This window comes from Pelecanus crispus, chromosome 1 (genome assembly GCF_030463565.1).
Source record: "Pelecanus crispus isolate bPelCri1 chromosome 1, bPelCri1.pri, whole genome shotgun sequence".
Classification (NCBI taxonomy): domain Eukaryota; kingdom Metazoa; phylum Chordata; class Aves; order Pelecaniformes; family Pelecanidae; genus Pelecanus; species Pelecanus crispus.
The window spans coordinates 59048893-59184439 of NC_134643.1; the positions used below are offsets into that span (position 1 = coordinate 59048893).

The 135547-nt window shown below is 54.0% G+C and overlaps 11 protein-coding genes across 12 annotated transcripts; 4 read left to right on the forward strand and 7 right to left on the reverse strand.

Annotated features, from left to right (window-relative positions):
- Positions 1 to 17658: 17658 nt before the first annotated feature.
- SOX10 (SRY-box transcription factor 10) lies at positions 17659 to 25447 on the forward strand. The gene is made up of 3 exons (XM_009487779.2): positions 17659 to 18068; positions 24066 to 24331; positions 24732 to 25447. Exons 1-3 carry the CDS (start codon positions 17659 to 17661, stop codon positions 25445 to 25447), a joined length of 1392 nt encoding a protein of 463 aa, XP_009486054.1.
- Positions 25448 to 30407: 4960 nt separating this feature from the next.
- On the reverse strand, positions 30408 to 34424 carry POLR2F (RNA polymerase II, I and III subunit F). Its single transcript, XM_075723764.1, has 5 exons — positions 34386 to 34424; positions 34173 to 34242; positions 33872 to 34002; positions 32219 to 32290; positions 30408 to 30589 (listed from the first exon to the last, which is right to left on the reverse strand). Exons 1-5 carry the CDS (start codon positions 34403 to 34405, stop codon positions 30499 to 30501), a joined length of 384 nt encoding a protein of 127 aa, XP_075579879.1. The 5' UTR covers positions 34406 to 34424; the 3' UTR covers positions 30408 to 30498.
- Positions 34425 to 34582: 158 nt separating this feature from the next.
- C1H22orf23 (chromosome 1 C22orf23 homolog) lies at positions 34583 to 38066 on the forward strand. The gene is made up of 7 exons (XM_075711636.1): positions 34583 to 34718; positions 35086 to 35148; positions 35527 to 35703; positions 36170 to 36304; positions 37049 to 37069; positions 37498 to 37598; positions 37880 to 38066. The coding sequence occupies exons 1-7, from the start codon at positions 34583 to 34585 to the stop codon at positions 37982 to 37984; spliced, it is 738 nt and encodes a 245-aa protein (XP_075567751.1). The 3' UTR covers positions 37985 to 38066.
- Positions 38067 to 40653: 2587 nt separating this feature from the next.
- MICALL1 (MICAL like 1) lies at positions 40654 to 59823 on the reverse strand. The gene is made up of 16 exons (XM_075711623.1): positions 59678 to 59823; positions 53447 to 53495; positions 51418 to 51559; positions 50187 to 50290; positions 49355 to 49491; positions 46867 to 47447; positions 46298 to 46361; positions 44801 to 45186; positions 43988 to 44466; positions 43375 to 43509; positions 42919 to 43045; positions 42471 to 42561; positions 42010 to 42083; positions 41534 to 41648; positions 41155 to 41201; positions 40654 to 40836 (listed from the first exon to the last, which is right to left on the reverse strand). Exons 1-16 carry the CDS (start codon positions 59821 to 59823, stop codon positions 40715 to 40717), a joined length of 2799 nt encoding a protein of 932 aa, XP_075567738.1. The 3' UTR covers positions 40654 to 40714.
- A 3576-nt stretch (positions 59824 to 63399) lies between these two features.
- EIF3L (eukaryotic translation initiation factor 3 subunit L) lies at positions 63400 to 73406 on the reverse strand. 2 transcript variants are annotated; one of them, XM_075710672.1, is made up of 13 exons: positions 73345 to 73406; positions 73205 to 73253; positions 72864 to 73074; positions 72176 to 72255; positions 71830 to 71891; positions 70364 to 70433; positions 69576 to 69649; positions 68449 to 68620; positions 68059 to 68213; positions 67091 to 67261; positions 65546 to 66043; positions 64415 to 64495; positions 63400 to 63654 (listed from the first exon to the last, which is right to left on the reverse strand). In XM_075710672.1, the coding sequence occupies exons 1-13, from the start codon at positions 73375 to 73377 to the stop codon at positions 63616 to 63618; spliced, it is 1695 nt and encodes a 564-aa protein (XP_075566787.1). In that variant the 5' UTR covers positions 73378 to 73406; the 3' UTR covers positions 63400 to 63615. The 2 variants fall into 2 exon arrangements, with proteins under 2 accessions (XP_075566787.1, XP_075566793.1); XM_075710678.1 differs by lacking the exons at positions 69576 to 69649; positions 70364 to 70433.
- A 438-nt stretch (positions 73407 to 73844) lies between these two features.
- ANKRD54 (ankyrin repeat domain 54) lies at positions 73845 to 81735 on the forward strand. The gene is made up of 8 exons (XM_075713585.1): positions 73845 to 74076; positions 74464 to 74511; positions 76921 to 77019; positions 77476 to 77547; positions 77959 to 78006; positions 78131 to 78255; positions 79135 to 79242; positions 79919 to 81735. The coding sequence occupies exons 1-8, from the start codon at positions 73845 to 73847 to the stop codon at positions 79991 to 79993; spliced, it is 807 nt and encodes a 268-aa protein (XP_075569700.1). The 3' UTR covers positions 79994 to 81735.
- A 7494-nt stretch (positions 81736 to 89229) lies between these two features.
- On the reverse strand, positions 89230 to 93195 carry GALR3 (galanin receptor 3). The gene is made up of 4 exons (XM_009485883.2): positions 93149 to 93195; positions 91471 to 91842; positions 89944 to 90861; positions 89230 to 89266 (listed from the first exon to the last, which is right to left on the reverse strand). The coding sequence occupies exons 2-3, from the start codon at positions 91818 to 91820 to the stop codon at positions 89973 to 89975; spliced, it is 1239 nt and encodes a 412-aa protein (XP_009484158.1). The 5' UTR covers positions 91821 to 91842; positions 93149 to 93195; the 3' UTR covers positions 89230 to 89266; positions 89944 to 89972.
- A 1281-nt stretch (positions 93196 to 94476) lies between these two features.
- On the forward strand, positions 94477 to 95247 carry LOC142597173 (noggin-like). Its single transcript, XM_075727828.1, has one exon. The coding sequence runs from the start codon at positions 94477 to 94479 to the stop codon at positions 95245 to 95247; it is 771 nt and encodes a 256-aa protein (XP_075583943.1).
- A 2844-nt stretch (positions 95248 to 98091) lies between these two features.
- GCAT (glycine C-acetyltransferase) lies at positions 98092 to 104005 on the reverse strand. The gene is made up of 9 exons (XM_075718671.1): positions 103807 to 104005; positions 103598 to 103728; positions 102899 to 103000; positions 102230 to 102376; positions 101775 to 101929; positions 99927 to 100009; positions 99382 to 99553; positions 98848 to 98969; positions 98092 to 98450 (listed from the first exon to the last, which is right to left on the reverse strand). The coding sequence occupies exons 1-9, from the start codon at positions 104003 to 104005 to the stop codon at positions 98299 to 98301; spliced, it is 1263 nt and encodes a 420-aa protein (XP_075574786.1). The 3' UTR covers positions 98092 to 98298.
- Positions 104006 to 106421: 2416 nt separating this feature from the next.
- H1-0 (H1.0 linker histone) lies at positions 106422 to 107194 on the reverse strand. The gene has a single exon (XM_009483726.2). The coding sequence runs from the start codon at positions 107177 to 107179 to the stop codon at positions 106607 to 106609; it is 573 nt and encodes a 190-aa protein (XP_009482001.2). The 5' UTR covers positions 107180 to 107194; the 3' UTR covers positions 106422 to 106606.
- A 5897-nt stretch (positions 107195 to 113091) lies between these two features.
- On the reverse strand, positions 113092 to 127494 carry TRIOBP (TRIO and F-actin binding protein). Its single transcript, XM_075717234.1, has 13 exons — positions 127469 to 127494; positions 123521 to 123577; positions 123098 to 123166; positions 122552 to 122641; positions 121609 to 121718; positions 120614 to 121166; positions 119857 to 119967; positions 117713 to 117860; positions 117192 to 117303; positions 116558 to 116717; positions 116092 to 116205; positions 115692 to 115778; positions 113092 to 114787 (listed from the first exon to the last, which is right to left on the reverse strand). Exons 1-13 carry the CDS (start codon positions 127472 to 127474, stop codon positions 114626 to 114628), a joined length of 1779 nt encoding a protein of 592 aa, XP_075573349.1. The 5' UTR covers positions 127475 to 127494; the 3' UTR covers positions 113092 to 114625.
- Between the last annotated feature and the right edge of the window lie 8053 nt (positions 127495 to 135547).

The following is a 135547-nucleotide window of genomic DNA, read 5'->3' on the forward strand; positions in this document are numbered from 1 at the left end:
TGGGAGGTGTAATCTGTGTGGCGAGGTAGTGGTGTTGGCTCTTGGGCAATTTAAAACAAGGATTGGTTGTCTGGGAAGAGGAGGTAGGGATGACGTTGGGTGGTTTGACCATACCAAAGTTTTAAAATGTCAGATGTCCTTTCTTCGTAGCAGCTTTGGTTTTGGCAAAGATCACTGGAGGGTTTTTTGCAGCATATGAGGCGATGACTCTTTTCCATTGACATTTTTTCTAGCGATGCTGGCACCTAGGACTGTGGAGAGAGAAAGCAAAGGAAAACACCACCCCTAAAATATGTGTTTTACTGCAACATAATCCTGTCCCATCACAGCCTCTGTGAATTTAGTTCCTATTGTTGGCCTTCAGAAACTCCATTCTCACACATTGCATCTCTCTTGCTCATGTCTTAGACCTTTTCGGCTGAGAAGAAAAATTTTACTGGAGTTAGGGGTTCTTTATACAAATGAATTGAAGGTAGGCCAAATCCCCCATCCCCAAAGAAACAACCAGCTTTATTTTGTTGTGAACACTGTCCCTTAGCCTCCTCCCTGCCCTTTCTAAGGAGGCTTCCTCTTTTATTGAGTGGGTCTTTGGGTGAAATGGGACTTGTGTGGTGATGGTACAAGAAAAAGTTCTACCCAAGGAAAGAGAATCTGCACCTATTTGAAGATGAAATATGGGATATCGACATAGGCCGGGTCAGTTTGTATCTGAGCTTGCTTCTGGGTGCTCTGCAAATTAAAAGAAGTGAGACAGCCAGATCCAAAATAAAAGCTTTCTCTCCCCATGACAGTACAGAAGGGACAGCACCCTGCCTCTGGACCTTCCTCACATAGTGCCAGGCAAAGGGAAGCAAAGAGCAGTTTGGAAATGGAAAGATGGTCCTCTTCTCCACTTCCCTGCCTCACCAGAACAGGAGCAGTGTCCACCCATCATGGATCACCCATCCCCCTGGCTTGATGGTGCAGATGGGGAGGATGCAGTGGGTGCCCACGGAGCCCGCAGTCAGGTGGGCTGCTGAGCGGATGCAAGATGAGCACAACATTACATCTGTGCTTTCGTAAATAAGCAATCACATGGGACTAGTGCGCGTGTGTTAGAGCAGCGCTTTGAAAACAACCAGGAAAATCATGTGGCAACAGAGGTCTGCAGTGCTTCCAGCCCTCCCCCACTCCCTAACCTTCTCCCTCCCTTCTGTCTCCTTCCGTCTCCTTTCTCCTTTTGGTCTCTTCTGCCCTACTGAGATGGTAACCACAAAGGCTGGAGCTGAATTTTGCTCCCGCTAACCTCATCCTGGGCTTTGGGGTGTTTGTGTTGGGCTTGGGCTTGGTGTCCAATGTACCGGTGCCACTCAGACCACCTGTGCTGTGTGATGTCCCCTGCAGCCCTGCCAAGGAAATTTTCAAGGTCAGTCTCCTAGATGGATTGAAGGACACTTACCCAGAGGGGATGCTAAATATAATTAAACCCATTGCTCAATGGGATTTTCACTATTGCAGCTCTGAGTCTGGCAGAAATCGACTTTTTCTTGGCACTACTGTTTTAATACCTGACTGGCACTTAATGGAGTCACTTGGAAGGTCAGAGGAGTGCATTCTGGAGTTTGAAATGCAGGCTAGAAATTAAGAAACTTGACATTCTCCACTGCTCTCTCATACCACTCATTCCCAGTATCAGAGCAAGGCAGGAGTGTGAGAGCATTAAGACTTCAGCCAAGCTAAGAGCAGGTGGTCTGTGTAGAACAAGTGCCACCACACTATCAATAAATGCATGTCTTTGAGCCTTGGCTCCATTAATGGCTTCCTATTGTAACTAAGTTCCTATGTGTATATGGCCACCAACCTTGCTGAGAGCAAAGAACCTCAGAGTCAGGAAGGAACTGAGGGATTTAGTGGGCTGTGCCAGGTCCCACAGTCCTAGCACGGGGGTGGTGTTGCCAATTACACCTTCTTCTACTGTACATTCCTCCAGCTATCATTTCCTCCAAGCTGGCCTTTCCTAGCTTAGAAGCTTAAGGTTCTTGGTCTCCAGTCCGTAAGACCTTCACCTTTTCCTGCTTTACATGCTCCCCCAAATGCAATTCTGCTGACTGCAGTCTCCTCTCCTCTCCTCTCCTCTCCTCTCCTCTCCTCTCCTCTCCTCTCCTCTCCTCTCCTCTCCTCTCCTCTCCTCTCCTCTCCTCTCCTCTCCTCTCCTCTCCTCTCCTCTCTTCTCTTCTCTTCTCTTCTCTTCTCTTCTCTTCTCTTCTCTTCTCTTCTCTTCTCTTCTCTTCTCTTCTCTTCTCTTCTCTTCTCTTCTCTTCTCTTCTCTCTCCTCTCTTTTTCCATCTGTTCTTAAAACAGATGGAAGAATTTTAAAACAAAGTCCCTATCTTTCTGTGTGTTTGCAAGAGTTCCATCTGGATTTGAGTCAAGAGGACCTGGTGGAGGCAAAATGATAGGGGGCAGTGTGTGGGAGAGGACTGAAGAATAAGTGTGTCTTTATTCATATGATGTGCAGGGCATTTCAGGGGGATGGATACTGTTAACCTATTTGAGAGAAAGTGCCACAAGTTGGAGCTCTGAAAGGCATGGTGAACTCTGTACTCTGGGTAAGATCCAGACATTTTTACCTGAAAACACATTTCAAATGGCTCAGAGCTGAGCTTCTGTTGCCTTGCAAATGGCACATCCTGGATCATGCCCTTACTGGGTTAGACTTTGAGTGCAACTGGACAGGTTAGACTATACTAGTCCCTGAATGGAGCGTGGCTTGAATTTGGTCAGAATGGCCTAGGTATGGCTGGTTTGGCTTGAGTTACGCTGGCTTTGATCCAGCTGAGCTACACTTATATGGACTGAGTGCAATCTGAATGCAGGTTTTAGATGGTAGCTTGTTATAGGCATGCTCTGGGTAGGCTAGACTTGACTGGGTTAGCTGCCTTAGACTGAGTTGAATTTGGAGCTGAAAATGGGACTGGTTTGGACTGAGTTAAGAATATTTATGGTGGATGGGATTGGGCTGATAGGAAGAGTTTGCTGGGATGCAGTGCTGCTGAAATGAGGCGAGTGACTTCACTGTGGCTGGTTTAAAAGCCTTGTTTTGCTTATACCAAAACCTGTTGCCCCATCAGGGAAGCCGTTTGCTGGACCAACTTTCTATGGATAGGAGAAAGATTATACAGCAAGTACTGAAATGGCATCCCCAAAAAGCTCACAAAAAGCTTTAGTGCCTCAGTGTCCAGCTGCTGCAGGCCATCTCCTTCTCCCACAACCTTGCACGCTGGTGAGTGGTTCATGCCAGAACATCTGCAACTCCATCTTGATCTGGTCCACTGGGTTAAATCTGTTCATCACTCAACATCCTAGCCTTAAAAAGGAAAATACTCCTGTTTGAGAAATTCCCCAACCAGGGATGGCTACCAGTGTTTGAAGTGAGGAAACAGGACATGAAAACCCAGCATATGACTTATTTTTTAATGGCCAGGGTTCCTTGACGGTGCAGAATTTCATGCAGTCTAATGTGGTGTGTGTAATGTATTGCCACACTTATTTATCAAGGGGATAAAATAAATATTTAATTTGGACACAGGATTAAGCCCCAAATAAAGGAAAATTCAGACTGTTTCCAAATAAATGATGTCTCAACATAAAAGACTGTACCTGAATGATCTGGCAAGTTAGTCTAGGTGGGGCGACAGTGCTGCCAAATCCTTTCCCTCCGCACTTGTGCTGGCCCTGCTTTTGAAAAACAGGAAGAAATGTGTAGTGACGGGTAGGAGATGGTGTGGTCCCAGGGAGAAGCAGAGCCCCATCTCCTTACACAGCTAGCAGAGAGTGGAGCAGGAGAGCGGAGGGTAGCACAGCGCTGTACAGCTGCAGGGCTGCTCACAACAGGGCAGAGCTCCCGGAGAATGTGCTCTTTGTTCCCTGCCTTTAAAGGGTAAGAGAAACACTTATGCATGGCAAATTAGCCCAAAAATGTATTTCTCTAAAACACCCGATTGTCTGGCCAGCTCTGCAGCTGCAGGGAAGTTCCAGGGAGAGAAGGGGGAGGCGGCGGGAAGGAGAAGGAGGGAGGCAGGGAAGGAGGATTTTGATGGCTGGCAGGGGGAAGGCAAAATGATTGTGTGGATGAGGGAGAAATTCTCATGCCTCGATTCAAACAGAGCTGACCAGTGAGCAAGGGGACCCCTGACAGAGGTGCCACGTTGGTGGCCAGGGGACCATGGATGCTGTGCTGTCTCTTTGGGGGGTAGAGGGAAGAGAGGACATGAGACAGCTGTGCTCTGGAGAGCGCGGGAGCAGGCACTGCTGCAGCCGGCGGTGCCGGGAAGTCCTGCCACCCAGCAGGTTCAGCTGTGCCATCTGGGCCAGGAAGCTAAGTGAGCTGTGCCATGCTCCTCTAGTCACTGTGTCGTGCATCCCGGGGGCAACGGGCTGTGACTCCCGCTTCAGAGCAAAACATGCAGGGTGCGACTCTGCAGAGGTGCAGGGCCTGTGCTGTTCCCAAGAGGTGGCACTTGGGTTTAAAACGTCCCAGATGTAACTCTTGATTAGGAACTTGATCTGGGCTTGTTATGAATTTCCAGTCTAATGCTGATACGCATTTAAAAACTCCCAGACCATTGCTGGCAGACAAGTGATTCCTTGAACTTCCCTGGGGTTCAGAGAGCAAAGACTAATGGTAAGATTGTCAACAACTACTCAGAGAAGTTCATGGTGAGTGCCACAGTTCTGTTCCTGCCCCAAGGGATGCCACTGAAAGCACTCAGGCCCACCATGACTACAGCTGAGACCTCAGTGTCCAAGGAGAATCCCCCACACTGTCTGAGATGAGAAGTCCTCTTTGTGTGCATGAGAATTTATTTTCTCTTCCATTATCTGCTGATGTGGAAGGAGAGGTTCTCCTTGCTGCAAACTACAGTGCTTTGCAGGCACAGCCTTGAGGCAACCTGACTGGTCCTCATTACTACCCACTGAATGCTCCTGGGGATATCTGGTGTGATCCAGATGCTGCTCTCAGGGGAAGCAGCTCAGTCTAGACTTTGCCTTTGAGGACACTCAGGGGTGCACCTGCCTGCTATAAATCCAGGTCCCAGTGCTCTGTCCTTTCTGTGATGTGACATGACCTACTCTGGGCAGACAAGAGCATCTCCTTCAAAGGCACCAGTGCCACCTGCTGTGAGGGCTGATGAGATTGGTAGGTAGCCTTAGGTTAGGCAAAGCTTAGACTGCCCATGAGAAAAAAGAGAGACATGAGAGTCTCAGAAGGGGTTTTGGCTTCAATACACTACTATGACTGTCCAGCTCAGGTGTAGGGATGATGTTGCCACCGGTTCAAGTTGGCACAGGCAAACTGTACTCTGTTTCCAGGTTGCTGCTAAACTCATTGTGTGACCAGATTTTTCCAAGGAGAACCCTGTAACTCTTTGGGTTTGTAATCCAGAAGTCCAATGAAGTCCCCTCTCACTGGACTGAGGGAAGGGAAGGACAGGTGGACCTGGATGTTTTATCTGAACAAGTAGTGATACTGACTGCTGGTGAGAATTATTCATTCTTTCTTGCCAGAGGTTAGATGAAGATACTTTGGATGACACTGGGCATGGATGTACCTGCTGGATATGGAGGAGTATCTGACTGGGGGAAGCCAGCATTAGGTTTGAGAATTTCCTATAGTGGAGAAGCAGATCAGACTTGCATTGGAGAAGGGGTGTGATGGGCAGAGGAGGCGGTGGGGAGCTGAACCACTCTTGAAATGGGAAGCTGTTGATAACTGTATAATCCTGTTGTCACTACCTGGCTCATCTCTATGTGGCCACCGGGATGGTTCACTCTCATTTTATGTTTACATGGGAGAAGAGGGTATGAAAAGTGTTAGCTTTAATCAAGTCAGCAGTTTTTCTCAGCTTTGACGCAGTTCATTTTCCACTCAGGTGAAAAGGAGTCCCTCTGTGTGCATTGCCACGCATCCCTGCGATAAGGGAAAGTCTGTCCTGTCCCCTCCTCTCCTCCCCGCCACTTCTTCTACAGCTTCAGACCTTCACAGCCGTGCCACCCAGCTCCTCATATGTCCCTTTAGAAACACCCTGAGCTGCAGCCGTGCAAACGTGTTCAACCGTGTTACATGAGTTTAAGCCTCCAGTTTTTAAGGCCACAAAGCTACAGCTGTGCCAGTGCTGGGCTTCACGCCTGACCTTCAGGGAGTGGGTGGTACAGATTGATGGCAGGCCTGCCACGAGTCCCGAGATCACTTGCGGCAAGGTGGGACTCAGGGAAACCAAGAATCCAGGCACACTCCAGCACTTTGCGGAGACCCCGAGACCTCCCAGGGTTGGCAAGGATGTGGCATCATCTGAGGGTGGGAATGACTGGTAGCAGGCAAAGAGTTTATTGGTAAATAACTTGCCAAGAAACGGGACTTCAGGGAAATGAAACCAGTTGCAGATCCAGACCTAATTCAACAAGCACTTTTGGCTGGAAAGCAAGTGTGGGAGGGGGATTTTTAAAATATCAAAACATTTCATTTCAAAACAATCTTCCTGAATTACTCTGTTTTCTAAATGCCAACATGTTGCGAACGGACATTTTCAAAGGGAATTTTTGACATTTCTTTTCAAACCAGCATTTTACATTTAAAATTTGACCCAGGTTGAAAGATGAGAGGTCAGACGCAAGAGCCTAATAACCACAAAATAAAACCTGCTATTTCAAGTTCAGCAGAATATTTCAATCTCTGCTATCTGGGGGGTGTGTTGGGGGTGGAAATCACAGCAGAGCTCCTGTACGTGTCCACATGAACATGCCCCTACACGACACCTCTGAGGTGATGGACACACTGGAGAAGAAACAGCTGGTGTGGTTGGGATAAAACCAGCCAGGTAGTGGACTGAGATGAACTGGAAAATGCCCTTGAATTTCACTCTGATCTCAATAAATGTCACTCTGATCTCAATAAGGCTGTTTATGGTGGGATGTGCACCTCTTAGGGATGCTTGCATCTGTTCAGCTCCATGGGTAGCAACAGGCAGAGCAATGATGAGCAAAGCCCCTGTGGCCCTGGTGGTTTTACCTGCATTGTCATCTAGCTTTAGGCAAGGGGGTGTCCAAAGCACCATCGTCTTCCAGCACTGTCCCGCTGATCCCTGTGAAAACCAGCGGGGCTTTGCATGGGCCTGTGTCCATAGGCAGCTCCAGGGGAAAAAATCCTAGTGTAAGCAAGGTCTGAGCACAAGAAAATCTCTGCTAATTTGGGAAGGGGCCCTGGTATTTCTCATAATGGGTGGGTAGGTTGGGGGACAATGACCAAGCGGAATGAAGGACACTGCCAGTGCTTTGAGAAGATGCTGTGCCCCCCAACTGCCTCTTTTGTACAAAGGCAGGTTGAGACTTGAGGGACGTGAAGAATAGCCTTCCTCTCCCTTCCCCACCAGCCCCAGCCCCTCGCTCCCGCCGCCCCATCCTCCCTGCCGTGCACACGTGGTCCCCACTGGCCATGAATAGAGTTGGCACGGGTGGGCCCAGCCCGAGCCACTGGGCTTACGACTCCCGACCTGAATAAGCAGCATAAAGGCACAGAGCAGCCCCGTCGTGGCTCCGTCCCGACCCATCCTCCCCAGCTGCGACAGCATCCGCTGCGGGCCCAGACCAGCCATTCTTACTAAGTCCTTCTGTGCAGTTTGTCTTTCTCTCCCTCTCTCGTCTCCCCCCGCCTCTTTTTTTTTTTTTTTTTTTTTTTTTATTTAATCCCCTTTTTTCGAACATATCATTACAGGAGCAACAAAAAAGATGGGACAATACAGCCATTGATGAACTGCTCTCGTCCTCCCATCCCAGTCCCCCCCACTCCCTCCCTCCCCTCCTCTGGTGCGTGCCAACACTCTTTCCACCCGCTCAGGGCTGGAGCCAGCACCAAACAACCTCTGCTAATAAACAAGAGGAACCAGATAAACCAGGAACACAATAGAGGGATTTGTTGCACTTTAGTGATGGTGGGAACAATGTCAACTCCGTGGCGCAGCTGCATGGACCCCCTCCCATCCTCTCCCCCACTGCCTTGCGCCCCCCGCGCACTCGCAGCCCAACACTGTGATTTATGAAAGGCCAAAGGTCACTGTGCATTAAAGGGCTCCTTTCTTGCATCATTTATTAACCCCTCTATGACAAGAGGCACTCATTGTGGCGGTGGTGGTGGTGGTGGTGGTACGGGGAGCGGGGAGGAGGTGGAGGAGTCCATCCTGGCAGCATCGTGCATGTCTCGGAGGATGCTGAGATGCAGAGCTAGTGCTTAAACCTGGTTTTGCACCAACCTCATGTGTATGGGGAGAGGAGGAGAGAAAGCTTTGGTGAGATGCATTTTGGCCACCAAAAGCAACTCATGCCCTCCAGCACAGCTCCGTTCACATTTCATGCAGGACACTGTCTGCCTGACCTGCATTTGCTGCCAGGCTGGTGAGCTCAGCTCATGCTCAGTGCTGCAGCCGTGCTCACACCTAGGGCTGACCCGAAGGGTTGGCGTGAAGACCCCATAGTCCATATGGTAGGGTTGACCACGGTGCATCACTGGAGCCTTGGGTCACCTTGTGCCACCAGGCGTGGTCATGCGGGCCACCAGCAATGCAGCCAGGCAGAAAGGAGGCAGGTCGGTCACGGATCAGGACAGGCCACTCCAAGGCCCCCTTCTCAGGCTAGTAGAGATGTGGCCAAAATCTCTCCTTGCCTCACCAGAGCTGGTTGCCATTACAGGCAATGCTGCAGTGTCACCATGTAGCAATTTGAAGCCTCCCTGTGCAGCTGTGGAGCAGCACTGAAGTACTGGCATACTAACTCACTGTCCTGATCTTTTGCTCCTGAAATTGCAATGACCAAAGTCAGTTTAGGCAAGACGATGTAGTGGCAAAAGCTTCAGCACAGAACTTCGTGGTCCCTTGAGCTACAGCCCCATGTCCCTGGCTGTGCTTCAGGGCTCCCTGGAGACCCTCTCCATGGGCAATCTTGCTGGGGAGGACAAACCCCACGGCCATCACAGGCTGGGGGTGATGGGTGAGCCCTGGGGAGGGGGTGTCTGCTGGAGGTCACGTCCACCAAGGGGGCAGTGGCGTTGTGCTGGCACCTGGTTGCCTGGCCCATCCCTCCCGGCTCAGCAGAGGGGAGGCTGCAGTGTTGACAGGCTGGGACATCTTCCCCCCCGGCACTAAGCCATGGGTAACAAGGGACAAGCTTAGGAGCTGGTGGGAGCCCTTTGAGTGTTGGGGTGAGCCCCTGCGCGGGGCAGAGGGGACACAGAGGTTGGGGTGAAGGGGAAGATGGTCCCGCCACCCGAATGCCAGCCGGTAACGCTGGTTACCAGCCGAACTGCTCTTGCCCTGGCTTTGGTGCCTCAGCCTTGGGCCGTGCTCCCTCACTCGCTTTCCCTTGCATTCCTCTGGGAGCTGATCAGGGCTTGAATGACACCCCAGATGACTCTTTGCTATTAATTCCTGCGAACAGAAAGGGCTCCTTGTTCTCCCAGTCCTACTCTCTGGAGGAATTACAGGGGCCAAGGCAGCAAGCTGAAGCCTTCCCGACTTAACCCTTCCGCTGGCTCCCCAGGAGCCTCCCTGCAGCCAGAGGACTGGCAGAGGTGATCACCCTGGAGCCACCTTGGCTACCACTCAGTGAGCCTACTGGGGTCACCCAGCACTGCTACAGCCACAGGTCCCATTGGGTGGGTCCCCTTTTCTGGTTGTTCTGCCCAAACTTGTACAATTCCCTTCCTCTCCTGCCTGGGCATCTCTCCACTGTTGTGCAGACCGAGAGCACCCAGCTCCCCCCATTACATTGCACTGGGTATCCCAGACTCCATCTGAGAAAAGGCAAAACTGGTCCCCTTCTCCCCCAGCTACCCTTTCAGCACTTGCTTTTTGGGGTGTTCTTTTTAGAAGTGCACCTGGCCTCTCCGGCAGGAGATGATGGGGTTAACAGCCAGGGAGGCTCTATGCCACCCATCAAAGCAGGTAGCAGACAGACATGCCTGCCCCATTCCTCTTTGATCTTTCCAGACCCTAGTAATGCAGGAAAATTGTCCCGTTTAGCCATTGCAAGTCCTCCCCATGTCCATGAAACATTGGGCTGACCAAGATGACAGGCCAGGAGATGCCCGGGGTCTTTGTGACGCTCAGAGGTGACTCTCCCCTCTCCTTTCTACAAGATTTTCCCTACACCTCCTCTCCAAAGCAGCTGGCACCATAATTCACTGCTTTAGAGCAAAAAATGCCACTGAGCAAAGTCTTCTGCTCGGCCACATCAAGGCAGCACACCAGTGGCAGCAGCGGTGTGGTTTCCTGCACCTGTGGCAGCCCTCACCATGTCTTGGAGGAGGAACAGGGTCTCTCCTGCTCTGCAGCCAGGTGGGACTCTGCAACCATGTCCCAGCCCCAGTCTCCAAAGGGCTTCTTGAGGTCTCTCATCCCAGGGTGATGGGAGCGCAGGGCCACGCACCGATGGGCATCACCCAACCTGTGCTGCCCGTGGGGAGCGATAACCCTGGAGGAGAGCAACCACCACGATGTTTCTTTTACAGGGCACTGGTTATGACAGAGAGAGACAAGCAGCCTGGTCACACAGTAAACAACTCCCCGTGTCGCATCCCCTGATACCCCATGACAAAAATTACTGTGCTCCCCTTGCATCTAACTGTTCTGTAACCACATGGACATAGAGTGGTGCTGCCAAAACCCAGGCAGGGCTGTAGGCAGCTCATTGCTTTTCATGAGGGACCCACACCCCTTTCTCCCTCCTCAGGCTGCCTCATGGACAGCCAGTTCACCCATGCTCATGACTGGAAGCAAAGAAGCAACTGGGAAGGTCTAGGACCAATGTTGGGAGCTACAGCCAAAAATGGCAAGGGGTGATGAAGACCAGAGTCCAGCAGTAGTTCCTGTGCCCAGCTCCCTGTTGGGAGGATGCCTACGGCACCAGGTAAATTGAAGGCTCTTTGGAGATTGCAGCCACCACAGAATCATGGAGAGTGACACAAATGTGGGCTTTGGGGACCCTCTGCTTCTCCTGGTCATGCAAAAGCCTTGAAAATGATCCATACGCTGGGAGCCTGGGACCGTGGTCATGACAATGGGGAGGAATTTGGACAGAAGGGCATGAGGAAGTGGTGGAGATGGGGCTGGGCTTGGGTGCTCCGGCAAAGGGTATGGACTGGTCCTGATCTCTCCCAGGCTGCCATCAATTGTGTCCCATGATGTCTCACGAGTGAGACCAGCTGCAGACCCATAGATCTGCCAAGCATTATGGTGGCCTCTCCCTTTGCTCCTCCCTACTTTTCTTTGGAACATCACACTCAGGCAATCTTCAAATAAAAAAAGTAACTATTTGGAACCTTGCTATTTTTTCAAATTCTTTCCAGACTTCCTCTGTGAATGGTTCAGATGGTCACCTGGCCAACCTCTCACTAGCCTCCACTTCCCCCCCAAGACTGAGTAACCAGCTTCCCAGCTATTTTATGGTCATGGTGATGAGGTAGGATAGGGCCCTGTGGCGTCTCCACACCAAAGGGGACATGCAGTCCTCACTGAGGATGTTGGATATAATATTTCTGGCTGGGGCAGTAGGACTTCCAACATGGGTCAGCTGTCCCTGCCATCCACAACCTTCCCACAACCACCTGGGTTGCCTGGTCCTCTCCCTTTCTTTTTCTCCCTCTTGGGCCACCACGGGACTGAGAAAATCCATTCAGAATCTCCCTGCACCACAGCTTGGGCAGGGAGACATCCCCCCTTTCCAGCAGAAGGTCTGCCCACCTCCTTTTCCTCACCAAGCCCTCCCCTCCAGCCACGGAGGGACAAGCAAGCCTCATGCTGGAGAAGATGCAAATCCCATGTGGGAGCCAGGGAGGGTTGAGGGCTTGGCTTTGGCATGGGAAACCCAGCTCCCCTCCCCAGCAGGGAGAGAAGGGGGAGACTTCTGCATCCCCCTCCCTGGCATGATGTTGGGATGGTCACCCCCTGTTCCTCCTGCAGCGTCATGGGAGTATGTGGCCAGTGCAAACCCACGCCAGCCAGCCCACCGCAGGCAAGAAGGCAGCGGGGCAAGACCCCCTCCCACCCCCAAATCCCAAACCTTGCCCCCCACTGCCCCTCCTGCCCCTCATTGCCTCGCATGCCCACCTCCGCAGGAAGGGGATTTTGCAGAGAGGTGGTGGCACCCGCTCATCCATCCCAGTGGCTGTCCCCATCCTGGCCGCTGCCGCCTCAGCTCCTCCTAGCCCGGGTCTCCTCTCTCGTCTTCGGGTCTGGAGCAAGCTGGACGCTCTTAAAAAGCTTTTTATGTGCGCGCGCATGTGTGTGTGAGTGTGTGTTAATCACATGATTGTCGTTCACCTGTATTCCGAACAAAGACGGCGCACTGTTTAAGGGCCCAAACAAGAAAGCCGGCAAGGGAAAGACGGGGGGGGGGGGAGTTGTTGGGAAAACTGAAGGGGCTGTTGAGAGAGCGGGTGTGTGCGGGAGAAAAATCCTTATCAAACTCCCAATTCATGGGTCTCCCTTTCCCTCAGCACACTGTGGGTATTGTTTGGCTGGGGGGTGTGTGTGTGTGTATTTTTTCAAATGTCTGTGTCGTCCCCTCCTCGCTCCCTGGCTCTGACGCTGTTTTACTGTATGGAAAGATTTCATGGGGAACCCCTCCCATTTTCCCAGGCAGTCCTGGGACAATACCAGTGCTGTGCCCCCGAGCTGGGCAGGGGACAAAAGCTGGCCCTGGCTTTCATGCTGGGGATCCTGCTGCTCCTCTGCTGTGGACAGGCTCTCCCCTCTTACTCCTCCCTTGCCACGGGTGCAGGGGATGGGTGTCATCTAGCAAAATCCCTCCCGAGCAACCTCAGTAATCCCACCTCGGTGGTGGAGGTGTCCCATCAGTGTGGTCCCCTTGTTGAAACCCTACTGAACCAGTGCCCCTGCCTGCCCATGCGACAATGCACCTTGTTCGCTAAGCACCCAGGCCGGAGCAGGACGCCTTTCCCATCACCCTTGGGAGCAGTGTGGACACAGGGGCTCCTGGCGTGGTGGGACATCTCCACTTGCCACCCACTTTTATTCATTGCCCTCCCGACATGGCTTTATGGTGGAGAAGTGGCATCCTTCCACCTTTGCATATTGGGGACTGATGCCCAAAGAAAGCATTTCGCTGATGTGTCACATGAAATTTGTGGCTTAGCAAGGTCTTTGGCTCACGAACCACCTTCACTGGTAGATCCCCCATCCACAAAGGACTGTCCCTTTTTATGGACCTGGAGCACCTCATCCATAGAAATATATGCTGAAAAGAAGGGGTGGAAACCTGCTATATATGAGCATTTCCCCAGGCACCAGTCATTAGGAAGACTTGCATTTAGAAAGACCACTTCTGCAACATTAGCTGCTCTGGCCAGTGGTGGCTCTTGGAGGATCCTTGTCTCTAAAAAGGACTTCCAGGGGACACTGGAGGAAAAGACATGCCACCCCAGTGATTCCTGAAATGGGGATGGTCCCTTCTCCTTCCTTTCTGCCTGTCTTCTCACCTCAACTGAAGGGAAAGTGTGCCACCTCTCCCTGCTGCAGTAGAGGTATATATTCCACAGCTCGCTCTCCTGCAGCTACCTCTTCGTAGCACAAGAGAAGACATGTGGACAGAAGAGACTTGGAAAAGGATATACAAGTAGTCAGTGCTGTGAGAGGGGGCTGGAAACAGGGAAAAAGGTGCTACAGGGAAAGAGAGTTGAGAAAGAGGAGGCAGGATCAAAGGAGACAAAAAGCAAGAACTGGAGAAAGGCAGAATGAAGGGGAAGAAAACCCTTCCCTGCCATTTAAATATGAGAAGACACTTCAGGGTGCAGATTGCAGAGACTGTGTGGCTGGTACACACTCCTTTGAGGATGTCCCTGTCTGCAGCTGAGGCACCCACAGCTCTTCCAACAAGGCACGAACGGGACCTGGCTCCTGTCTGGCAGGTGGCAGCAGCCCCTGATGGCGATGGTGAGTAGTGGGACAAACACCAGTCCAGAGCCCTGTGGGTTACTGAAATCCCTTCTGGGTTTAATCCCTTTCTTGCCCCAGTTGGGAGTGGTGGGTCAGACACTCTTCTGCTCACCCAGACCCTGTGGGCATGCAGGAAGACGTGAGCCCCACCACTCACTGTCTTGCTGGGGTCAAGCACTGTCTTGTTCTCCCTGCAGAGCCTGCCAAGAGGCCGCTGCATTTGGGGTATGAGCTGAGCAGGCTGTGAAGCTCCTCTCAGTGCCCTGTGGGGCTCCTTTGTCTCCTGATTTGGGATCTTCTCCATCAAGACACTAGGAAGACTGCTGGCCTCTTGCTCCCTACCACTTGGTGCCCAGCACCCTGTATCCCCACTCTGGAGGGAAACAAGAAATCCCTGCCACATTGCCTCTTTCCCATGGGCTCCACAGGAACCAGCCACCTGAGGGGAGGGCAAATAAACTCCCTTTTCTGGCATTTTCCGTGGCATTCTTCCTCCTTGCCCCAGGTTGGAGGTTGGTTCACCTGCTGCAGCTTTGGTCAAGGAAGCAGGGCCTCAATGCTGCTTTGCTAGGCTCTCTCTCTAGGGTTTTCTTGGCATCCAAGAGAAAGGCACCCACATTCCTCTCTTCCAAAGGGAGAAGGCTTCATGTGAAGAAGAGTATCTGAGCCCATCTTTTTTCTGGAGTAGGTACGCTGAACAGAAGAAAGGTAGGAGATGATCCCTTGACAGTTTTTTTTGAGGGATGCAAGAGGCACCTTTAAGCACCTCTGCCTGCTTGATGCCAATGGCATGCAGCTGTTCCCCCTCCCAGCTCTGTTCAATAAAGACTTCTCACTGGGCTCTAGTGAGGTTTTCCCTGCAGCCACCCTATGCTTTCAGAGCTTTACTTACTCTAGACTATGACAGACATGCAGGGAAATGGCCCTATGCTGTCAGCCAGGTCTGCAAGGGCAGCGGCCAGCCCCACAGGTTTGTTCTGAGGGCTTTAGCTCAGGTGCTTAGCACCATCCTTGGGACTGGTTCCCTTATGCTTCATGTGGTGCCAGCCAGTGGTTTTGCTGTGTCTTTCTAACACAAAGTTTCTGGAGAGTGAATATCTGCTACAGGAGCTGAAAATGTTCTTGAAATCCCTTGAAACTGGTTCCCTGGGTCACACCCATTCATCTCTTTGTATTTTCTGACTTAGCACTGAAGCATGTTCAGGTTGGTTCTCCAGCAAGGAGCTGGGGCAGGAGCTAGGTTTATCTCATTGCTAACTCAGGAGGACCTGGGAGGATTATCAGATTTTTCATGGGTGACCTCTCATGGTTACAGGGTTGGTGTTGGTCTATACCAGCCCTGGTGACAAAGGAAACTGAAAAAGCCAACTACCAGAGGCATCTGGGAAGGAAAGCGAGCTAGAAAATGGAAGATGTGTTGGAGAACATCCTAACCCATTGAGTGCTGAGATCCTCTACGCGTTCCAGTGCATGAGCAGCAAGAATGAGGGTGAGTGTGAAAGAGTCCTTCTCATCAGGAGACCTCCCTTTCCTCATGAAAGACCCCACATTTGCCTTCAGGAGCAATTCAGCATGTCGGAGGCAGCAGAGCCTGCTTGTCTTGGCAAGACCCCACAGAGAGGAATACATTGTGACAAGCACCCTGGGGTGCAAAAGTCCTAAGAAGGTTCAAACTGGTATCCACTGTCCAGCAGCATGGTATTTTCCCTGGACCTGATGTCCTCCATCCTCGGAACATCCCTGACCTTCTGCATCCCCTTCCATACCTTGCAGACTCAGGTCTGAATGAGGATGCCCTTTTGGCAGCATCTTGACCCTGGAGTCCTGGGCTAACCTGTTGCAGCACAGCAGAGTCCCTGTGAGACTCTGACGGGGTCCAGGGACTCATTTGGCACATGGGGGGCACCAGACCCCGCAGAGGCAACTGTACTAGCAGGGCGAAGGAGCGGGACCCCAGTCCTGGGGTGCACACCCATCTCCCCAAACCACCCCAGACTCCTTTCAGCACCCCACCACCCCAGCTCCCCTGGGGTTGAATCCTCCGCCACCATCTCTGGGGTGGCCATGCCGCTGAAACCAGCCCAATGCTGGCGGCTCTCATGAAGAAGCCAGCACCAGGGGAAAGCGGGGAACGTGCTGGTGGCCGAGGTGGGGTGGGGGGCTGCCTGCATCCCCTCCCCGCCGTCCCCAACCGACTGTATTCTGGCTCTGAGGAGTGCTTGGCTCCACCTTCCGCCCTTCCCTCCCCCGGTGCTAAGCAGCAAAGCCAGCTAGAGACATCCAGCCGGGGTATTAGTAAAAACCAAGCCTCCCTCTAGGAATGGCACTTGCCTGAGAGCCTCCCTGCACTGCGTGCCCCGACGCCGCTGGGGCTGGGAGGGAGAACAGGGGGGCTATTGGGATACAAATCACAGCCCTCACAAGATCTGCCCGGCACACCAGCCACCAATGTAAGTTTTCCTACCTGAGCTTGCTTGCGCTCGCGTACACATTTGCTCGCACTTTTTCCCCCCTACTTTCTCTTACTTTTTTCGATTTCCCCAGCAAGGGTCTGTGTTGCCCTCTGAAACTGGAGGGCTAGCAGCCCTTGCTCTGCGTTGGCTCTTTTTCAGCTAAGCCAGAGGCATGCTTTTCTATCACTTCTTTTTTTCTTTTCTAATTTCTTTCTTCTTTTTTTTTATTTCTGGATAGGGGGAATAGAGAGGCCTTTATTTTTAGAGTGTTTCTTTCTCCACGGGGGGAACTGCTGCACAGCAGCAGGGACTTTGAGAGGTGACTGCAGACAGAGGGAGAGAGGAGTGCGTGGGGCAGGCAACCCAAAGCTTTGGCTTGTCTCAAAGTTAAACTTGGTTTGTGTTTGTGTCTGTGTATATATGTGTGTGTATATATATGTGAATATGTATATGCATACATACACACAGACAGGTGTGTGTGGGGATGCAATGTAGATGTATTTTAACTCTTTGGTTTATGAGCTGTGAGAGGAGCGTGAGGGATGGGATGTCCCCACAGAGGCACTTTCCCACAGCTGGGATCAGGGTCTCTGGGTGCGGATCCGGGGCCCGCGCTCGGTCTCTGCCCAGTGGTGCCAGCTGCTCAGCTTGCCCAGTAGCCGCAATGTAGGTCCCTTCTGTTTTTTCGATATGGTGCTGGCACTCCCCCTCCCACTTCCCCCCAGGCACCACGCTGCCATTTCACTGTACATCTTTGAAAGAAAGGGGCACTTCCCCACAAAAGTTTTGCGGCCATCCCCCCATCCCACTCCCTGTGGGGAGCTGTGCCTGGGCAGGACGGTCCATGTCTCTCTCCTTTCAGGTCCCCAACCCCCCTTATCCCTCTTGCCGCAGGCCCCTCCACATGTCAGCCCCAGATGATTGCAGAGATAGGAAGCAATATCCCAATTAATCAGGGGCCCCGACCCATCCCCACCCCCATCGATCACGGGTTTTGTGGTGTGCCCAGCAATCGCATTGCTTGCACTTTTATCGAGCAGCCCCTGTCTCGTGGTCAGCTCTTCAGAGACTTTGGAATCCCTTTCAGATTTGGTGGTTGCTTCTCCTTTTCTCTCTTTCCCCCCCCTCTTTCCTTTCTTTCCTTTGTTTTTGTCTTCCTCCCTCCCCTCCCCAGTGAGAAGAAGGACACCAAGAAGGAAGAGAGAGAAGGCTCAAGAGCAACGATGGCTGACGACCAAGACCTTTCGGAGGTGGAGATGAGCCCGGTGGGCTCTGAAGACCACCACTGCCTCTCGCCAGGACCCTCCATGGCATCGGACAACTCCCCGCACCTCGCTGGCTCTGGGAACGGGGATATGGGAAAGGTCAAGAAGGAACAGCAAGACTCGGAGGCGGACGACGACAAGTTCCCGGTGTGCATCCGTGAGGCAGTCAGCCAAGTGCTGAGCGGCTATGACTGGACCCTGGTACCCATGCCCGTCCGGGTCAATGGAAGTAACAAGAGCAAACCCCACGTCAAGCGGCCCATGAATGCCTTCATGGTGTGGGCACAGGCTGCCCGGAGGAAATTGGCTGACCAATACCCGCACCTCCACAACGCCGAGCTCAGTAAGACCTTGGGGAAGCTCTGGAGGTAAGAGCAGGCGGGCGGAGTTGGGGGGGGCAAGGACTGAGGTCCAGAGGTGTCTTGGAGAGGACTGTGTGGTCACGTGGGAGGATGGAGACTTAGCAGGATGGAAGGGGTGTCCCTTGAGGGGACTTCCTTCCCTGCGGGGAGCCCCCTTGCAGGAGGGATGGTCGGTGACTGGGGCAAGAGTGGTGGTTGGATTGTAGTGAAGGCTTTCTCAGCAGAGCTCGCCTCCATCCTGGGCAGCATCCCTTTCCATGTGTTTCCCACTAACTTGCCCTGTTGTTCCTGACCAGGGCACTCTTGTCCTGGTCCTCTCCTGCCTGACTGCCAGTGGAGATCTTGTTTTCTTGGCTCACCCTCTCTGTTGGGCCAACTTGTGCACTAGCAGGAACTGGGCTGACTCATCCAACTTGACTCACTGGTGGCTGTCTCAAGCCTGTTTGAATTCGGGTCCCAATGCCAACAGTGGTTATTTTCTGCGCAGTGCAGTAGAGCAAGCGGGAAACCAAGTTACAGCCAAGGAGGAAGGTCAAAGGAAGGGAGCCAGGCGGTCGGAGCCCCGCACCCATCCTTCCCAGGATGGTCCCAGTTTTGGCAGGCCTTGCAGGTGCAGTGAGGTGGACAAGGAGAGACCCTACTAGAAAGGGGGGCCTGAGGCTTAGCAGAAAGGAAGAGACCTGCAACAGTCCCAGCCTTAGCAGGCTCTCTTGCAACATGCTGGCTCAAACCAACCCTTTGCACCCAGAGAGATGCCCGCCCTTCTGGCCAACACACACACACACACACACACACACATCCTTCTGGTTTGTTGCGCCCATTTTCATTTTGGCTTCGTGCAGATCCCTGGGTCCTTTACATACCCTCCCCAACCCATTCCTCCTTCCTCCAGCAGACCGACAGGCTGCCCCAGTTGATCGCAGCCGGCCCATGAGCGTGCAGAGAGCCATTGTGCCCAAGCCAAGTGTGTCAGGCTGGTTGTGCCACTTCTTTCCCATCTGACAGTCTCTGCTGATAACCCCATCAACCTGTTATAATCACTCTCTGCCACAAAGTCCCCAGCACTGTTACCCCGCCTCACTTTGCACCAACCAACACAAACCAAGGCTCATGCAAATGGGCCCTCTCATTCTCTCTCCTGCCCTTATGGCATTTTGTGGAGGAAGCCCTCAACCTTGGGTGGGTCAAGAGACATTTTTCCAAGCAGAAGCAAAACACACCCCATTGAGCAGCTGATGCCCAGGTCTCTTCCTGGCTTCAAACCTCCTTGCTCGGAAGGAACCGAGCCCTCGGGCGTTAGCTTTTCCCTCTGCTATGTCAGCCTGTTTACCCCAACCTGTCAGTGTCTAGTGTAACCCCAGCAAAGGGATTTATTTGGGAGGTTGAAGGCAGGGCATGATTGCAGATGTCTCATCTGATGCTCTGTTTTTGTTCCCGCTGCCTTCCCTTCTCTTTACCACAGCACTTGCTCCCACCTGGGGCTCTGCTGCCAACCTCTGGACTGTGAAGCTGAGCTGGAAGAGGGGGTGTGTGTGTGTGGGGAACCCACCTTTTTTATTCCCAAAGTGTTATTTTAAGGTATTGTTCCTTTATTGCGAAATATCACCAGATTTTAGAGCAACAGCTTCCCTTTGGACACTGAATTTCCCTTGAAGATATAGCAGAGCCGTGAAACCCTTCATAGGTATCGCATTCAGAGTGCAGGGAGACACAGCCCCCAGCCTGTGGCCACATTCATGCATCTGACTGCCTCCCCGCTCCCAGGACATGACTCCCGCCGCTGGCCACATGGAGCTCGGAGCAGGGGGATGCTGCTGCCAGACAACAGTCAAGGTCCCCAGCTATTTCTTAGGGCACTGTGCAGCCAGGGAGCATGGGTCAGGCAGAGAAGCTTGCAGGATCTGGCCTGGGGTTGTTGCATGCTGCTGGGTTTGCCACCCAGCTGCTTTGCTTGAACATGTCTCCTCCCCAAGTGTCCCTAGTGCAGGCTGCGGCTCTCTGAGCCATGCCAGCCCCTACGGGGACCGTACAGCAGAGTAAGCTGGGTTATGGATGCAGTCAGTGTCTGGCCAGGGTAGGACCATGTGCATGTGTCTTTCTGTGATGCTGGGGGAAAATATCAGCCCACAAAACTCCAGGGGAAGTGGCCCAAAGGTTACCAGGATAGTAGCCCTGAGCCTTACCTTCCAGCCACAGTATGGTTGGGTCTTCTTCCACTGAAGTTCCCACTACCCTGGGAACTCTGTTTTACACTGTCCCCAAGGTATAGCACCTATGCGGCTGGGTTTTGCCCTGGACAGCTTAGTCTCAAACATTTGATGAGGGTCCCTGCAAAGGGCCCTGGCTGTTTGCGTACACCCACCCTTAAAAGGTGGCCACCCAAATCCTACAGCCTACATCGCTAGTCGCTTTGGAAAATGTGGGCAACATATTTCCACGTGGGCTGCTCTGAGCTTATACAGGTAAAGGGCACCTTAGGCAGAGAGACGACCGCTGGTGAGCATGGAGACTGCCTGCAAACCACCATTAAACAAAGGATGTCCGCAGTGATCGGCACTTGGTGGGGACGGCAGAGGCTGGGAAATCTTGAGAGGCAGCTAGCAGATTGAGAGATAACCCCAGTGCTGTCCCACATGCTCCTCTGCAAAACAGGCTGCAATGGCTCGGGCTTTTTTTTTTAAGCCCAGAGTTTGCTCCGGCTCTGTGGCACCGCTACATCCTCCACGGGCCCCAGCCCTCGCTGGGAAGGGCGGCAGGACATGCCTCAATGGCCATGCTACCCGCCTGGCCCCAAGTGCAGTGCCAGGGAGTTTATGGGCCCATCCACCTCCCCCAATGTGTACCCGCTTAGGGTGCATGAAGGGTGCAGTCGACGAACCGAATGTACGAAAAAAGAAGAAGGGAGGGTTTCTGTGCTTGACAGTCATGAAATCTCACCTTGGCTGCTTTCCTTCCCCGGGGTGGGACAGGGAGCAGCTCTAAAATGGAGGCTGGCTGCTGAAAATGTCGGCATGACTCTCAGCCAAATGCCAGCCAGCACCACCTCCGGGGCCGAAAACAAGTGAGGTACAGGAAGAAGGAAAGGAAGGCTTGGTAGGGAGGAGCAAGGGGACCCGATGGAGGGATCTCTGCACTGGGGTGGCCGCACCCAGGGAATAGGGTCATGCCCACAAAATCGGGGGCCATGGATATGTAGGAGAGCCCGCCTGGCTGCTTTCTGCTCCCAGCCAGCCCTTGCCTTGCATCAGCCCCGATGCCCAAACCCATCACCGCAGTGACTCAGCGGCAGCTGAGTCCCAGCACAGGGTCAGGCCTCTGGCTGCCGAGCCAGCCGCCGGGCACACAGCACGGTGCAATGCCAGGCGGCAGAAGGGGAGGCTGCAAGAGGCAGGCAGAAAGATTTTAGCCCTTCTTTCTCCTCCTGGAGTGGCGCGCTGGATGCTTGTCCCTCTCCCTGTGGCTCGGGGGTGAGCATTCGGTGTCAGGGAGGGTGGCAAGGGCTCGGTTAAGCCCCATGAAGGGCTTTGCTCTGTGATCCATAACTTCTCTGCCCGTGCGAGATTCCTTTTCATTATGGCCTGGGGAGCGTGGGAGGCATGAGGGGGAGGGCAGGAAGCAAGTGAAATCCAAATCCCCCCAAATCTCCTGGCCTTTGCCTGCTCGCACCAGTTTCACTTTGCTAAAGCCGATTTGAGCTCTGATCCCAGCGGGAGGGAGGAGGGAGCAGGCAGCCTTGGAAAGGAGAAGGCAAAGACATGGGGAGTGGACTTGCCGCTGTCCTGCTGGTGGCACTGCCCGTGGGCTGCTGTCAAGGGGTGAGGAGGTGAAGCACTCGGGCATAGCTCAGGGGGCAGGGATCAGACTCCTGCATAGCCTTGAGCAGCTCTGGTTCACACCATCCACAAGACGGATCCAGGAGGCTGAGCTTTGGTTTCCATGGGAGGCTCTGCTCTGAGCTCAGGTCCACCCTGCAGATCAAAGCTGGCTGTGCCGCCTGCAGCGCTCTTGCTCCGAGAGGTGCCCACATAGAAAGAGACCTTTCATTCCCAACCACAGCATATTAGCTTTATCACCATCTGGACTGGGAGCACAGGGAAGCCGGAGCCCGGCTGCCTCATAGTGAAGTGTCCCGGATTGCAAGGCTGCAGGTTTTGCCTCTATTCTCCATCTCGTGGAGATGGGGCGTTCTGCAAGGATGAAGGTTTTGCCAAGGCAAGGTCGTCTCCCAGTCCACGCTGCCTATGAGGGTCAGCCATGATGTCCCTTTGGACCCGTTGGAGGGCCGTCTGGAGCAGCACAAGCTGAGGGATTAAAGCCCTCTGGGACTTGCGAGCGTGGTGTATGGTGGTGGGAGGGAGACAGGAAAGCTGGCGTTGGATTCACGGTGGCTCAGTTGCTTTAATCTCCGGGATTAAGGCAGTGGAGGAATGTGGTGTGCAGCCACGACCTGCTCAGGCTGCCTGGAGTGAACCCAGGTCAGCACCGTAACGGGCTCCAGCCCATGCCACACACCTTCTGGCTGCTGGCCGAGGGGATGTACAAGGAGCAGGGGGAAAGGGGCTGCTTAGGAACCCAACCCATTACTTGCTGGTGACTCCTTTGATCCCCCGCCAGATTTATCTGTGTGATCCTTGAGCCCTGCCTCCTCTTCATCCTCAGTTTTTCAGGCCAGTTCAGGCTTTTGTATCTTCCTCAGTGCCTACAGCTTAACACAATTGGTCCCATTTTAGTGCAAAGGGCTTCAGGGGTGCCAAGGTGCTGGCACAGCCCTCTCCCCAGGTAGTTCTTTTGTTGGGGAGAAAAAGGCATGGACACCTCATAAATGGAATATTTTTTGCTGTTTGTGAGCCCTGCCATTTCTAATGGCTGTTTGAGTTGCAAGTCATGGGAAGACTGATTCCTTCTGAGAGCACTGGTTTCTGGTTGGAAGCAGGATGACCTTGAGTCACAAGAATATTTGAGGGGAAAAATCATAAAATGAAACTGAAGTGCTTCCAGCCAAGACGCTGCTAAAGGCTGAGCAATGAGGTTCATCTCATCTTCAAGTGCTCTGAGCCATCCTGCCCGCACATTTCACCATTTTCTCAGAGAGGCTATCTTAACTAGAGCAGCCTATGATATGGCAGGAATACAGAGAAGGAGCTTACACTTCTGCGGCGCCTTTCATCCAGAAACCAAAGCTCATCTATTTCTACAAGGCTAGCAATGTAGCAGCTAAATTTTTTACAACTGCTCGGCTAAGTTCAAGAAGGGCTGGTCCTCTGTGCTTCAGCCTTTTGCATTATCCATGTCTAAGGTGAGCAGGAGCTCCAGGAATAGCAGAACACACTGCTTCCCCCACTTCAAATTTTTCATTAAATCCATTATAGGATATTGCAAGATGCTTAAAGGGCCAGCAAGCTCCATGCAGCAACATGGGTACTGTGGAGCCAACACCAATTACTGCCATTTGTGCTCAGCAGAGCCTCAACCTTGCAGTGGAGCCTATGGAAGGGTGGGAGGTTAAACTGGAATAAATACAGCCTGGGGAAGAGCAAGAGACACACAGGAGGCAGCACTACAGGTAGCAAGGGTGTGCCACACTGCCTTAGTCAAAAGAATGATCCCAACTGCCCTTAATTTGCCCAAAGTCTTTGAAAGCAGCTTGTCCAGCCTTATTTTACACAGCTACGAAAGGCTGCGCTTTGCCTTTGGGCAATGTAAGAGAAGGTGTTGAACTTCCTGAGGTGAGAAGCATCACACAGCTGGGGAAGGGGACCCAGAGCTGGCACCAACCAGTGTCAGGGCTTAATAATTAACGAGAAGGAGGAAAACATTGCTGTCTCCACTGAAACACTTCCAAGCTCTCCCTTGTTTTTCCGGGAAATACCCTCAATGGGGCAACACCCTGACATCTGGATTTACACGCTGTGACCCACGATGTCGTGAATAAGTGGGTTTTTTTCTGACGTACCTGCTCCTCTCCTTCCCCTCTTCTCTTCTTTACCACCTTGGCCTCTGCAGGCTGCTGAACGAAAGCGACAAGCGGCCCTTTATCGAAGAGGCAGAGCGGCTGAGGATGCAGCACAAGAAGGACCATCCCGACTACAAGTACCAGCCCCGCCGCCGGAAAAATGGCAAGGCCACACAGGGCGAGGGCGAAGGCCAGGTGGAGGGGGAGGCTGGTGGGGCTGCCGCCATCCAGGCCCACTACAAGAACGCCCACCTAGATCACAGGCATCCCGGCGAAGGGTCGCCCATGTCTGATGGGCACCCAGAACACCCCTCAGGTGAGTCCCAGGTCTCAGTGAACCTACTGACAGGTTGCAGCAACTTGAAGGCTCAAAAAACCGAAGTCATCACGGTGAAAGCCTTAGCCATGTGGCTCACACCTGGCTCACAACCCAACAAACTCTGCTGGAGTCAGTGGTATAGGGATGTGCCTGAGTTTCACGGGCACTTGCATTCCTCTGGTCAGGCTGGGTATCGTTGCACCCTCCCTCTTTTTCCACAAGATGATAGAAAAAGGTTTGGTTTTGGCTGGCTATTTCTCTCTCCCTCCACCAAAGTCTCCAGCTGGACAGTTGCTGGCAAACTGGGAGGAGTGGAGCTGGTGTGTGTATAAAGCCCAGGCACAAAGTCGTAACTCACCTGTTCTCTTTCCTCCTCAAAATGTTTTTCATGTTGTAGGTCAGAGCCACGGGCCCCCCACACCTCCTACCACCCCTAAGACCGAGCTGCAGGCAGGCAAAGCCGACTCCAAACGAGAAGGCCGTTCCCTGGGGGAAGGGGGAAAGCCACACATTGACTTTGGCAATGTGGACATCGGGGAGATCAGCCATGAAGTGATGTCCAACATGGAGACCTTTGATGTCAATGAATTTGACCAATACCTGCCACCCAACGGACACGCTGGCCACCCAGGCCATGTCGGGGGCTACGCAGCAGCGGCGGCTGCTGGCTACGGCCTCGGGAGCGCCCTGGCTGCAGCCAGCGGACACTCTGCCTGGATCTCCAAGCAGCATGGAGTCTCCTTGTCCACTGCCACCTCATCAGTGGTAGACTCCAAGGCCCAGGTGAAAACGGAGGGGTCCGCCCCTGGAGGTCATTACACTGACCAGCCCTCCACCTCCCAGATAGCTTACACATCCCTGAGTCTGCCCCACTACGGTTCGGCCTTCCCCTCCATCTCCAGGCCCCAGTTTGACTACTCAGACCACCAGCCCTCAGGACCCTACTACAGCCATTCCAGCCAAGCCTCTGGCCTCTACTCTGCCTTCTCCTATATGGGACCTTCCCAACGTCCCCTTTACACTGCCATCTCTGACCCCGCACCCTCCGTGCCACAGTCCCATAGCCCTACACATTGGGAACAGCCCGTGTATACGACTCTCTCCAGACCGTAGGGAATGGGGAACGGTGACCGAAGCAGCGACGGAAAGGCTCCGAAGAATCAGCACAGGCAGAAGAGCCTCCGAACTCCGAGGTCACTCAGTGCCATCCAGCCACCAGAACCCACGGAGTATACAGAAGTGCCTTTCTTGACCCCGGCTATCGCTGGCTCACCCGCCTAGAGGAAGGTTTTTCATCCTTTCACCCTTTACCAATTTCACGCAGGCCATGTGACTGGCTTGCAACACCTTATTTGCCTTCTAGATGAGGAGGATTCTAGACATGGAGTGACTGGTCTGTGGTGGGTTTCGTTGTGCACACCCTGGACTGTACCATGAGAGAGACTGTCCTTTCCTTCCCCTCCCCAAACTGCTCCAGGGAGTTAGCAAGTGTTTCCAACAGGCCGTAACGGCCCAACACTTTGTCACCCGCTGTGGGTGAAGGGTGGTTGCTCAGCCTTGGTGAACATGTTATGGGAGGAGTAGCAGGGAGGACGGCATGGCCGGCTTCCTTGCGATCAGCGTTGTGCAGCTGTCCTGCCTAAGATTCACACATGCATGAATCTTGAACTCCATTGGAAGACCAACCTACGCTTGCTTCCCTGCTGATTTCCACAGCTGCATCCTAGCTTTTCTCCCCGCTTCTTCTCTCCATCCTGTCTCTGTTTAATCCCACACTCTTTCCTGCACAGAGATTTTAAGGCTTGCCTGAACAATGCGTAGGACTCAGGAACTGCATTGTTGGTCTTAGCATTACTCATATCATAGCCTGTGTGCACGCGTGTTCATGTATGGAGGTGCGGGAGAGGTGGGGAAGGACCGGTGCATCATTAAGGTGCTGTGGGTGAATCCTCCTTTCTTACAATTACTCTGTATTGTTCATTTATGTCTGGCATTTCTGACATCTCAGTCCTTTCTAATCTCTTCAGTACCCCAAACAACCTCTGAGCAAACTTGGTCCTTGCTCTTCCACGTCTGACTGTGCCTGCCTGAAATGAAGAGGCACCAAGAAAGCTACTATGCACTTGCCGACACCCCGAGTTGATTCCAATACTCTCTTTGAATCTCCACTCCAAACTCAGGCTGATGGGGCGTGCATCCCCGCTTGTTTGTTCGTCATGTCTTCCAGTCAGTCAACACCTCCCTCCTACCTATGCTGAAGATGGAAAGATACTCATGTGGCTTTAAGCAAGGTAAATACGCACCCAATCTTGGATGAGTGTGAAGAAAATAAGCCTATTTAGGTGCAAAAGAATTTGTTTTCCCCTTTGGGTTTCAAACTGGAAACAACCAGCTCTCGCAGTCAGATCAAGCTCGTTTTTTCAGCCAAACACCTGAGGACAGTCTGCTAACTTCCCTTTTGACACCTCCAGGACCGGGGTGGTTTTTCATGCCAGGGAGTGAACTGGCACAAAAGTTGCTGCAGGAAAAGATGACTCCTGGCAATTGATCACAGAGACATGTTGTAGGATATTCCAATGGATATTCTAGTCTAGAAAGATAAAATGCTTTGACCAAACGTGGACTGTGATCGGTGCCGCTGTTTCCCTCTGCTGATATGACTGTCAGATGCCCTTTTTGCCTCCCCTAGCTACGGATGACTTCTCCTTGTGGTGTCTGAAAAGATCATGTAGAATGTTTGCTCCCTGTACACATGTAACCTCTTCCAGCCCTGTCCCCTTATTTATGCAAGTAGCACCTTCCTCCCCCACCTCCCTTTCCCCAGTCTCTATGCTGTCCTAGCACCATTAACTCTGCATTAAACATATGGAATAATAAACTTAAAAGTTTCATTTTCACGTGTCTTGTTTTTTTGACTTCTTTCCTGAAAGTCTCTATTTTTTCCCCCAGTAAGTGTATGATGGGTCACACCACCACCACATGGATCCCATGCACAGCCTTCCTCTGCCTGTCATGAAGAAGACTCTGACTGGCTTACCAGACTCCTTCAGGGAGGAGATGAGACTCATCTTCCATTCACACCCCAGCTCCAGTGATTTCTTCTGTGAGAAATGTAGTAACGCTGATTTCTTCAGCTAAGATTCAGCACTTGCAATTAAGAAAAGCGCTGTTTTGCATGTGCTTCACCCAAGAATTTCTTAGTGTGATTGTCAATGCCCTCCAGAATAGGAGTGCGGGGGTTTCTTGTCTTGGTTCCTCATCATCAGGTGGCAGATGACGTACCTTCAAAAAAATACTTCCCCACATACACAAACTTGTGTATTTTGGAAGCAACCATTAGTTTATCTGTAAAGACTCACCCCCCTGGCCTCTTGCAAGCCTTCTACAAGCAAGAATCTAAATACAAACACACACACTCACACACAGAGAGCATGTTCAAGAATAGATGTACACACCTTCTTACTTGTTGAAGACATCCTGGGTGTATTCAGGTCCTGGGAGGCTGAAGATGTATGGAAAGAAAATGTACAGCAGATATCAGTCTGCTTAAGAACACCTCTCAAGGCCAATGGTAGCAAGGTAGGATCCCAACTAACACAGAGACTCCACAATTACAAATTGATTCCAAAGGTTTCAGTGCAGGTGCATGTGATCAATCCAGTGAGTTTGTGTTCACTAAATGCTTTATGGGTGAGTGGAATAAGCAGGACTTCTAGGAACCGTGGAATGTGTTCAAAGCTTTTTAAAACTCACAGCACTATTTGGATAAGTCCTGTATAGGGCCAAGAGCATCATCAGCAGGATGGCTTAATGGATCTAACAATGGTGATGCCAGCTAGAGCTCCATGCAAAATAGGACTGCAGCCATTCACTGGAGAGGAGAAATCTTTACCCCAAATTACAGGCTATGGGAAGAGTTCAGAAGGGAACTACTGCACTGCTGTGGAGTGGAGGTCAGGAGCATGCGTGAGGAGGAAGGGAAGCCATGGTGCAGTTAGGGATAGAAGAGTTGATTACAGGGGTGGAAGAGAGAAAGGGCATGGTGTGGATGAACAGAAGAGTGGGAAAAGAAAGTTCTTAAGCACACACAAGTACCTCCTCCAGCTCTTCAAAAAGCAAATCAAGAAAGCAAGTGGGCTCTGCCTCAACCATTCTCTAGTGGAAGGGGATGCCTCCTCTCATCTAGGAGGGTTCTCACAACTAAGACAGAACTGAGAATACCGCTGGTAACAGAGGGGTTAACCACTCCTCCTGCAGCCTAGCAGAGGCTGGCCCGGCATCCTTCCCTATCCCTTTAATCGTATCTGATACAGATGCAAGGCTGGGGAGGGGAGTCGGATAGGGAACAAAGAAGCCATTTAAAAAAAAAAAAAAAAAAAAGGACAAGAAAACGACCCCGCACTCCATGGCGGACGCCAAAACGATTGCACAAAGGCACCATTTCAGGGCTGAAATTTCACCACACCAATGTGATTAAAGGATTCCATGGAGGGTGGGGGGAGAAGGCTGAAGGCCAGAGTGCTGCAAATTAACCTTTTCTTGGTAGGGATGGCCTGGACCAGGAAGCATTTGTTCCTCACAGTCAACCCCCTTCCCACACCTGCAAGCGTCTCCACATTCCCTTTGACCTGTCATTTTGCCCAGGGACCCATTCAGCTCTTGCATTCTCGCCACCAAAACCAGCTCCTCTTGTGCACACCAACAGAAGGATGGACCAGTGCTTTTACAGGGAGCAGTAAGAGAATGACATACATAGCTAGTTATATGAGCTGAGCTCCCAGGCAGGTGGATATAAACTCCCTTTGGGACATGGATGCTCATCTGCAGCCACCAACCACACATACAGCACAGAGAATGCACGCTTTATATATAAAGCACAAGCTTTAACACCAACTAGTTGGAAAGATTCTTCCTGGACTGGTGTAGAGAGAAAAATCAATGTAAAGCAGAAACCACAGGTGCACCTTCCCTCTTCTCTTTACTTAAAGAAAATAAAAATTCCATGGGCACTTTTTAGTAAGATAATTGAGAAAGGCTCAATGCTTTCTGCCCAAGAGCTCAATCTTCCTCATGCAAAGCAAGAACCTTGGAGTACACAGAAGATCAAGAAATGGAAACCAGGTAATGGCTGGCCAGAGGCCCTTGCAGATTGTAAAGCATCCACCCAACTCTTCTTGATTTGAGCACATAACCTCCCTGCACATCAGAGGCAAGAGTGCAGGTGCCTTAAGGGGACAAATGACTGATCTTTCATCACACTCCAGGTTACTCTGCGATTTAACTACTTTGTGCCAGTGTAAGAACCACCAGAGTATATACAACTGAGATGGCTGAAGAGCACCCACACACTCAGAACATCAGTTCCAACTGCGTGTCAGAGAACGGCTGAAAGAGGACCAAACGCAGCAACAACCTACGGCTGCCGAGCTGGTGGGACCGTAAGTGGCGATCACGCTTCCGGCTGGTGCAGTGCCACTGAAAGGGGATCCCCACCTCTGATAAGCAGCAGGAGCAAGGAAACAATAGGTGATTTGATGAGAGCTGCTCTACGATACCCCTGAGAAGCCCCACAGCCAGCCCTGGCCAGAGAGGAAATTGGGGGTTTCCACAGCAACCTGCTCAGGACACAAAGGCCCAACTGTCTAGGGGGAAGCAATGGAGGTGTCTCAGCACTCCCCTTTTAAGAAGGGACAGGGGTGGAGGGCTGGAGTCTTTCTGAAGCCAAAGTACCTGCAAGAGCATTTTTGTACAGCAGGAGTTTAATTGGCTATTGGTCCTATAATTGGGGAGGAGCAGTGCTGGAGGAGAAGGAAGTAGTTACTGCAGTCTTTAGCCTAGCTAAAAGGTATGGCCTTCACAGGTGAAAAAAGCTGCAAGAAAAGCATGGCACTTGGCTCTCCAATCTTATTAATATAGCCCATGACACAGAAAGAATAATGACGAAGCTGGTAGATAGAAGTAAGAAAGTCTTCTCTTGGGCATGTAGGACTGAGATGAAAGAGAAAGTGGGAGGAAAAAAAACCACCACAACAAAAAAAACCCCAAAACAACAAAAACCACATTTAACTTAAAATGGGGAGGCTTATAATTTATTTACACAAATATAAACAAAAATAGAAACATCTCTGGAGAAGGAAAGAACCAAAACAATGGGTGAAGGCTGATCAGTCTGTGATAATTAACTCATCCACACCCCAGTCTTCATAGCTCCCATCTGGTAGGTAACGACGGATGATTATGGGGATCTTGCGTGCTCTGGAGGGAGGACACAGAGGTGAATAGAAATGCCAGAGCCTTCACTATACCACTTCAGCAGGCAACGGGAACTGAGGTGTACTGCCTTAGTAGCTTCAGTAAGCTCATCAGGTTTAACTGAGAGATCTGTGTAGCACCAGTGATTTGGTATTATATAGTAGAGGGAAGTCCCAACAACCTCCTCTTTTGTAGGTGCATCCTTAGACTCAAAACAACCAAAAACATACAGAAGGTCAGCCCTCTGGTGCTACTGCAGGAATTGATCCCTGTGATCTGAAGCCAGTATGAGACAACAAGTATCTAAGATATAGGTGTGGGGGGGGTAAATCAAGGGACTCTAAGAACAAATCCACTTTTTGTTTGACGGAAAATTTTTCCCAAGACACTACAGAAGCGGCAGAATTCTGTCAACCTTCATGAAAAACTAATATTTACAGAGTACTTTGCACCGAGAGCATCAGTTACATTTCAAGAAGGATACATGAAACAGGGACTAATCAGGGACCAAAACCTGGTACAGCTGGGGTGGAGCACAGCATCTGCTACAGTGGTTCCAATTAGAAAGCAAGAAAATGCTAAACACAATTTAACTTAATGAAAGTAGATTTAAGTCAGCAGAATGTAATCAGACAGTCTGGAATCTAACCAGGGCATCAGGTTTCAACTGTATCAGACTTGATACAACTTCTTTAATGATCACATTCAGGGCCACTGTTTTTCCAGTAGCAAAGTAGGTCCCTCATGCCAAGAATTACAACTGAATTTTGGCACAGAACAGGATGCCACTATACTTTGTCACACCCTGACTTACTTTCTAGAGCTCATGCTCAGACAGCGACCAGAAGCAACTCAGACTGAGCTTGGAGACCTGACAAGAACATGACCTAAGTAGCTTTTGGCAATGATAACAGGAGCTATAATAGATACAAAATCTGCAAGGGCAACTGCAATGCACTGAGAAACTAGGGGAGCAGAGGGACAATTCAGTTCAAGAACAGGGACTTAAATCAGTAATGGAGTCCAGTTGCTCTGCTTGAAGGATACCTGCATGTGATCTAGGTCACTGACCATGCAGGCAAATGGTGGGCCAGCAGGGAGCTCTGCTGTGGAAAGGTGGGCCTCTAAGTGGTCATCCAGAAACTGCCTCTGCTGCAGTCAGAAAGATTTGTCTTTCTGTAAGCATAGTTAGCCAAGCGTGGAAGGGTGTGGGAAAAGAACACTCTTAACAGGGTCTCCACACCACCAGCCTGACCCTTACTTTATTGTTTGCCAGCACTTCATTTCAACACAGGTCTGTTCGGATGGCTGCTTCTAATCAGTTCCATTCAGGGAATTAAACTGATTCCAGAAAGATGAGGATCTTGGGTTCTCATCATAGAAACAAAGAACACTTGGACTCTGACGTAAAAGTCAGAGCACTCCTCATCATCAGTACTTTGCACAAACAACTAGGATAGGATAGAGCAGCTGCGGAGAAGTCCCAAGGAGAAAAAGGGGAAGGCAACTGTAGTGGTCACTGTTATCGAGGGAAGACAAGGTTATCTTGGAATAAGCTGCTAAATGCTGGGATGAGGAGGGGACTGTGCTTTACGGAAATCAATACGCTCACTGTCAAAGTCTCAGACTTACTTGAGTTCTTTCATGGCTATCAGCAAGGGGTCTGTCTCTCCTTCCAACTCCACCATCACAGGGGCACACATCCTGGGACAGAACAACAATCATTCGAGAGAATGTACAGAGAAGGAAAAGGGACAGCTAAGCACACGCCTACCCATGTCATCTGAACAACAGCCAGTAAAGTAGGAGGGTGGGACACCACCTTGGCAAGCCTGATTTGCTCTCTTATGCACTTTGGGAAGAAAATTCTCCCAAATCGTTATGGACTGAGCTTTTACTTGACTTGCTCTTGCCCCATCCCTCAGCCTCTACTGACCAGCTGGCACTTGAGAGCTGGTCAGATCCACACCCTTCTAGCCACCCTCTGCTGTACTTAAGTGTAAGGAAAAGAGTGGTTCTAAAATGAATCCAATACAGAGGGTGGAAACACTGCGAAATGAGCATGCCTTCTGCAACTCCAGCACATCTCTTACGTTCCAATTTGCTCACACCTTCCAGGCTTTGTGTGGGGGAAAGCGAGGGGCTGGATTTACAATGCACTCTACCTCTAGGAAGAAAAAATGAAGCATTCTGCAAAGGTTTGTAACAGCAGAGCGAACGCGGGTGATAATATCCGCCCATTAGACAGCGGTAGCAAAGAAAGTTCACGTTATGCGTGGATAAGGCCACTGGGGGCTGCTGCTGGCCTAGATTCAGCACTGAAGGCAGAACACATAGGTGAAGCAGAACCAGGAGCCAGACTGTTTTGGGTTAAAGGCCTGGCACAGGCCCATCCCATCCGCCCCATTTTTCTGGCCTTCCACCAGTTGAAAGAATGTGCACAAAATAGCTTCATAGAGTGAAGACTGTGCAAAGAATAGCTTGGCAAAGTGATGATTAAGGAAAGATCTGATCACCACCTACAAGCTTCTAAACGATGCAGAGAAGAGGCATTATTTTGAGGGTTGTTATAACCAAGATGAAACTCAGAGACATGCTTTTAGACAAACCTTGCCACAGTCTAACAATCTCACTCATAAGGCAGTTTTTCAAAAAGCGCAAAACTTTTTGATATGTATTATTAACACAAGTCTAGACAGGTAAGTGGATTAAGTTGAGAGCAGCCAACCTTAAGAGCACTTAAAATAGGATTTAAATGTTATTACCCATTATGAGGCTGCACTATTCCAAATACTTTAAAAAACAGCTTGCCACAACACAACTGCAATTAGAACAGATTTCAGGTTGGTTACTCCATTGCCAATTTCTACAGCCCTATGGTATCAACTGAAGACATTCTGGAGCATCCCTTGCTTCAACGTTGGCTTTTGCAAACCAGTTCTGAGCTTTACCAGCCCACACTGGCTCCCTTATGAAAGTCAGAAACCAGGATCAGTTTGTCACATCCCCTACTCATTTTGCCTGTGACCTAGGAAGGTTCATTGCAGCTGCTGAATGTCCCCCTTTATAGGCACAAGTACCACAGTCTCATCCAGGGAGAGATACAGAGACTTCACACGCAGCTAAGACCTCCATGGTCGTGTGCTTCAGTGTTGACCAAGATAGTGATCTGCAAGTTCAGCGGTGACATAAGGGATTACATGAGATCCAGGAGTTTTTAAGAAAGGAGTAAAACAGCTTTAAAAGGAGAGAAGGCAAAGCTGTGGCGATGTTCGGGATACTCACGCTATCTGGAGAGCACGAGTGCCCAGGACTCTGGCTCGCTCATATTTGGTCATGTAGGGGGTAGTGATCCGCTTCTGGTTTGCCTGCTGCCGCTCTCCTGAGGGGAGGATTTCCACGTTCTCCTGTCCCTCCTGGGGAAAGCAGACCAGCGCTGCAGCTCGGCTGCGCCCACCAGCGAGACCCCACGGTGCTGGGAGAGCCCCTGCGGCCTCCCCAGCCCCAGCGACCGCCTAGCTGGGCAACGGCGCAGGCGCCAGAGCCTGCCCGGGCCGGCCGGCGCGGCGGCCCGAGGGGCACCCACCTCCTCCGCGTTCTCCAGGTCCTCCAGGCCCTCATCCTCCTCCACATCGTCGAAGTCGTCTCCGTCAAAGCTGCGGGAGGGACACGCACGTTGCGGGCCGGGCCGCCCCCGCCACGGGCTCCCCCCGACCCGACGCCCCGGGCCGCGACGCGATCGGCCACGCCGCGCCTCCCCTCCCCGTCTCTTCCCACCCCCGGCCGACCCCGCTCTCACTTGTCCTCGTTGTCAGACATGTTGCCTGCCCGCCGCCTTCCTCCCCAGCCGGAAGTAGGAACCACTTCCGCCGTGACGCCGCCGGAAGTGCCCTGGCGGCGCCGTTGCCGGGGCGACGCGCCGCCACGCTGCTCTCCCTTCCCCCCCCCCCCCGCCCTTCCGCGCCTCCGTTCCCTCCCGGGGCGCCGCTCGTCGCTATGGAGACGTCGGAGCGCCGCGAGGTGACGTCAGCGCCGGCAGCGGCCGAGGCCGGCGGGAGGCGGGGAGGCGGCGGGGGGCCGGGCCGCGGCCGTGCAGCCCGGTACAGCCCGGCAACGCAGGAGCTGCTGAGAGGTAACGGGGGAGCGGGGCGGGGGCCGGGCCCGGCCGCTCGGCCTCCCCGGCCGCCGCGCACGGCCGGAGCGCCGGGATCCGGCCCGTCCCGCCGCCATGGCGGCCGCTGCGGGGAGGAGCCCCCTCCCCGAGGTGAAGCGTCCCACCGCCGTGCCCTCGGGCGGGAGCGGGGGAACCGGGCGGCCCCGGCGCTGGTGGCAGCGGCCCGGATTGAGTCTTCTGCAGCTGCATCTTCCCCTGCGGGTCTGGGTCGTGAGAGGGGTTGGCCGCCCGGCGGGCTCCCCCGCCCGTCCCCCGCTGCCCTGCCGGAGGGGAGGCACGGAGCCCCCTCGGGCTGCCGTCTTCACCCATACGTCATGTTTTTCAGCGATGATGGAGGAGTCGAAGCTGACGCGTTTCCAGAGGCGATACCTGATGGACTGCGTGAAACGTGAGTGGTGGCCCTCTCCTGCCCAGCGCTGTGCTGCGGTGAAGAGCTTTTGCTGTTCACCGTGAGACGGGGGGCATTCGTCCACAGCCTGCTTGGATGGGCAAGTGCTTTAAAACAGCAGCATGGCTGCTGCTGACGCGCAGGGACATACAGGGTGAGGTGTCCCCAAGGGTCATCCAGGGAACAAGACACAATGCTGTGACTTGAACCACAGTCTGTCTTGTGTCAGCGCGTACCAACAACCAGGGTGGCAGCGGGGGTCTTCGCTTGTGGTGCTACAGTGGATCAGCAGGCAGATCTTCTGCTGGTGGTAGCCCAGGGCCATCCATCCAGGCTCCTCTCTGTCTGACTTACCCTTATTTTTGGTTTGTTCTCCAGGAGGAGATACCCTACCCCTCCAGTGCCACCCCACATCCAACAAAGAGCCAGCGCCTGCTCTCTCCCCACCAGTTTGTCAGCCAAGCAGGCTTTCAGCTAAACCGCATCTCCGACCTGCCAAGGTCTGCCAGGCAGGAGATGCCTACACCCGAGAGAAATTCAAGCCACGGGCAAGGCGTAAGTTGGCAAACACCACTAATAAATAAATAATGCCGCCCGGTCCCTCTCTTCCCCTTACGTTCATCTCAGCAGCAGCATGGGGTATCTTAATTGTTCTTCATCCTCACACTTTCTGTCTTCAAAGAAGCTTTAAAAATGGATCTCTGAGGGAACATCTGCTGTAAATGCTTGCTGACTTCTGCCCGCTGGCTAGGAGGGTGACAGGTGATAGGGACTCACCCAGTCCTTGCATAAGAAGGGAGCGCTGTGTAACTTTCTAGCTTATAAATGTGAGTCAAACCTCTGATGCCGGTTTGGTCTTCACCATGGGTACACCTGTGCGGTGCTTGCACAGTTCAGTCTGGGGATGGGCTGTCGTTAACATAACGCTTCCTCTGGCATCATTAACAGAGAAGCAGCGTGGCCAGGCTCCTCCCTGAGGAGATGGACTGCTAATCATTTATTTCCCCCTTGGCATTCACAGGAGATTTAGAAAAGGAGAAGCAAAGGCTCCAGAACATCTTGGCAACAGGGAAGGAGGTGGTGGAGCACAAGGTGAAGCAGATGCTGGTTCAGACAAAGGAAGAGGAGATACCTGAGCCTGACCGGTTTGAAGAATGTATGTCTTTACGTACCCTGGAGGAAGGCAGGCGGGAAGCCTGGGAAGCTGGCTCCCTCGGAGCGCTGGGGTGGCAGGCCGTGTTGCTGGTAACCCGACGCCCATTGTGGAAGGAGGCACAAAGCCCAGTTTCCAAGAGAAATGGCTGGCTGCTGTGACACTGTGATCCAGCCGTCCTCGCAGAGCTTATACTGCAGAGGTTTGCTGGCAGATTCAAGCTCCCTGGGCTGCCCACACAAAATGAACTCTGCTGGCAGGGGAATACCCCAGGGATACGCAGGGTGACCTGGGCAGGAAGCCCAGGTACTGCGGGTCCTTTTTTCCAGCCAGCGTAACTCAGCATAGACTAGGACGCTTGCCAGCCTGACCGTGGTTTGGGCTCTGTTTTCTTTCACTCCAAGATGAGAGCAGTTACACTAGCAAAGCTTAAATATCAAGCAGAATTTTAAGCAGTGAATGGACTTTGGCCTGCAGAGTATTCTGGGATGGCAAAACCCTGCCTAATACCTCTCTGTGCTTGAATCTTCAATGTGTGTGTACACCCCAGCCCGCCCTTCGCTAGCCAGGGCAGCACAAAGATGGACAATGCCAGAATAACATGTACAGAAGGGGTGCTTTGGTCCCTGCTGCAGGGAAGCCCGTGTGGCTGGCTTCACGCATGCTTTGTATCCTCTAAAACTTGTCACAAGCTGAGTGTTGTCCTTGCCACACCTGAAATACCCATGTCCTTTGTACTGTGGCAAGATTTGGACCAGCTGGCTGCATGTCTGTGCTGCGAAGCAGCAGCTGATGTTCTGTATCTGTGCTGGTCCTGGGAGCAGAGATGGTGGTGGTTACTTCAACTAATGAACCTCAATGGCTTTAAGGAGGTTCTGTCTCCATCCACAGACCAGTTAAAATTGCCCACAAGCAACAGAGAATTGTCTGTACAAAGAAAACTAGAAAGCTGCCATTCCTGCAAGATGGGAAGCAGTACAAAGGTGGGCAGGGGGGACATTTCCCATTGCATAAGGCCCTACCGAGGTATTTTGATGACATGCTCAAGATGAGCATTACAGCAGACATCACCCTTCCCCTGGCAGGACCGCTGTTCAAGCAGAGCTAGGAAATTGGGGATTCAGCTCTAGACAGAAATGTGTTTTCTTGCCTTTCGGCTGAATCCTGTTTCCACAGTGTTTTCTCTTATCCGTCAGTGGTGAATGAAGTTCAGGAGAGGAAGGAGTTCCTGGCAGAGATGGAAGCTCTAGGACAGGGCAAAAAGTATCGAAGGATTGTCCTCACTGAAATCTCGCAGGTACACGAGGGCCCTGGTGATGCTGGCTCTGCGGTGTGTGGAGGGAATCCCTAGTGTCAGAAACCTTAAAGCAGAGTCTCCCTCCACTACCTGAGTGGGAAAGGAGAAAGACACGGGACAGGCATAAATTTGGGGAATGGGGGATAGAGGTTTTCAGCCTTTTTTCCATGCCTGCACATAACTTAATCAGGGAAACACAAACTTTGCTCGAGGTTGGCAAAAGAAAAAAAAAAAGCTGCCGGCATTCTCCCCGCTCAGTCCTTCCCCTTTGTACTTTGCAGAAAATGCGCGAGATGGAGATCATTGACAAGAAGAGAAGTGAGGAAATGAGAGAGATCATGGCAAAAGACATCCCTGGTGGAAACAAATCCAATGCCCACAACTAGGCCAAGGGAAAAAAGCAAGTGCAGTTTGTTCCCACCTCTTTTTCCCCAGACTCTCGGCATCAGAGTCTTAAGGGCTGGTCTGTGCCTGTGCCCAAAGAGGGGGCAGTACCAGCTGTTGCCTAAAGCCAGAAGGCAGGAGCAATTTGTACATTAACTGGTAACAGAAGCAAGCTGTTGTAAAATCCTACCCACGCACTGGATCCCTTCTTGCTCAGTGATGTTAAAGAGATGAAAACACACAGCAGCAGCTACCAAAACATAATAAAGCAGAGCCTCCTTTTGCCTATGCAATGCCTCAGAGTACAGCAATCCACCGCTAAAAATGTCACTCCTTTCTACCCACCCAGAGGTGGATGTTTCTCATGACAGTACGATGATAACACGTGTTGCCAGCCACATCTACGACCCGTGCCTGTCCCCACGACTCTGGGAATGGCTGTTGCTGGCAGACGGCAGGGAGGAAGATGCAGCCGCGTAGCCTTGCGCAAACACGAGCCTCTGGCATTGCTGCAGGTCAGCACAATTGTGTGCATCAGCAAATTTCTCGGCGGCAGCTGAACGGGGCAGGCGCTCAGGAACACAGCTGCACTGAAGAGGGAGAGGGGATTTCAGCCCAGCACACGCTGCTATTTGCTGCGGGCTTGCTGTGGTTTTTTGGTTCCTGACAGCATGGTATGCAGAACAGCCATCAGTCTCCCACAGAGCCTGGAAATCGCTGTTTGCTCACCTCATACATACTCCCACTTCTGTCCTCCAGCAGGCTGAAGCATGATGCCTTGCTATTGCTGCATAAAGCCCAGCATAAAGTCCACCTCCCAATTTCCTTAAGATCCCGTCATCTGCTTCTTAGCAATAACTTGGCCATTCAGTCAGCCACTCCCCAAAGTCAGGCAGCATACCCTGTCCCCAGGATGGTGTGGATACAGAAAGGAATCAGAAACCTAAGCTGCGATCAGTGTTTAAATTCAATGTTTTTTATTTCTGTTCAGGTGAATGGAAGTCACGGAGTTAGTACAGTATAATTTACAAATCAGAGTTCTGACCAGGCACGGGGCCAAGGGGTGTCAGGCTGCAGCGATCCCGATGGCCTTTGGCAACAGTGACGTGACAGCAGGCTCTAAAGCGGATTTGTTTCTCCTTGGAGAAGAGTTGTGCTTTGGGATCTCCCCTCCCCTACCATTGCTCCTCATCAGCATGCTGGGGTATGGCAAGAGTGAGATGGTGTCACCAGCGCGGGGCTGAGCTTGCCACCTCCCAGCCATGGGACCACGCTGGGATTGAGGAGGGGATTCAGCTCTAGACAGATTCTCCCAGAATTTGGGAGACGAGGATCCCTTTCCAGAATGCTACACCAGCCACCTTGCAAGGCACTGCTCCAAGAGCGTTTTGGCTAAAGCCTGTTAGGTTTTTAGAAGAGACTGCAGCAGATTGCTTGGGGCTGGTTATGTCTAAAATGCTAATGAGAAGGCATGACGAACAGCTGACCAACCAAACACCCATGAAACTCTAATTCAGACTGATCCAACAATTCAATAAATAACTCCTTGCCTTGGAGGAGAAGGCAGGAAACAAAAATGGAAGGAAGAACGGATGGTTGGAAGAACACTGCCCCCCCCATTCCCTCCTCCAATGTACACACACGCACGCACACACATGACAAATAAAATAAGGGTTTTAAAAAGTTTTAGGGTGGGCTTGAATTCATCTACTAAAGGAGGTGTAAAAAATAATGAGCCAAACCCTGCACACTTTTAAAGTATACACAGATGAAGCTGGGTAAAGGTCAGTTGTGACCGTGCCTCTCTCCCCAGCCGCTCAAGAGTGGCACTGGTGACCAGGGGCACAAGCTTAGTGCCCCTTGCTGGCACCGAGTCAGTCTTGACCTTTTCTGCCCTAGCCCGGAAAAGGAATGTTCCTCCCTCCCCCTCGAAAGGCAGTAGAGTCAGCGGTGTTTAGCAGCAGTGGGGGGTAAGATGTCCTGAGTAGGGCACGTGAGCTACGTCCTAGCAGCTGTACACCGTCCCCTTGGGTCCTCTCAGTCCTGTGACAGAGCCCACCCAGCCCTGGTGCTTGAGGGAGGGGACAGCTCAAAATAAATAGGGCACCAGTTATTTTTTTGGCTATGGCTCTAGAGCCTCGTGATGCGGGAGTGTTTTCTTAACATTTTAGTTTAGGCCGGTAAAACCCAAAGAATCCTGATTCTAATGCCAGAGCTTTCTCCTGAAGTTAAAAATGGGACAGGAAGGGGACAAGAGCAGGTGGGCAGGGAGGGACAGGCAGGCCCAGTCCCCTCCCGGCAGAGGTCGGAGGCACGTGGAACTGTCACAGTTAGAGCGGGAGAAGGGACAGGGGGCAGTTAGTGCAAGTTTTCCCACAAACACCAAGCTCCTTGGCTTGCTTCTCAGTTAATAACAAGAACACGCAATGGGGTAACGTATCCAAAAAGCGAATCCATCTTCTCCCCACTTCGTTAGAAAGGCTTCACGGAGGGGATGGTCAGGCTCCTCCGCAGCCTTGGGAAGGAGAGCGCTTTGGTTGGACTCCCCCACTCTGGGCATAGGGCTGGTGTCTCCCCGGGCGGCACCTCCGTGCCTGGGGAGGGAGCAGGGAGGAGAGGCGAGGGAGAGCGGAGGGAGACAAGCCCCGCTTCCTGGCAGGCATCCCAGCCAGCTGCGGAGAGGCCAGGGCAGTCGGGCAGCACATCCCTCCCACGGCTGGTGGTCCCCTGCTCTAGCTTTTCTCCTTGGGCGACTTGCTCTTGGAGTCATGCTTGTTGCCCAGCAACTTAAGCACCTTCATGGGCTTGAATTTACCTTTCTTCTTGTTCTCGGTCTCTGCCTCCTTGTGAAATTCTGGGGTTGCAAAGGGAGGTTGTTACTGAGGGGTGCTGAGGGTTGCACACACACACGCGCGCACACATGACAACAGGGGCAAGGATGAGTGCCATGAATCAAAGCCCTCCAACTCTATGCCTACTTCTTTCTGCAATAACGGGTGCGCAGCACAACTGTGCCCCAAACTTTAACGGCCCTACAGGAAAGGCTCCAGAATCTACACAGAACAGATTCAATCTCTCCTTCTGCACACCATTTCATGAATGGCTCATGCTGCCCCTTGCTGGGATCAGCAGTGAAAACATCACTCCAAAAATGTTCCCGATTGTTTCTTACCTTTTCTTTTAATCATGGCTTCCAACATTTTATCCTCCTCCTCTTCTCTGAAAGAAAGAGTGGGAAATAAGTCAGCAATTCAGCCCTGAAAACAGCTGCCATGTTGTTTAAGGCTAGAGAACCTCCTACTCATAAGCCATGAAGGGGCAGATCCATCACTGTCTTGTGAGCATTTGCTACCAGCAGGATAAATCCCACATGCTGCAAGTACTGCCCTGTCTTTCCCACACAAGACATTCAAAGAGACAGGAATTGGGAAGCCTGGGAAAGACGTCAGCAACAGGGACATCTTGGGACACCCCCTGAGCTGCTCATATGGCACCGAGTCAGAGGGGCTACATTTTCCCCTCTGCCCCAGCCCACCCCACTCCTCACTCACCTCTGCCGGTCCTCGTCCAGGCAGTTCACAATAGCATTCCTCTGCTCAATGATGGTCACCAGTTCCTGCATCAGCACCTTCTCCCTCCCTCGGTCCTCGTTAGTCCAGTCCTTCTCTACCCAGCCAAAACCCAAGGAAGGACAGGCAATTAAATGGCTGAAGGAGCTCTGAAATTCATAGCTTTAGGGCAGAAATCTGCTAGCACGATCCCCTGCTATCCTGCCATGCTGCAGGGCCAGTTGGGCTAGTGGTGCTGTGGAGGGAGAGCCCTGTAGGTGGCATCCCGTGGGGATAAAAGCAGCACATCCCTGCACAAGGCTGGGGCATGCAATGAGGTGGGACAGCAGCTCTAGAGCCAGCTGATGGCGCCGGCATCCCTAAAGATCTGTCTCTCTTCACCTGAGACCCACCTAGACAGAGGGGAGATGAAGCCCAGGGGAAAAATGGAGATAACTGCACCCAGAAAGATGCTTTACCTGGCTTGTTGAGGAGGCAACGCAGTTCATACTCCACGTCCGACTGTCGCTGCTCCAGGTTCTGCTGCTTGAAGCTGCAAGGCAAGGAGGCACTGCCAGGAACCACTGCAAGGCTCCAGAGAGGCAGAACATCATCCCAAGGTACGGGGTGAGCTTGAGAAGAACCACCGAGATGCTGATCTTATTCTGTAGAGCCAAAGGGCCAGGGAGCCAAGTGCCAGCAGGGACCAGTCCTGGCTGCTCAAGGCCTTCCCGGAGGAGGTGCTGCTGGGGCTCTGGTGACTTGCAGTGGGTCAGTTCTGAGTGTGTTTAGATACATTTTTCTCCTGGCCCTCTCTCCCTCCCTTTTCCAGGCAAGGAGGCCACTTCAGGCTCTCCCCTGGAAGCACAATTTCAGGAGGGCTGAGACAGGGCTCCCCGCAAGAGCGTCAATGCCTCCCCACAGGCTTGCACACACTTACATGTAGATGAGCTCTGATTCGTGGCGCACCAGCATGTGCTTCTCATGGATGAGTTTGAACCAGTCCACCAGCAGGCTGTCCTCAGGGCTGTCTGCCAAGCAAACGGACAATTCAGAGCCATCCCCAGCCCTGCAGGATCCCATCACCCTGCAGCAGGATGGGCTCTGCCAAGCCAGGAGAGGGGCACTGGGCTAGAGCCAACCTGACCTCAGCCTGTTCCTGAGCCCCAGAGAGACCTTATCTCTTCTCCCACTTCTTTGCACTTTAGAGACATCTTCATGTCCAGGGCATGGCTGTGACTGTTCCTTGAGCCCAGCACAGCCCCTTGTGCTCTTCCAAGCCCAGCATCAGCAGGGAGGAAGTCACTGCCGCTATTTCCTTGGCGGGACACAGGGCAACCCTTGAGTCCTGTCCTGCCCCACAACCACGGACAGCCCACCCCACGTACCATTCTCAGCACTGCGAAGTTTTTCCTCCAGGGCCACCCCACGGTGCTCCAGCTGGTCCAGCTGGTGCTCGATGGCATCCATCTCCCCATAGATGTCTTCCTCGGGGATGTACTGATCTGTCTGCACCTGCCAAACCACAAGGCAGAGACTTCCATTACCATCAACCGCCAGTTTCCAGGGGTAACCCTAAGGCTGGTCAACAATAACAGGGGCAGGGGGACAACAGACCATTCCACCTAAGCGTAGATCCAAAATCCCCACCCCACTCTGAGGCAAAGGGAGACAATGGTGCTGCCATCAACGGGGTCTAAGCCTAGACGCCATCCTCCCCATCCACAGCCACCTCTTGCAATCCCAACCCACACATGCATCGGCAGCGTGCATGTATACAGCTATGGTCCCGGGGGCTAGTACAGAGCTGGCTTTTACCCCTCTGCTCCTGAGGGCCCTTCTACCTTGCGTTTGATCAGTGGGAAGCCATGACCCGGTGCAGGAGGACGCACTGGCTTGGAGCCCTTGGGAGGTTTCTTTGCGGAGGGGGAGGCAGCAGGTGATGGTTTCCGGTTGAAGGGGTTCTCTTTGCAGGAAGACTGGAGAGGGGGGACAAAAGGAGATACGTGAGGGTCCAGGAATGGGAAGGGATATAGCATCCCAACAGCTGGGACTAAGCAGACAGGGCAGCCCTAGGGTTTGTCCTGCCCCACACCCTCCCAGAGGAGGAACACAGCATGGATCACCAGCAGCCTAGCCATGGGGCAAAAACCAGCTGTGCTCCTGTTTGGCATCAATTCCCCAGCTTCTAATTCAGCGTGCTTGTTATTCTTCTTCATGGTTCCCTTCCTATTTGCTCTGACCAGACGACATCCTGTCTCTTCTCTAGCACGTGGGGCAGGCAGAGTACGAGCAGAGCCACCACTTAATGAACACATGCCTGAGGCTTGCTTTCAGGGGGTCACACACCAAACCCACCTAAGGGGAAAGCCTGGACTCATGATCCCCACTGTGACCAAGTGATGGACGGGGAAGAAAAGCCTCCCAATCTGGATGGGAGGAAGGTCACCATCTCACCTTCAGCTGTGGCTTGGGCGAGGAGGGCGTCTTAGGGCTCCCAGCACCGCCATCTGAAGCCAAGAGGATGGGCGTAGGGCTAGCCCCAGCAGGAGGCTTGGGGGGCAGCCGGCTGGGGCTGGTCTTTAAGCTGCCAGTGGAGACGCTCCTGCTGGCGTGTGGGGTGCTGGGCTGTGCCTCCCCACTGAAGCTGGCCAGCTCACTGGAGGAGGAGAAGGAGGAGTTGGTGGAGAGGCTGGCTGGGGCAGCAGGGCTTTCGCTGGAGGAGACGCTGGCCAGTGGTGTGTCAGTGCTAGAGGTCTTGGTGGCCGTCGGTGTGTGGACGGTGGGCTCAGAGGAGCTTTTGGGCACTGAGGCCTCATCGGTGTCACCCAGCACCTTGGCTGAACTCTCAGAGTTGATGCTTTCTAGGCTGAGGGCTGGAGATGGGGTGGAGGATGATGGCTCGGAGTGTGACAGCCTGGAGATGGAGTGGTGGGCTGCAAAGCAAAGGGAGAGCTCAGGGAGGAACAGGGGGGCAGCCAGGAGACAAGGGGAGAGTGGTATATACTGGAGGTAGGAGCAAGTGCGAAGGGAGCCAGTGTCTGTCTGTCTTCAGAGAAGACAGAAGGGACCCTCCAGCATAATGGTCTTGCCTTCAAATGCTGTCCTCCAGTGGGCAGAGAGGACATGGCTAACACAAGTCCCAGCACAACCATCACTGCATAAAGGTCTGGCCTGCCAAGGTGATGCAGAGGTGCCTGGGAAGGGGAAGCCTCCAAGGGGCCACACAGAGGTTGAGGAGCAGAAATAAGGGAGTAGGGGGAAGCTCACCTAGTGGGGAAGCACTGGGGGCTCGCGGAGCTGGCCGCTTCTTTGCCTTTGGGCTGCTGGTGGGAGTGATGCCGTACCATGGGTGGAGAGGCTTGGCAGCAGTCTCACTCTGCTCCTGCTCAGGCGTGCTATTTTGGGTGGCAGCACTCTCCTCTTCTTCCTCATCCTCTTCCTCAAAAGGGTTATACGGTTTGGGCTCTGTGGCATCAGACCTGCTCTCCTCACTCCTGGCTTTCCCCACCTCCTCCCCATCCTCCTCCTCTGAAGTCCTGCTCGGAGTCTCGTGGCTGCTGCCTGGGGGAGGAGGGGGAGCTGGCTTCTTCTTGGGTTCTGCTTGCACTAAGGCCATCCATGGTGGGTCCTTGGCTCTCACAGCAGCTCCAGCACTAGGAGAAGAGAAAGAGAGACCGAGGTGGCAGGGTGCAGAGACAAGCTGGGACAGCGAGGCACAGGACAGGGACTTAGCCCTCAGGGCAAAGGGCAGATAGAGCACAACGTCTCCCATGTAGAAGCAGCTTTCTCATCCAAGGGTGGCCCTAGTCCTCCCCAGACAGAAAGTGTCTCATTCTCTGTGGGCAAACCTATGGGCCTGAGGGAAGCACAGCCTGCCTGACTTGCCTGCTGGGCCCAGCATTTTCGTTTCTGAATATTAGAGCCTCCATCTGCTAAGCAGTGGTAAAGGCTGAGCTTTATGGGCACAGCTGTTCTCCCCTCCCCAACACTGTTCCTACTCCCAGCTCTGCTCTCCAGGCTGTGGATGGAGGGGGAGTCGAGATCAGATACCTGCCCTCTGTGGTGGCACTCTGTTCCTACACTTCAGAGGGCTGTTCATCACCATATCAACCGAGTGTCCCAGGGATGGACTCCTCTTTGCTAACTCCCACAGCTGGAAGTGCTGCTGCTCCTCTGGGGGCACAGCCCGCGGCAAGCCTGCACCATGGCTCAGTGAGTCATTGCTCATCAGGGAAGCGGCTGTCAAGTTGCTCCATGCACCCACTCCTTGGCTATTGCAAATGCAGGGTGCTTGCGCAACCTCTGTCCCAAGAGCAGGCAAGAATGAACCAACACCAGTGGGCTCCTGGGTAAGAGCCCAGGAGGTGTAAAGCTTGCAGCCAGGCGCTCACCATGTCCCTGCACTGGACCTTTCCTGGGATAAACCCTCCACAAGTCAGACAAGTGTCCCATTCTCAGCATCCACAAGCAGGACCATTTCAGAAGGCACTTAGCAGTCTGCATGTGCCACAGAAACGCCCTTCTGAAGCCCCCAAACTCTTTACAAACCCTAAGAGACAAAGACCCTGGGATGTATGGACAAACGCTGTCAGCCTGACTGTACTGGGCTGGCACCCATTCAGTAAGGGTAGGGACCTGATCATAGCCTACATCATCCTAAGAGCAGGGGCTGATGGAGGTGGGAGAGGAGACCACAGCTGAGCCATTCCTGCAGCCCCACCTCACTAGGGGGTTTGCAGGTGATCTGTGAACAGAAGGACGTACCGATCAGAGGAGCAGGGTCTCCCTCGGGGTTTTGGGACAGGGGGGCTGGGTTCAGGTACCCTACCTGGAAAGACACAGGGTCAGACTGTCACAACAACAAAAGGACATGAAGAAAGAGGTTAAATCAACGCGAGGCACCTCTTACACATCTTCCCATGGGAGGCTGGCTATTCCCACTCTTTGAACCTCATGGTGTTTCTCCCACAGTCAGTGTAGTCAGTCAACTCAAAACATCTCCCTTGCCTTTTTCTTCCCACCCTAGCCCAGGAGCTGCACCTGGAGAACTGACGTACCCCTCTGTCCCCACACCTGCAAACTGCTCTAACACCGCCACCTTCCCTCCACACTGGCAGCACCCCCTGCAGAAATACAAGGGAGCAGGCAGGTGTGAAACCTAGCACTGCTCTCCCCGCTATGGGGAGGGCTGGCAATCGAAGGCTCAGTGTCTGAGCCTGAGATCTATTCGGAGGCAGAAGGGCGTCAGGCTGCAAAGAAGGAACGAAACTCATCCAACCTGCAGCCGATCACCTCGGCCGCTGGTAACCCCTGCCACCACCGTGCTCTCTTACCGTTCACCATGCCAGGCCCAGACTCGCTGCCCTCACCCTGGAGAGTGGACCTGGGCCGGGGGACGGGGTGAGAGGTAGGAGGGGAGAGGGCTGACGCATCGGTGGCCCTCCTTGGGGCAGGGGTAGGCCGTGTGTCTCTGAGCCGTCCGTCCAGTGAGATGGCTTTGTCCTGGGTGAGCACTGTGGGCTTGCTGGGAAGGGGAGGTCTGGGGGGCGTCTGGGAGACGGGCATCCCGCTGCCTGTGTGAGCAGGGGGCATCACTGTCTCTGCTTTGCTGGGTGTACTGTCCTTCTCCGCTGGGCCAGCTAGCCCCTCTGCAGGCACCTGGGTCTCTGCCACACTCTCCAGGGAGTCGCCATCATCCTTCCCCACCTCTGCTCCTGTGAGGAGGGTATCCTCACCCATGCTGCCAGCCCCAGTTTCAGTTCTTAGCTCTGGCAACTGTCGGTCTGGGCTGGGTCTCCTCTCTGCCTTCCCACTCACGGCCAATTTGCCACGATGCTGCGTGCAGACAAAAGTCCCTGCCTCTGACCCGGGCTTGTATGACCCTGGGAGCAGCGTGCTGGAGCACTCCTTACACCTGCAAACGAGAAAAGAGAGCCCCGTAAGATGAGGGACACCATCCTGCCCCTCAGGGAAGGCAACACACTTGGAGGCCAAGGGTCCAGGTGGGTTAAAGAATTGTCAGACCCATTTGTTGGGCGGGGAAAAAAAAAAAAAGACGACCCCCAAACTCTGAGTATTAAACAAAATGTTGCCACTTCCATCTCAGGAAATCCCTATGCTGGAGGCTTGAAGAGTAGTCAGGAGAGGCAGCATACAAGCCTAACCCGGTCTCACGCTCACCCTTACTGCTGCTGACCATGGCCCCCACCAGTGTCACGGCATTTGGCTGGAAGGACGAGGCAATGACGCAGTAGGGCCGTTCTTACACTCTGCCTTGCCTGTTGAAACTGGGCTAATGGCTTCCCTGTCGTTCACTGTCTGCCACATCTCCTTGGATCATCCACTCTTTCCCCACTGAGCCTTTGAATCCTTCCTAATGAAGCCTTCCAGGCGCAAGCATAATACACAGCACTGGCAAACAAGTCAGCCCTTTTCCATCTGGGAAGGGAGGCGGATAGCATACATGAAAGAGAGCCAAGGGCAAGGGGCTGATCAAGCACTCCCATGAAAACCAAGCTTGTTCCTTCTTGTCTGAATACCTGGCGCTCGCAGCAGCTGGCTGCCCTACACTGCAAGCAGATAATTTTGGTGAGGAATTCTGCTCTGGGTGTCCAGTTGACTGGGTTTTCCTTTGAAATGTAGAGTACAAGCATGAAGACACAGGGGCTCTAGAGAGAAGGGGTATGATGAAATGAAGAGGTGGCAAGTTCAGACAAGGTGAGAAAGAGGTTTGTTTTGGTTTTATCTCCATCAACCCACAGCAAACACTGCCACAGAACATTCCTGACCAAACAGCGCCCATGAATCAGCGGGAGCAGGGAAAGACAAGAAAAGCACAAGGAGGCAAAACACTCAGGATGAAGTTACAGGGATCTCACTGCTCAGTCTGAATGGCCACGAGCTGTGCCATGGCAGACACAGGCACCTCTCCTATTCCTGGCCCATGAGCAATGCCGCACCTGCACGTCAAAGCTCCTGCTTTTGCCCCAGCTGCAAATGGAAGCTTGATGGGCCCCAGCCCAGCTCCCCTCCTGCAACGCTGTTTCTATGACACATCCTCAGCTGGCTTAGGCAGGAACTGTTTATACAGGTGAATGAGGCCTCCTGTATCTTCCCAGTGGCTCAATATTTCTGTCCTCAGATGCCAGCTGCCCACTTGCCAGCTCTTGTCCTGTGGTCCACAGGAGAGATCTCATCCCTTCATCATCAGAGCAGGGAAAGCAAAGTGAAATGACTTCACAGGTGCTGCAGGTAAGGACCTGCACCCAGGGAGTAACCACAGAGCTGCTGACGCCTAACCCCTCATTCCTCGGTTTGGTAACAGTCTGCAGCTCTCCACATGCTCCCCTGAGAGCTCAGCATCACCCCAGGCAGTGTGGGAGCCTGTATATCCAGTTGAAGACAGGGAGTGTAGGTGGAAGGAGGTCTGTAGGATGATGTCCTGGCTTAGACCTCATCAGAAGGTGGTACTGGGGATGCTGGGTAGGCAGGTGGTAAAGAGGCAGAGCATCCTGGTTTATGGAGGTGGGAGAAGCACAAGGGGCTGCGATCCCAAGCCAGTGAAGTGGGAAAGCACAAGAGAGCAGGGGAGGCAGGGAGCAGGGGAGGCAAGCAGCACAGGGCTGGACACAAGGGGCTAGTCAGACCTCCGGGTCAGGGGGCTGGCAGGCAAACAGACCCTCTTCAGTATCATTTCGGGCACTGTCATCGATGCTCCATGTTGCCCAAGGACACGGACACACAAAGACAGGGCACAGCTGGCCACAGACCTCCAGTTTGCCGAGGAGAGTGGCCACCCCAGCAGGCCTGGCCACAACATACCTAAAGCACTGGCGGTGGTAGAGCTTGCCCTCAGCCAGGTAGCGCTGGACCAGATGGACGTGCTGCTGGCAGGCTGCACAGGTACTGCTGAGCGTGGTGCGCCGGGACTGCTCCGACGGGTCTGAGGGAGCATCATCCTGAGACACAACGCACAGGGAGCTCAGGATGGGGGCCACGAGCTGCTCCCCAGCCCACGGCTCCTCCAGAGCAGCTGCTGCCTGTGCAAGGCCCATTGCTGAGTGCTTGTGGCACAACTTGGGGCTGACCTCAGGGTCTGACAATACACAGAACAGCTGCCCCCGAGTTCAGGCACAGGCAGGCTGCCTCTTCCCAAATTAGAAGGGGCACTCCAAAAGGTGCCTTGGCCCTATCTAAACCTCAGGCAGCAGGGACCTGCAAGAGGAGCCCCCTCCCTTTGGAAGATGTGCCGTCCCAGACATCTGCTACAACATGAAATAAAGGGCCAAGAAAGAAAAAGGCATCTTTTCTGCTCTTCTAATCCCACATTCCTGCTCCTTCCTCATCTACAGGGTTATCCTCCCATAGGAAGGAGGGTGCTTGTGCCCTGGGTGGCTCAAGGAACCACCCGGCACCAATCTGCCCAACCTCTTGCCTGCCTGACAAATGTCAGTCCACAGACTCCTAGAGAGAAACCACTCTCTCAGGTGGGTCCCCCAAGACACCAAAATCCCAAACACCCCTCCTACCCCAAAATACACAAGTAGCCCCCTGCAAAGATCCATCCCACTGTGACAGGCTCTCTCCCGTCTCCTCACCTGCACTGCAGGAGCACCACCGCCTCAGGCTGCCTTTGAATCAAGAAATTAGGTACCTGTGGTGCCGGGGAACTCTCGACTGCAGCCACGGGCTTTTTGTGAGACAGCAGAGGAGGCGAGGAGGCAGCAGCTGGGCGCTTCATAGGCGGAGGGACTCTGGCTGGAGGCAGAAGGCAAGGAGGATCAGGGACTGAGAGGAGCAGTGACTCACACCACCCATGTGGGGGAAGGGGAGGGGAAAAAAAAAACAAACCCAAATCATCTAGCCTTGTGACATAGGACGCTCCTGACAAGTCAGTGCCTATTTTAGGTGGAAGAGACAAACAATCTAATAATGGGTCGGCTGCAAGGCTAGCAGAAAGCCTGGCCGTGCTGTGGATCCCCTTCTGTGGCCCACAGACACCAGCCTCTCACTGTGATTTGATTTACTCATCAAATGGTGCTTAGCTTCCTTGTAACCAACTTCCTAAGCAATGCTTAAAGCCCAGAGCACCCCGGGTAGCTGCTGATGTATTGTGACCCACCGGGCCCCAGGGCTTCCGGGCTGTCAGCATGTCTGCAAAGCATCCCTTGCCCGTCAGGGCTGGCACTCACACACCAGTCCTGAGTGGGAGTCCTCGGCTGGGAGGCCAGCATCCCCAGAGAAGTATACGCACATGGAAGAGATTTGTCTGACATTATGGCTAGAGAGCGGAGCAGACGAGACCTGGAGCTCTCATCTCCACCCAGGCAGGATGCCCTGGAAGAGCCGTCTCAGAGCAGCACACTCAGCTCAGGTTGCAGTTGCAAGGACAGATGAGCTGATTTGAGACGCTCCACCCTGGCTCCCTTCCCTCTGTCCTCCAGTTGCTTTACACTTACTGATGTGATAAAAATTAGCTGTGGTAGGCTGGTTGCCTATCTAGCTTTCTCCCATTTTAGTGGGTTAAAGCAGAACACAAAGGGATCTGATGAGCACCAGGGGTGGTGGCCCAACTCAACAGGCAGGAATGCAGCACAGAGGGAGGAGAAACAAGGCATTCCTCTTTCCGCAGTCTGAGCTGTTAAATCACTCCCCACCTCTTGTGAAACCTCGCCCTACTCCACTTCCTATGCCAGGCCTTCCTCACCAGCGCCAGGAAGATCCAGGAAAGGCAGGTACTACCCACTCCTCTCCCCTTCCCCACAAACACACATGGCTCCCATTTGCCATAGGAAGGAGGAAGCACAAGGTAACGCTGTGTTTCCTGTACTTGGGGGGGGGGGGGGGGTGCAAATTGGAGGCCAGAGGGGTGGGAGGACACTCACCTTGGCTGGGGTTGTTGAAATGGTTGTAATACTGAGACACGTAAGTCATGATGCTGAGGCAGTCGGGGACTTTCATGGAGACCATGTCATTGGGATCTAGCAAGGCTGGGATGCCCAACTCCCGCTCTGCCAATTCAAAGGCCTGCAGGAACAGCAGAGAGGTGTTAAGGAGAGAAAACTGATGCTCTCTGAAAAATAACAGAGAAATCAAGTTGAAAGGACCCTGAGGAAGGTTAAGTAGTAAGCCTATGGCATCTGTGATGGACAGAGACTTCCAGACATGCCACTTGACTGGAAAAGTGGCATCAGAAGCAAGGGAATAAATTGCTGCAGCTGCCTTTCCTCCAAGTCATTTCATCTGCCTGTGCACCTGCAACTCCCACCTGAGGGGTCTTCACATTTGGCTGCTGCACTGGGACAGGGAGGGTAACTCTCAGGAGGTGTCAGTTTTCATTGGAAAAAAACCCAGTGTTTTTCAACACCTGAAATGGGCACACCATCAGTGCCCTCACACAAGAGCCCGGCAGAGCCGCGGCTGGCACCATGAAGGGATTAGGGCTGGCAGATACTTCCAGCAATGCAGCCAAACACCAGCTCTACTGAGCAGCATCCCTGGCCACCCCAAATGATCACCCCACAGAAACACTGACTCTGCCCATCCTTTCATGCTCTGGGGTGCCACATCTTCCCCTCCCACAGTTAACATAGCCATCCCAGCTCAACAGCCAGCAGCCTGCCATGCACAAGCCACTTCAGTGCTTTTCTGTGTCTCAGCGAGCAGAAGCATCAAGGACATTGTGATAAGAAGCAGACAGCTCTGACAATTGCATACATGGCTACTTGAAAGGAAGGAGTGAAGGAGGAAAATGGCTGTTTGAGAGCTTCCCACTTAGCGGTGTATGTGAATTATTGGCTATATGCTGGCCATCCTGCTGTTGTGCCAAGGGCAGGACATCCACATTGACTTCCAAGGGAGGGGGGATGCTGAGACTATGGCAGGGACTGAAAGAAAGCAAGTTGGGAGGGAATGAGAGTGGTGTGGGCACTGAGTGGTGAGGTACCAGGTGCAGGGTGTGGGTAAAGAGTGAAGGTGCCTGGTCTCTGGGGCACAAGATGCTGTGCCAGGTGTGGCACCTAAAGGGAAGGAACAGAGAAATAAATGAAAATGGATGTTTGCAGTAACTGGGGGTGTAAAATGCCTCTTGCGGACACCCAGCTCTGCTCAGCCTGGCTTTAAGCCGGTTCTCTGGACTGAGCCTTGCGGAACACAAGGCTGCATGTAGCATGGAGGAAGGAGAGACCCCAGCTTAGGGGTCACTAATAGGACAAGAAACCTGTTGTGTGGCTCTCAAATGGGAAAAGATAGCTGCTAATGGCTGAAAGGGGCCAACTGGTCTAGCAAAGGGCATGGCCAGGACCCAACTGGAGAGCCCTAATCCTGAAAACCCAAATGATCTAGCTCAACTCATGTTGGGAAGGTGATGGCCCATGTCTCTTCACAGACTATCAGATGGAACCTGCAGCAATTAGGTCTTTCTCTCAGCAAAAAAAACCAAGGCTATTGCTGCTCTGCCCTACCCCCAGCCCCTGGGGTTGGGCATCTCCCCATTCTCCACTGCCTGCTTCTGCTGTTGGCTCCAGCTGTCCCAAGCAGGAGAGGAATGTTGCAGACCAGCCTAGGTCTAGCAAGACCTTCCTCTCTGCTTATACCTGGAGCAAAACTAGCTTCCTGCTTCCATCGCCTGCAAGTCTGGAACAGCTGAGGTCAAGAAGATGTTGCACCATTTTAATCTTCACCTGAGATGTTGTCTTGGCAGCTATCAGGATAACCATCTTCTCTTCAGTACAAGCTGGAAGCTGATCTTTCAGATTCCCTTATGTTTCCAGAGAAGCTCCTGCCTGTCACTTACGAACACAGATTTTTCTTACACCCTCACCACCATCACAAAGTCCTCCCACACTATGTGACCTCCATCGAGTCACTCTCATGTCCCTTCTTCCTTCTCTGCATTGCATAACAGGGACTTACCAAGCGGTTATTCTCATAGACATCATCCTTGGAGAGTGAATCAAAGTCTCTGAAATGAGAAAGCACAGAAAAGCCACATGAGGTACAGAGGAGAAGTGCCCCAACGCCACCACACGCAGCTTCTCAGGACAGCCAACCTTACAACCACTCAACATATAAGACCCTAGATAAACAAAACCTTGGCAAAACAGATTTCAGGTTGTAAAGGGACAAAGAAACCAAAGGGAAATTGCAATAAAAAAACAGAAAGCAAGTCCCAAATGGGTGGTGACCAGGAAATTAAAATGTCATTCTCATCTCTCGTTACCCACTTCTTCTGCCCTTGCAATTAAAGGCTGCAGAAATACGAGGGCCACGTTCTAATTAGCACCACACACCGCTGCACTGAAGGGTGCGCATCATCACTCTGAACTTGTCTCTCCAAGGCCACAGGCACAACAGCAGGAGGAGGATGGAGAAGCAGATCCCCCACCTCAAGAGAAAGAGCCCCCTGCACTAGATCTCTCCCTCCTATGAGGGTCCTTAGACAAACCTCCCTGTACCCCTTATGGGATTTGAGGTCACCCCAGGATTTGGGGTGACACAGAAGGTCTTAAACTGCACTTCTGTCCTCGCTTGCCCCCCAACACTTGCACTACACAGCAAACCATCCTCAGCTACAGCCTTCACAGCGAGGCAGCTTGCTGAATACAAGGCGGTCAGGGCACAGAGAGGAACCCCAGCAGTTCCCAACCCAGATGCATTGTGGCATTTCACTTGTTCTCCTGGATCCCTTTGGGGGATGGAATCAGCCCAGCCACAGGGATCGAGTAGCTGCTTTTATCAGAGGAGCAGAGGGTAGAGGGTTAAAGTGGTCTGCAAGTTTTCAATAGAAGGGGAGAAATACAGGAAGGAGTTAGTTATGCCTTTTGCATGCACGCATGGGTATAATGTGTGAAAATAGCATCATGCTAAACTGATTACAGCCCCTTCCTGCCAAGCTTTGTTACCAAAAAAACCTCATGCAGCAGCTTGGTGTGCCTGCGCACTGGATTCACAGAGGAAGCCACAGCCCAGAAAGGTTTAGGGTCAGGCGAAGCCACCCCAATGACCCAGAGAGAGGTGCCAGAGCTTGGGAGACTGACCCAGAAAGACAATTCAGATGAGAGGTGGGGAGTGTGTCCCCTACCCCAAAGGTGGTGTGCAGGAATCAGGTGAGACGGCAAATCCTCAGCCGTGCGCCTGTGGAGAGGGGCTGCAGGAGCCTCCCTTCCTCCACCCCCCTTTGGATTTTATTGCCTCTTCCTGTAACACCGACCCAACCCGCCCCGGCGCCGCACCACAGGGCAACTGGCCCCTTCTCGAAGCCCCTCGCGCGCCTTTCCCAATGCTGCAGAGGAAGTCCGTGATGAGCTCAGGAAGATTTTCCCAGCTGCCTGCACCACCATAAGATTACACTTCCTCCGTTCAAAAGCAAGAGGCTGCTGGTGCCGTTTCCTTCCAGCTAAATGAAACTGCAGCCGCTCGCTGCTACAGGAGCAAACGCAGCAGACACGCAGAAGATGGGCTGGACATTCAGCTCTGTTTTAAGCACCTTTCTGAAAGCTCACGCAAATACATGCACAGAACTCAGCCCATTCAAAATACCGCAACTTTTCCCTGTCTACACACTGGTGAGAAAAGGCTTCAGCCGCAGCTTTCGCTTTGATGTGAAAACTAGTGCCTTTTTTGTATTTATGACTAGTTTCCACTGGGAGATGTTTTTTCCCCCGAGTCTTTTTTTTTTTTTTTTTGCCTAGAGAACTCCTTCAACCTTGCTGTATTTTTTTTTTTTTTCCTTTTCAAGAAAATACCATCTTTGGAACACAGGAGAAGCGATGACAGCAAAGTTGATATATCAACTGCCCTCTAAACATTCATGACCTTCATTTTGAATGCCCTCACTTTCAGGATATGGGAGTGGTGCAGCTGGAAGCTCAAAGACTCCATGGTGGCCTGGGCTGGGAGAGTATTTTTTGACAGGCAAAACATCATGTCCATTCCACTCTGCACCAGTGAACCAAAGCCATTTTAGTAAACCAAGGCAAATCTGCCTGGGAAAGCGGATGCCAGCAGAGAGGACGTGAAGCTCAAGAGGTAACAGGGGGGTTACCAAGCAGCAAGGGAATAGAAGTTTTTCCATTAACGTAGGATTGCAGACTCTCAGCTTTTACCCAAGATATTAAGTCCATCAGCATGTGGCCCCAGGGATCACAGTTTATTCAGTTCCTTTCTGCTGCATTTTCCAGCTCCCTCTCTGAACAAGCCAAGCAGGACCGCGCTGATCTCCATCGCTCCTGACACGAGCACTCCCACATGCCACTCTGTCGCGTGGCTTCCCTGCAGCTCTGGGCATGTTCCCTGTACCAGCGTGCAAGGAGCATGGCCTCTCAGGCATGGGGGAAAGTCACCCCAGACATACCCCTTTCCTCTCTATAAACTGCCTCCTCTGCAGAAAGGCCAGAACTTGCCATCCTGCAGCTCCGCGACATGTGGCTGCATGTCACATTATTTCCTTGCCCTGATCTCAGCAGCGTTTCACCCAGCCCTGCTCAGGCTCCTCTCTTGTCAACCTACCAGTTGAAGGGATCGGATGTAAGAATAGGCGAGACTGGCTATCCCAGTTGAACAACTGTCTTGACTCAGCAAACCCCAGCGTCGTAGCATATCCTGGAGTAATATTTCCATGCAAATAACATCCCAAGTGCTTACCTAATTAGATACATACAGAGCCACTAAGCACTCCAGGGTTTAGGGCAGCTGCCAGGGAGCACAGCAGACCCAGGGAAGGGGGAAGGGTGCGCCATACAGCTAAAACCAGAACAAATTCCTGGATTCCTCAAATATAAATCATGAGCACTTTAACGGCAGCACTGCGTAATAAGCCCTTCAGCTTTCCAGGTCTTGTCAGGGAAATGCAGGAAGGAACAAATGAGATTTGTGATCCTGCCTGTAACCGAACCCACAGCTCCAGGAACACAAAACAGCGTTTCTAATGCACGGCTCATCTCCCGTTTTCCTCACATCTCTGCCTCTCTCTCGGCACCCGAAAGGCATGTGCCACACTCTCTTATTCTTCTCGCCCCCAAATCCCAAGAACTTCCCCTGAGCTCCAGAGAGGCTGCACAGCTTGGGACGCTGAAAGATACTTTATGCTTCACTAAGCTGCGGCAAATGCCTTGTAAACACTAATTTCGTGCTTTACATTTCTAGAGCACTGAGCAAACAAACTCTTTAATCCCCACAGTCCACTGTCAAGTTGGCCTGGATGCTTCCAGCTTAACTGACAAGGGAAAAGAAGAGATTAAATGTCTCGCCTCAAGATCACACAGCCAGCAGCGCAGTCAGAGGCTAAATCCAGGTTTCCCACTTCCCTGACTGGCAGAGAGAGGCAGTGAAAACAATTGAGGTGTGTATGGTAGTGGAGCTAGAGTCAGAGACTTTCAGCTTCATGGCTCAACACAGGTCCCGCAGGTATGTACCTCATCCTTGGTGGTTAGTTCAAGACACCTTTAGCCAGATTCAGTAGACACTGAGCACTTCCAGTCTACTTCTTTCAAAAAAAGAAAAAAAAAAAAACCCCACCAAACCCTCTGATGTTTCCAAGAGGTCTGCAGGAGAAGCAACAAAGCTCTCCAGGGGAGCATCCCTCCGATGCCATCGGCCTTGTCCCAAGGCGACTGTGTTCAAATCGGGGATCATGTGGAAAACTGTCCTCAGCCGCACTTACCTGTATGGCCTTTCACAACAGCCTCCTCCCCAGCGTGTCACCTACCAGCACAGCAGTGCAACAGGGGGGTGTCTGGGTAGGGTCAGCCAACTGGGACAGACTAACAGCCACCACAGCAGCAAAAGAAAGCCCGGAGGATCAGGGTGCCAAAGGAGTGGTGCCACACAGGTAGAGAAGAAAGCTCCAGCTTGGCGCTTGCATGGATGTGCTCGTTCCTCCCCTCTGCAACCCAAGGGGAAGCCAGCAGGAAGCGGGGAAGCAGCTGAGTGCAGAGGAACTTCAGCCTTCGCGGAGCAGCGTGGCCGTCTCACGCGGGCCAGGAGAGCCCCGCACAAAGGTAGAGCACGCAAGGTCAGAAACGTACTCGCAGATCTCTGCCGAGTCCCATTACCGGGCTGACTGAAAACACTTTAGAAGAAAAGAAGGGCAACTACTTTTCCACCGCCATCAGGAGATTTACTGCCTCTGATCCGATCTTCCCACTTCCAAATCAGGACAGGCTGAAGAAGCTGGAATCAGATGAAATACTACTCTCCTGACCACCCTCTGAAAATCCTTCTACGACATGCCATGTCCTTGTAAGGCCCTGGGCTTTGTCTCTACGCTACAGCTCGTGCAGAGGACCTGCAAAGCATTTAGTTAGGACATCTGCCAGGAGCAGATTTAAGCCCACTGACCACTTAAGAGCAGCAGCTGCTGCTTAATGGGATGGTAAATATGGTTAACAGGAAACCATCAGGTGTTTTTAGTGGTGTTTATTGTAAGCTTTTGCTGAACCTCTGCTTTTCAGTTCCCAGTTACTGTGTCACTCACCAAAAAAAAAAAAAAAAAAAAATTTAAAAATTTCAGAAACACAGTAATTGCAAGTGTTCCTGTCCTTAATTTCCCTCTTCCCCTCCAGCAGCCTTGTGACCGGGAGTGTTTTCAGAGGCTCTATCCTAGCTGGTCAGAGCGAGCTACACCACCCGGGAGCTGCCGGGACGTAAGACCACGCAGCTCCCTCAAGACCCAGAGCAATGCAAAGCCACCGTATGTCTCAGCTCTCAGTGATTCCTGAACATCATGCTGAGGGTTTTGTGGCAGCCACCTGAAACACAGCAGGCAGAACTTCATTTTTTAGCCTACCTGTTCAGCTTCTGCTCCTAAGAACACAGGCCTGTTTTGCCCTCTCATGGACACTGCAGCTCCACAGTGGAATCACTGTCAACCCTCTGCCTGCTAGAGGTTGCTGTTGTGACAAAATGCTGTCTTGGGGCCAGCTCAGAAAAGAGGATTTGGTCAATTCAGGCAACCTCAGAGGAAGAACCACTAGTCCCAGAGCAGAACATGACAGGGGATGCACCGCTGGGGTTTGCTGACGGGCAAGGAGCGCGTGCATGCCAGAGGCATGGCAAGGTGGGGCAATGCCTACCCGCATTGTGAGGGCTCCTGAAGATTAGAGTAGATGGGAGGCGGATTCCCATCAGCATCGGGGCACGCAGGGTTATGGCGGCAGGTCGGGGCAGATTCCTTCCAGTAGCTCAGCCAGTTTCTCCAGCCTGACACTGCGCCCCCAAGCAATCCCAAACTCACAGGCTGCCTCTTGAAACTCACACTCCCCCTCAGAGTCACCGTGCAAAAGGCAGGCTGATGGGGGAAACTCAACTCCAAGCCATTTGTGGGGGGAGGCTACCAAGGCTCGATATCCTTGCTGGTATTTGTTACCTCCTGCTTTCACTGGGGCATCCACAGCAGACAAGTTGGAAGCAAATGCGTGAAGCGACCCAGTCCAGGGCTCTGCATGTTTCGGAGTGGCTGCCTTTGGCAGCTGAGAATGTCCCTGTGCCAGGCAGGCCTCTGGTCCTCAGGGAAGTGGGAACGTTCACCTCTCGCAGAAGCGAAACATTCCCACGCCCAGCTGCCAGCACCATTGCCTCTTCCCTGACAGGCACCGCTCCCGGTTGGCTGTACGGCAGTACCAGTACGCTAGCTCGAGGCCGGACCTAGCCCACCTCCATGCTCTCCTCGGCCTTAAACCACATGACTCCTGCTAACCCTGACCTTGACGGGTCTCCAAGCCTGGCTCAGAAAGTCACTCACTGAAACGCAGCATCCTTCATCCCCAAACCCAATGATTTCAGAGAGCAGCAGAGCCGCTGCCCCTCTCTCTGCTCCCAGCCGCCCCCCCAGGTCCACGCACAGGGAGGCTCCGTCCCTCCCTGCCAGCCAGCCCGGAGCCGCCTCCTACGGCGCCCGCACCTCCGCCGGCTCCCTGCGAGCCCCACGGGAGAGCGGAAAAGGGGCACGGATGGCTCAGCCCCTCCAGAAAGGGGGCTCCCGGCGCCCCCCGCACCCCAAACCTCCGGGCTCCCCCTCTCCTCCTGCCCCCAGCGACCTGCCCCCCAGGCCGCGGCCGGGCCCCGCGGCGCCCGGTCCGGTCCGGCGCGGCGGGCGAGGCGAGGCCGGTGCGGCGCGGCCTGCACCGCCACGGCCGCTGCACTCACAGGAGGTCGGGCCGGTGCCGGTGGAGGATAGCGCAGAAGGCCAGGCCGTCGCGGAAGGAAGCGCTGAGGTCGCGGATCTCCACGCCGCGGTACCCCTCGCACTGCCGGCGGCACCAGGCTTGCAGGGCGCCCCGCGGGCCCGACATGGGGGCGGCCGCTGCGAACGCCGCCGCCGCCGCCCGCCGCCACCGCCCGCCGCCACCGTCGGGAGCCCAGGGGCGGGGCGGGGGCCCGGGGGGCGGGGCTTCAGCGGGGGCGGGGCATAGAGGGGCGTGGCCCCACGGGCGGGGCCTGAGGGTCCCGGGGCACGCGGCGGCCGGGGCAGGCCGAGGCTCCCGTCCTCCCCCCCCCACCCCGGGGCTGCAGGCTTGCGCGGCGCCCCGCCGGGGCCTGCCCGCTCCCCTCGGTAGGGAGAGCACCGCGGCCTCTCCTCGGAGAGGAGGGGAAGGGCTGGGGAACGGGTGGCACAGTCAGAGCCCGAGCAGCCGGCGGGGCAGGTCGGAAACACGGGAGAGAAGGGGATGGAGCGGTACCGGTACCGTAAGAGGTTCCCCAGGGCCTTCCAGGTGAGCAGGGCAGCAGGCTGGGGAGACGCACCCAGCCCCTGGCTCTCCCCAGCTCAGGGAAGGCTGAATTCTCAGAGAAAAGCCCCGAACAAAAGTTGCATCCTTTTTTTTTTTCCCTGAAGGAGGGGGGAGGACTGCAAGCAGGAACTGAAAACAGTTGGGACTGAACTCAAGTTTAACTTCAACTAAAGGAAAAACAAAAACGCAGGCAATCTCATTTCTGGATCTTCTTCAGGCTTTGACGTAGGCTGCTCGAGGCAGAAGCAGCTCTCGGCAGTCCTAGGGACATAAGCCACAGCAGCGGAGGACAGAGAAACATCAGTGGAGTACGTGTGGGACATAGGCAGCTCCTGGGGTAGGCACGGGGCCAGGGAGGGCTCTGAGGATAAGGACATTTGGAGTTGCAGGCTGTACTTCACAGGAAGCCCTGGAAGAAGTGGAGGAAGAGTGCGATACGATCTCAGGAACCCACACCATCGAGGAGATGGATTGTCACGAGAGCTGGCTTGCATGTTTAGCATGATGGTCCGACAACAACCTGGGGGGAGCACACTATTAACCGTTTTTATTTTGCTAAATTCTTTTTTCATTTCCAATTAAGTAAAGGGGGGGCAATAGCTACCTCTGTAGAAGGCTGATCCATCACCCAGATATTGAGCTTATTGCCGCCAGTCCCAAATCAGGATAAGTCCCCTCTCTCCATTTTTTTTTTTAACGGGCTCTATATTCCTTTCTCCCATCAGATCTCATGCTTGGCACCCTCCTTCCTCTATTCCATTGTTTCATTCTATCACTCCACAGCCCCAGAGCTGTAACAAGTGAAAAATAAATTCTCTCTGAATGGCTTGCACAGCCTCCCCCTTCAGCGCCCGAGATAAGCCGTGGTGTAAATCACAACAAAAAGCTACTACTAGAGAAAAAGGAAATGAAGTATTGTCTCAGTTTTGTAACAACCAAGCTGGCTGCTCAGGATCCCGCAGATGTGCCTGACAGCATCTTCCTGATGTATCCTAAGGGAAAGCAGGATCAGGGATGTTTTCTTGACTCTTTTCCATGGTCTATAATCACGCTCACCCGCTTCACAACTGTAGGTCAGAGACAGAGAGTAGATAACCCTGTGCTGTGGTTCTCTGATAAAACCATTTTGACCAGAACTGCCTGAGAACACTTCACTAGCCAAACCCTGCTGCGGCCGACAAGGCTCGAGCTCTAACAAACCCACCCTGCCTCCCTGCAGAGCGCCTTTCCAGCAGCAGCAGGGCTCTGTTGATGCTGCTGAACGCCCTGCATTCCTCTAGCTTCAAGCAGTGCCAGGCACCGCAGCTCACTGAGCCCATCTTTCCGCCCCGCGAGAGAGCTGCAAGCTCTTCCTGGCTTCGTTCCACCAAGTGCCAGTCCTGCTCAGTTAACCTTCTGCAGTCCCTTGGACAAGGCATGGAGCCAGGCAGACCGGCGGATGGTCTCTGTGCATCCTCTGGAAGCTGCTCTGGCAGACACAAACACAAGCAGCAGCATATTCACATACCTGAGAACAGCCTGTAACTGTTGGAGGGTTTAAGATGATGCATACATGCATTAAGTCTGTAAATCGAACATGCCAATCACATATTAAAACCAGACCAAATCCCAGAAACACATTACATTCCTTTGCTATGCTATGAACTAGAACTGATCATGGAGATACTGCCCTGCCAGAGATTCTCCTGTGGTACATCACATCTATCTTAGCACATGTTCTGGGAAAGATTTAGGCTTTGCATAACAAGAAAGTAGGAAGAGAGCTGCTGTTGACAGCTATGCTCACTGTGCTGCTGTTGGTAAATATACACAAGCAAAAGTGCCAGCCCTAAAAATAAAAAGGACCAGATTCTCTTGGTATGAATGCAGCTCCCGTGGGCTGCTGCAATGCAGTGGCACCTTAGTCCTTTGATGTCTTAATGATATGGCTGCCTCAAACCCTTCAGAACTAGGGGTACTAAGTTCTTAGCATGCATAACACTAATGGCAGCAGCTAGGCAGCCAACAGGAGTTGCTCATTTAATCTCACTGTGCTGCCCGTACCCTGCCCGAGTCACACGACTTTGGGATGGGAAACAGAGTTTACTTTTGAGCAGTATCTAGGACACTAGAAACTTGACCCTCATTCAAACACGGTGTATAATCCAACAAAGGCTAATTATTCCTGACTTCTAAACAGAATCATATGTGAAGCCAAGCTGGACTGCCAAGACCCCTCTCTCAGTGGAAAGGAATGAGAGGGAGGGGTACAAAGAGGCAGATGGTATATATGAAGCATGCTTTGTGTAGCTTTCCTATGACACACGCAGGTTTTTCTCTTGCACCTGCTTCTACCACTCAAACACCAAACTATTTAAAGACAGTCTGCAAAAGGAGACAGGAGAGAGGGTGTGGAGGATAGATGAGATGGGATTCATTCTTTGCATTCTCCTCCCCAATATTTACAGGTCCTTGATTCCCCTTTATAGGGCTAGTTTTCAACTGTTTTTTCTCTTTCAAGGCACTGCAAGTTTACCTTGAAGAATCCAAAGTGGCTGGAGAGCTGGGAAAATTAGCATTTAAAGGGTTTTAATAAATTGAATGCCCTCAGGGAGTTCTCTGGAGAAACTGAACTCCATTAAATTAAGGGCCAGGACTTGGGCATCAATTGTGCTGAAATAAAACGCAACCTTCAACAAGGACATCTCATCAGATGACCAAAGTTAATGGTTGAATGTTTACAAAAATCCTCCCTCTTCCTTTAAAAACATGTCAGTCCACTTTGGAGCATTTCTACTTCATAGCAACTGAAAAAAAAGAGGGGTGGCAAATATGCAACCTTCTAGGAAAGCAACTACAACTCAGGTTTATTCAATGTGTGGGGCAAGAGCTAAAAGGAATAATATTAGCTTGCATCTCTTTCCATATCCTGTGGAAACACTGTGGAACAGCTAATTTTCTCCCTGTTAATCAGTTCCGCAGCCGTCCCTGTTCACCGTGTGCAGTGTCTTTACAGAGCATGGAAAGGGATCTGCTCCCCACTTTTACCTGCCACAGCATGGACCAAAGAGAGCACAAACGAACAGCAGCTGCCCATGTCTCCAGATGCAATTATATTCCTCCATGAAGGAAAAATAAATGACTACATCAGATACTGAATGCTCACCAGGAAAATTCCACTAATTTATTAGATGTCTTGTCCTTGGTAGGATAGTTTGAGCCAAATGAGCCTGCTTATTTAAGTACAAAAAAACCTTCAGAGTCACAGGAGATTCCAGAAATGCCAGAACCCTGAGCTCCCCTCCCTCACCACAAAGAGAACAATCTCTCCCACACACTTCTCTGCTCAAGCCGATCACTGCATCCACAGAAGTTTTAGGGTCTTTGGCCCATCTTCTTCAGGGTTCGATTCAGCTGGAATTAGAGGAAGAAAAGGTCAGAAAAATACATAGTGATTGACCTACACTACTGTTCCCCTCAGCAGCCTCTATTCAATGCCTCTACTCCTTCCTCTCCAACTCACTGACAAAAAGAGCTCTCGTGCAAGTGCAGGCAGTGTGCCAAGTAGAAGGGGAACTAGTAAAACTCCCTCCTCCTCTCCAAGACAGCAAAGGAAGACGTGGGGAGAAGAAAGAGTGCAAACTTCTAGCAATGGTATCACAACCCTGTATTGCTCAAGTCCCCACATCTCAGGATTTTGCTGCCCAAGTTTCCAGTGCACAGCAGCCTCTGTCAGGAGAGTGGAGCACTGACAGAATGTCACCTCCTGGCTGAGCACAATGCTGAAGTCATCTGTGCTCCAGAAATCTTTGAGGACACTTTCTAGAGCTGTAGTTAGGAGTGTACAGATATGATTTTGGTTGTGTTACTGATAGGAACACCGTAATTGTCTAGGGACAATGGAGTCAGCACACTTACACAGTAAACCCCTCCTCCTTTTCCACTGTGATTCAACTGAATGAGCACTTCTCAGACAAAAACATACCATTCCTCAAAGGCCAGCAGCTGTTGCTTAAACCACCTGCCTTTGCCCAGTGCCTCACAGAGCTGGGGCTCACCCCAGCAAGGCAGCACACAGCTGTCTCACCAAGCATGCCTCCTCCAGGCCCTGCACAGCCCAATGCTTGCCCCACTTTTCCTACAGAGATACGCAGCTCTCCTGCCCAGACCTCACCTCCTCAAACTTGTGGATCTGGCGGATGAAGAAGTCCCCATAGCGTCGAGCAACCTTTGTGTCCGCAATGTGGATCATGTCCTGGGGAGGGAACAGCATGAGGTCAGGAACAGGACTGCACCAGCAGGGAGACAGCAAGCACTGTCAAATGGGAGGAGCAACCAAAGTGGCTTCACTCCAGCCCTGGTTCAGCACCACACATACCTGACCTGTGCTAGTCCCACAGCAACCATCCAGTTCTCTGTGGGCTGCCTTCCCTGTACCTTTGCCTGGGATGGGTCCCAAATTCACATTGTATTCACTTCCCACATTCTTGCACTCTCTGCCTATTTTCATCTCTCTTTGCAGCACTTTGACAGTCCCAACCCTGATTCACGCCTTGCATCCTTCTACCAGCAGCTAAGAGTCATGCTATCTACCAGGAGAGCTAGGCTGCAATGCCAGTCAGTCAGACACAAGTCAGTCTGGTTCAGGTAAACAGGGAAGACAAAGCATGAGACCTTGCAGGAAGAGATCTGCTCTAAGGACCAAGAGCAAGGAGCAATCTGGTCTCCTTCCTAGCAAGAAACCAAATGCTATCTTCTTCAAAAAATGAGTCCTAAAAGATGCTTCCCAGCACTTCCTACTGCCTGGAGCACCAAGGATAGGATGGTGAAAGGACCATTTCTTGTGTTTAGATGACTCCTAGAGCAGACAGGGCTAAATGCTGCTCCAGTGAAAAATGGACCTGTAACATGAACAAGCAAGATCCCTGCTTTGTCAGGCAAAGGAGAGATGTGGGGGAGACCTACAAGGCTGACAATCTCACCTGACACACTGACAGCACTATCTGTCACCCAGCTGTCACCTCCCGAGAACACTGACAAACAGTTCCCTCTGTCCTGGGGAGGACATTTAGGACCTTTGTCTTCTGGGTACGATAACTGTCAAAGCTGCCTGCGATATTGCATCACTGTTCATCCACTGACACTTGTACTAAGCAGGGCTACAGCTTCACTGTGGGCAGCCAAGCGCTTCACATGGCAAAGAAGGAAGGGATGTTTCCCACAGACTGGAGAAAAACCAGGTGCTGCCACTTCCAGAATTTCCTGGGTGAAGGAATTTCCTAGCCAGCAAGGGGCAGATACCAACCTTGTCGATATAGAAGTCGACCTCAGAGGCAGACTGGAACTCCCCATCCAGAGCAGATATGCCACTGGTCCATACCAGATTCTTCATCTTGTGCTTGAAGACGAGCAGCTGGATACGAAACTCCTGCTCCGTGAGGTCTAAGAAGCCAGCCAGCTTTGCCACGGGCATGGTGGTGTAGAGCTTGAGGAAGCTACGGATGGTGGAGAGCTGGGCCTGCTGCTGAACCTCATCAGCAAAGACCTTAAGCTGCTGCAGGAAGGGCTCCTTATGGTAGTTGGGGTGCACATTGTCGTAATTGGGCACCACGGGGGAAAGGAACTTGGGGCAAGCGTAACTGAAGAGTTCCTCATAGACTTGTGCGTCACCCTTCTGCATGCGCAGCATCTTATCCCCGTATTTCTCTCGCAGCTGCAGGTGGATGCTCTCATCTATGCGCATGGGGTACATGGTGAGGGCGATGGCCAGGAGTGCATGCATCTGCTCATTCTGCTTGTTAATCTGAGGCAGAAAGGAGAACCTGTTAGCTCGTCAATGTACTCAGGCTTTATGATGCCAGAGGGAGCTGGGAGCTGCGTTTTTCAGAGACAGACACTTCACCCAGAGCACTGATGGTCCTAATACTCAAGGGGGACAGCACAAAGCAGCAGTGCCTCTGGGCAAAGCAGATAGATGAATGCCTTATCAAGGCTCCCATCAGTGAAAAGGAGGGCCGGACAAGAGGAAGGTACAGAATGAATGTATCCAGAGCCATACAGAACCTGGATGGCCAGAAGTAGGTTTGATTGTTTTGGTGCAAAAAAAGTGCAGAGGAGAAGGGAAGGCAGATAGTTTAACAACCATCTCCTGGCAAGGGACAGTTATCAGTGAGGCCAGTGAAGAAAAGACTGAGAAGGAAGATTTATCTGAGTGTGGGATGAAACGGACAGCTGTGTGGCTGAAACAGACATACCAAATTTTTGAAGTGTCATGGAATAAAGAACAGCAGGATTTGGCTACACAAAGAGTTAGAAATGAATCATAAGGATGAAAAGGAGACAGCAGCAGCAGGGGGTAAAACAGGCACCAGAGACAGCTTAGGTGGAAAGAGAAAGGAGCTTTGTTTCAGCCATGCTGCATTAAAACAGTCTGTGAATGATTATCTGATAATGGAAACACATCCGACAATGGCAGTAACCTGAAATGCAGGACTGGACTAGGAACACGACTGAGTTTGAAGAAGCATCGACAAGAATATCATTAGCAGCTGATATTCATTAACAACACTGCCTAGAGGGAGACTGCAGATGGAGCTGCAGCATCTGTATGGTGAACAACCAAAGGAACTAGCAACACAGCTAAGAGGAAATATTGTCACACATGGCAAAGGAGTTCAAAGGATCCCCAGTCACCATCACCAGCATAATCCAGGAAAATAAGGCTGGACTATTCTTATATATGTAGGACTATTCTTTTATATATATATAGGTTATCAGGTGACAGAGGAGGGGCAGGAAAGAAGACAGCAGCTTTTTGTTTTGAGAAGTCTAGACCTATTCTGTCTCTTACCATCTCATACTTGTAGGTCGTCCTCTGAAACATGCTCTTGGTCCTCTGGATGTAGAGGAGGATGTTGGCAAAGACACGGATGGCATCCTGGTAACGCCGCATCATAAGGTATGCGAAGCCCACATAGTAATAGGTGGTCACCTGGCACTCAGGCACCCGGGAATACATGCTCTGAGAAGGAAGGATCAACAAGCTACATTAGCAGAGAGACAACCACCTTTGATCCAAACAGCTCGTTACCCAGAATCCAGCCACATCTGCTTTCACTCCCATCCCAAATATAGAAAGGAGAGGGTTAATTCAGGATACTTCACCTCCCACCCATCCCTGCAGCAGCTTCTTCACTGTTTATTAGATCATCCCATTTCCTACATTTTCCAGTTTCAGCTTCCTGCAAGCAGAGGACTCTTGCACTGTGCATAATATCGCTTTGCTCAGTTCCCTTTTCCCCTATTTCACTCCACATCCTGTGCCAGACAGCACACACATAGATCTGTGCCAAGCCTTGGGCCAAGCCCATGTTGAGCTGGACTTTTGTTAGCCACTGTTACCATAAGCAGCACCCAATTCCGGGGCAAAAACATGCAAGGTGAGAGTGGGCACAGTGAGAACAAAGAGTCAAAAATAAAAGAATGAGCCATTGACCAAGGTGGGAACAATGTATTCAGCTAGCTACCACTGTGCTACCGCTTACAGTTCAAATAATATTCCCTATAACAACATTGCCTTGCACAACACAGCAAACCTCCTAAAAAACTAGGCATTTGTGCTGCAACAGCATCAGGCATTATCATATGGCTTAATTTAATGCCAAAGCTCCAGCTGTGTTCAACTACAAACTCCTGACAACTACAACAGCTACAAACAGCTCCTCAGCTGGAAGATTCATTATGGCAATCTTTCACCAGCATGTTTGAACAGAGGCATTTGGAAAACTGCAATGGAGGGCTTAAAACATGTTGTATTACCTTCTTGTTGAGCTCGATGTTCTCCAGAACCTTGATTGCTTGGTAGTAATCCCCCAGCAGAGAGTGCAGACGCAGCAGCCCAACCAGGCTGAAATAGCCCAGCATCTTGTAGAGGGAGTGGCGACCATATTCACCGGCCACGCTTTCAGGGTCACCTAGGAGAAAAAAGAACCACGATGCTTTCCTCCAAGAAAGCCAGCTCCCCTTTCAACACCTCTAAGTTTACAAGCAAAGGGAGCAAGACCAAGTGTAATCACTGGCACTTCTCACATAAGGCCAACGGGACCTGTTCCTAGTCAATCCATCCGCTGATTAAGGGTTTGATCCAGCTCCCAAAGCAAGCAAGGCGGCACAGACACCTGTCTTGCTTGGCACCACCAGCTAGCTCACCTCCACTTGTGTAGACCTCCAGCTGCCGGTTGATGTTGGATTTGTCCACCAGAGAGTGCAGCACATTAAGGACACTGTGGACGTTCCAGATCTTGGGGTTGGAACGAAGGAAATCAATTTCCTCTTCAGACTTCTTGGCTGTCTTGCAGCGGTATTGGCTGAAAGACTGGAACTACAGGAAAAAGCACAGATTCAATGATGAGAAGCTAGTTTGGAGATGTTCAGCTAAGCGCACTAAACTTACAAGTTGATCACACAAATGCATTACAATAAGCTAAAAGTCACATGAAAAAAGAGTCATCTGAGATCATCTGGCAATTGAAATGGCAAATTCTACCACCTTTAAAGCACCTAGGTAAAAAAATGATACAGTGCAGAGGGAAAAGGCCAAAAGACAGAACGAAGCAGAGAATGATCTCAGACAATTAGGACAGGCAACTAAACACAAATTTGCTGTCTGAACAGGTAGCAAAGAGAATGAGCAAGTCGTAAGATGTGTTTGCATACACACACATCTTTTTCTATAAATGCACACATCCTTTTTCGTTCTCAAGCTTCACAAGACTGCACTTAAGGAATTCCAGGCAGCTCTATAATAAAAAGTTACAGAGAAAGGAATCTACAGAGAAAAACCAATAGCATTTGAGATCTGTATTGCTGCACTCAGAACAATAAGTGGAAAAATATTTTCTAATGTCAAGATCTTAGACCACAGACTATTTCAAATCAGGTCAGCAATCTCTCAGTGCAAGCATAAAGGCCCTACGGACCAAGAAATACAAAACTTCATAAGGTCTCTGTGATTATAGCAGACTTCAGTCAGGCTGCTTTGCACAAATCAGGCAGAAATGAAGGTGAGTTAAAAAATAAAATCCTGCAAGCAGCAACTGAAACAGATATATCAATAGAAGTCCAGGACTCCCCAAAGAGCTCCTTGTAACTTAAACATCCATACATTTACCGCTACTTCATCTACCTGGTGACCCAGGAATAACAGTGCTCATGGAAGTTTTTTGACCTTCAATGGTAACCTAGCTATGAAAATCACAGAGAGGGAGGAAATGGAAAACTATAGCACTAACAGAGGCAAGGCCACCCCAAAATGTCCTAGTCTTATAGCCATATACCTGGTATATGAATTCATCAATGATATCCCAGAGCCACTGGTTGGGCAGTTCCAGAGGAGCAGGGCCATCAGCATCTGCAGAAGAACACAAGTAATAGATGAGAGGCTTAATACCTTGAGCAAGAACAGTGGCAGAACTGGAGGAACAGACAAAGTAAAGAACACAAGAATTTCCCTGGAATGGGAGATGCAACAGCAGATGAATGAAGCTTCCAGTAGGACAGTGATATGTAGCTTCAGCTACCTCAACTGCCTTCACTTTTAAAGAATACAAGCGTGTATGGGGTTAATCTCTAGAGTGTGACTGCTCAGCAGCAGTGATTCTCAGAAGCTGCGTGCAGACTGTAGGGGTTTATCCTAACCAATCTATTCTCTGCAAGAAGTCTGGCAGGGAGTCACTAACACTAAAATTTGTTCCAAGGGGAGTCAACAACAGTAAGCAGTTGTGAAACACTGCAAGTTTTCTCTAGCTTACAGCTTCATTTTACTTTTAAATAAAGATAGGTGAAGCAATTCTCAGCAAGACAGAAAGCTAAATAAGTTTTATTCTTTACAGTATTTCAGAAAGCACTGAAAACTATTTGCGCTTTTTGTGGTTTTAAATGCATGGATGTAAAGTGCTCTTCATTCAGCAAACTCAAACATATGGAAAGCTCATAGACTACTTCTCCCTTATCTCTCTATAAACAAACATGTTCCAGTTCTTCTGTCCCTTTCTTCAGCTCTGCCCTCTCCATCCACTCTCCCTCTCCAAAATTCACAAACCAGAAATGAATTGCAGCAACTCACTGAGAATGTAGTTGAAGAGATTGCAGTAGTTGTAATAGGATTCAAATCTCTGCTCCAGCGTGGGCCCCCCCTGCAATGAGAAGTCAGCACAGTCTACTCTAAAGCACAGCAGGAGTGAGTTTATGGGCAATAGCATATGAAGGACAGTCAATAGTCATAGCAGCAGAGGGTTTATTTCAGAAATGTTAGAGCCAATATTCAACCAGGACACCCACCAGCACCACCCAAAAAACCTGAAATTGTATCACTATTGTTCCATAAAATAGGGCTGGCTTTTCAGGTACAGGTAGCTTCTCCCAGGAAGACCGAGCATGCAAACCTTCTGTGAACAGGATGCATTAACCTTCCTTGTCCTCCTCTCTGCTGTCCACACTTAAGAGCTTCCTATTACCTTCAACAGCTTTCCTTCCTTCTCCCCTCATGAGAGGCCTTAATAAATCAACAGTTCTGCTTCTGGACAGTATTTCTAAACACTTTGAAAGACCAGTAAACACAGCAGGGAATCACTCTCTTCCTAGAATCATCTTCCTTGCTGCACCTGGAGACACTCGAGGGCAGTCTGAGAACCATTAACAGCACAGCTTGAGAAACCAGTCTCTCCTGTTAAAGCCTCACTCGGGTTAATACAAGCAGCCTTTTTAAAGAGACCATTTCTCCACCTTCTGGTCCACACCAAAACTGCAGTTATTACTTATTTACCCCATAAGTCATGCCTCTGTTCAGCTTCTTTCCTTAAAGAACAAAAAAGTACTGTGATTTTCTCAGTGACTTCAAATTAGCTTAAGGAAAAAAAAAGTGGGGTTTATTTTGTTTATAGAGCGTTAGTCCTTCCATGTCCTTCTCCTGTATCCTTTATGGTGCCTATGTTTCCCTCTCCACAAGGCACTCTGACCCCATGTATTTTTTTAATCACAAATAATGCACCTTCCTCTTGTGACACTCCCTCTCACCCACCTGCTAATCTGAAGAACAAAGAGCCACAAAGAAACACACAAAACCAACTGATCTATAGGTCTTGCAATTACAGCTCTATCAAAAAGAAAATTCAATTACCTCCCAACACCACCTTCTTCCCTAACTCACTAACCACTACTTTTGATGTCAGTAACAAACTTTTACGTAATAGTCTCCTGAAAACTCAGACCAGGTCTTCTGATTCATATAAGCTACCAGGGAAACCTGCACACTCATTACAACCAAGCTTGAGGAGACAGCTAACCAGCCTCAGAAAGACAGTCAAGTCTTTCTTGCTTTTCAGCAATCAGCAAATCCTTACTAAACTAACAAAAGATAGTAATTTTAAGCTTCCCTAAGAGCAACTTGACTTACAGCTCATAAACCTATCCAATCCTGCCTTGCAGAAATTATGAAGCCACTGATACCATGGCAGCAGCAAGATTTGGGAAGTTTTATGGCACAGAGAAGCCAGCATGCAACCAACAGGAAGATACAGGACAAACACTCACGCTGACTTTGGCATAGATGTGCCTATAATACAGCTCCTTGTATAGGATGAGGAAAACAGCATCTGTAAAAGACGACAGAACTGGACATTAGCAAGCCGCAAGGCCTAGGAAACTGGATGTCTCGGGTATGCCAGTGGTGCTTCTCCTGCCACAGTAACAAAGGGAGGCACAAAAGGATACTTTGTTCAAGTTTGACTTCTTGCCAGGCATCTGCCAAAGGAGTTGTCAGAGTGAACAAAGACAACTGACTCAGGCAGCAGCAACACTGTGCACCTGCTGACTCATGTATCAAAAGTGATTTAGTTCCTTCTCTCTCTGACAAGCAAAAAGAAAGTAAAAGACTTACCATTTCCAACCTGAGGGGCAATGGCCTCAGCCTCTGGCCATGGGGTATTCTTAAAAAACCTTTCTGTCAGCTTTGTCCAGCTGAAAGATAAGACACGCATGTTGTATTAGAAACCATTTCTCAGTATGACAGTGCTGGAGTTAGAGATCACAATATAGAAGCTTTGGACTTGATGAAAGTAGACCACCACCACCATCCCCTTTTAGTAAGTCCAGTGTTGAAGCAAAGAATGAGAATTGCAAACTAAGCAATTAAAGTCTTTAATTTATCACTTAAGTATGGAACAGTTGTGTCTGTTACTTTCCCTATTTATGGCAAGGTGACACAGCTACAAGCAGGAGTGGGAGTATCTGTACGGAACAGACACAACAATCACACCCCACAGCTTTCTGCGAACTGCCTAACCAGCACCACTGAGGTCACTTTTTGCTGCCTCCATATCTGTTAGGCACAGGACTAGTATTTTCCTTCAAACAGGTCACAACTCACCTACACTTACGTTAGCCTAACGGTCTGGAAATATCTGAGTTTTTTCCCCAATAATCAGATCAAACCTCATGCTGTATTTTAGAGAAAGCCCAAGTTTGGAACTACACTGGTACCAGTCAGCCTTTCCTTTTAAGAGCAGGGTGCACTTTCATCACAGTTTAATCAGTGATTCCCCCTTGCAGGAAGGATGGCTTTATACCTGTTTTCGTAGATGTCCTGGATCTCATACACCTTCTGGTCAATAACATCACTGGAAACACGGCTGGCCTGGAGCTCGTACACCTTCTGGTCGATGAGATCCGACACCGTCTTATGAAAATACTGAATGAAGTTTTTGATCACTTCGGGGATCACCTGGTAGGTCTGCTGCTCGTACTGGCGCTCGTAGGCCAGGTCTTGCTTCGGGTCTCCTGAGGGGAAAGAGGAGCAGTGAGGCAGCTGCCGCACGGCCCGGCCCGGGCCTACAGACCCAGCCGGGCGCCAGCTGGTCCGGCGCACCCGAGGGGCCACCGTGGCGGCGCGGCCGAGGCCCGCACTCACCCGTGTGCATGTCATAGTCGTTGGAGTAGGCGTAGGGGTCGTAGGCGGCCTGTGGAGAGAGGGCGGCAGCGAGTCACCCCCACCAGCCGGGACACGACCCCCCGGGGCCCCCCCACCGCCCCGGGACCCTCGCCCCGTACCTCGTTGTCGTAGTCCTCCCCCGGGTAGGCCATGGCGGCGGCGCGGCGCGGCAGGGAAAGGACTCCGGGCGGCAACGCGAGCCCGGCGCGGCGCGGGCAGGAAGATGGGGTGGGACCAGGGGCGGGGCTCGGGACGGCGGGCCGGAAAGGGCTGCGGCGGCGGAGCGGGGCTGCGCCGCCTCTACTGGTTGAAACAACTGTCTGTCTTCAGCCTGCAGAGCTGCGATGGGCCTGGTGCGCTCTATGGCCCGCCCCCCGCTCTGATTGGAGAGCGTGCCTGCCCCTCAGCCCTTCCTGGGCACCGCCTCCGCCTCCCCCCTCTCCTCTCTCCTCGCCTTCCTTCTACCCACTCCCTCTAACTCGCCATTGGCTGCACCCACAGGGGTGCAGCGCCTTCGATTGGTCGAGAGGACACGGCCCGCCCCGTTGCTATAGCGACGACCCTCCCTCCCCTCTTCCCGCCCCACCCCGCGCGGCGGCCGGGCCCGGTCCGTGAGGGGATGGAGGGCGGCGGTGGGGCCGCAGCAGCGCCCGACGCGGGGCCGGGGCCGGAGCCAGAGCCGGAGCTGGGGGCCGGGTTGGCGCTGGGGGGGGCGGCGGCGGGCGCCTCTCTCGGCTACCTGCACGTCCTGTGGCAGCGGGAGGAGCCCGCGGGCAAGATCCCGGCCCGCCGCCTGCGCAGGGCCGCCCGCCTCCACCGCCGGCTGGGGCCTACGGGCAAGGAGAGCCACGGTGAGCGGGGGACGGCGGGGAGCCGCCCAGGCCTCGGCGGGGTGAAGAGCCTCCGATATGGCGAGCCGCTAAAGCTTCGGCTTTCCCGTGTGCGGGGCCTCTGGAAGGAGATCGGATCTGCTCGGTGGGCGGTTTGGGAAGGCACCCGTGCTCCTGCCAGGGGAGGGTGCCCGTCAGGAGTGGGAGGGCCCGTGGCCGGCCTCAAGAGGAGACAAGGAGAGCGCTTCTTACCTGGCATCTTGATCTGCTTCCCCTTCTCTGGGCTGAGCCAGCACCAGCATGCTTTGGGCCCTGCACCTGTGCTCGAGTGCCAGGGTGGGATGTCTCGATAGGCAAACACTCCTTTTCCCTCTGTGCTTCCCAGTAATTGCTTTCTTTTCTCCATAGCTCTGAAAAGGCTGCGTGAAGCTGCCAATAGCAACGACTTGGACACAGGTAAGACTTCTGCCAATCCTACTTGGGACCCCTTTCTGGAAGGGCAGTTTTGTCAAGGATCTTTATTTTAGGAGAGGAGGAGGAGGGTGTAGATAGTTTGCAGACATGGTGCTTTAGATGCTGCACAACTAGAAACTGCTTTTCTGGAGCCTTGGTTCGTTATCTGAGCAGAGTGAGGCTGGTTATAATACTCACTTTTTCACTGCATCTGGTTCATAGTGTTAGTTTTCCAGCTGCCTCAAGCTAAATCAGCACTGCAGTATTCCAGCTTTTTTCATATGTAACTGTTGCCCAATTGTAAGCAGCAAGAAAGTAGTGTTTTGCTAAGGTGGAAAAGTTATGAGTATCGAAGCCATACCCTGTGTGATGAGACAGTGTGACCCAGTAGATCAGAATCAGGACCAGTGCTGGATTCTGCCTCTCACAGTGACTTCAGAGAAGGCTCATGGCCTGCCTGTGACTTCCTTTACCTCTATATACTATAGATTAGGTGGGGTTTGATATGAAGTGTCCAGCAGCAATATGGGCATATATTATCTGCCCCTTATCATTGTCCCTCCTTAAACTATACTGTCCCCTCAGCTGTGCTGGCCTAACTGTTCATCGGGCCGTTCTGTGAACAGAATTGGAAACTGGTTTGACTCGTAGAAACTCCCAGTGTATCAGGGTGGGGGTTTGTCTGGTGTGCTTCACCCTTTCGCTCAACAATATACCTTGTTTCATGAACTGATGGATAAAGTTCATCTGTGAGCTCTGCAAGTACAGAAAAGCTTGACTTCAGTCACCAAGTCAAGAGGAAGAATGAAAGAATCAGGCTTTATGAAAGTCTTGGCTTCAGTCCATCTTAAGAGTTTTACACCTGTATTTGATACACAGGTTCCCCCGTTTACAATCCTGCTGTGTTTTGTGTACTCTGCAACTTGAGGAAGTGTCTGATGATGAAGTTATTCTTCATCATCAAGTAGAAATCTTTGCTGTTTCCTGTGGTGGCACTAGGTGGGAGAGGTTATGTCATTTCCTACTGGCTTCAGGGAAGGACTGTGTAAAGCGTTCCCCATGAATGATTCTCACTGGTGGCATTGTCAGTTCTCCCTGTCTTTCTTCTGGAGTATGAAACATCCCCCGTTAATGCCACTTCCATCTTTTCAGGTGTTCCTTTCACTTCTGTACCACACTTAAAGCAGTGGGTATACAGGAAGAAATTCAAATGTGACTATAATTCAACCTCTGGAAGCTGAGACCAATGGTGATTTTCAGTGGTCTGAGCTATCTAGTTTCAGTCTTGACTGTTGCAGGATATGCTATTAAAGATCTGAAAATATAGCAAACCTGTCAGTATTTTTAACAGCTACAGAATGACCTTTATTTTACCGACCGATTACTGTATCAGGATAATCTCAAACCAAGAGGAGTAATAGCCCTTACAGTTGCCCTTACACATGTTGCTGTAGATGCTACTTTTATGTCCCTAATCTTTTCAGCCTTTACTGGTCTGTTTGCCTTTGTTATACCCAATGCTGAAGAGTCACACTAGTTTTCCTGTCTTTCTGTGTGAGCAGGTTTTTCCTTCTTATCTGAGAAAAGGAGGTAGTTCAGGTTACAAGAAGTGCCAGTGGTGGCACTGAAGAAGTAGCTGAGTGGAAGAGCAGGGGAAACAAGTGTGAGTAGATGATGGTATTGCTACTCGGGCTGTTCACTAGCTCACTTCAATACATCATCTCCTAAGGGTGTACTTGCACTGCTCCTGGCAGGTTGGTGCACTCTCCTGTCTGCTTCCCAATCAGTAGCCACCATTAGTATGGCAAAACCTAGGAGTTTCAGATGAATCTAGGAAGTGGCATATTCAAAACAGGTTTGAAGAGGTGTTTTTTCTCACTGCATGGAGTTACACGGTGAAACTTCCCGCTGCAGGTCCGTGTTGGTGTGAAAAGTTTACACAGATGCAGAAAATGACCACATAAATCTATGGAGAAAGTCCATGGAGGGCTAGTAAGCACAGGATGCTAATTCTGGCTTGGGAAGTGCCTGAGATGCAGCTGACTAAAGGCTGTGAGAGTTAGCCCCACGTCCTTGCTATCTTTTTATACTCCTCTGTAGGCATTTGCTGCTGATTGTCCTTGGAGCTTGAAAATTTGGCTAGATGGATCCTTAGCCTCAGCCATTACAGCCATTGGCTTATCTTTTATGGCAGTACATGGAAGTTGGTGAAGGCTTTGACAGAGGGTGGAGGGTACACTGCCTAGGCTGGTTCTGCTGGGCCAGGATGCTGGCTGGAGCTGGTTCAAGCCCAGTTGACTCAGCAGCTTGGCAGAGTGTGTATCTAACCGCAGAAGAGCAGGTAGCATTACCCCTTTCTGATCAGGTGCCCCTTCAGCTTACCTGCTTTCTTCTCCTCCTTGGCGCTGTCAGTGCAGCAACTCTTGGAGGATGGAACTGACCCCTGTGCCGCGGACGACAAAGGCCGGACAGCCCTGCACTTTGCCTCCTGCAATGGCAATGATCACATCGGTGAGTGGGGAGGGGGAGTTCTGTCTTCCAACCTCTCTGTGGCAGAGATTTCGAAGGATACTCTTTGTTTTGGTTCAGCGTGTGACAGGGATTGCTGTTTGCTGTGTTTTGTGACAAAATTGTCAGCTGAACTCCAGCTCCATGGCTTGATGTGTCCCCCTGCTGAAGGGGGACCAGCAGCTCCCAGCTCTAGGACTGTACTGGTGCAGAAGGATGTTCTTAGTCCCAATTCTTCCCCTCAGGGAGCCCAGGGGCAGTGGCACTGCCTGGCTTTGTGCCGGGTCCTTCTGCATTGCTGCGCAAACCTCTGTCCCCTGTTTCTGGGAGGAAGTCGATGAGCTGAACAGGAGCATCCCTAAGGCAGCCTGATGACTGCCGCATGGACCTGCGGCCCGTGTGGGCCTGACTGTGGGGCAAAGGGAAGGGACTGACATGGCTCTGTTTCCTTGTTTCCAGTGCAACTGCTTCTGGACCATGGGGCTGACCCAAACCAGAGAGATGGGCTGGGAAACACCCCCTTACACTTGGGTAAGTGCCACACAGGTGAGCTTTGCATGCAGAGAGGTGAGGTGAACGCTGCCTTGCTGTTTCTTTCCTCTCCACCTTCCTCTTTCCTGTGCATCACAGTGTGCATCCCCAGCTTTAAAGACCTAGGAGGGACTTTTTGCATTTCATTAGCTTCACTCCTCATGAGGGTTTAAGGGTCAGGGGTAGAGAAAATCCATTTTCTTCCCACTGCCAGCCCCAAGGAGCATGACATCTGTTCTAGAGAGAGTATCCAGGCTTGCGCGTGAGGTTACCCTTAACAGGTGGGGTGTTCCTCTTTCCCATGGCAAAGAGCCCTTTCTTTTGGAAGGAGCAAGCTCCATGCTTGAGCAGAAACTCCTTTGTTGTTTGCTAGTACCTCTGAGTCTTGTGTCCTGTGTTTTCCCTCCCCAGCTGCCTGCACGAACCATGTTCCTGTCATCACCACGTTGCTGCGCGGAGGTAACATTTCCTCTACAACAATTACAGCCTGTCCCTTTCCTGCCCCACCCCTGTTGATACTCCCCAGGGACACTATGCCTTGAAGACAGACCTCACTTTCTGTCCTTGCTCACGCATCTTGCAGGGGCCAGAGTTGATGCCTTGGATCGAGCTGGCAGAACCCCACTGCACCTCGCTAAATCAAAGCTAAACATCCTGCAGGAAGGACTCTCCCACAGCCTGGAGGCTGTACGCCTTGAAGTGAAACAGGTAAAAGAAACAGACCCATGATCTGCTAACATGGTGCAGCCCTTGGCAGTCACCTGCACCCTTTATTTAAATACCTGTCTGTAGGCTCTTAGCTGCTCTGGGGGGAGTTTGACTTTTTCCTTCTGTTTTCAGAGACCTTCCTTTTTCCCAACCACTACTCTGAATTTTTGCAGGACCTCTCTTGGCTCTGGTAGGCCAAGGTTACATTGAATGTCTTAATTCTCAGGCTGTATGGAGCACTCTCTTTTCTTCAACCACCATGTAAGACAGATGCCTTGTGGCAGGAGAGGGACCACAGCATGGGGCTGTAGCCATGGCATACGCATTCCAGCAGGGACTCTGCATTCCTAGCACTGTTTGCCCTGCTCCGATACCTGGAGGCATGGGATAGGAGAGCAGTCTCCTAGGGGGCTGCATCACAAGTGCACAAGGTGTGGGCCTCGCTTCAGGAGCCATATAGGAGCCACAAGACTTTTCATCCTCAGTGCACAAGCGGATCCTGCTGGAGTGGGAAGTCCCTGCTCCTTGTGGTGAGGGAAGCTAGCTGGCCCTAAAAAACAGCTTGGTGCTTTCAGGGCTAGACCTTGCGCTTCTTCAGCTGGGCCTGTCTCTCTTCTTTGTTCTTAAACCAGGCACAGAGATCATGACTACTCCATCTGTGGCTGGTCAACGCCTCTGGTGACTCACTGGGCTCTAATGCCGCTGTTAGCACTCTCTGGTTGCTTTGCATGTGTTCTTCTCTGTGGGTCATGTATTCTGTCATGTACCGCAGTGTCAAGGCTGTGCTTGGCAATTTAACCGTAATTTAATTTTTCCTGTAAGAACATCCCAGCCTGGTGCAGCTGTCTGATGTTTGCCTCTTAAACCTGTTGGTTTCAGATTATCCAGATGTTGCGGGAATACCTGGAGCGACTGGGGAGGCATGAGCAAAAAGAACAGCTGGATGACCTCTGCTCCAGGTTACAGATGACTAGCACAAAAGAGCAGGTAGGCAGCGTTAAGCTACTGTGAATCACCCAGTTGCATTGTGACTTCTGTGTTTAGGAGAATGCAAGTGCATGAGCCAGGTGACATTGAAGACACAGTTACGGAAGTGTTCTTGCTCATGTTGGGTAAAGTGGGCAAGTTACGGGATGACTCATGGTACTCCTTTCGGTTGGAATTCAAAATGCAGAAAGCATCACTGTGCTTGGCAGCTCAGCAGAGAAGCTGAAAAACAGATGGGCCGAGGGCACAGGCGTTTCAAGGCCAGGATCAGCACAACCACACAGGGTTGCAGGGCCTGTTTGGTTCTTTTCTACAAAAGATTGGACCTTAGAAACGGGCTTAGCAGAAACAACCCTGATACCACTGTTGAGTTCTGTGTAATGCAGCAACACGCTTCTATTTTAAGGACAGGCTAAATCGCGCGAGGTGGAGGTCAAGCATCGACCTCCTGAGGAGTGGGGAGAAGCTCCCATTGCCTTAGATTAGGACTTGTTTGATCGTGAGGACAGGAGCCCTCCCACACAATTGTGGGATCCTGTCCTAGTATAAGCTCAGCGTGGGCATTACTGGCAGTCCTGGTGCAAGGGTGGTCCCTGCTGCATGGGGGTTTCTTCTGTGTTGGTGGTCAACTCCACAACTGCATTCCTCTGCCTGATGGCCAACTGTATTCTGTTAGGTGGATGAGGTTACAGACCTCCTGGCCAGCTTCACGTCACTCAGCCTGCAGATGCAGAAGATGGAGAAGAGGTAGTGGGCTTCAAAATCATCTTCCTGATGCAGCAGGAGAAGCCTTAGAGAGAAAAAGAGGAAGCTGAAGCTTGCTTCCCAGATTGCTGAATAAACATTGCTGCCAGCAGCTGTTCCTGCCAGATCCACTCTCCAGTGGTGCTCAGACTGTCCCTGTGGGTGCTGCCACAGCTGCCTCATGGGGAGGCAGCGGGCTTTGGACAACAGAGACAACAAACAGTGTTGCAGCTGAGACTTTTGGAAAAAAAGAGCTGCTGCTCTTTTTATCAAATGGGCTGGCGCTGAATAAGATATCCCTTCCAGAGATACTCTGCCTTCTCCTAAGCACTTCAGCTCAATGTAGGTAGTGGCTGATGCCATGTTCAGTCACCAGCCCTGCCTAATGCACTCTGCAGCTGGCCAACATCACAGAAATGCTTGGAACAGGCACCTTTTGCCACCCCTGCAGTACTCAGTTGCGTGAGGGAGAAAGTGGATGCCTTGGACAACAGAAGGCTTTGTGCTGTGAGAAGAACACACACTTCATTCTGCATGCTAGCAGCTGTGCAAACATACTGCCTTGAGAAACACGCACCGAGGCTTAGTCCTAACCTTCCCCAGAACCTGCAGTCAGAAGGCAGAGAATCTGTCTGGTTGCAAATGGGATACAAAGCTTTTAATCACTAGACTAACTGCTTTCACTGGCCCTAGTTTTTAAATCACTGCTGCAAGTTAGTGCTTAAATACTACAGTGAAACACTTGCAAAAAATACCCAGGTAGACAGCTAGCAGGTCAGAGCTGCCCTGATGCAAGAATAAAGTTTGGGGGGGTGACTTAATCCTAGCACAGTTTTAGGCAGACATCTACATCTTGCAAAAAACCCCACCATAACTGACTTATTGGGGCTGGAATGGAGGTGGATTTATGGCTGCCTCAGCAGTGGCAAACTGAGAGCTGACCCATACTGTGTGTCTTGCTTGTCATGGAGAGGTGCTGCTCCAGAACCTTAAGTGCAGCATGAGGAACGAGTTATGACCTCTGCTGGGAGCCTGACGTGATGCAGCTATGAAGGATGCAGGGAACTGCCCTTGCTAATCTCTTGCTTCTGTGCCACTGCGGTTAGTAACAAAGACGTAGATAGCTTTGTTTTGGAGCAGGGATCCATAAATCTTGTTGGTCAGGCACGAATTGGTTTAGTGGTAGACTTGGTAGTGTTAGGCTAATGGTTGGACTTGATGATCTTAAAGGTCTTTTCCAACCGAAATGGTTCTATGATTCTATGAATAGCAGCAGGGTGACAAGAACGTACCTGATAGCAATGTGAGTTCCCACCTGTGTGCTACACCTAAATGACACAGCGTGCCAGTAGCGATGCCCATCCCACAGCCTGGGAATTGCTGGTTTGGAAGTGTCCATTCTTAGGATTCAGCTTAACCATGCAACAGCCACAGTATGGAGCGTTCTTCAGAGACCTTCGAGTCAGCATGTTCTCTAATATCTGGCCTCTTGTCCGTGAAGAGGCTAAGTGGACCTCCATGTTCAAAGCTGAGATACCAGAAATATGCGTGGCTTTTAGATGGGTTCATCCCTGGGGTGCTGGAGGCCATGGCTGGGACTAACGGTCTTGTGGTTTGGTTGGAGCTGTCACTGTGAATCCTGATACTTCATTATGATATGCTGGATGGGAAGGATAATGAGGGGGTGGGAGACAATATGACCTTTTTGCATTTTGAACTTCAATAAAATCCTGTCAGCCTTTTCAGACTCCTCAGCCAAGTTCTCCCTTTTTTCAGAGTGGCTTTCTTTACCTACGTTCCAGGCCCCAGGCACAGCACTGGACTTGGTAACTGCTGCTCTCATAGCTGGTACTGAAATTAGAAGTGACAACACAAACTTGTTTGAATTCAAACACTGGTCTGTTTGCCGATCGAAGTACACAGCTGCTGACTCACCTTCTGATCTTGACTCCCACAGCCAAGGAATCCAAACTTTAAATCTAGTTAGTTGCTGTGAAACCATACAGAGGAATGAGAATCTCAGCCGGATTGCTTTAAGCTGGAAGATGGGATGTTTTGCAAAGAGGAAAAGTAGCCTTGCCCCATCTGCACTCCTGCATAAGCATGATGCTGGTGGGGAGAAGGAGGCTGAACTCATGCCTTGCCCCATCTGCACTCCTGCATAAGCATGATGCTGGTGGGGAGAAGGAGGCCGAACTTGTGCCTTGCCCCATGCCTGATAAAATGGCTGCGCTGTGAAGAGACAGCAAGGGGATGAGGGGCTGGGGAGTGACATCTGGGCAGGGCAGAGAATTTCCAGGGCGGTCCCTGTGTGAGGAGCAGGTGACCTTCATGTCCAATCTTTACTTATCTTGTTTCTTCCCACCTTCACAGCCCAGTCTTGGTGTCCACATATACCCAGGTGTCAACGCTTCTGCACTCAACAGCCTTGTTGCTGAGGAGACCATTAAAGTGCCCAAAGAGCAGGCAGCTGAAATGCTCTTTATCGCTGCAGTTACCTTAGTTGCTGATGTTGTCTGCTAACTAGACACGGCTTGGCAGCTTTCCTCAAAACCACGAATACACCTAGCTGGGATTCAGAGTGAAGCTTTTAGCTTGAGCATATGTGATATTGTTGTCCACAGCTCTTCAGGCCTTTGTCTTGCCTGGCACTGGAGTTTTTCATAACTGCTCCTGGCTGTGTGCTTGGAGGGGAAAGGCTGCAGCCAGCCGAGCATTTGCCTTGCCTCTTTTGCAGCACTACTCCCTCCGTGGGAGGTGAGGCAGTGCTGGCAGTCCCCTGGAGACCAGTACAAATGAGCTGAGGCAAATAAAATGAGCAGGCTTATAAGAAGTTTTGCCACTGCTTTAGCGATAACACCAGATAAGAAAGAGAAAAGGGGATCTGGTTTTTGGGGCAGGGGGAGCATCATATAAAAGCATCATACAAGAATCACCACAGTCAGTTCTGCTTTCCTGCCTCGGGGCTGAAGCACTGGGCTGCTGAGAGCCGTGTCATGTGTTTGGCACTGGACTGAGAAAAGTTTTAGGTTTCTTTGTGTCAGGTGGTCATGCCAAAGCCTTGACTGCCCTGCCATGCTCAGCAGCTGTATCTAAAAAGACAGTTAGGTGCTGGGGAGGGAAAGAAGGAAAGAAAAGGTTCCAGGAAAGGACGAGAGTGTGGCTTCATGTGGTGCCAAGACCTGTTCGCTGGCACTGTTTGCTTTTTCTGCTGCTCCTGGCCTAGAGTCTTTGTTCCAAGCAGCTTTTCCCCCTGCCCTTGCATCCTGGGCCACGGATTTCCCTGCACAACCGACAGGTGAGGCTGGTGGCAGTTTTCCACAAATCCCAGAGGTGTCTGCTGCAGTAACAAAGAATGAAAACAACAGCACAGGTTTCCCTCTGCTATTTATTTTGCCATTCAACTCAGTCCAACCTCCTAGTTTTTCTTGTGCTACACCATCAAACACACCTTCCAGGTCCCTTCCCGAGTGGTGGTGCATCCCACTCCTTGGGGCCGTGGTGTCAGGCTGCCAGCACACTCTGGCAACCAGGGCTTGACTCAGGGCCCTGCTTCTCCCTCACCGCTGCTTGGCCTCCAAATACACTCCATTTCCCCTCCTCATTCAGAGTATGGCTCTGCAGTGATGTGCTGAATCCCTGGCCACTGAACCCAGCAGCAACCTCCCCGGCTCTGCAGCCGCTGCTGTGCTGTAAGACGCAACCAAAACCAGCCATGTTGAGGATCTTGCTCATCCAAGCAAGCGAAGACTGAAAACCTGCTTGGGTCTCACCGAGGACCCACAGCAGAAGCAACAGCCCAGAACAAAGCCTCCTGACAAAGCTGCATGGATGTTATTAAGCAACAGGCCTTCTCTGAAGCGGCCACTCACCCATGCAAGCGAATGCAAAGTGCACACTGCAGTATGTGCAAACATCAAGAATCTGTTCCACTCTTCAGCAGCTGAAATAATTAAACTCCAGGGTATCAAGCGATCATCTGAACTCCATTACTTCCTCCACCTTTGCCTTTCTAGCAGACTCCAGATCCATCATTGTAATCATCTGCGCTGCTGAAGAAGCCCCATGAAGCATCTCTGGCAAACCTCCCACCCTTTCATCTGCTTCCTCCTCTCATTCTGTGAGCAAGACAGATCTCTGTCATGGAAAGGTACTTGCAGAAAGATGCCTTCTTCGTGCACTGTGCTTGGCCAGTGTGGGAGAGCAGTCCTGGGCAGCTCAGGGCCCACGGTACAACTGGGTGGAAGAGCCTGCCTGCAGTTTTGATTAAGAAGCTGATAAAGGAGATATGGCAAATAGTGTTCCTCTGGGCTTTTCTGAAAGCTCTGAGAAGGGAAGAGAGCACGTGGTTGTTGGAAGAATTGAAATAATCAGCTGGCAACCTGCTAAGTCTGGCCATGGATTAGGAACAAGCAGCTAAACCCAAAAGCAAATAAGCAGAATTCCCTATAGCTAATAGTGCTATGATGTACCCTGTCCACCCGTCACACCATTACCTCTCTGGGTGGCAAGGCTGTCTTGCCATGAGGTGCATTTACAGGGCTGTCCTGGCTGTTAGCAGAGTGTCTGTACAAGGTCCTGTTCCCCCAAGCGCAAGGGCAGCGCTTGAGCCCATTGCTCTGCCAGGGAATTAGGAGCCATCCTTGTAACAGCTTCCCCTGGCCTTCTGCCTCCCCCAGCCCCATGTATCTGCAGACAGGGAAACCCCCACCAGGGCTGCCAGATTTGCACATGCGTTTCTTGGTACCTGGGTTTGACACCTCCCAGCAGCATCAGGCTCATGGCACGCATGCCGGGGAGGTGCCCGGGCACCAGAACCGGCACACAACTGGCAGGACTAAGTTGCTCCGCAGAGGGCAGCTATGCCTGCTTGGCAGGTGAGCTGGTGCCGACCGCTAGCCGCAAAGCCCCGACGTGCCCTTGCCTCTCCTATTCCCTCTGCCCTGGGCCAGCTCCCGGCGTGGCTGCGCTCAGCAGGTGTGGCAAACCAGCCTTTGCAGGGTTAAAGCCAAGCTCGTCAGCCTGAGTGATGACAAGTAGGAAAGAAAATACAAGCAAGGAGTCATTAATTAAGGCGAGAAGCTGGGAGCGGAGACTGCAGAATGCAGATCAGTTTGGAGCGGAGGCTGCTGTGGAAAGCAGCAATCAAGCTCCTGCAGTTTTAATTAAACACAGCTGTATATCAAGGACATGACACCTTTTCTTCACCTCTACCTTTGAGCTGTGAAACCAGTTGGAGCACGTACGCTGTTACTGAGCAGACAAGAATTCCCTTCTGGCTCCAGAGCCTCCCAAAGCCAGGCTCAGCATTTGCCCATCCCACTCATGTGCTCCCCAAAATTGGGGCTTAACACAAGGCAGAGCTTAGGGATGGAAGCCAGGGCTTGCAGATGCTTGCCATGCTAAATGCACCTTCTCCCCCAGGTTTTGTCCATGTCTTCTCTGACCTGTTTTATGTAGGCTTCACCCCAACGTGCAGCAGTCAGTCCTGACCTGATCCACCACTTTTGCAAGCTGGGACCAGGAGGAGCAGGATCAGGGGCGAGCAACAGCCCGGCCGCAAGTGGGCAAGAACAGGCAGCATCTGTCTGTGCAGCATCACTGTTCTCGACCGCCATTCCCTTCTCCCTCTGGTCCTTTGGGCTGTGAAGTGGGGCCTCAGCCCCAGAAACGATGCAGATTTTTGTGTTACCTGGAGGCTGCTTGTGACCATGCGAGCTGGCCACCAGCCATGGCATCACATGCAAAGGGCGGCTGCAGGAGTAGCCATCCCCAGGAAGGCAGGCAAAGCACGCTGGTCATGTTGCTGAAAGGCATCGGCTGCAGAGGAGTGGCAGCCACTGCAGAGGGAGGGAGCCAGAGAAATCAGAAACGGGGATAGGAGACAAGGGAGGCTCAAGGTGCAGAGAGCAACATCAAACACTTGAATGGAAAAAGAAAAATAATTCCCAGTGCAGCTGGCCTCTGCATGGGGAAAGGGGTGTCCTTGGAGCTGAGCTCTAGCAAGGCGTGCAACAGCTTCAGCGAGGGTTAGAAATACCACATCACCTGGGAATTTTAAGAGTGGGCAGGACAAAGCAATAAGGGAAGATTTATGCAAGCAGAAGCAGGGGACAGAAAGAGAAGAGAAATAAGGGGGGGCTCATGGCTCTGCTCACATGCACCACAGCTCTGCAAGCTCCTTGCTGCCTGATGTCCCCCATCCCCGCCGTACAGTGCCTACAGCACTGAGAGTGTCGAAGGCAAGGATGGGGCCAAAAACCCCTTTGCTTTGGATGCAGCCTCCAGCTGCCTTGCCGAGGTCCCACTGCGCATGGGGACAAGCAAGGACACTAGTGGCTTCCACAGCCCATGCAGGGCTCAGGACACCACTGATAGGGCTGCGCAGCCTTCAACAACTTCATATCTGCTGCAGGCTTGCGTTGGCAATCGGCTCCTGACGATCAGTGGGCTGACAGTAAATGGCTCCTCTCTGCCGGCTAGGGCTCCCCAGTGTTAGCTCCTTCGCTGTTTTAATTCGCTAGAAAGCAGTGTGGTCCCTGCAGATTTCCAGGCTATGGAGACTGCTGTAGCACCCAGTCCTTGCATCTCCACCTCGAAAGTCAGCCTGTAGGGCTTTGCCAGGAGGGATGTCTCCATGCACATGCTGGCTTTCGGCAGTGGGGCTGGGGAAAGTGAACTGCCAGGGAAGGAGAATGATCTGCCTCGTTCAGGGCAAATGTGTTCATTCTGAAACCTGCTGCTGCCATGACGATCTGTAACTGTTTCCCAGCTTCAGCATGGAAGTCTGGAGTATCCCACAATGTCACTGCTTTCACTAAACACTTTCTGCCAAGTTTTCCCTCTTTCACCTGCTCTTAGGGTGTTATGGATGAAAATCTGCTTCACGCTAAGAGTTACATACTTGGGAACCACACAGCACTAATTAAATGCCATATGTAATTAAGGAAAAGGAGGGCTGTTGCAATCCTGTAAAATTTACTGTAAATATTGAGCTGGGATGGTGGCAGGTCTGATGATTGGTGGCTGAGACATCCCAGTCCTGGCTACAGGATTGCAGAGGAGGTCACTGAGGAGCTCTGTGGGGCTTGAGCTCAGTTTAACAGGTCTGAATGAGCAAGCTCATGTCTTTCGCTGCAAACAGAAAACCATCTCAGTGGAGATAAGGTGTGGGCCTGATCCTGGCCTCTCCTGAGGGAAAGTGAAGCCCTTGGGATATGGTCAGGAAGCCTCTCAGGTGACTTGTCCCCTTCCTAGGGCTTCTTCCTGGACTTGTTCTACAGCATCACCAAAAGCTCCCGAGCCACAGGACTGATGCTCAGGGGCTACGCCTGTGCTGGCAAACGAAGCAGGATCTGTCCCTCTTGCGCTCCCAAGCCAGGTGGCATCACAGAGTTTGTGTCCCCATGGTGCAGCTGTCTCATCCCCACAGAGGATGGCCTCAGGCGGCTGTGGACTTGACACACTGGGGAAGCCGAGTACTTTGCTGGGGCCCTCTCCCCTCATGTCACGACTACGTGACAAAACCGGAGCTGTGTGAAGTCAGCCATGTGCCTGGGCCTAGCTCTGCCAGGCAGCACGGCAAATCACGGCATTGCAGCAATGCAAATCCCACCAGCTCCCTCCCTCCCATGTGCGCTAGACTGATCAAAGGCCTTGCTCGGATAGTGTTTTTCTGGGCTTCTCCAACAGCCTGATGATACAGAAAAATGCTGGAGAAAGCTGCCATGGGGCTGGGGTTCAACATAGCTGAGTGATGCTCACCCCAGCTCAGGAGCAGCATGGCACTTCTGGGATGGGGAGAAGGCTCCTGCCAAAAAAGTGGGTGCTCTGCCAGCACATCGCTTCCGCCTCCCTCATGCCCCCTCATCCTCCCTTCCGCCCTCTGCCTCTAGCCCCTCACTTCGCCCTGCCTTCTCACTGCCGTTTTCTGTCCCTGTAGATGGCTCCCGCCACACATCTATCATTTATATTGCCCCCAATCTGTCCTCCCACCATCCCTCCTTTTCCCTCTCCCGGCTTCTGTCTCTCCCTCTCCCACAACTTTGTTGTGAACTCCAGCAGTGCTGGATCCATCTTAAAACCCCCGGCTTTGCTTCTTTTGTACACTTCTGCAGTGTCTGCAAAGTCGAATAAAACAAATGACACCCTGCTAGTGACTTGGGAGCACCAGACTGTGGTCAGATGGCTTGTACGGCCTCCACCGCCTCCAGCCCAAACTGCAGAGCCCCACACCGGGCAGAGATTGTATCCAGCATACAGCAAACATGCAGGCAAAGGAAATTACTGGGGTTTATTCAGGTCGAGCGGGGGAGAAATTCCAGCACCTTCTGGTGAACGTGATTTTTGTCCCACCATGCCATCCCTGTGGCACTTCCCATCCTTCCCATGGCCAGGCCGGGGGAATGCTTGGCCCCGCTGTGAGGTGTTGTCGAGCTGCTACCACAGCCAAAGGCTCCTCCACAGCTGCTCAGGGCTGCAGGGGACAGAGCAGGGCAAAGTTTTGCTCCCAGGCAGACATGGGGCCCACAGCAATTCCACAGCAGTGGCCATTTTGGAAGATGTCCCAACCTGCTGAGTGGTAGAAAGGTAGAAAGGGGTGCTGAGGAGATAAGATTGAACTAAGTGCACATGGGTCTGTTTCTTTCTCCTTCGCCTCACCACGACTGTCACCTGGCTCCATAGCTCATTTTGCAGCTTAGCTACTTTATTCTGCTTTGGTGACAGACATCAATTCACTCACAATCATCAGCATCACATGGAAAAAAACTGTCTGGCCAAGTCAGTAAACCACACACATGGGGGCTAATATCAATGAATAATGTCACTGCTCAGAGAGCAACAGGTCCTTCAGACTCAGAAGGAAGGGATGAAACTCTAAGTAGCAAGCAGAGATCAAAGAGGAAGTAGCAATTCCTCAGGAATTTGCAAAAGGCAAACAGAAAGTAAGCAGAGGGGTGGATCAGGTGGAACAACATGGTGAAAGGAGGAGTTACCAGGTTTGTTTAGGAAGAACTGGGGATGTCTATCAGGAAATAGTTCTGAAACTGCAAGCAGCATTAGGAAGTGGAACAGTGTCCTGCAGGATCTCCTTGCAAGAGCTAAAGTCAAGTGGGACAGAGCTCTAGGAAATATCCTCCAGCGAGTACTTCTGGTGGGGCAAGGTGGAGGGAAGAGACTGGACAGATGGTCTTTTCCTCCTTGAACTTCAGAGAAGCCACGGGTGCAGAGGGGAGGCACGCAGAGGTGTTGGCACACAAGCCTTTCCAATCTTCACCTGCTGTGGCATAAATCATTTGAGTATGACTAGTGACTGCTGCAGAGTTTGCATCATTGAGCTTTTGGCACAGACAGCTGACTTCCTTGCACATGAGACAGTGTGGCAAAGGCCCTCTGATCTGGATGCAGGGGCTAGGGAAAGGGGTGGAAGTGGACTAGGGCTGCCCCTGGAGCATGGGAAAAGGACGTGTAGGCAGGGGACAGTGTTTTGCTGCTTGGGGCTGGTCACAGCACCCCACCCCTGCCAGGGCGAGAGCCTGCCAGCTACCCTATTGACACTTAGGTCCCCATGCGCTCTCTCTGCTCTTCCCACCCATGCTCTCATGTGCCCTTAGCAGCCTGGATTTCTTACCAGGATGTTTTCATTTTGGTTGCCTCCCTCTTAGAGTTTCAAGGTGCTGCATAAAATTAGCAAGTTAGGGAGTTGGGAAATGGAGGCCTTAAAACCTGTTGCAGGAATGCCACCCAGGTCACTTGGCATGACATTAACATGTCCCTCCACTCTGTATTTGTATGGGTGGATTGTGCCATTCCTATATGAATGCTGTGGGCCAGTGAGTGAAGGTGAGTGTGGACAATGGGTTAACCATCACCACAAGAGGTTTCTGTGGCTCTGCTGTGTCCATTCCCCTCTGCCCCACATTATTCTGCCCATTTGGGAATGGAGTGGTTACTCACAGGCTGGAAAACAGACTTCTTCTCTTTGCTCATCTGTAATGAACAGTCAGAAACTCCTCAGTTCCTCTTGGAGGGGTCATGGCTAGGGGATGGCCAGCTGTTGCCAAACTTTCCTCCTCCAGCAGCTCCTTCTGCGCAGAGACCATGGCATCTTGTAGCTGGTGAGTCCATGCTCTGGCATCATGACTGGCACCTTCAGGGTCCCTCTTCCTGGTGTTCTCCTCTGGGACCTGGATCACCTCAGTGTTGCCTCCATAGAAACCTCTGGTGCTGTTGGTGAAACCTTTGCGCACATTGACCACATGGACTTTCTTTCCAGCTCTCTTCTTCTTCTTCCTGGTCTTGGTCTGGAAGAAGAGGCAGGTGAAGACCTGCTTGAAACGCTTGCGGAAATGCTTGGAGATGAGGGCATAGACAATGGGGTTGAGGCAGGAGTTGGCATATGAAAGGCAGTGGGAAGCCAGGCGGCAAGCATAAGTAGCTCGGTTAAAGGGGAAGTGGCCAAACCAGAAGCACAGGATGACCAGGTGGTGGGGCAGCCAGCAGAGGCAGAACAGGATGGCCACAGCCACAATCATCTTGGTGACCTTACACTTGGCCTTCCGGGACTCTGAGATCCTTTCTATGGGGTCTACGGAGGTCCACAGGAACTTGATGGTCCTGGCATATGCCAGGCTCACCACGGTCACAGGCAGGAGGTATCCAAAGACAAATGTGAGGATGTCCAGAATCTTTCGGCGCTGGTCTTCCCAGATGGGGATGCAGACGGGCACCCTGTGGTAATGGACAACCTGGTAGTAACTGAGGTAAGGCCCCGCGAAGAGCAGTGACAGCGACCAGATTGCTACAATGGCCACTCCTGCATTTCGGGAGGTACGGAGATCCCGGGACTTCAGCGGATAGCGAATGGCCAGGTACCTGGCGAAGAGGGTACAGAGGAGAGACCAAATACAAGGTGGGTGAGATGATACCTTGTTGCCCTCCTGGCCCATGGAGCTGCCATCTGTGCACCTCCTCCCACACAGCCACCCATCTCTTCCCCTCCCCACCTTTTGGTAGGGAGGGTTACAGTGAGTTCACATAGAGATCAGGGTCATCCCAACAGTGGGTCTGGGATCTCCGTTGCCCACTCTGCTGTGCTAGCTCAGGAAAGGCAAGCAGCATGCCTCTTGAACTAGGGAAGAGGACAGGAGCAGGACCCAGAGTACTCCCTCTTTCTCCTCTGGTGCATTGCTGCCCTGGGCTTTTGCCATTCTTGGTTTTGCACAGTAGACACCAAACCTCAGCATGTCCATGCACTCCTCCTTCCTAAGTAAGGGCTGGGTAACCAGGCCAAGAGCTGGGCTTGGTGCTGGAAAAGGGCAGGGGGAGATAGGGAGGGAGGCTGGCTCTGCCTCTGGGGAGACCCTACCTGCTCCTTACAGGACACTCAACAAGGTAAGGACTGGCCTTTCTCCCATGCCTAGCTCAAGAGTGGCAAACACGTTGTCCCTGAGCTGAGGGACTCCAAGGGGAGGGGATGCTTGCCTGTCAACGGAGACGGCAGCCAGGGTGAAGCTGCTGGCGTACATGGTGAGGTAGATCAGGAAATGCACAGCCTTGCAGGCAAAGGCCCCAAAGAGCCACCCATCCAGGGTGTAAATGGTGGCCTGGAAGGGGACGCAGCAGACGATGAAGCACAGGTCAGCCATGGCCAGGTTAAGGATGAAGAGGTTGGTGGTATTATACTTGACCTGGCCATTCCGCAGCAGCACGGCCAGCACCAGCCCATTCCCCACAGTGCCCAGGAGGAAGATGAGGGAGAAGATGATAGGCACAATAATCCCTGCAGCTCGCAGCTCCAGGCTGTCAGAGGAGGCATTCCAGCCTCCTGGCATCTCCCCATCAGACTGCGGGGACCTGCGAGGGGAGAAAGGCAGACACAGCACCTGTGCATGGCCGTAGGCAAGTGGGTGCTGCTCGGTGTTGACCACAGTGGCCACCAGAGCTCTGGTCCTAAGGTGCCTTATCCCTGTCTTTTTCTGATGCCCACATTTCTCCCGGAGATGCCAATCCTAACCAGCTGGTTAAATGACTACATCAAGATCCTTGACGTCACTGGCAAGAATGCTGTTGAGATCAGCCAGCCCATATCTGCCTGGCTCAAATGGAGCTGAAGCCCCTTTCTCCTGCCCACGTTCATGTCTCCACCATGGACCTCCTGTGTTCCCAGCCCCCTGAAGGACCCCCTGTCCTGCTGCCTGGCCTCCCCTACATTCCTCCTACAATCCCAAAGCTGCTAAACCTCTTGGGATTGCTTGCTTTGGCTAGTCTAAATCCTAGCTGGTGTTCAACAGGGCTCAGCGAGGGACACAAGGCCATAGGGACTGCGAGTGGTTCTGGCACCCTCGCCCCGGGGCTGTGCCACCTCTGGCAGCAGGGATCTGATGTCTGGTCCTGCAGCAGCAGCACCCCACCACGCTCCTGCCTCAAGGGAGCTCCTTCAGCTGGGACCACCCCCACCCCAGAGCTGGCTGCTCCTTGCTCCCTTTGCAGAAGTTACTCTCCACAGAGGAGAGGTGACTCAGAGCAGGTGTTCCTGATGCTGAGAGGTGGTCATGGGCTGGACGGTGGTGGCTAGGAGAGGATGGGGGGAAACCTTGGAGCTGCCTGAAACACAGCACGATGATCATTGTGAAGGAGTGTAATTATTACTGCAGCTCAAGGTATTGTGTTTTGCTGCAAAACTTCCTCCAGCCCTGAGTAACACTGTGCTCAGGCAGGGAGTGCCAGCAGCCTATCTATCTCCTAACGAGCCTTCTCCACGTTGTGCTATCATTAGAACAAATTGTCCTTTGCTGAGCAGCAACCAAGAGGGAAAGGCACTATTATCTAGCAACTGTTGACATGCGATTAACTCTTTTTTTTGGGTTGTGCAAGCTCCTTCGCCCCACGCTCCCCCATCCCTCAGCTCACACCACTTCTCCTTCCCAGCAGCCTCTCTATCACACCAAAAGGTCGTCTCTGGCTCTGCGGTCCCCTCTGCCCTACTGGTAACTATCTGGCTCCTCCATCCTGGCCCCATGGGATCTCCTTGCTCGAGCAGAGGATCCCGGTTGCCCTCTGGGTACGCACTCACACATAGGCAGCGGGGCATCTCTGGGCACTGTCGTGTCCCTGCTCAGGGAGCCCAAGGCTGTCCCTCGCTTGGGAAGCCAGCACTCACCTCTGTGAGGAAGGGCCTGCAGCTTCACCGCTCGCTCAGGGGAGACCTCTGGTCCAGCCCGGGCAGCAGTGGCAAGAAGGATGCGGGCCACTGAAGAGTTGGTCTGGGCAGTGCTGTCACCCCTGCCCGGTGCTCCGCTGTCTCCCCCTGCCTGCTGCCAGCTCTGCTCTCTCTTCTCCTGGCTCCCACACACAGCTCTCTCCTTCTGGAGCTCCTCTGCTAGCTCTCTCTCTGTCTCCCCCTTTTCCCTCCCTCTGCTCTTGCTGCTGATCCATTGATCTCTGGTTTGTTTTTTTTTTTTCCCCTCTCCCTGAGGTTGGGTTTGGAGTTAACTCCTCTCTGCCCAGCCTTCCTGCAGGCTCAGCCACTCCCTGCTTCAGAGGGGGCAGTGGAGAAAAAGCCAGGTGCTGGCCGGTGGGAGAGGGAGGATGGAGGGGGGCAGGGTCTCATGGACCCCAGGCACCCCTCGACGCTGGGTGTTCAGGATGTGTTGCCCCACACCTCTGGGGAACATGAATATCCCATCACGGTGAGCCTGGCCCCAGCCCCATCCTTGGGATATGGGTCTAAACCCTCTGGAGCACAAGCAATTAATTGCTATTACTAGCTGTTATCAATTAATTGCTAGTAGCACAGCACAGAGCAGACTGAGTCTCTCCCACAATGTCTGACCTGGGGAAGGAGGGGAAAGCAGGTTGTGATTTCCATCCAGCCCAAGTCTGCCCTCCACCAGCATTGCCAGGGCACTGCAGTGTGGGGAGGGAGGACGAGCCAGCCAGGGAGGCCATCTCCAGAGGTTCAGCTCCCTCACCGCTGCCCAGGATGGCACATGTGCCGGCTGATGTGCTGAGAGCTGACAGCGACCCACGCAGCCCTCCTGCCCCACCGCCCCCCTGCCATGTCCACCCCCGTAACGGGACCTGTGCCCTGCGGACTTCCAGGTGTGCTGAGGCCAAGCACAGCTTGGTGGTCCTTTCCTGGCAAGACCCGAAGGCCACCAGCTTCCCTTTGCTGGCAAGGTCCTGGACGCCTGTTCCAACGATGGGGCAGGATGCGGAGGAGGAGGAGGCGCTGGCCCCTTCCACTCCACGGCAGCCCCGATGCCCCACGTTGGCAGCACCCCTTGGCCTGGCGGGAGGGACGGTGCGTCCTTCCCTCCCTGCCTGCCCCTCTGGCGGGAGGGAGCGAGGTGTCCCCGACAGCTCGCTATCAGCCACTGTAACCAGGGAAAAGGGGAAGGCCGTGCCTTGGGACGCGGCGATAACCCGGGGGATGTGGCGGAGCGAGAGCCCACAGCCCGGCACAGCCTGCTGCAGTGCCACTTCACCATGGAGGGCCCCCGCCGTGGCTGCCGCCTCCTCCTCCTCCTCCTCTGCCTGCTCCCGCCACCGGCCACCCTGGGCCCACCGCCGCTGCTGGAGGAACACCGGGAGCCGCCGCCGTCGCCATCCGGCACCACTGACCCTGCCGCCCACCTGCTGCGTGGCCGCCCCTCGGCCCCGGTGCGGCCCTACAGCCTCTCGCTCTCCCCCGAGGACTACCACTACTCACCCAAGCCCCGGCACCTGCGACCCGGGCGGCTGCGCCGGCTGCTGGGCTCAGCCTTTGACCCCTTCTGGATGGCGACCGTGGAGCCCCGGAGCCGCAACGGCAGCGTGCCGGAGGAGAACCTGGAGTCCCTCAGCCGGGACCTGGCAGAGGGAGCCGGGCGCTACCGCCGCAAGCTGTGGCGGGAGGCGGAGGGGCTGGAGCTGCCCGCCCTGCTGCCCCCCGGCCCGGGGCTGCCCCCCGAGCTGCCGGAGGCCCTGTCCCGCCGCCTGCGGCAGTGGCTGGTGGAGCGGGCCTCCTGCCGCCTCACCTCCGCCTGGGTCGATCTGGGACCCGTCTTCTGGCCCCGCTGGGTACGCCACACAACCTGCGAGACCGGCGACGCCGGCTGCTCCTGGCCCCCCGGCATGACCTGCCGCCCCGCGCAGCTCACCCACATCAAGCTGCTGGCCTGGCACTGCTGGGCGCCCCGGCCCCCCGGCCCCCCGCACTGCGCCTGGCGGCAGATCCCCTACCCCGTCGTGGCCGCCTGCAAGTGCTCCTGCCGCTGAGGGGGCTGTGGGGGGCTGCAGAGGGACCCCCCGGCACCTGTTCCTGCAGCCAAATGGCCTGAAGAGGCGAGCGGCCGCCTGGACTCACCCCCTGGGCTGGGGAGATGGGGGCGGGTCCCCAAACTGGAGAAATAAACCACCAGAAGGAAGTGGGGAATAGCCGCAGGCATTGCTGTTTCTCGTCAAAGCCCCCATGGAGGGACACACGACGGCTTCACCCCTCACTTGCCAGTGCCGGGAGGCATCAGCGCCGGTGGGGGCTCTTGCGCGGTGTTCATCTCCGGCAAAGGACACAGGACGGGAAAATCGCGGCACTCGACGGGCAGGTTCAGACCCCTTTTGCATCAGCCCCAGCAGACTGGGTCCAAGCAGGGGCATCCCTGCCTGCCTGGGCAGGGCTGCGGGCAGGGAGAAAAGGCAGAGGGATGCTGGCAGGGAAGGGGTAGAGGGAGGTGGGTCATGGCTCAGAGTGGAAATGTCAGTATGGAGAGGGGCTGGAGGGCATCAGTGGGAAGGGGGGCAGGTTTAGGACTGCAATGTTGCAGCCTGGTGAGGGTGGAAGAAGTGGGTGGTGGGCAGGGACCCAGGGCTGAAAGCATCTGTGGGTATGGGTGTGTATGGAAACAGGATAGGACAGGACAGTCCCCTACTTCAAGGTACAATGGGTGAGGTACAGGGATCCCACATCTATCCCACATGGTGCAGAGGGTGATGGCTTGAGACCCGGGGGGAAGCCTGGCAGAGCAGCGTAAGGGGGGTCTGGGGTGGGTTGGCGAGCCCAGGGTAGGAACTGCATCCTCAAAAAGAGGCATCTGCCTCTACATCTCCACCCAGCAAAAAGTCCTCTGCTTTCTGGGCTAAAAGCTGCAAAGAGCTGCAGATCACACGTAGGCTGTGAGGCCTTGAAAAAATAAAGAGCTGGAGGCTTTGCCTGGGAATGCAATATTAACAGGGCGCCTGCAGTCAATGGGTGCTGCATTATTCATTTCCAGTGTGCCATCGTCTGACCCTCTTGCCTTCCCTGGGCTCCGGCACTCCCCGTGCCGCCACGCAAACCGCAGTCTGCTGCAGAGCTCGGCCTTGAAGCAGGCAGAGAGGGAGAGGCAGCAGGAGTGCGGGGGTCGGCTGCAAGGGCCCTGGGAGAGATGGAGGGGAGAGGAAGATCAGGGCACCTGGCGAGGAGAGGAAGAGGAGGAGAAGCAGGGAGTACGTGTGCACACAAGAACAAGTGTGTGCATCGCAGGGGAGGGAGGCTGCTGCTGCTCTTGCTTGCAGCTGAGCAGCAAGACATCTGTATGACTGCTCTCCCATTGAGGGAGGTCTTGAAAGTGGGAGCAGAGTTAAACTGCTTGGGTTGGTTGCCCTGAGCAGAGCAGAGACATGGGCCGGGCTGCCTGCAGAAGCCCAGGGGAGAGGGGGAGCACGGTACAGGTGTGCAATGGAGGTGTGCAAGTAGCGGGGAGCAAGGGGGTGCACATGCATCAGGCTCAAAACAGCAGTGATTCGGTTTAGGGACTCAAACCCCCTGTACCACAGCCCATCTGGCTGAAGCTTCATCTCTTCCAGTTTGCAAAAGAGGCCTGAGCGCATGCCCCTGCCATTTCCCCATTACATTCCCCATTCCCAAAATATTGCCCTTTGATAAGGGGGGGGAAATTTGCAGCAGGGTGAGGGCCTGGTGCCACACAGAGGGAACTGCATATCATACTTTATCAGCAGGCTGAGCTCAGGGCCCTGCGGCGATGGAAAATTAAATAAAATCGGCACACAGTTACACTAACCAGGTGCTCTAACGAGGTCCTGTGGCAGCCTCATAGAAAATGCATTTCTCCCCTGCCTTTTGCTTCCTGTAAAGTGCTGCAACCCTGGATTAACTTCTGTAGTCTTCTGCAGTTGCTCTGGTTCAGGTCAGACACGTTATCACCCCATAGCTTGCTCCCCGACTGCCTAACGGCAGACAGCGTTTTCGGAGCAGGTCTTTGCTGACATGACCCAGTGCTCTGGCACCCAAGCACAGCACAGCCTCAGTTCAGCCAGAGTCTGTCCTGGGCTGCAGGCAGCTGGTAGTCACTTCAGCACGTGGGCAGACAGCAGGACACACGTGATTTCTCATCTGGAGCAAAACTGATGCAAACAAAGCAATCCAGAGAGATGCCCAGGCCACGTTTGTTCCTGCTTGAGTGCTAAATCACTACGCCAGCACAGCTTGGAAGAACAAATCCAGAGACCCCAATCTGCTGTGTTCTCTGCTGTGCGAAAATTGCAGTTGATGGAGGAAAATTACAGGTTTCTGTCACCTGCTCTGCCCTGGGTCTCAGCCCCAGGCAGACACAGGCCCTCTCGCCAAGCTCCTGGCCTCTGCCACCTCAGCTTGCCCGCTGCCTGACAGCCTCTCTGGGGTGAGATGCAGCTCCCAGGGCAGGTTTGGGAGTGCTGCAGCAATGGGCAAAGCCTTAGAGCCAGCCCTGGGGACCAAGCAAGCCTCACACCCAACACCTAAGAGAGAGAAGGGGAGAAAGGAGCACCGGAGCTTCGGCTGGCCCATGTGCTCTTTCCCAAAACAGCTGCCAGTGGCTTGGGAAACCCCCCTGCCTCTGTGGGGAATTACAGTGGGCAGATCTGCCAGGCTGATGCTGCTGGACCCACAGGACAGCATGGAGGAAGCGGGTGACCTTGGGCATCCAGCAACGCTACATTTCCATCGGCAGGAGAGAGCAGGAGCTGCAGCACTTCAGCGCCCGGACTGAAGCTTCAGGGAAGACACAGCAGAGTGTTCGGTCACAGCAGGAGAGGATGGGGATGGGCTGCAGCTCCTGGATGAGAAAACAAGAGCCAGACGAATACCCACTGCACTGCAGGACACCTTTAATGACACAAGAGCTGGCTGCCAGTGCCACTGCCAGCATGCTGCAACAGCCACAGCCTCCTGCAAGCTGTGATGCCTTGAGGACTGGTCCTGCTTTTGGTAGTGTGCTGCTAAAGCCTTTTCCCCCCATCACAGGCACTTGGTCGTGGGCAGGGAGGGTGCCAGAGGAGGTGTTTGCTGGCACGTCAAGGCAGTGCTCCATGTTTCCGTCCCACCTCGGTGAAGGCTTCCACGCAGCGGTCAATGTCCTCGTCACTGTGCACGGCTGAGATCTGGACCCGAATGCGGGCTTTTCCCTTGGGGACCACGGGGTAGCTGAAGCCAATGACATAAATGCCTGGGGAGGAAACACAGAAAGAGTTGTAGCCGGCTGGGAGGGAGGGAGGCTGAGGTGGCACTGGGTGATAGAAAGGCTTTTGGATCCTCCTTCCCCTCTCAAGGGGCTTCAGGGTGGCATCTGCTCCCAAGCATGGAAATGAGGGTTAGGGCCAGTGATAGGGATGGAGTCCAGCACGGCAAGACAAGAGGGCTAATGTAAACCCCCCACAACTGAGAAAGGAGATGAAGCCAGCAACGTCTGGGGGAGACCAGCAGGACATCTGCAGCTGGAGGGTACAGAAATAACAGATTTCATGCAGGAACATCCTCTGGAGGAGGGATGGTGGTGGCACCACCACCGTCTGTCCCTTCCCTCAGGGCATGTGTCTGCATCCAGAGCTCCCTCCCCGGTTCACCTCTGTTCAGCATGTCCTCAGCCATCACTGCAGCTAGCCGAGCGTCCCCGAGCATAACAGGACAGATGGGGTGGTCTTTTCCCGAGATGGTGAAGCCAGCTGCCGTCATCTTGCTTCTGAACCTGGTGAAGAGAACAAGAGGATGAGTAAAACCTCATCACCCCTGTCCTTGGGGACCACTGCCTTGCTTTCCCCTGGGAACCTTGGCCACTGAGGGTTGGATTTGGTTCCGCTCTACCATGCATCTCCTGTGCAGAGAAGAGATCTCTTTTTGGAGTGACCTCCTGCCATTTCCTGCTCAGCTCCATGGGACTGCAGCTGCTTTAGGGAGACAGATGTGTCCCAGCATGCAGAGCATCCAGATGTGAGACATCTGCCCCCACACAGGCACACCCTGCGGTTTCCCCTGAGCATCCCCCAGCCATGACTTGCAAACTACCTTCACAGCTATCATTGGTGGTGAATAAACACACATGGACAACTCACTCCTAATGAACCTCTCCCCCTGCTCCCGCCCCAATATGGCCCCCTCACCGTTGGGTCTTGGCAGCCATGGACTGTGCAATGGCATTGCTCTCCATGAGGAGGTCCAGGGCCTTGGATGCACAGCCCACCACGGCGGGGGGCAGGCTGTTGGAGAAGAGGTACGGGCGGGAACGCTGGCGGAGCAAATCGATGAGGGGTTTGGGGCCAGTTGTGTACCCACCTGCAGATGGAGGAAAGAGAAATGGACAAGGCACCCCAAGGTGACCTGTTCAGAGGGGGACCCCTCGATAAAGCCAACCTGTCACCTACAGCAGGAATTTCAGTACAAACCAGGCCTAAAAAATCACAGCTGATGCCTTTTACCAAGAGTTTCCACCTTGACCCCAAAGGCAAATGCATGGGGAAGATGACAGTGGAAGGAGCACATGGTAGGTCCTCCCTTGACCCTGCAGCAGGGTCTTAAACTGAGCCTTGTGCCACCAGTAGAAGAGGACAAGATGCATTTGTTCCTCTAGGCAGAGGAAGGAAACATCAGAGCAATGTTGTGGAGGTCTTTAGGTCATGGAGGGCCTTGGACTGGAAAATGCCTTCACCTGCAGCTCCTCCAAGAGCTTTTCCCAGGGTGGAGTTGATGATGGTGACTTTGTCCATCACTCCCAGAAGCTCATCGGTACCGCTGTAGAAAAAGGAATGTCACATTATCAGCTGTGCCTGCATGCATCAGGGAAGCTGCTCTACACCTGATGCCTCAAGGTAAACAAAGCGCCACAAACAGGTCTCTGGGGTCCCCCCCCTTCTGGTAAAGGAATAATGCTCCCCTGTGGTTGTTCAACCCAAGTGTTGACCTTCCCTTCTCCTGCAGAAAGGCTAAGCTGAGATCTCCTGAGGTAAGAGCATCCTTCATCCCTTACAGACAGGAGAGTGCTCAAACTTCCCACAAGAAGTTTAATAGTCCAAACAGAGCACTAGCCATCAATGTAGGTCTTGCACACACCTCTGACACGCCACACTGTTAGCATACACCAGGAAAAACCAGTTGCCTGGCTAGAGTAGCCAATGCCCTCTGAGGTGGGCTGTGCATATCACTGATGTGCTGCCCTAAATGCACACAGGCCTAAAGCACCCGTGTCAAGGTCTACGCTAGTGGAACCAACTGGATGTGGCAAATGTGCCCTGCAGCTTCACATCCTCCAGCCCAAAAAGGCAGGACGGGGCATGGCCACCCAGCTGTTAGATCTCTTGAAACATTGTGTTGTAGACAACAGCATCAGGTTCACACTGAAACTAGCACCACTCAAAAAGCGCTCGGTTCCCATTCCTTCCTCCTCAAGCCATTGTGCACTCACACACCTCAGTGCAGTCAAAGTTGTTTTTGCAGCTGCTGGGACCACAGAGCCCACTGAGACAGAGTGACAAGGTCTACCTCAACTCACAGGATGGCTACCATGCCCCAAGAAAGGAAGATTACAAGACAAACAGACCGTCCTATGATTTCTTTCTTACGAAGACTTAAATTTGAGAAAGCTCAGTACAACTGCAGGGTCTGGAATATAGTAAAGCTCAGCACGACCACCTCTCTTGTTAGTGATGAAGTGCCACCAGGAGTGGCATCCCTTCTCTTAAAAGATGTCTCTTACACCATCATTTTGATCCAGGATGAAACATTTGCCGTAGCCTTGGTGAGAAAATGAGGCAAATTTTCTTGCTTAGTTCTCACTTCTCACCCATTTCACAGCTTGATGTGGACTTGCCAGCTTCCCACATGAGATCTGCCTAGAGAGGAGAGAGCTGGAACGGAGCTCTCCATAGGGCAACTTTTGGCTTTTTCAGAACTGGCTTTCTCCTCTTATCATCTCCTGCACTATCCTTCCATCTGAAGAGGGACCCATTGCTCGTTCCTACCAGTGTTGTCTCACATGGGTCTCTACCTTCCAGTAGAGAGCAGGAAGGACCACACAATGGAGTGCTTGGTGCTCACATGCCCAAAAAACACAAGCATGTGAAGCATCTGTTCTCAGCAAACACCTGCAGCAAGTGCACTGCCTGGCACTTGGAGGATCTCCAGGGATGGAGGAAAAAGCTGCCCTGAGGGAACTAATCAAAGCTAACTCCACAAAACCCCCAAGATCCAAGTATTTGAAAGTGATAGCTGAGAGGAGAAGGCTTTGGAAATCAGGAAGTCCAACTGCTTGCCAGGAGAGGCAGATGAGATGATCACACTATCCCTTACACACAGAGGAGCGGCTGTCATGTTGGGATGGGTCATTGCTAAAGTACGTCCCTTCAATCCCCTCAGGCGCCCCAAAGACAGGGTGCGAAGCCTTCAAGAAACGATGGCTCCAGGAATCCCCACACAAAAATATGTTGGTCATTAGCACTTTTGGCCTTGCTTCAGAGGTAGTCAGGGCCGGGGGGGAGAAATGGGTGAAATGGCCACTTACCGGCCATTGGGTCCCAGGAAGCCTGTGGCATGGCATTCGTCAATGAAGACCAGGGCATCATACTTCTGGGCCAGCTGGCAGATCTCCCTTAGGGGTGCGATGTCACCATCCATGGAAAAGGCACCGTCGGTGGCCACCAGCCGCAGACGATGTTTCTATGGGAGGGAGAGCAGCATCCCCAGGGGTGAAGATGTCACCCTGAGGAGAGGGGCTGGCGAAGGAGACCAGGACATAGTCCAGCTCCTGTAGGGAGTGGATATATCTAACCGAGTCGGGGGGTTTGCATTGCAACCAGCTGTTTCCCCACGTTGGCTATCCATGCCTACCTGTGCCTGTTCCAAAAACGATGTTTATTGCACAGGAAAAGGCAGAGCTCACCCTTTGGGGCTGGTTACTATGCAGGTAGCACAGCTAAGTGAGCACCCTCACTTTGGGGTGGGAGCAGACCTCCATACCTGCGCATCCTGCAGCTTGGCCTCCAGGTCCTGCATGTCCATGTGCTTGTAGCGGTACTTGTTAGCCTTGCACAGGCGGATCCCGTCAATGATGGAAGCATGGTTCAGCTCATCCGACAGCACTGCATCCTCTGGGGTTAGCAGGACCTGGCCACACCAAACAGAAAGGATCATCCTTTGCTCTGGGGCACCACCTCACTGAGATCTTCCAGCATCTCTCAGTGCAGAGGACAAGGCTGCATTTGATTGCAGCTGCCACGTCTCTCCTGGCACTGCTAAACTTTCCACTTTCCTTCCCAGCCACCTTACCCCCAATTTCCTTAGGCCAGGCTCTTGCCTGTGGCTTCTGAGTGCAAAACCTCCCTCCCCTTCCCTAGCAAGCCTGGGGGATCACCTCTTCCTCCTACCTATGCTTCAAGAGGGAGTACAGACCTCTCAGGAAACAGGAGCCCTCCCCAAAACCTGGAGCTAGCTGGGAAAGGGGGAGGTGAGGGCTGATTAAACAGCTCCACACGGCTCCCCCAGTCCAAGGGCACCAAGTCGGGGTTCTCCACCACCAGTCACTGCTATCTTCTCTGCAGCACAGAGCTCACATCAGAGCCTCTGGAAGGTATGGCAGGTACATTGCCACCACCTCCCTCCTCCGCACACAAGGAAAGCCTTGCGAACCTCAAAGATACCAGCGTTGGCATCAAAGCAGCTGGCATAGAGAATGGCATCTTCCCGCTGGTGGAAACGTGCAATCTTCTCCTCCAGGTCTTTGTGTATGCTCTAAAGAGAAGAGAGGAGTGAGCATCACCGGTGGGGCAGCACAAGTTCTTGCTTGCCCGCTGCTGTTAAGATGCTGACTGCAAGGGAACAGCTAGGTTTTATTCAGAAAAGGTGTGCATGCGTGAGAAAAGTTAGTTGTTTTCAGAAAGTGTTTGCAAACACAGCCCTAAAATGCGGTTACGGGTTTGGATACTAAAAGCGCAGCAGGGAGACTCTAAGTTCCCCAGGCATGGGGGAGCAGCTCTGAGATTTCTTTGCCCGTAGCCAGCCGGGGCTCTGAAAAGGCTCCAGCGAGGATAAACCACGGTGGGTTTGACAGAGCCGTTTCAAGTCAGGCTCGCTGTAATTTTGACCCTTAAGGGAGGGGAAAAAGACATTCATTTCCTGAATTCAGAGGGGTGTTTCATTTCTTTGCTCTCTGAGGGGTTGTAACAGTTTAAGTTGGCATATTTCCAGATCTTTGGCTAACAGGGACCTGGCAGGTTTTTATTCTGCCTGGCCACCTGTACCTTAGCAGTGTGCACGTACGCGAGCGCTGAGACAGGAGTCTGAGAAAGGCTACTCTGGAGCAGGGGATGCTGCCCCAGTGCCCGGTACCTGGGTACCACAGATGAAGCGGACGGAGCTGAGCCCCGCACCGAACTTCTCGAGGGCCTCCACAGCAGCACGGATCACCTCGGGGTGGCTGGAGAGCCCCAGGTAGTTATTGGCGCAGAAGTTGACGATCCCTGCGGGAAGAGGGAAGAAGCACGGGCGTCACGCCAGGGGAAAAAGCCCGAGAACCCTCCCCGCCACCCCATACGCACCGGCTCCGCCGCCCTCTAAGCGGAGGTGGGGACCCTGGCGGGAGGCGATCACCCTCTCGCTCTTCCAAGTGCCTGCTCCTCGGATATCTTCCAGCTCGCTCTCCAGCCGCTGGCGGAGCTGAACCACCGCCGTTCCCGAAGCGGCCCGGGAGCCACCGCCGCCGGCCCGCAGCAGCCGCACCGCCACACCGCGCCACATCCCCGCTGCTCCGCCCCGCCGGCGAGGGGACGGGGGGCGTGCCCAGACGTGGCTCCGCCCCCGCGTCGTGGCTCCGCCCTCCGCGCCGTGGCTCCGCCCACCTGCGTCGTGGCTCCGCCCTCCGCGTCGTGGCTCCGCCCCCCCGCCAGGCTCCTGCAGGGACCAGTCCTGAAGGGACTCGGGCACCTTCTCTAGAAGGTGTTCAGGTCCTTTTTTTTTTTTTTTTTTTTTTTGGAGGAGGAGGAGACACACTCTGTCCCAAGGGCTTTCGGCATCCCCAAACCAGGTGATTTGAGATCCCTGGAGTCTGAAGGATCCAAAAGCAGGTGATTTGAGATCCCTGCAGTCTGAGGGATTTGGGGGAACCCCATCCGTGGGATTTAGGAACTATTAAGAGTGCCATGTACTAAGGCCCGAGGGATTTTTCTGAACAGGAAATATTTCTTCACGGAAAGGGTGGTCAAGCATTGGAACAGGCTGCCCAGAGAGGTGGCGGAGTCACCATCCCTGGAAGTGTTCAAAAAACGGGTAGATGTGGCACTCTGGGACATGGTTTAGTGGGCATGGTGGTGTTGGGTTGATGATTGGACTGATGATCTTAGAGGTCCTTTCCAATCTTAATGATTCCTAGTTTTTACTTTCATTATAAATAATCCAGCTACCAAGCCAGGAAACATGAAATTGATACTATACCCTTAACTGGTTTAGTGGTGGACTTGGTAATGTTAGGTTAATGGTTGGACTGGATGATCTTAAAGGTCTTTTCCAACCTAAACAATTCTATGATTCTATGATTTTGGAGCAACAGGCCATCGTGGACCTTGAGGATCAGCAAGCCCAGGAGCATTAGGTGCCGCCACCTGAGGGATTTGGGGTCCTCAGCACAGGTGACTTGGATCCTCACATCTAGGTGGTTTATGGGTGCCCGCCACAGGCGGTAATGAACCAAGGGTCTGTAGGATTTGGGTGCATCCAGCTGAGGTGAGCAAGGATCCTTTGGTCTGAGAGGTTTAGGACTTACCAGCTGAAGGAGGTCAGGTACCCAAGCCCAAGGAATTTGAGTGCTTTTGGCCAAAGGGGTCTGTGACCCACAGGCCCACCGGGCTTAGACACAAAGAGTCCAGCTGGATCAGGCATCTCCATCCTCCGCTATAGCTGACTGGGGAATCCTGTGGCCAGAGGGCTTTAAGCCTCTCATGTCCAGGAGGATTAGGCACCAGGCTCTTGAAAGGGGTTTAGGGTCCTCAGCCTAGGTGGTCTGGGAGCCTTTGGTCCAAGGGTCTTAGGAACAAGAGCCCAAAGGGATTAGGTGCCTCCAGGCCAAGGATTTCAGTACCCTGAACTACACAATTTGGGATCCTCAATGGCTAAAAGGCTCAGACACCATCTGCCCAAGTGATTTAGGATCATGAGGCCAATGGATCTGGGAACTACCATCAGGGATGGTGAAGACCCTGGGCTCAGGAGATTTAGGCACAGCAAGCCCAAGGGGACTGGGCACCCACAGCCCCTGGGGATTTCAGAGCTCCTGGCCCAGGTGGCTGGGGATCCTGACATCCAAGGAGTTTAGACGTCAAGGGGGATTAGGCACCTCCTGCCCAAGGCTGAGACCCTGCTGAGCAGTAGGGCTGGCCCACAGTCTCCCTGCCAGCCCCGGCCGTCGCAACCACTCAGCCCTGCCCGGGGAGGGGCTCTGGCAGGGGCCAGGCAGGCCCTGGAGCCATGCCAGCCCCCACTGGGCACAAAGCCAGAGCCCCAGGGCGATAGCGGGGGGCCGTGCCCAGCAGTCCTGCCTCACCCTGCCCTGGCTGCCCACCCCAGCCTGCCTGCAAAGCTGCCCACTGCCGTGCTCGGGCCTGATCCTCCCCAGGGAGCAAAGCCGCTCATAGCCGTGTTTATCCTTTCTCCCCAGGGATCAACCCCTTCCCGCTTGCTGGATACCTCCAACTTCTTGAAAGCAAACGTGGACCGACCCTGGTCCCGCTCCACCTCCTCTGTCCCATCCCTGCCCCAAGAATTGCTGCCACCACCGAGCTGTGCCGCGGTGGGCAGCCCCATCGCCCGCCCGGCCGGGTGGTTATCTCCAGACCTCACACCCAGCAGCCCAGCACACCTCGCCTCGGCCCATGGTGGGGAGCCAGGGTGGGAGGAGGGAGCCAGGAGCCCCTTTTCCTCCTCCTGAAAAGGCTGCGGCTCTCGCAGCCGTATGTTCCCGCTTCCCCTCCGACACAAGCTGCGTCTTTGCCCGGCCCCAGGAAACACACAAACCCGAACTGAAATCATTCCTGTATGGCGTCGACAGACACACGGAGTCACCATCACTCCCAATGCACAACAAGCAGCCCAGCGTTAAAAAGAACAACAGACACACGGGAGAAATTTATGAGACATCGAAATAAAAACCCAGACCAGTAACTCTTAAAAACTGGAACTCTCCATACCAAAGCTATTCCTTTTTTCTTTCATTAGCTGCCTTGGTTTAGCTATTTCCAGATAGGAATAGATCAATTCTTTATAAAATGCAATAGAAAAGGGTAAAAACAAAGGCAAAAGCTATTTACAGAAACCAATAGGGAGAGTACCGAAATGCCACTAGACTTCTCACTTCTTCTTGGGTGATTTCCGGCTGCTGGACTTGGCTTTGGGTTTCGGCCGCTTTGCCTTCTTGGGCTTGGATGCTGAAGGCGACTTGGCCTTAACAGTCTTTGGCTTCTTGGCTTTCTTTGGGCTGGCCCTCGACTTCTTCTTGGCTTTCTGGGCAGCAGATTTGGGCTTCTTTGCTGGCGATTTGGCTTTCCGGGGCCTGGCTGCTTTCCGGGGCGACGTGGATTTCCTGGCCACCTTTTTCCTCTTCCTGGCCGGAGACTTCTTCACCTTGTCGGCCTTGGCCAGGCGGAAAGAGCCGGAGGCACCAACCCCTTTGGTCTGCTTGAGGACGCCGGAGGCGAGCAGGCGCCGAATGGAGAGCTTGATCTGGGTGTCGGCGTGCTGGCCCACCTTGTAGTGGGTCTTCACGTACTTCTGGATGGACTGGCGAGAGGAGCCACCGCGGCTCTTCTCGGCCCGGATGGCCGCCGCGATCATGGCCGAGTAGGTTGGGTGGGCCGCCGGCCGCCGCGCCGCCCTGGCTCGCTTGGGCTTGGCGGCCGGTGCCGGGGCCGGGCTCTCCGTCATGGTTAGCGCTTCGCCCCGCGATGCCCCGCTATCCCCTCAACGGCGGGAAGCCTGGCCCGCCTGGCCCGGGACCCCCGCCCCGGGGCGGGGAGAGGCTGGGAAAGGAGTTGGGGGTGACACCCGCCGCGGAGCCGTTCGCTGCCGGTGCTGGTCCCGGTGCCGCCGCCGCCTCTGCGGCCGCGCCCGCCACCAGCAGCCTTTAAAGGCGCGGTGCGGACCGCGGGGAGGACTGCCCCGCGCGCGCCGCCCGCCCGCCCGCCGCCGCCGCCGCCGCCGCCGGTGTCCCCATGTGACCCCGTGTGTCCCCCCGCCCCGCCCCGCCCCGCCGGGCTGGGACAGGGAGGGGACACTGGGGACGAGGAGGGAGACTGGGGAGGGATGCTGGGGGGGCAGGGAGGAGCACCTGGAAGGGACACGGGGGGGATAAGGAGGGACACTGTGGGGGGGTCACTGGGGGACAAGGAAGGGTATTTGGGGGGATGGTGGGTGGTGACAAGGAGGGACACTGGGGAGGGTCACTGAGGGATAAGGAAGGGTATTTGGGGGATGGTGGGTGGTGACAAGGAGGGACACTGGGGAGGGTCACTGAGGGACAAGAAAGAGTATTTGGGGGGACGCTGGGTGGTGACAAGGAGGGACACTGGGGAGGGTCACTGAGGGACAAGAAAGAGTATTTGGGGGGACGCTGGGTGGTGACAAGGAGGGACACTGGGGAGGGTCACTGAGGGACAAGAAAGAGTATTTGGGGGGACGCTGGGTGGTGACAAGGAGGGACACTGGGGAGGGTCACTGGGGGACAAGGAAGAACGCTTGGAGGGGACACTGGGTGGGGACACTGGTGGACAAGGAGGAGCATTTGGGGAAATGCTGGGTAGGGACAAGGAAGGGCACTGGAGGGGACAATGGCAGCACAAGGAGGAGCACTTGGGGAGACACTGGGTGGGGACAAGGATGGACACTGGGGGGGTGACACTGGGGAGCATTGGGGGACACTGGGGAGACAGGGAGGGACATGGCATGGACACTCGGAGCAACATCAAGACACGTGGAGGGACACTTAGCAGGGACACTGGGGGTCAGGGAGGGACATTTTGGGGGGACACAAGGAGCGACACAGGGAGAAACATCAGGAGACAAGGAGGCACACTGGGGAGGACATTAGGGGGACAAGGAGGGACACTAGAGTCACTGGGGGACACACCAAAGAGAAAAGGGGGAGCACTGGGCTCAAAATAGGCTCAGCAGCAGTACCCCACAGCCCCATGCCTCTGACCCCCTCCTCTGCCCTCTTTGCTCCCCACCAGGTGCTTTGGGGACATCAGCTCAGCCCTCGCATGTGTGTGGCGGGGGTCACAAATAACAGGCTGTCCCCTTTTTGGCGGGACACACACAACTCTTTGTGAGGGGACAGAGCAGGGATGTGCAAGAGTGACAATCAGCCATCCTTTCCCAGCTGGGTGAGTGGTCTCCTGCTCCTTCAAGATTAAATGTAGCCGCTATCATCATCTTGCCCGCAGGATTTAGATTATGTTTTCCCCCTTATTTCTTAAAAACACGCGGGCACAGCCACCTGGTACCCACCGACATGCCGTGGAGCGCTTGGAGGTGAACCCCGGCACCTCCAAACCCCGCAGTGCTTCAGCAGGGTGTTAAAATACACAGTGAGCACCTGTCTGTAACCTTGACGTACCCTGGATGCCCAGGGGCATGAAAACCACCAGCCAGGGACACACAGAAGAATACATAAAAATTGATATAGACATATAAATACAGATAAATATAAACATAGAAATAGAAATAATAGAAATATTTGATGTCCCCTCCCTGACATACACACGTACTATGTGAGGGTGCAGCGTGCCCCTGTCCCAGGAGGAGGCACTCAGCCCCCTGATGCTTTCCCACTGGTGGAAGGGTCACCGGGGGCATCCCCTTGTGCCTTCCTCCCTGGTGCCGCTCTTTCACACGACCCGATCCATTTGGGGAGTGGGAAAGGGTCACAGCACTTGCAAACCACTTGATTTTATTAAGAGCAAAGAGCTCCTAACTTCGGAGAGGAATAACCACCTTCCCACCTCCCCTGGGGTTTATTTTTGCTTAAGACCTAATGAATCCGTCGCTTTCCATCCCACATGGAACGCACAGGCGGTGAGCTCCGGTGGCCTCTGTACAACGCTTGGGCCGGCTGAAGGATCTCTCATTTTTCCTAGCCAGGAATAAACCGCCGTCGCTGGCTGCCTGCACGTAGGCAACCCAGGCGTGTGCAGATAAGGCACCATCTGCTTTTATTTGCATCTAAGTTTTTAACTGTCAGAAGCGGCTCGCCCATATGCCGGGCTCTGAGGGTAGACTGGGGGGGGCGGGGGGGTGTAAGCATCGGCCCTGAGCCCCCCAGGTTGGCGAAGTGCCCACGGGCTGACCGCAGAGCCTCCAGCCTTAAAAACCAGGCAGCCACTATCAGGGCAGCCCAGTGACAGGGAGACGAGAGGCAGGGGGAGGCAGGGAGGGAGGAGGGCAGACTCTTTACCTAACCAGCTAAACCAGCTGAAAATTAGGGGTCTAATCTCAGCTGGTCACCTGGGCAGCTCTTGCAGCCGACCGGGGCTGCTCAGCCTCCTCCGGCGGGTGCCGCTGCTGGCAGGCAAACACCCTCTCCCCTGTACGTGGTGGTTCCAACCCTTTCATCCAGACTAGATCCCTAATTTTTAGCTAGTCAAAATAGGGGGAAGATTCCATGCCCCTAAGCAACTCGGTGGAGGGAAGGCATATGGGTGGTCATAGCTTATCAGGCTGCTGCTGGCCTTGCACATGGGGAGGATCCCGGTCAAGGTAACCCCTAAGCGCCCCGCTTGATGTTGGAAAGCACCCCTTGAACCCTGCACTGTTACACTGATGCATTCTTAACATGAGCCGGCCAGGATCAAGAGGGATTTTCTGGCCCCTGGCGGGATGCCAGGGCTGGAGGCGGGATGCAGATGCCGCAGGGCAATGCAAGCCCCGCTGCCTCTGGGAAGTGGGGTCCAGCACCTCCAGCACCCCACTGCAGGCAGTGTGGGGGGGGCTCATCCAGAAGGAAAAATTATTCCCATGGGCCACCCAGTCCCCTGTGCCCAGTTTGGGCTCGTGCCTTTATTTTTGGCCACAGGAACTTGCCACCATGCCCAGGGTAAGGTGGGTTATCCCCTGCATCCCCTTTTCTCCTCAAGGAGAACTGCCCAACTGCTCCAAGCCTCCTGTGTCTCCCATTTCTGGCATTAGGTGGTGGAGATTGGGAAATACTGCTTCTCCAATGAACCCCAGAGAACAGAGCCTGGCAGAGGAATCCTCTCTGTAATCCTGTTTACTTTCCCCTACCTCCCTGCACTGCATTCAACCAGACCCTATGGGGATTTATGCACTTCCAGTTGTAGATTTCATCTTAAATGGTCAAATCGCATCCATTGTGGATGTGCTACAGATCCGTCGGGTAGCAGCCCCTACCTTGTAGGGGCAGGACAGCTGTTTGTTGGCATCCAAGCACACTGGGGCACTTCTGGCAACTAATGCCAGTGACAACATTTTATTTTACCTGGTTTCCATTTTCAAAGAGGCTCAAAATCCCCAGCAGTGGGACTTGGCCTTGCTGGCACTCAGATCCAAGTGCTTCAGTACTTTTTTAGTGGCAAAACAGGGAAACTAACTGATTTTCCAGCCATGCTCATCAGAGCTTCAGTCCCGAGCCCCCAATGTGCAATGCAGTGCAGTCACCTGGCATGAAGCCGCTCAGCCCGGCCACCGCTAATGGGAGAGAGGGCTTTAACGATGCCAATAAATGGTAAAGGGGTATTGCCCCTGGCTGCTGGACTGATTACCACTGTTTTAAAACATTTATGAGCTATTTTTAAGGGCAAGCACCTTATGCGAGCTGGGAGGCTGGCTCTTATGCAACCCCGTGGCTGTGAGTTTTCCCTGTGCTTGAGGCTGGGACGTTTCTCGCAGCCACAACCCAACTGAAAGCAAGTGGATGGGGTACAGGCATCACTTTGAGATGCTTTTTGGGCTCTGCTGGCCATTGTGCCTGTCACCCGCAGGCATTTTGGTAGTCTCTTCTCCCTACTGCTCTCCCCCCACCCAGCTCCCTGCACCCGGGAGATAGCGATGTGGAGACGACAGGGCGACAGTATCGCCCCGCTGCAGGGGAGACGGGGGCTGACTGATAAACACCACGCCAGTTTGGGAGGCGGCAGTCCCCCGTCACCCCAGGATGGCGGGACGCTCCTGCCCAGCTGGCAGCTGATCTGCAGCCGCAGAGCGCCGTGGAGGGCTGGCTTGACTGCATGTCAGGCACCCACACATTTTGCCCGTGCTTATGCGACATGTTTATCGGGCTCAGCAGCCCCTTGTCAGGAAGGGAAAAAAAACACACCACGCCAATGAACCAACCCGAATAAACACAAGATACCAAACCCCTTGGGGAAGGGGCTGGCGAACCACATGCACTAGCAGTCTGCAGTTCACCACTCGCTCACCCTCTGCTTGCCTGTAGTGCCCCACTTTTGGGGGCTTTCTCCCCCAGGGGTAGGTACGACCACATAGGCTGTTGCTTCAGCAGTTTTTTCTTAAAAACCACGCACGCATCCCTCAACTCACGCCACCGTGCCCTGAACCCCCTTTTTTCCTCCTCTCTTGGTCCCTTACCAATTCCCCACAGCAAGATCAAGCCCTGCAGCCTGGAAGCAGTTGCCCTTGAGCTGCTCTATCACTTCTTGCCTTCCTTCCCATCTCAGGCCCCCTGCATGCCAAATGCTCACCCTGTCCCAAACTCAACGGCAACAGCCATGTCCCTTGGCAGAGGGAAAAGCCTGGACCCTGGGCAGCGCAGGGACAGGAGGGTTTCTAGGCAGGAGGCCAAGGACCAGTGAGAGCAAGCCCTGGCTCTGCACGGGTGCAATGGGGAGCCAGCTGCTGAGCTCAGCGCTTGGCCTCTTGCACCATCCGCTGGGTTGCCCAAGGGCCTCGTGTGCGTGACAAAAGCCTGCAACCCAGTTTTACCGGAATTTGTGACTTATGAAGCGGCTTGTCTTACCTAGGGAAAGCAGCCGCCACAGCCGTGCCCATGGAGGAGCGGGTCCGTATTTACCTGCACCCCCCTGCCCCAGGGGCCACTGACACCACAGAGAGGTTATCCCACGCTGAGCGAAGGTGTGCTGCCCTAACTCTCCTCATTGCGGCTGCCACCCCGTCCTTACACCCTGCTCCCATCCCCACTTCTCGCAGTACTCCAGCCTCCCAGCCACCGCATCCATCGCCTCCATACGAGGGTCCTCCTTGAGCCCTTCGCCTTCCCCTCTTCAGACGGCACCTCCAGCCCCAGCACAAGCCCACACTACAGCTCTTCCGTAATTGCCAGCAGCCTCTCTGCAGAGCATGTTTACATTGGGATGGGGCTGAACAAGGAGCAGTCACCCCCAGGTCCTCCATCCTGCCAAAGAAAGCAACGTGCTTCACCCAAAAGCAGGAGGAAAGCGTTTGAGATCTCTCTGATCTCCCCCAGGATCTATATATACTGTTTACTCTGGCAGCAATTTGCAGCGCCATCTGCCCCTCCCAATACTGGATTTACTAACACTGCCCAGGTTCAGCTCTTCCTCCGTGGGGCTGAGGGTCCACATGGGATTTTTGGAATGGTGTCATGAAGCGGATTATTTCCTGCCCAAACCCCAAGGTGGAGCAGACAGCTGGATAATGGCACTGCAGGGCTTCTCTCACTCTCCAGCTGGGGGTGCTCCCACTGCATTCCCTCCTTGAATGCAGAGGGAGGGAAGCGATGGGTCAGGATGCCTCAAAAATCACACAGGAACCTGTAAAAATAACGCACCCTGCCACTGCCACACTGGGTTAGGGACATGTTCCCCTCGACAAACACATTTTTCTCAGCGAAAAGGGAAGATTTTATTAAGTTAAAAGTTGAAGGGCATAGCAGAGCAGCAGCAGCTGCCACCTTGGTGGGGGTTGGCTCCGGTGGGTGCAGTAGCAGCCTCACAGCTCCTCTTCCCCAGAAAGGAGAGACCCCGTGGCTCTGGGCTCCTGCCAGTTTGTGTTCTTGCAGGAGCCAAAGGACAGTCACAGAGAGAGCTCGATCATGCGGACTCTTGCCAAGGTCTCCTCTTTCAAAAGTCCCAGGCAAGCATGTCCATGGCAGACTGCCCCGGCAGCTCCCTCCTATGGCTTGTATGTCTTCTCCACAGGTCCCTGGGGGTGGCACGGGGTGGGGGGAGCGTGGTTCTCACCGTACATCCCAGGGGGGCCATGGAGACATTTGGAAGAGAAGGGAATACATGCCGAAGGTGGCTGTGTAGCCGGGAGCAACAGGGCTGGGGAGGGGGGGAAAGCCAGATTCTCGTTTTCAGGTTAGAAAATGCTGGTGATGGTCTAAAAGATTTCCCCCTCCTCTTTTTTTCCCAGGGGGAAAAAAATTCCTCTATAAAATATAATTTTCACATATAAAATCCTGAAGAAGGTGCATGTAAGGAGCCAGTCCAAACAACGTGCTCAGGTACGAAGGCAAAGGGGTTCATCAAAAAAGCTTTGGGAGGGAGCAAGGAGGCTGGGGGGTGGGTGGGGTTGCTCGCCAAGGCGATAACGGATGGGATTCAACCTCCCCCTCCCTGCAAGTGAGGAATGGAGCAAATACAAAACAAGAACAGATAAACAAACGAAGAGCAGACCTAGAGAGAGACAAAAGCAGAAATGGTTTAGAAAGACTCCACTGAACGCAGAAATGCCATCCCTGTTGCTCCCCTGGGAGACGGCCGTCTGGTGCCCTGCTACAGACCCACTCATCTCGGCGCCCACCAGCAAGTGTCAGTGGAGCAGGATGACACCAGTCCCAATGGCCACGGCATCCAAACAAGAAGCAGAAGCGCTCTGGACATCAGGACGCCCTCATTCCTGTCACCCTGCTTCCCTCCCCAGCTGCGGCAGGGATGCCCGCAGGTGAGCGTGGGAGGAGGGCTGGGTCTAGTCAGGGCTGCTTTGATGCAGACCTAAAATTTCCGTGCTGCGATAGGGAAACCGCTTCAAAGGCGAATGCAGCAGAAACATCACCTATGTAGGCAGCGCATAACTGCCTCATGATGTCACCCAAGCCATGGGCTGAAGGCCAGCATGTGGCCGGCTCCCGCCTCCAGCCTGGTCGAGCAGCCCTTGGTGCTGGCTGCGGGAGCATGAAGAGCTGCATGGCGAGAAGGGGACTGGGGACCTTGGGAGAACATCAGGGACAACAGGAGGGCCAGGGGTGCAGGACAAGAGCATGCAAGAAGCAGAGGAGGAAGAGTTTAAGCCTAATGTTTCAGCACTGAGTGGAGCAGGAGGAACCGGCAGCTTCCATCCCCCTGTCCAAGCAGGGCAGCCAGTCTCAGCCACCTGCACCCACAGGGGACGTCACAGCATGCCTGGTGCTCACCGTTACTCGCTGACACTGTTGCACAGCGACTCCTTCTCCTGCAGAGCCGCCATGGCCAGGCGCAGGTGCTCCTTCAGCTGCTCGATCTCTCGCTCTGAGCGCACTTTAATGTGATTCAGCTCTGCATAGACATCTTGGTATTTCCCTGAGGCAAATCTCTTATCCTGCCAGGGGAGGGAGAGGGGCCAGCAGGTTTTAGGGTTGATATTATGGAGAGGGGTGGCAAGGTGACCCCAGCATGTGAGGAGGGGAGACCCAGCCCTGAGTTTGAAACCCATCCCAATCCAGACCATGCAGAAACCATTCAAGAAGAAGAGTGTGGAGGTAGCGCTTCCCAATCCCCGGGCCAGGGAGGAAGGCAGAGTCACACTGGTCCTGTAGCAGTGGGGATCTGCAGCATCAGATTGAAGAGGAGATGTGGGCTTTACCATGGCTTGTGTGCATTTGGGCCAGCCGTATGGGAAAAATAAACCCCACCAGAGATGCGGGCCACTGAAAGGGCCAGTCCCAGCCACTTATATGGCAAAATGCTTAAGTGAGGAAGTCATAAACTCCTAGAGCATCACTGAATCTCAAAGCCTCCTTCAGTTTCCCCTTTGGCTGGGGCCTTTGAAAATCCCTCTGAAGGAAGCTGCTGCCAGCGGAGGGAGCAGCACACCCAGAGACAGTGCCCAAGGAAACACGTCCACCCAGTGAGGGGACAACTAGGGGAAGAAAAGGTGGCTGGGAAAGTGGAGTGTCAGGCAGGCTTCATCTGGGCTTCCCACCTGGGAAAGAAGGGCTTCTGGCTTGTCTACGCTTGTATGTACATTAATCTGGGGAAACCAACAGCAAAGTCTCCGTGACATTTCCCTTGTACAAGCTAAGTCTATGCCAGCCTGTGCTGTTCAGAGCACATGGCTGCTATGTGCTTGGAAGCAAGCAGGGACGAGGAGCACAGGTGACAAGAGGGTTTGGCCTGAGCATCCCATCAAACCCCGCCAAACCCTGCTGGGATGCAGCGCTGGTGCTCCCCGCCCTCCCTCCCCTCTCTTGCTGCTTTCCTGATGGCTCCCAGAAAACACCAACCTTTTGCATCATCTGCAGCTCCTCCCGGAGGCACTGCACCTCTTTTTTTACATACTGGAGCTCGTTCTCCTTCACCCGCAGCAGCACCTGGGTTGGGGATGGGGGAGAGGAACCAGAGGTGACTCAAGAGCCACTGCCTCGGAAAGGCCAGCGGGCCCCAGTGCAAGTGTGGCGGGGGAAAAGGAAGGAAGAGCCAGGAGGGCCGGGGCAGGAAGCGGTGCGAGCGCGCCGGGAGAGCGACAGAGGGGAAGCTTGCGTACCTCCTTCCTGCATCGGCCCCGCTGCTCCATCCGGCACCCCCCCCTCCCACCCGCTCCACGCCAAAACTGCAGCGAGGAGGGAGACCCCTGGCATGGGGTGGGGATGGAGGCAGCAGGGCAGCCTGGTAGCACCCCCATACCTCCAGCTCACAGGAACTCCGCTCGTTGTTGTGCGGAGAGCGGTCCCCAGTGCCCCGCGATGAAATAAAGCTTCGCAGCTTCCCGATCTCATCCGAGAGGCGAGTCTGCAGCTCCTGCGGGAAAGAACAAAAGATGTCAGGGTAGCCAGGACACAGGTCCGTTGTCTTGACCTCTCCCCATCTTCATGCCAGCCCTGCCCCAGCTTAGAGACCTCCTTGTAACCCCCTGCTCATATGCGACGGTGACACCTACAATCAGTAGCAAAGAATACACTTGCTGTATTTAAAACTGTAGTTAAGACAGGCCATCTACAGCCTCTAACTCTTGATTTTTTTTCTTCCTGATGATAAAATCTCAGAAGGGAAGAAATATGAACAAATAGGGGAGTTTTAACAGAGGGGCTGTGCCGTGCGAGGGAGGAACGCGCTCCACAGACTCTGCTGGCAGGGAAAGCCCCTCTCTTGCCTGGTTTTTCCGGAGGAGCTCCTTCCCCTCCTGCTGACAGCGCAGCAGCGTCTGCTCCCGCTCCTCTGCCTTCTGGGTGAGCTCCCCAATTTCCAAGCACTTTTGGGAGTACTGTTCGGAAAGCACCTGCAGCTCCCGCTTCAGGGAATCCACATCCAACCTGTCAAGGAGGCACCAGCTCATCACTGCTCCACAATCCTCGCTGGCCCCTGGCCACTGGCATCACCTTCCCCCCTGCCACGGGCAGCCTCTGCCCACATCAGTCATTGGCACAAAATAACGTCCCCTGTGGGCCAAGGTTTCAGCTCCCACCTTCCTGCACATGAGCGTGGTGCTTCTAGGAGCTTCAAGCCATACAGGAGAAATGGAGGAGCTTTCCGTAAAGAAAATAGAGGGAAGAAGCTATAGGGAAAATGGAGATGCTATAGGGAAAATAGCCAAGCAGGGGATAAACCTCCCTGCCCTACAGGTCCAGCAGCCCTGGCAGTCACCGCTGGGCACCCACCACTGCCAGGGAGGGAGCTGGGGAGGCGGCTGGGGGGACAGCTGAGGGCTACGGCCACAGATGGGGTGCAGTGACACCAGCACAGGGTGGCAGCATCGAGCAAGGGGAGCAGGAGAGGTGGTTTCTTACTGGTGCTGCTTCTGGAGGGCATCTGAGACCGAGCCACACTGCTGGAAGCTTCGTGTCCTGCCCAGCTCCTTATTCATCTCCTCCCGGTGGGCTTTCTTCAGTGCCTCGATGGCTGCAGAGGGTGACAATGGGAGATGGGGGATAAGGCTGTGCCAGCTCTGGCACATCTAGGGGAAACCAAGCCAGGGAACTAGCCAAGCTCTTGCCACTATAGGGTCCCAAGACCTGTCTTTGCAGGTTCCCCCAACATCCCTTCTGCCCCTGGAGCATCCCCCATCTTCTCCCCAGGATCATCCTGGTGCACCAAGCGCTGCCAGACTAACACAGGGCAGTGTGGGAGCTCCCTGCCACCTCTGCCAGTCCTGCCTGCCTACAAGAAGGTGCTGAACACCAGTCTCACACCAGTAGGGTCAGCAGCATGGTTCCAGATGACTGGGATGCCTGGTTTCTTGCAAGAGACATTTGGAAGAGGCGGGAGGGACCCGCCCGAGTGAGGACCTGGGCTTGCTGTCTGCTCCTACCTGCTGCCGTCGCCGCAGCCTCCTCTGCCAGGAGCCGCTCCTTCTCCTGCCGCAGCCGCTCCAGCTCCCGCTGGTGGTGCCTCTGGAGCTCTTCCATCGCTTGTTGGTGGAATGACTCCATCTCAGCCAGGCTGCGCTCGCAGGCCTCCTGCCATGACAGGGAAAGGAGGGTGAGGGACTCAACGGTCCTAGGCATGCAGGGGCTCAGACCACAACAGGCACCTGGCCGGGCTGACATTTGGCTTTGCAAACCTCACCCAAGTCCAGGGCCATTTTGAGAGAAACAAGACCACTTCAGAAGGAAAATACCATCTTGGGAAAGTGAGGTGGCACTTTTATCACAGAACACAACCATTTGACAGGGCCACACATCTTGCAAGCCCCATGTGCTTTGCGGAGCAAGGAACGCTCCTCTTGCTCTTCTTAAAAGTGAAGTAGCAAGACAGGAACGTTTCTCTTGGGCCAAGAGCTGGGAATAATGCACCCAGCATCCCAGCCCATTCCCCTCCACCAAGGCTGCACTGCTTGGCTGGAGGAGACCAACAGCAGGAACCACATCTCAGTATCTGCCTTTTAAATGAAGCAGCACCCCTCAGAATCAATGAAAACTGAGCCTCTTCTCCTGAAAAGTGACACCCCTGCACTGCCCTGCGGCCTGACAGAGGCTGCCAAAGAGCCCTCCCCAAAGCCTAATGGTTAGGGATCCTCCTCACACAGCTCGCCCTCCTTTCTGATGGCTCTGAGACCAAGGGGCTGGTTCTTTCAACACCAAGCACTGTGGTTAACTGATGTTACAGCAAAGCAAGCACTTCCCACCTCAGAGCTACGCCTCTGCTCTCCCTGCAGACCCTGGCAGCACTGCCCCGAGCCCCTTGGAAAGGACTTGTTACCACCAAACCATGCCAGAGTATTATTTTAAAAAGCCAAGGCCTCTAAGATGTCACCAAGGAGTCAAGAAGCCATCGACAGCCCCTTGCCATCCCATTCCTTCTCCTGGTACTAAGGCAAAGGCTGATATAAAGGGCACTGCAACATGCTGCAGGAATGCAAGTCCTTGTTGGCTACTCCTCCCTCCTGAGACGGGGAAGCTGGGAAGCTTCACAGATCAACCAAAGGAGAGGAAAAGGCGAGGGATCAATTTGGTCATCTGCCTACGGGCTGGCTGCAAACCTCAGCAGACTGAGAGAGAATGAGCCCAGATGTGAAACACTGGCCTTTTGAACCAAGTTATTAGGAAGAGAAGGTGCCATTCCTTCCCACTCCTTTTGCTTTTTTTGACCATAAAGAGGCCTGTGAGCTGTAAATATTAAATCAAGATGACAGAGCGAGTGGTAACTGGCTGGGCTGGGCGCCATGGGACTCGTGGGCTTCTTTCTCTGGGCTAGGTACAGCCAGCCTGCTGCAACAGGCTTCGCCAGCCCCAGTTTCCCTCCCCCCGCCCCCGCCCCGGTATCTTTCAACACGTGCGGCACATCCTGAAATCCCCACAGCATGGTGGAACGGCAGCCTCCCCCCAGGAAACCCCTGTGGGATGTGACCCTGCTTGCTTTGGACGAGTCCACAAGGAGAAAAATAAATAAATAAAGTGAGAGGCCGAAGCCTGAGCAAACTCTGCTTTGCAGGCTTTCCCACGTGCCATCCCAGCAAACGAACAGGCTGCGCTGTCAAAGTGACCTTCAGGGCTCGGCCGGCTCTGGCAGGGACAGGAGCTCCCCAGGGCCTGACGGACTGCTTTTAATGAGGGATTTGGGAATCCCTGTTAGCAAGAACTGCATGCGGCAAGCTGCAGACTGCTGCGGAACGTGTGGGCGGCTTGGCAGAAAGCTGCTGACCCACTCCTGAGCTGGGGGTAGGCTCACCACCCCCGCCCAGGCCAGCATCGCACCCACGTACAAAGCAGGGCACAGATCCAGCACCCCTCCCCTAACTCTCCTCCTCCTCCCCGTTTATACTCTGGCCCCTTTAAGGCCAGGCAACACGCGCCAGCCTTTATGTAATTAACATTGATTACAAGTGGGCCCAGTTAGGGTCACTATGGCAACCCAATGATTAGCAATACCTGCTCAGCAATGAGCTGAGTCCTGGCATTTCCCAGTTTGGGATTGGAAGTGACCCCAGGGTCCCGTGTCCAGCGCCTCACTCACCTGCGAGATGTACCCCCGGGGCACGTGGCTGTCTCCCTGGGATTTCGCCACCTCCCGAAGGCTCTCGTTTCGGGCCCGGCAAGACTCCAGCTGTGCCCGCAGTGACTGGACCTGTGCCAGGGAGGGGAGAGAGATGCTTAGCCAGGGGTGGAAAAGTGCCGTGAGCCAACCGACGTGCCACATCTGAACCCCAGGCTTAGGGATGGGGAGGACCATGCACAGCCATCGGAGATGTCTGCTTCTCATGGGAATGGCAGCCTGCCAAGGGACCAAACCGGCGAAGCCAGCTCCAGCTTGGTAAGCGCTAGCAAGGAGAGGAGGAGACATCCCAACTTCCAGAGGTGGATCTGTGCTGGAGGAAACCACCGCTGCACGTGCAGCTGGGACGACAGACAAGAACACAGCTCCTTTAAAAGGCTGGCAGGTGAAGTGCTTGCAGGCTTGGGAAGAGCCAGAGAAGAGAGGCTGTGGATGTACTCCTGGGAAATACAGACTCCATGCAAATAGTGCCACCAACTAACTTATCCTGGACCAAAATGTGGCCTGGGGAACCTCTCCAGGTGTGTGAGAGCAGGTCTCCGGCCTCACATTACTTGGTTGCAAAAGCTCCCCTGCACTCGAGGGGTGGCAAATGGAGCCAGAAAGAATGAACATCTCCCTGCACCTCTGCCTTGCTCTTCTGCATGGCCTCCTGCTGCCAGGGACCACACTAAGGGGCCACCAGAATCCCAGTTTCAGAGAGGAGGGATGCTCTTACCTCCTTTTTCAGTGCCTCATTGGTGTCTCCATGGCCCCCCTTGCTCTGGTTCAGCAGTGCTGTCAAGGGCACCCGCCGCGAGTCCTTCAAGGGCAGGCGTTCCAGCTCCAGCCACTTCTTCTCTATCTCCTCATTCAGCCGAATCCGCTGGTCCTCCGAAAGCGGGGGAGCAGGGAGGTCCTGCTCCCCCGCCTTGCGGGAAGAGTCCCCCACCAGGCCATCACTGTTTGGTACCCTGCTGTCGGGGGTCTCAAACCATTTCCGCCTCTCCTCCGAACGGACAGCCAAATCCCGCTCCAACTCCTCATGCTTGGAAGTTCGGTCGGAGATCCTCAAGCTCCCTCTCGTCCTCTGTGGGGACCCCTGATTCCCAGGGTCCTGTGGCAAGGGAGACAGCTCCACGTAGTCAAAGGCATGGCGCTGCCCGTCTGCCTTCCAGTGACCGCCCTTCGAGTTCCCCTCGGAGCCCGCCCGCTGCTGCTCCTCTGTCCGAAGCGAGCCCTTCTGGGGGACGCAGTTACGGAAGGAGTTCTCCTTGTCACAGTCCGAGAGCCTGAAAGCAGAGTGGCGGCCGGTGAAGGAGAGGTGCTGCGCAGGAAAGGATGCCAGCAGAGGCATTGCCAGCTGCCCAAGGCTCAGCTCTTGCTCAGCCCAGCCTTACAACACCCCACCCTGAGCGTAGAGCTGGGCCTGTAGCATCCCATCCCTCAGGGAAACAGGTTCCGCCACAGGGCAGGGAGGATTCTCCCCCAGTTCCAGCCATGCTGGTGGAGAAACCAGGCTAAACTGATGTGGCGAGGCAAAAAGCAGGTGCAAGAGTGGAATCATCAGGCTCTCAACCCCTGCCACCGGCTGGGGTCTCCAGGCCGTGTTCAGGAGGGCAGGGCTGATCTGTGAGCAGCTGGATTTCCAGAGGGGCCTTCCCAGCCCCTGCCTGCCAGGGGAGAGGGGCAGCAAGAGGGGGAAGACGAGAAGCGGCGTGGGGCAACTCTTACTTGGTGACGTCCGGAGCACTGACTGGGCGCACGTTCTTCCTTAGGGCCTCGATCCAGTTGCGCCGGATGCCCGAGGTCATCGCTGACAGGGTGAAGATGGCATCCTTCGTCTGCAACAGGGAGGCAACAGAGGGCCTGTCAGTGCCCGGCGGAGGTGCCGGCAGCTCCCACTCGCTCCCCAAGACCCCCAGGCATCCACTCGCATGGGTGGTGGACAGTGCTAGAGAGACCACGTGCTGTCTCGAAGACTCCCGTGCTCTTGGTGTCAGGTGGAGGGGTGGAAGTGGAGACACACTCTTTGCAGGAAAGCCCATTACACGTGCCCCATGAGACAATCTCCAAGCAAAGGCAAAAGAAACTTTGACAGCACATTTGGCCAAACATGAGCTGGTGCCATCCAGTTGTTCAGGTGCTGGGAGCTGGGCACCAGTGCTGGGGTACAGCAGGGAAACCCGGACCGCAAAGTGCCCAACCCTGCACACCTACTGGGTTTTGCGCTGCCTTAGCAGCCATCTTCTGCTGCTACAGCAGTAGCCAAGGACAGGACTGTACTGGGGCCAGATATGGGGTACAGGCTGTTACTCAGAGCATGGTCAGCCAGGCTACACTGAGATTTGCTGTGCTCACCACTCCCTCCCCGCAGCTCTAGAGAAGCCGCCCTGGCTAACGGGTCAAGTAAACACTCCTGACGTTTAGCTTGGCTCCTGGGCTGCCGCCAGCACAGCCTTTGGCCAGCCCTGCAAAACCTCCTCCTTCCTTTGCAGGCAGGCAGCACTCGTGTCCCTGAGCACCGCCACCCACGTGTCACCAACCAGCCCTGCTGGGCCACCATTCTGGCACAAGGTTTGCACGGCTTGCCTCTCGGCATGGGGAGGGAGCACGCATTCCCACCCGGTGTCCCTTGGTGCCGCTGCTCCGTGTCCACACGGTGCCAGACACTCACATGTATCTGGAAGCCATAGTTGCGCTGCACTGCAAACTCTGTCACGTCCGTGCAGGAGCGGAGGTCGATCTCTCCATCGAGGTCATCAGCCTGCAAGGACAGCCACCCACTAGGACATCAGCGCAAACCCAGCTTTGAAAAAGCCCACATCACCTGCTGGCACCCTAACCGAAGTGCAGGCTGCCTCTGCGTTCACCCCGCAGCTCTCCGGGAGCCAGTCTCATCTCCCTAGCACAGCGTGGCCTCTTTTAACCCAAGGGGCAGCCAGCAGTGTGGATATAGAGTGTCAGAGACGCCCAGCCACAAGGACCAGCCCTTCTCCTCACCTCCCACCACTGACAGCCCTCCCAGGCTTTGCCAGCCTGCCTTCAGAAACCCACCCTCCTCGTTACCCCTTGGTAAAGAGCAACTCGCCACCTCCGGCGCCTTTCAGGAGGAGAGGACGCTGCCGCTTCTCCTGGGAGCGTGCTGGTCATGCCAGGGCTGTGCTCCTCTCCCCCCGGCTGGGAAGGGAGAGAGGGCTGGAGAAAGGCTGGCCGTGCTTACCTCCTCCGCGTTTGAGTCCCGGTAATACCTCAGGCTTGAGTCGGTCAGCACGAACCAATGTTTCTTCCACTGCAGACAGATGAGGCAGGGGGAGGGAAGGGAAAGGACAGGAGGGAAACGGATAGGCAGTTACCAGGGGAAGCGTAGGAACAGGGAGGGACGCTCTGTGCTGCAACCTCTTGGCCTTCTCTTCCCCCTCCTCCTCGTCCCTTCTGACTCCCCCTCGCGCCCCTCAGCTGGGAGAGGGGTGCTGGGTGAAGCTCCATGCCTGCACACAGAGTGAGGCACCTCCACCAAAGGCTTCCACCGCCTTTCCCAGCAGGAGTGACCTCAGCGAGGGAGGGGGAAGGAAATTGGCTGCTTGCCGGGGGATCTCTAGCAGCAGGGGCTGGGGGAAGAGGCAGACCCCCGCCTCGGGCTTACCTCTCCCGGCTCGTCCAGGATGGACATCCATCCCTTCTTGAAATTGAGGAGATCCGGCTGGAGAGGAAAGGACAAAACAGAGGGTTACTGTCTGAGAGCAACCCACAAAAGGGCTTTTCATGCCAGGGGGTGGAAGGCGAGTCCCCAGCAGCAGAACAACAAGTGGGAATAGCCTGGCATCACTTTTAGGAAACTCATGGGGGTGTAGGACCCGGTGGCGAAGGAGGACTGGATTTAGCTCTCAGCAGCAGGCAGTTGTTCCTGTAAGAGGAAGCAGGAGATAAGGAAAGAGGTTTAAAAAAAAATTGAAGGAAAATATGCAGCAGGGAGGTTTCCACTAGGTGCCTCGGAGGTAATTATTCAGAGAGGGGGAAGGCAAGGGCAAGGACAGCAGGCAGAAGGGAGCGCTGCACTGCTTGGCTCAGAGATGGAGGCAAAGTCGCAAAGAACCAGACATGCCTTGCCCAAACCCTGGCCATCTGTGCCTCAGAGCTATGTCCCTCTGGTAACTTCACCACCGATCATTTTTTGAAGACGCAAGCAGCTCTCTATGAAACAGCCCTCACCGCAAACGTAGAGGAGGCAATTTAACAGCTGTGAAAACATGTTGCCTTTAAATGATGTGCCCCAGGGTACAGATGAAATCAGAGTCACAACCAGCGCTCAATCCTCTCCGAGACTCGACCCTCTCCAAGACTCAACCCTCTGTGAGACGCTGGGGGCTCCTCTCTTACCGCCCAGCTCTTTCTGCTCCCTGCCACTGCAGAGCCTGCCCTCTGCCCAGCCTCAGCCACAGCTACCAAAGATGAAGATGAACAGAGTTTCACCCAGATCACCCCATGCTAGAAAGAAGTTTCCCCCTGCTCCCTGCCTCCTCCTAACCTCACGCCACCGATGCGGCATCCCAACCAGTTTATCTCCTTCCCAAGGTGGAGTGCCAGAGAGCTGACTCAGGGGAACTGCTCTCCTGGCTTTGCCCTCAGCCAAACAGGCTCAAGCCGGTCCTCCTCCCAACCCTGCTGGCTGCGGAGAAGTTGCACCACCAAATAATTCAGCCCAACGCCTCTTCTCCCCGGGAAGCCAGAGTTTGCCAATCTGCCCCTTCTTCTGCAGCTGAACCAGCCAGGGCCAGTGCCAGAGAGGTGACAGTGCCAGAGCTGGACCTCCCAGCAGTCTCACCAGACCTGCCAGCCTGGGGGAAGCCACCAATGGTCCCCACATGCCACAACCACCACCCGAGACCAAGCTGGCAAGAAGGGGTGGCTTGGCAAGCCGACAGCCACTCTGCGCCCCCTGAACAAGCCCGGCAGCCAGCCACGGCTTCCCTGCAAGCCCAGCTCTCTGGCCACCCAGCCGGGCCGAGCCTTCCCCTGCTTTCATCTCCCCGAGCTGCCACTCTTGGGTTACACCCAAGGTTATGGGGCAGCAAGAGCCCAGTACGTGCCAGCCCACCCCGGCGCTCCAGCTATTGGTTCGAGCAGGCACGGGGAGGCCTGCCAAAGGGAGGGTCACCAGCTGCTACAGCTTCAGGCCTGGCCAGAAGTGTTCAACAACGGCCCCGAGCCGCCCAGGAAGGGAGGCAGGCAGGGAAACCAGAGTGAAAGGGCACGGGGGGCTCCCACACCTCACCTCTCGCAGAGGTGACGGGCACGGCCGGTGGCTGGGAGATGAGGGGGATACATACATCCCTATCCCTATGGACCCGGACGTCTCGCCGGCCCCACTGACGCCCTGAAAAAGTTCTCCAAAAATTAATTCCTTCCCCGTGGCAGCAGCTCCACCCTTTTTCCCGTTATCCCTTCCAATCCGGTGACTTCAGCTCCAGCTCTGAACTGGGAGCGGCGGGAGGGAAGGAAAGGACGCAAAACGTCAAAGTGCAACCTTTCCCCCTCCCACGACGCACGTGCGCTCAGCAGAAGAGAGCTGGGCAGGTTCTGCAGGGACAGAAAAACACTATAGGGAGAGAGGGAGTGAAAGGACTCCTGGCTGGGACCATTGTACGGATCAGCTGGGTCCCATCTTACTGATGATTTACAATCCCAAAGCATTAGGTGCCAAAATAATGAACGTTAACAGGATATATGCTGCTGGGAAAAGCGACACAAAGTCCTGCCAGAACCGCTGCCCCCGACACAGTGCTGGGGCCAGAAGATGCCCCCAGAGGGCTTCTCCCAAGTAGGTGAACTGCACAGGGCTCCTGTTTTCCCTGCTGGCCCCATTTTCCCTGCCACCCCCAGACACGGAGCTGTAGCTCTGGAATTGGCTTTGAACTATCCTTGTCATAGCGGGGCCAGTACAGTTGACACACAAAGTGCTTAAAGCCACTTTTCTCCCCCTCCCCACAACCAAATCCAGCTTCCTCATCTGGCATAAAGAGCTTGGGATACCAGCAGTGAAGAGAGTAGGGTTCAAACTGAACCTCCCCATCCAGAGGAAAAGGCCCGGTGGCAGGAGGAGGAAACGTCCAGGAAAGCCGAACCGCTGAGAGAGATCCGGGTGCCAGAGAGGCAAGGATGTGTCAGGATGCACTGCCGGCAAAATGCATGGCCCTGCAGCGCAGCTCGGGGCTGCAGATGGCAAAGCTTTGGCTCGGGAGGTGGAAGCAGCAATTTTGCCCGGTTGCGTCCATACCCACCCGAGTTACATGTTCAGCCCCGCAGCTGGCCAGGTAGAGGCACCGGAGAGGGTCCCAAGCAGCTGGGGACATAGGTGATGTCTAGAAGGACTGGCTTACAACAGCAGGTTAAGGAGAGGCAGCTGCCTGCTCTGGCTGAAGAAGGGCTACAGGGGAGGTGATAACAGCCTACAAGTATCTGAAGAATGTAAACACCAAAGAAGGAAAGGGGATGGGGTGGGAGCGAAGGAATGGCTCCCGGGTGGTACAGAGGCACTGGGATGGAGAAGCCAAGTAGAAGAGGCTGCAGCAGGATGAGAAAGCTCGGTGTCCGAGGGGAGGGACGGGATGGTCAGGCGTCCTCCTTCTATCACCAGCCTCTGACATTGCTGTGCCTCCCATTCTTCCCGCTCCCAAAAGCTCCTCAGGACTGCAGGTCCTGGAGCACCGCTTCCTCTCACCTCCGAGAGATGGTGCGAGGGGCTCTCGGCCTCCCGGAAAGCACAATGTCTCCTCTCCTCCAAAAAGGGAACCCGCTCTACAAGGCGCGGGCCCCAGGCCAAAACACAAAGTAAAACTGCTCCAGCTCAATTTGGTGGAAGCAAAACTGCTCCCAGGCTGGAGCACACATGCAGCTCCCAAACCTATACATGCTGCAAAAGGGAGCGGGTGACAGGCTCTCCCTTTCCCACCGCCCCCGTGCGAAACGCCGGCGGGCACAGCCCGGCCTGTCACCTCCATTACCCCACTCCGCTCAACAGCCTTCCTCTCGGGGCCGGCAGGCACCCGCAGCGAGGAGGGTTTGCCCCAGGGCTGGGACGCTCCCTACACCCAAACCACATCTGGTTCCCACAGGGTGCAGGAGCTCCCCACGCCCGGGGGGATGCAGATTTCGCATCTGACTGCGGTCATCGGTGCGGTGAGCCCGGCAGGCCTCAGCCCGGTCCACGCTTACGCCCAGCGTTACCGATGCCTGCCTAAGCGGGTGCTGCCCGCCGCGAACGAAGCGACTCTACCGAGCGGCCACGGCGAGCCCGGCAGGGGAACCGGCGGTGATGGGGAAGGGAGGCGAGGAGGCACCGAGCCCCAGCCTCGGGCAGCCGGCGGGGCCAGAGTCCCCCGGGAGCAGCGGAGCCGGGGGCGGGCGGGGAGCCGAGGGACCCCGGGGAGGCGGCGGCTGACAGCTGGGGTCCCCGCCGGCCCTCCGCCCCTTGCCAGCCCCGCGGGGTCCCGCCGGGCACCTCCCCAAAGCCCGGCCGAGGGGGAAGAGAGCGGCTGGGTGGAGTACCCCCCTCCTCCCCCCCCCACCCCCGAGCCCTGCGGTCCGGACTCACCGTCATGGCGGGGGCGCCGCGGCCGGCGGCGGGGCCGGGGCCGGGGTCGCGGCGGGGCCGGGCGCTGGCAGCCAGGGCGGCGGGGCGGCTTCAGCGGCCGGGCGGCTGCCGCGGCCCCACCATGCCCGCTCCGCCGCCCGCCCCGCGCTCCCCGCTGGCCCTTTTCCTCTTTTTTTTAATTTAAAAAAAAAAAAAAAATAAAAGCAAGAAAGAAAAGGACGGGGGAAAGAGGGGAAAAAAAAAAAAAAGCCCACCCAAAAAAACTTTTCTTTCCTTCCCCCAAACTTCCTGGGAGGGCCCGGGCAGGCCAATGGCAGCCGTCGCCGCTGCCGCCGCCGCCCCGGCTCTCCGCAGCCAATGGAGCCGCCGGGGCGGGCGAGGCCGCCGGGCCGCACGGAAAGGGGGGGCCGGCCCCGGGGCGAGGGGCGGCCGGCGGGACGGGACGGGACGGGACGGGACGGGAGCGGGAGCGATGCTGGAGCTGAGCCCCGTCCCCCTCCCTCCCTCCCCGCTGGCCCGGGCAAAGGTGAAGCCCGGGGAGGGACGGGCTGAGCCGCTCCTACCCCAGGAAGGGACCGCCGGACGCCCAGCCCTTACCCAGGCAAGGGTTTCTTTCCTGCAGGGATTTTAAGCATTCCCGATGTGTGTGTGTGCGTGCAAACAGCGGGGTCTTCACCTTCGCTCCTGAAGCTGCTCGGTTTTATCCCCACCCCACCCCAAAAAAAAAAAAAAAACCCCAAAAACCCTAAAGCAGCGATTTGCAATCTTAGCAGAGGTGGTAGCAGATCCAGGGGGGGCCTCCACTGTCCCCGGAAAGCCAGCCCGCATAGGGAAGGGGAATTGCTAGAGAGGGTCCAGGTGGAAAAGGGGCAGGGAGCTGCACATCGTGAAATGCCACGCTCCACTGCACAATTATGCGGCAGCGATACTTCTTGCTGCGAGCCAAAGCAAAGGTGCCCGGCCCGGAGCTCGGCACCGAAGAAACCTGGGATAGGTGGGGTGAACCAGCCCCAGCTGTGCAGGGGGAGCTCAGGGCTTGGGCTCCCCTCCAGCCTGGGGCAGGGAGGCGAGGGAAGGGACATCACCAGTTTCGAGTTTCAGAGGCCTTTGGGAGCCTCCTGCCTGGCTGCAGTTTGTCCTTGTGTAGAGCACAAAGCCAGGCGCTAGCAGGGAACAACCTGGCCAAGACGACTCGGGCACAGCTGCCAGCTACATGGGCTCCCAGGACGCTTTCTGCAGCCCTCCAAAGCCGCTCTCGCACCATTTTTGGTATCCCAGGAACGCCAACACAATTGACCGTATCTTCTTTCATGCTACTAAAGCCTGCTTCATCCCCGTAAAACCCTCTGTGCTGTCTTATCACTGGGTAATAATAAAGGGAAGGAAAGTAGCTATGCTGAGATTTTAGTCCCAGGTCTACTGCTCACCCCTCTCTGGCTTTAAAAAAAGGCTCCGTGCCTCAGTTTCCCCAACTAAGAAATGGGCAAAGGATGTAGGGAAGGGGAGTATTAGTGAGTGTGATGCCCAGGAGGTTGTGGGAAGGCAGCACCACGCTGAGCCTGCTCGGATCAAGTGCTGGAGACCCAGCTGCTGCCCGCGGTGACCTCCAGGGAAGGGCAGCTGCCCTTCCTCACTATTCCCAGGTCCTGGCCCCTACCTTGTTGTACTTCTCACTGGCATTCAAGCGTGGCTGTGGGCTTCCCGAGGAGCTGGTGCTGCTTTGTGGTGGGAAGGCGCCTCCACCCAGCTGGGGCTGCAGGGACAGAAAGCCGAAGCTGAAGCCACAAGGGTTTAGTCCTCACCTTGGTTTCCTAGATCCGAGCACCCACCTCCTGGTGCTGGCCAGAGGGAGAAGTATCCTCCCTCCTCCCAGTGCCAGGCAGGCAGCATGGCTCCCCTGGAGAAGCAGAGGATCAGGGGGAGCCAGGGTGTGCAGAATTGCAACCGAGGGGACCCACCCGCTCTATGCTTGTCAGTTTTACACCTGGCAGGGTCCCCATCAGCTCTGGCTCCTGCCGTACTCACGTGATAAATGAGAAGCCTCTTGTTCCCCCAGTTGCTTTCCAATGGCTTCGCTGGGTTGTTTGCGTCTTGGGCATGCTCTGGACCCTTCCAGTTGTCCTCCAACCGCTGTGCTGGACTGTCAGGCCTTTTCCAGCTGTCATCTGGCCATAGTCCTATGTCCAGACATCTAGCAGGGCTTTTCCAGTCCCTTTCCAGCTGGTGCATCAAGTCTGCATGGCACATGGGCTTCTCTTGGTGCTTCCAGTCCTTCTCCCATGCCTGCGCTTGGTGGGCATCCCCCCGGCCCCTCCAGTCCTGCTCCAGTGGTCGTGTTGGGCTCGTGGGGCGCAGGGGCTTGCCTCGGCCTTTCCAGTCACTGCCAGAGCCCTTCCTGGGGTGGGAGGGTGGCATTTTTTCACAGAGGCTCTGCCAGCCATATTCAGATGGCTTCCTGAGCCCCTCGAGGTGCAGTGGCTCCCCTGGCTTCACCCGTTGCCTCTCTGCCCCCCGCACCAGGCCAGGAGGGGAGATCTCTTTTTGGCTTCTCCCTGTGCTCTCCGTACGTCTCCCAGGACTGAGGGACTGCAGCAGTGGCCCTGCCTGGCTCAGCCCACTGTTATCCAAGCCCTTTTTGGGGCCTGCGGGGTGCAGGGGCTCCCCTCGACTCTTCCTCTCCAGGGCTTGCCCCATACCCCCTGCCTGCCAGGTGGTTTGGCCCCTCTCTGTGTTCGGGGGGTGGCTGGGCTCCCGTCGGCTCCTCCAGCTTTTCTCTGAGTGCCAGGGAGGGCTCACAGGCTCCCCTGTCCTCCTCTCTGACTGGCGGGCTGGGCTTGCAGAGCGTGGGCTCCGGCTGCCTCTCTCCAGCAGCCAGCCAGGCTTGGCGGGGCGCAGGGGATCCCCCCGGTTCCTGCTGGCCCTCTCTGGGTGCCGAGCCGGGCTGGGGGAGCGCAGGGGCTCCTTGGGGTCTCTGCTGCGCTGCTCAAGATGCCAGGAGAGCCGGTGGCCCTAGGGACACGGGGGAGAGAGAGCAGAGAGTCCTCTTAAAAAAAGAATGCCAGTGAGAGGGAACAAGACAGGATTAGGGCTGGGAGATGGTTTGGTTAAATAATTCCCCAGACAGCAATTGCATCCCCATGCATGGAGCCAGCCTGTACTGAAGAGAAGCCTCTTGGACCCAAAAGGTGAAGTGGCTGCTGCCATTTAAGAGCAGAGAGTCCTGATCCGTGACAAGGGGAGGGCTAGGAATATAGGGAAAGGGGAGCAGGGGAATGGAAGAGAGAAGCATGTGGCAGAAATAGAGGAAAATGTGGCAGGGAAAGGTAATCCAGCTTGGGGAGTTGGGATAGGGTCCTGCCACACAGGCAAGCCTCACCTCCCTGGGCAGGCTGGGGCTGGACTGCCTCCGAACTAGGCGGCCTTTGCTGGGTGGCACCGGGGTCTTGCCATCAAGCCGGTCCACACGGCCTTCCTCCAGGGCCTGGAAGGCCTCCAGGGTCTCCGATTTCCTGCAGGCACAGACAGTTTGTCCGGCTGCTGCCAGGTTCAGCTCAGAGGCAGTCCCCACGAACCCTGCTCCCACTGAGCCTGACCCTGCAGACCTCCACCAGTCCCAGACACCATGTGCACCATAGCATCTCCCTTACCCTGTCCCCACTGTTCAACCATCCTAGCTTTCATGTTCTGCTGCCTCACTCCTGTCTTCTTCACACTATTCCTTAAGCGTCCCTCCATCTGCTCCTTCACATCCCACCCACCTGCCCCAGGATACTTCCCTGGTCCCCGTTTATGTCCCCTCCTGCCCTGTGCCACCAACACTGGAGCCACTCGTGCTTCTCCAGCCAAGACCCAAGCAGCACTGGGGACTTCTCGGCATCCCCACTCCTTTCCTGAGCAGCTCCTATAGCAGACCCTGGATCCCTGGGGAGACACTGACTCTGGGAGCAGGGACCACCTCTCTCCTTCCCCCTTTCTGTGGCTTGCCCCACTCCACAGCACATCCTGTGGCTTCCAGGAGGCGGCTGGGAGGATGAGGAGGGTGGACTACTCCCTCCATTTCCAGCAGCGTAGCTTCGCTCCACCTTTCCAGTGGCCTCCGCTGCCTGCGTGCCGCGGTGGGGGAGCTCCTGAGGATGGGAGGCACTGAGCCTAAACCCAACCCTTGCTTTAAGGGAAATTTAAGCACAGCTGAAAGCTGAGCTTTGCCATCTAGCTCTGCTCTCTCCCTAAGGCATGGTGATTCGGAGGTGGGGGCCCCCCGACAGCATAGGGGGGCAATCCCGCACCTCTGACCACGGCAGAGACCCGTTGCTTCTCACCTGCGCTCGCAGCCAAATATCCTCTCCACTTCCACCCGGCCGGGGCTGAGCATGCGGGAGCTGCAGCGGTCGACAGCATCCCGCTGGCCGAGGCGCTTGGGCAGGTCTGCCAACACCGTGTACTCCTGCCTCTCCAGCCCGTGCCGCCCCTCTGCGCTCCCGCCGCCGAGGTGCCTGCAGGGCTCCCGAACCTGGGAGCCAGCGAGGCGCCTGCTGCTGCCCACTGGGTCACTGCGGGCCAGCAAGGAGCTGGCGGGGGCACGTGGCGTGGTGGATGCACAGGGAGGGTCAGTTTTCCGGCGCTCCAGGGAGAAATAGCCGCTCTCTATGCAGTGCTTCGGCCAGCTCTCCTCAGGCTTCTGGCTGGCGGGATGGCGCTCTGGGACGGGGAGAAGGCCGTTACTGGGGGAGGCACGAGCGACGCGGGATGCCACCACGTCCACGGCAAAGCAGGTCTTCGGAGGAGAGCTAGAAACGGGCCAGGAGGGCAGAGATAAAACCCAGACTCCCTCCAGGCAGGGCGGGAGGGCTGGGACACAGCACTGCGAGCCGAGGGCATGCCAAACCATGCAGACAGAGAACACCCAGGAGACCCATGGCTCGTTGTCAGCACACACAGAGATGCCATCTCATGGACTCTGGGCCTCACCCCTTCGCATGGTGCCCATGGAGGTGTCGAAAGCCTCCTGGGACCAGAACTGGATCAAGAGATGCTAAATCTAAATAGAGATCTGCTGTGAACCTCAGAGACCGCCGGGTGGAATGCAAACCAGAATGAGGATCTCACATGGGAGCAAACCAAGTGTACCTGCTTTCAGTGGACAGATTTCTTTCCTAAAGTCCTGGGCCTCAGTTCTCACCCAGCATCCAGAGGGCACAGGCTGAGCCCATCTGGGTCTGTCTGCCTGCGGGGCTTGTGGCCGCACTTCCTCCTTGAGGCCCACGTAGCTCATCATGTCCTGTTTGCCTGATCCCAAAGTGTTGTCCCACAACCGGGTCATTTCCCCGTCCTGGGAGACAAGATAGGGCAGATCTCTGCAATGGGCACCAGTAGCTTTTGTGGGTTGGAAGGAGGTAAGAACATATATGAGAAGTTACAGCCCCTTCAGCCCAAAGCTTCTGGTAAAAAGGAGCCAGGAGAGGAGCTGGGTGAGCATAAGATGACCCCAGCCCAACATCAACGGGCATGGCAAGAAATAACATAGGAAAGTCTGCATGGGGGAATCCAGGAGTGAATCTCATGTACTCTTTAGGGAGAGAGCCTCCTTTGTGGGGACAAAGGTTCTCAGCTGATCTCCCCCTGCATCTCAGGACCTTCTGAATGTACCCAGCAGAAGTGGCATTGAAAGGCCAAGGGGGCTGGGGAGACCGAAATAACCCAAACCATGAGAGATCCCCATCTCACCCTGGCAAGCGCGGAGTTGGCTTCGGCACGGGCGGTGGGGTCGGTGCCGGTTTCTCTGTGCTCACCCTCAGCTCCGGGGCTGAGCGGGAGATATCCCCTGCTCTCGTGCCAGCTGTGGGGCAGGGAGAGAGGACAGCTGGTGGTCAGCGCAGCCCGCAGAGCTTAGGGGCAGACAGCAGCGCCAGCAGCCCAAGCCATGCCACATCTCTCTCTGCTTGGATGGGCACAGGCTGGCAGAGCCCATCTGGAGCCACCAGCCTTGCTCTACAGGCAGTGAGGAGGAAGGAGACTTTTGGTGGCCCCCTGACCTCTCCTGGGACAGCCAAGAGAAACCCAGCTAGAGGGCATGGTGGGGGGGTTACTCAGCCCTTTTTCCCAGGCACCGGTGTGCAGAGCATCAGGGCAAAGGCATCTAATTTCTCCCTGCTCGGCTTCCTGCTCCCCCTCCTCCATTTTTCACCCTGAAGGGGCTCGTTGGAGCAGCGTGGCCCCGGGCTGGTACTCACCGCTCTGTCCCCTCCGCTGGGCCCACGCACACGTATACCTCGCACTGAGGGGCTAAAATGCGGAGGGCATCCCAGGGCCCTCCTGGGTCTGCGTCGCTGCCGGCATCACGCCCTGTGACCTCCACGACATGCTCCTGCGAGGAAGAAGGGGATGCAAAGGTGCTGTCACTGTGTCAAGGATGAGGAGGAAGGCTGCTCTTCTGAAACACCTGCTTCTTCTCCCTCCTCTGAGAGCAGCCTGGCCTCCAGGGCTCATGATGCCTCACCCAGCCCACTGTTGAAATTTTTCTCCTACTTCAGGAGGCCAGAGAGAACTAGCACGGTCCTATTTGATGCTGAATGCTGCAGGCATCCCAGAGACAGCGCATGTGGATAAGGGCTCAGGGAAGCCCCCAACATCAGCATTGATGCTGCTGGCGGCCGCTCTCCCTTGCCACCCGGATAGCCCGGGGAGAGGCAATGGAGCCAAGAGGGAGGGCAATTTTTGCAGGGAAGGCTGCAGCCCCAGCCTCTCTCTGTCAGGGCTTGCAGGCATCTCAGCATGCTCACCAGCCCTGTTACCTGCGGGGCTTATGAGCAGCAGGGGGGGAGGCTCCGGGAAACGGACTGTCGGCGTTGTCTTCCCTCCGGCATCTCGCCCGTGCCGGGATTCGCTCAGGGGCGACAGCTCTGAGCAGATCGCGGGCGAAGGGCTGAGGTAACCTTAGAGGGCCTGGGGCTAGGGGGAGAGAGGGAGAGGGCGAGAGAGGGAGGCTCATTACTATTTCATCATCCCAGACCAGTTGCTCCTGGAGGACGGCGAACAACACGAAACCCTGTGTGAACATGAAACCGGCTGTCGCCTGGTCAGAGGCAGCCAAGCGGTTTGTGCATCTGGCCAGGTTCCGAAGGACTGTGCTGGATCGAGGTATCCAGAGCCCAAAGTCCTGCGAGATTTATCCACCACCTGCTTTCCCCTCTGGGAAAAGCTGACTGCAGATGCCCCAGGGACAGAAGTCAGCTCCAGCCCTAAGCCAACATCCAGGGGCCACAGGGACATCCACCAGGACCATATTTTAGGTGAGGCAGGCTGTAAATGCCAGCAGGCATCAAGCAGAGATTAATCCAGGGTGTGTCCCTGCTCTGCCATTCTCCCCTTCCCTCCTTGTAGCTTTGCATCTGTGACACCCCTACTTTCCCTTCCAGGATCTATCAAGCCTCTTGTACCCGGTGTCTGGCCCTTCCCTGCTAGGGTGGCTCCCAGCTCTGGCCTGGGCACAGTTAAATGATGGATTCCCATGCCTGGGAAGACTCTCCCCATGCAGCTTTCCCCCAAAGACATCTAGAAAGCCTGGCTGATAGGGATTTCCATCTCTACAAAGGCACGTTCCAGACTTGGAACAAAGAGGCCCTTAATGAAGTATTCATAGCCTCCAGGTAGGATGGAGGAGCTCACCTGGATAGCATGCTGGTGAGCCCCTGCGACTCGGAAACAGTGCTGGCACAGGCTCTTTGCAAATATGTTGGCTTCAAAATTCATGCAGGGCACGTCATCTACCGAACCAGACATCTTCCATAGCAGGGATGAAGATCTTTGGTTGATGGGCTGCTGGCAGGGGGCAGCCAGGAAGAAAAGGAAGAAGGAACAGCAGGAATGTTATCCCCAGATGGAAGTTTGCTGGTCTCAGCTGGCAATACTGGAATGGAAGGGCATCCAGGTGCAAGGTGATCACTGTGATCCATATAATTATAGATAAAAAAAGGGTATGCTCCAGCAGGGACCTCTTTTAGGAGGGGGCACTGCACTGCACTCTCAAATGACTGCTGACACCCTCCCAATTTGGGAGTCCCTATGAACAGACGGAATGAC

Bases quoted from the DNA above. Each gene is read 5' to 3' on its own strand.
- SOX10 (XM_009487779.2), top strand. From the start codon at position 17,659: ATGGCTGACGACCAAGACCTTTCGGAGGTGGAGATGAGCCCGGTGGGC. The intron at 18,069-24,065 runs GTAAGAGCAGGC...TGGCCTCTGCAG, and splicing joins ACCTTGGGGAAGCTCTGGAG to GCTGCTGAACGAAAGCGACA. The intron at 24,332-24,731 runs GTGAGTCCCAGG...TTCATGTTGTAG, and splicing joins GCACCCAGAACACCCCTCAG to GTCAGAGCCACGGGCCCCCC.
- POLR2F (XM_075723764.1), bottom strand. From the start codon at position 34,405: ATGTCTGACAACGAGGACAA. The intron at 34,003-34,172 runs GTGGGTGCCCCT...TGCTTTCCCCAG, and splicing joins ACCTGGAGAACGCGGAGGAG to GAGGGACAGGAGAACGTGGA. The intron at 30,590-32,218 runs GTAAGTCTGAGA...TCCTCCCTCCAG, and splicing joins ATAGCCATGAAAGAACTCAA to AGCACGCAAGATCCCCATAA.
- C1H22orf23 (XM_075711636.1), top strand. From the start codon at position 34,583: ATGGAGACGTCGGAGCGCCGCGAGGTGACGTCAGCGCCGGCAGCGGCC. The intron at 34,719-35,085 runs GTAACGGGGGAG...CATGTTTTTCAG, and splicing joins AACGCAGGAGCTGCTGAGAG to CGATGATGGAGGAGTCGAAG. The intron at 35,704-36,169 runs GTAAGTTGGCAA...TGGCATTCACAG, and splicing joins ATTCAAGCCACGGGCAAGGC to GAGATTTAGAAAAGGAGAAG.
- MICALL1 (XM_075711623.1), bottom strand. From the start codon at position 59,823: ATGTCGGGCCCGCGGGGCGCCCTGCAAGCCTGGTGCCGCCGGCAGTGC. The intron at 47,448-49,354 runs GTATGTTGTGGC...TCTCGTTTGCAG, and splicing joins TACCACCGCCAGTGCTTTAG to GTGTAAGGAGTGCTCCAGCA. The intron at 45,187-46,297 runs GTACGTCCTTCT...CTCTTCTCCTAG, and splicing joins AGACCCTGCTCCTCTGATCG to TGCTGGAGCTGCTGTGAGAG.
- EIF3L (XM_075710672.1), bottom strand. From the start codon at position 73,377: ATGGCCTACCCGGGGGAGGACTACGACAACGAG. The intron at 73,254-73,344 runs GTACGGGGCGAG...CTCTCTCCACAG, and splicing joins GGGAGGACTACGACAACGAG to GCCGCCTACGACCCCTACGC. The intron at 73,075-73,204 runs GTGAGTGCGGGC...CTTTCCCCTCAG, and splicing joins CGACTATGACATGCACACGG to GAGACCCGAAGCAAGACCTG.
- ANKRD54 (XM_075713585.1), top strand. From the start codon at position 73,845: ATGGAGGGCGGCGGTGGGGCCGCAGCAGCGCCCGACGCGGGGCCGGGG. The intron at 74,077-74,463 runs GTGAGCGGGGGA...TTTTCTCCATAG, and splicing joins TACGGGCAAGGAGAGCCACG to CTCTGAAAAGGCTGCGTGAA. The intron at 79,243-79,918 runs GTAGGCAGCGTT...GTATTCTGTTAG, and splicing joins TGACTAGCACAAAAGAGCAG to GTGGATGAGGTTACAGACCT.
- GALR3 (XM_009485883.2), bottom strand. From the start codon at position 91,820: ATGCCAGGAGGCTGGAATGCCTCCTCTGACAGCCTGGAGCTGCGAGCT. The intron at 90,862-91,470 runs GCAAGCATCCCC...CCTCTTCGCCAG, and splicing joins GCTGCCGTCTCCGTTGACAG to GTACCTGGCCATTCGCTATC.
- LOC142597173 (XM_075727828.1), top strand. From the start codon at position 94,477: ATGGAGGGCCCCCGCCGTGGCTGCCGCCTCCTCCTCCTCCTCCTCTGC.
- GCAT (XM_075718671.1), bottom strand. From the start codon at position 104,005: ATGTGGCGCGGTGTGGCGGTGCGGCTGCTGCGGGCCGGCGGCGGTGGC. The intron at 103,729-103,806 runs GTGCGTATGGGG...CTCTTCCCGCAG, and splicing joins CTTAGAGGGCGGCGGAGCCG to GGATCGTCAACTTCTGCGCC. The intron at 103,001-103,597 runs GTACCGGGCACT...TCTTCTCTTTAG, and splicing joins GCTTCATCTGTGGTACCCAG to AGCATACACAAAGACCTGGA.
- H1-0 (XM_009483726.2), bottom strand. From the start codon at position 107,179: ATGACGGAGAGCCCGGCCCCGGCACCGGCCGCCAAGCCCAAGCGAGCC.
- TRIOBP (XM_075717234.1), bottom strand. The intron at 117,861-119,856 runs GTGAGTGAGGCG...CTGTCATGGCAG, and splicing joins CCCGGGGGTACATCTCGCAG to GAGGCCTGCGAGCGCAGCCT. The intron at 116,718-117,191 runs GTAAGAAACCAC...CCTCCTTGACAG, and splicing joins GCCCTCCAGAAGCAGCACCA to GTTGGATGTGGATTCCCTGA.